Source organism: Acinonyx jubatus, chromosome C1, assembly GCF_027475565.1.
Source record: "Acinonyx jubatus isolate Ajub_Pintada_27869175 chromosome C1, VMU_Ajub_asm_v1.0, whole genome shotgun sequence".
Taxonomy (NCBI): domain Eukaryota; kingdom Metazoa; phylum Chordata; class Mammalia; order Carnivora; family Felidae; genus Acinonyx; species Acinonyx jubatus.
Window position 1 is genome coordinate 28982623 of NC_069381.1, and position 142007 is coordinate 29124629.

General features: G+C 51.1%; 1 protein-coding gene and 2 long non-coding RNA genes across 11 annotated transcripts; 1 reads left to right on the top strand and 2 right to left on the bottom strand.

The window, feature by feature from the left end:
- Positions 1-4490: 4490 nt before the first annotated feature.
- POU3F1 (POU class 3 homeobox 1) lies at positions 4491-7440 on the bottom strand. The gene has a single exon (XM_027059608.2). The coding sequence runs from the start codon at positions 7401-7403 to the stop codon at positions 6045-6047; it is 1359 nt and encodes a 452-aa protein (XP_026915409.1). The 5' UTR covers positions 7404-7440; the 3' UTR covers positions 4491-6044.
- Positions 7441-7623: 183 nt separating this feature from the next.
- On the top strand, positions 7624-75405 carry LOC113599415 (uncharacterized). Of its 8 annotated transcripts, none has more exons than XR_008294030.1 (5): positions 7624-8285; positions 52731-52946; positions 59829-59940; positions 69490-69719; positions 70694-75236. It is a non-coding gene; the product is annotated as an uncharacterized LOC113599415 (long non-coding RNA). The 8 variants fall into 8 exon arrangements; XR_008294029.1 differs by lacking the exon at positions 52731-52946 and adding an exon at positions 55361-55502 and having other exon boundaries at positions 7625-8289; XR_008294032.1 differs by lacking the exon at positions 52731-52946 and adding an exon at positions 75269-75405 and having other exon boundaries at positions 7626-8285; positions 70694-74455.
- A 170-nt stretch (positions 75406-75575) lies between these two features.
- LOC113599416 (uncharacterized) lies at positions 75576-79358 on the bottom strand. Of its 2 annotated transcripts, none has more exons than XR_008294040.1 (4): positions 78912-79358; positions 77492-77625; positions 76445-76661; positions 75576-75707 (listed from the first exon to the last, which is right to left on the bottom strand). It is a non-coding gene; the product is annotated as an uncharacterized LOC113599416 (long non-coding RNA). The 2 variants fall into 2 exon arrangements; XR_008294039.1 differs by having other exon boundaries at positions 75676-76051.
- Positions 79359-142007: the final 62649 nt, after the last annotated feature.

A 142007-nucleotide genomic window follows, 5' to 3' on the forward strand; every position in this document is an offset into this window, starting at 1 on the left:
TTAGCCCCTCCTTCTGTGGGGAAAGACGGACGGGCCAGAGGGATGAGACCTGCTGGTGGGTGAAGTGGGGCCAGAGGAACGCTCCCGGGGCACTGTTGGCTCCCTGGGTCCAGGCGGCAGGTGCCATTAGCAAATGTCTTTCCCCCTTCTTTTCAGGAGCCCTCGCAAGAAAGAACACTGATTTTGACGAACACCCAAAATAATGTGAGATCAGGCACCATGCATTATGCATGAGGTCTGATTTAACATGAACATTATTTCTTGTGTACGAGACCATATGCCTCCGTGCTGTCTCTGCAGCCTAATAATACCCGGACCCACCCTGGTCAGGCTCAGCTAACGACATGTCCACTGGGTGTGTGCGTGGGGGGCGTTGAAGCAGAGCCCTCCTGGTGCTCAGCTCAGTTGAAGGGAGCCCATTCAGATGCCCTGGAGGTGGGTGGGAGGTGGGTTGTGCCCCTGGAGAAACACCAGGGAGCTGAGGTGGATGTAACTGTGTGAAAGCTCCAATGCGCGTGTGTCTGTGTGTATGTGTGTGTGTGACATCAGGAGCCCATGACTAGGTGATGGTTCATCGCATGGCGATGTGGGGGCATGTGCAGAGCTGAGGTTTTTACTGCACAAGAGGGACGGCGGCAGGAATGGATAGATCTAATTGCTGTGTGTGTTTGTATATATACACGCATATGTACGTGTGGGGGTGTGTGTTTAAAAAATAAGATCACACATACATACAAACACACAGCCTAACTTTAATTATCTGAAGGGAGCAGGAGAGATCTGGGAGGAGCCGGGAACAATGACGGGCAGGGATTGGAAAGCGGCTTGTGGGGTAAGTGCTTGCACGTTCTGAGAGAAAGGGCCCTGGTCCAACGCCGCAAAGCATGGTTGTGTGCGTTCAACCAAATGTTTACAAGTGCCAGGTTAGCTCCGGAGAGCCCAGTGCCCAAGACAACAGGGCCGGCACTGGCCCGCGGTTATGGGTGTGGCCACGAGCGTGTGAGCATGTGTCTGAGGTAGCAAGCTGGCGAGGGCGTGCTTGGGGTTCCAGTCGGCCAAGGGGAGGAGGGCCGGGCAAGGGTGCGAGTGGGAGAGAGACAGGAGATAGCCTGATGGCGAACTTCTGAGAACGGTGGAGAACCGGAGGGGAGGTAGGTGAAGGAAGGATTGTGGGCAAGCCTGTGTGCATGTGAAGCAGGGTTGCCTTCTCGGAGGCGACGGTTGCCTCTGCTCTACCCGGCAACCCACTTACCATAGCCAACTTGAAGCTGAGTTTTGGGGGGCGGGATGCTCAGCTGTGAGGCGGCCCTGGTGACTGTGGCCACGTCCCAGCTCAGGGACCAATAGAGGGCAGTCCTCCCACATGGAGCCCCGAACGGCTGGCCAAACACTAATTCCGATGCCTTCAAATAGGCTGGGCAGGGACTAGATGGCCAGCTCCTCTGGCTTCAGTCACTCAGCTAGAGGCCCTGGGTGACTCCCGTTCCCTAAGCTTAGGGGGAACAGCTGGGCCAGATAATTAACCTACTCTCACTTCTCTCCCTACTCAGGTGGGTCTCCTTTCTGGAACTCAAGCCCTGCTCCAAAAGGCCTGGGCCCGGGAAAGCCACTGGGAACTTGACCCTCCCACATGCAGGCCCAGAGCCTCTCCGGAGGAGACTCCATTCGAAACAGCTCTAAGTGGGTGGCTACGATTGGGGGTCAGCTAGCTCTGTGGACACCCAGCCTGGTCTTGGGGTCGAGGGATGATTGTACAGGACCTAAGCCATGTGACATACAAGCTAGTACAACTTCCTGGGGCAGGACATGGGGAGAGAATATAGGCGTCCTTGAGGTTTAGGTTCTGGGTTTGCCTTGTTGACAATGATGGCCACCTTCCTGCTTGTTTTAGCCACCCCCCACCCTGTCAATGTTTTCCCAGCTCAAGGCATTAGTGGTATAGCATGGCCTTCCTTTCCCCCTATTTCTGGGAGCGGCTATAGCACACACACACACACACACACACACACACACACATTCATACACCAACACACAGGTTCACATGGGGAGAATGAAGCTCTCTTAAGGAACAGAATCTGTGTCCACATGATCATAGACAATAATTTTCTTCAGGTGAGAAGGGGAGAGAGCTGGGATCAGAAAATTCCAAATCTGCTTGGGAGGGCTTGGGCTTCACTGAAGACTGATGCTAGGGCCATCTGCCTCTCTTGAATGCAAGGAAGTCTGGGGCCCTTGGGAGTGAGCGCGTAACTCCACGTACACACGGGATGGAGAAACCTTTCCTAAGCTGTATTGTATCCAAGGAGGAAGACTCCAGGACAAAATCTGTCTCTCTCCCTGTGGTTTCTCCTCACACAGTCAAATGTGCTATGGTTCCTATGGCCATCCCAAGCTGGAGACTAGGGAAAGGACCTCTGGGGGCTTCTGTGACCAAGGGGTCGGTCACCGGGTAGCTGTCCCAGGCTGGTGCTCTTTAAGTAAAATCTTCACAAAGTGGAAGCTTTTCTCCCATCCTTGTTTCCACTTTTTTTTTTTTCTTCATTTTTTTGTTCTCCTCAGCTGCTGCTGGTTCTTGGGAGGCCACATTGTTTTGCTGTTTTTGAGTTGACTTGCTTAAATAATAAATCCACCCTCTTGTACAGGATTAAGCAGACAATTAGGAAATCAATCAATCAAGGTGTCAGCTGCAGGCAGAGGCCAGTGAAAGGCCTGGTCTTCCCTGTTGCCTTTCCAACCTCCAAACCTGCTGAGGCTCAGGGCGGTGCAGGCGGCAGGGAGCTCTGAGCTTCATTTGCTTCCATTTCAGGGCCCCAAGGCTGGGACAAATCCAGGAATGGAGGAATGAGGAGAGAGTGTGGGGGAGTGTGGGGCTGATTCGAAGTTCTCCACTTAGTGGAGCAGGAAATGGAGGCCATGCTGTCACCTGGCTGTTACATTCCCGGCCTCGTATTTAAGCGTTGAGAAGGCTCGCTGGGCCCACCAGCACAGGCAATGGCTGGGACACGGGCGCGAATTACAGGGCTAATTGCCCACTAGGCTGGACTGAAGAAGGGAGGAAAAAGAAACCAGCAGTGAGAGGCTGAGCCTTGGAAAAATCTTGGCGGCCTGTTTACTTGCAGAGACAGTTCCTCCTGAGATTGAGGGTCAGAGCCCAGAAAGTCACCAGGGACTCTCAGCATGGTACCATCATCCTAAAGCCTCAGCCTAGCCAGGTACCACTGAACTGGCGGCCTGGGAACACCTCTCTGGGTGCCCAAAATGCTTCGGCTGGAGCCAAGGCCTCTCCCAGCCCCTGGGCTTGGGCAGCTTCCATGGCAGGAGGGGGCCACGCATACACGCTCACTAGGGACACAACTTATCCCCACCCCCCAACCCTGTCCAGTGCTTGTGCTGCTTCAGGTTTTGTGTCCATGAAGAGTAAGAGAAACCTCATTTAGTTCCTCCTGAGAAAACTGAATCCATGTTTTATGCGTATCTTTAAAAGTTGTTTTAAAGGAAAAAGAGAATCTTGACCGGGATACAGGTAACCTTGAGCCCTGGCCCTGGAATCCAGATCTTCCCCCACCATCATGACTTTGAGGAGGTGGTGGGGAGACATTTGCTGCTGAGAGCTTGAACGGGGAGATGTCTGAGACTGCATCTTTCCCCCCAGGTACATGACTGTACCACTGTTGAGTCTTCCCACAGGCATAGGCATCACTCCCTGAGTGGGGGAAGGGGGGTTTCCTTGGGGACCCATCCCTGGAGAGATGGAAGGGCCTTCTGGTGGCACAATTGTTTTTGCCCTCATTCCTCCACCTGAGAAGCTGGGGCAGGTGGTTTGTTTGCAGAGAAGTAGGACTGGCTTTGCCTAAGCAAACAGGCAGGACTCTCTCCCCAGGCCCACTTAATTCCCGCAGGACCACTGTGGAAGCTGTTAGAACTCCCAGTGGATCCAGGTAGGTTCAGGAACCATTTGTTCTGTGGGTGGAGAGCCAGCTGGGGTGGGCTGGTGGGGCCTGACCCTGCTTCCGACTGCTCCATGACCTGGGAGAGTAAAGCTGGCCTGGATGCCACACACGGAACGCAAAGGGAGACCAAAGTCAGGGTCTGGGGTCTTGGGTGGGGAACACAAAGATGCCAGGCTGGTGGTCCACGTGAGACAGGCAATTCTTCCTTGGCTGAGAAGCAGTTGTGCCTGGGGAATGGCTGTCCCGAAATCAGTGTGGTGTCTGCAGTGTCGTAGGTCCTGGTCTGGTCTCAGGATAGTCTTGTTTACGGGAGGGGACACGAGGCAGCTTCATCTTCCCTAAAACTCACTCGCCTAAAGGCAGGGGCCCAACTGTTGCCCAAGTAACAGGCAGTCCTCATACTGGCCTGAGAGAAGGTCTGCGTGGTCACCTTGCTCCAAGATAGTGTGGCTAGAACTTTAGGAGAGGTTAGCTAGGGTATCCCAACGCTTTACCCGCAAACCAACCCAACCCTCGTAGTAAAAAGGACAGGACACAGCCCTGGGGTACATGTTTATGTGAGTAATAAAATATTTACTATAACATAAATATAAAGGGAACTTCCCAGTCTACATTATTTTTTTTTTGCAATAAAGATACAAAGAATGCACCAAAACATTGTTCCAAAAAATAATAAAAATAAAATAACAAAATTTAAATCCAAACTGTAACAAACAGAACAAGAAATGGAGAAGGGGGGAAGCTCCAAACACATCCAGAAAATAAATAGAGATGGGTCAGAAATTTGGAAATCATATTAAAATATTTTTTTTTTTCGGATTATTCGGTGTACAAAATCCTTTAGGATGGGGATGGAGGGCAACCCGGAAAACCAAAAATAAAAACCAAGCACAAAATGTTTCTTCTCCCCGCCAGTGTGTACATATCTCACATATTTACATGGTTCCCACCTCACCCCAAACTTGGGGATTTCTCTCCTGGCCGCCCAGCATCCCGCATCCCAGGTGGGGCTGGAAAGGGAGCAGGCGGAAGCTGCAGGGAATCAGGCAGAAGGTTCTCAGGGAACGGTTTATTTCTACAGCTGGTCCAAAAATATCTCCAACTTTGTCAAGTTTCGTTTGTTTGTGGCCAGGAGGGCAGGGCCCCGCGGGGAGCGGGGGCCCTGCTGTGCAGCGGTCAGTCTGCAGCGGGGCAGAAGCCTCTTCCCATGGACTATGTTGTGGGAGCGCAGACCCCTCCCGCGTGGCCGGGAACCGAATCGCAGCTCGGATAAAACGAAACGAAAAAATGAACACTCGAATCTTTTTTGTTAGTTTTTTTTTTTTGTTTGTTTTTGTTTTGCTTTTTGGGGGTAGGGCAGGGGAAGGTAAGGGGAAAAAATAAATTAGGCTAGATTAAAGCTTTGGCTATTTCCTGCTTTTATACACAGACGCGGCTCTCGCGGCCTCCCCTCCGGGGCCCCGATAAATACAGTATACAGCGATTTAAATTAAGGGCGCGGGCGGAGTTAGAAGGACCCCAGGAGCCGAGAGGCTCCGTGAATAAATAAAAACCGTAAAAAACCAAGCCCGGAGGAAGGGTAAGGGGGGGGTGGTGGGGCGCATCCTTATGAGAGAGAAGAGGCGTGGAGCGAATAAAGTGACAGTCCCCCACCCTCAACCCGCAGGCTCGGGAGTCCGCGCCGGGGAGAGGGACAGGGCACCCTCCTCTCTTCGTCCTCTCTCCCGGGGAATCCCTAACCCCGTACCGCGTTACCTGTCGCTGTGGGGAGGCCGCTGCCGGGATCCGGCCCCGAACAGCCCGGGGGGGGGGGGGCAGGGGCGGGGGTCGTCGAGGGGATGGGGGCGGGGAGCAGGCGGCGGGCGGGCAGGATGCCCGGTGAGTTGGCGCGTTTCGGATCTCCGGCTCCTCTCTCCCGGGGCTCGGGCAACGCAGCCTATCGGCCGTCTTCGCCGCTCGCCAGAGAGGGTCATCCGGGTGTTTGGTTTTGTTCGAAAGTTTCTGGGCTTTTTGTAAAATCCAAAGCAACCGAACAAAAAGAGTTCAGGCCGCGCGGCGCCTCGCCGCGCGCCGGCGGGGGCCCGGCCCGCGGGGTCACTGCACCGAGCCGGGCAGTGTGTGGTGGTGGTGGTGGTGCAGTGCGGCCGGCGGGGGCGGCGGGGGCGCCGAGGGCGGCGACGCACCGCCCCCGCCCGGCCCCAGCTCGCCCGGTGCGTAAACGTCGTCCATGGGCGGGTGGCCGGCCCCGGCCGCCGGGGTCATGCGCTTCTCCTTCTGCCGCCGGTTGCAGAACCAGACGCGCACCACCTCCTTCTCCAGCTGCAGGCTGTCAGCCAGGCCGGTGATCTCGTGCGCCGAGGGCTTGGGGCACTTGAGAAAGTGGCTCTCGAGTGCGCCTTTGACCCCCACCTCGATGGACGTGCGCTTCTTGCGCTTGCGGCCCTGCGCCGCGATCTTGTCCAGGTTGGTGGGGCTGCCGCTGGACGAGTCGGTCTCCTCCAGCCACTTGTTGAGCAGCGGCTTGAGCTTGCACATGTTCTTGAAGCTCAGCTGCAGGGCCTCGAAGCGGCAGATGGTGGTCTGCGAGAACACGTTACCGTACAGCGTGCCCAGCGCCAGCCCCACATCGGCCTGCGTGAAGCCCAGCTTGATGCGCCGCTGCTTGAACTGCTTGGCGAACTGCTCCAGGTCGTCCGAACTGGGCGCGTCCTCGTCCGAGTGCTCGCCCACCGACGAGCCACCGCCGCCCGCGCCTGGGTGCAGGTGCGCCGCCGCCGCGTGCAGGCCGCCCGCGTGTGCATGTCCGTGTGCGTGTCCGTGGGCGCCCAGGTGCGGCGGAGGCGACGGCTCCAGCTGCGCCTCGTGGCCGTCCTCGTGCAGCGCGTGGTGCAGGCCGGGCCCCGCGCCGCCGCCGCCCGCCGCCAGCATCCCGGCCAGGCCGCCGCCGCCGCCCCCCGGGTAGGCCGCCTGCGCGTACAGCCCGAGCGGCTGGGGCTGGTGGCCCCCGCCAGCTCCTGGGGACGGCGACATGGCCGGGCCCAAGTGGTGCGCCGTGCCGCCCTGTGCCCATGCCGCGCCCGCGTGGGCCGCCCCCTGATGCACCAGGCGCGCGTGGAAACCTCCTCCGCCGCCGCCGCCGTCGTCGGCTCGGCCGGTACTGCCGCCGCCCGCCTTGCCGTGTTCCAGGTGCGGGCCCCCGGCCCAGTCGCCGCCGCCGCCTCCTCCCGTGGGTAGCCACTGGGGGTGCGCTAGGCCCACAGGGTGGCCCGCGCCCGCGCCCAGCCACTCGTGGTGCATCAGCTTCTGCACTTCGCGGTACGCGGCCCCCGCGTGCAGCCGCTCGGCGGCCGCCGCCGCCGCAGCTGCCGCCGCGGCGTCCGGGTGCATAAGCGGTCCTGTGCCCCCGGCTCCGCCGCCGGGGCCCCGCGGCAGGTACTGCGCGGTGGTGGCCATGCCGCCCCGCGCCCAGCGCCGCGCCGCCGCCGCCGCTCCGCTCCGTCTGCGGGCCCCGCCGCCGCGCTCCGCCGGCTTAAAGCCCCGACCCGCTCGGCGCTCCGGAGCCCCACCCCACCCGCCGCCCATTGGCTGCCCGCGGAGCCGCCTCCCGCCCCCCGGCCACGGCCCCCGCCCCCCGCGTCCGCCTGCCGCCCGGCCCGGCCGCCCAGAGCTCGCCATTGGGCCTCGCTCCCGGGGTCCCGCGCGCCGGCCGTGCTGATTGGCCGCTGGGGCTTCATTCACGGCCCTCCTACCGTCCGCTTACATACTCACGCCCCGGGGGCGCGGCCGCCACGTGGGGAGTGGCGCGGGGGTGGCACTGGGACCGCACCCCCTCTCGTCCTGGCTGCGTGGGCCCCGCTTACCCCCGGTGCAGGAGACTCGGAGCCCGGCAGGTCCCACACTCCACGCGAACTGAATTCCCGCCCGTCTCCTGCCCGGGCGGCCAAGAGGCGGCGGCGGGGATTGCGGGCTCCGGGAGGCGCTCAGGCTCCGAGAAGCAGCTCAGCCCCGCGCTCCTCCCTCCGCAGTGCCGCTGCCGGCGGGCCGGGATTCCCGCGGGTCTCGGCGGCTGCGAGCCGGAGGCGGCGCGGGTCCCGGCTCGGTTCCGGCGCGGCTGCTCACCTCGGCCGCCTTGCCTCCCCCGGCTTCAGCCGGCATAGAGCTCTCCTCTGCGCGCCTCCCCGGCCCGTCTCGTTTTCCCTCTTCTCCTTCTAGACCCAGCGTCGCAACTCCGCCGACCTACGCGGCCCCGAGAGCGCGTCGGGTGCGGGTGGAGTCGGACCGGCCCTGGCTTCCCGCCTCGTGCGGGTTCCCCTTCTTCCGGACTCCGCGGACCAGGTGAGTACCGCGCGGGCGGCTCGGGGCCCGCATGGCCGGCGGCAGCGATGCTTCGGGAAGGCGGGAGCTCCCGTATCCAGGCCGCGTTCCGGGCTTCCGGAGTGAGAGGACCTTGAGGTAGAGACGGAAGCTCCGGCGAAAACGCCGCCGACGGGGGTGGTGGACGTACTGCGCCCACGGGTATCTGTCCCATGCCGCTGCCGCCTCCTCGCTTCGTCTCTGCGTGACCGGCTCATTGGTCGGGGTCATGACGGGGTCACTCGCGGACGCGAAACTTGCTCCAGGTGAGGAGTGGCATGGACTTGGGGAAGGGCGGCTGGCACTTCAGAAATGCCGCGTGCAGGCTGGGAGCTGTCCAGCCTCGCATGGAGCCCGGGCTGGAATTTAACGGACTTGCCCGGGCTGCCGAAAAGGGAATTGAGATCGAAGAAGTCTTGTTAGAAGGGTGAGGTGTACAGTGTGGGGATCTCCTCATCTCCCCAGCTCTTTGAGGGCTCCTTGAAAGATCCTGAGTGGACGTGGACCTCAGTGCAGCTACTCTGTGCCTCTAAGACCAACACTGGGCTGGAGGCCAAGTGGAGTGAGCTGCAGTCTCCATCTCTTTTCTGCACTGAGGTTTGGGTCCCAGGGAGTCTCCCAGCTGACGGCTCACCGCCGCTCCCTCCCCCCCCCCGCCTTGCCCCCCGTGGATCCACAGATTCCAGGGCCCTGGGGTCCCAGATCACAGAACTGAGCTAGGGGCCCAGCTAGACCCTACTGGGGAATTTAGAACTGCAGAATAGAGCCTCAGTGAGTAAATAAGGGTGATGGGGGCTCAGATAGCAGCTGCATTGGGAATGGTCCTTGGGGTAGCTGGGGCAGAGGCCACAGTGATAAGGGTCGTCCTGGGCACAGACTATGCTCATCCAGGCCTTGAATGCCCTAGACCAGCCTCTGGTTAGCCCTCAGGGGATGGAGTGGGACAAGGCAGGGCCCTTGTCTGGCCATTGGCTACTGTCCTGAGCAGTCATCTTGGGTACCACCCTTGCTTCAAGAGCTGTGATGGAGCTCTGTATGAATCCAGCTGGGGATGCTTGGCTTTCCTAGACTCTGGCCCAAGAAGTGGTCACCTTGAGCCACCTTTCCTTCATAAGATCATAAAACACTTGCCTTCCTGGCCCCTCCTCCAAGCCTAGGAGTTAGGGCCAAGGTGGGAGTTCTGTAGTGAAGGCTACTCTTATGCCAGCCCTAACCAAGGCCAGCATGACATTGAAGCCTGGGCTTCCTACCTGGACCTGCCACCATCTTCCTGGGCGCGAATACCTCTGGTCCAATCCCTGTAGTTCTTGGTTTTCTTCCCTGTAAATTGGGAGTAACGGTACCATAGGCAGCCCACCTGTCTCACTGAGGGAAGTCAGATGGTAGTCTGAGACAGTGGGGGTGAAAAACTCTCAGGAAGGGCTTTTACTCTGGTTGTTTCTATTGTGAGTGCCCAACGAGCAGGCATGTTACTCTCCTTCCCTAATCAAATCTCAGTTTCCTTATCCATCAAGTGGCATTGTGGAGGTTTGGACCAGCTAACCTCTCAGTGCCTTGCAGCTGTGATGATCAGATTCTGTGAATCTCTCTGTTCCTGTTGGAGGAAGGGAAGTGTCTGGACAGCGGTCAGGTGTTACAATATCTGGCCTTTGAATCGCCACTGAGACTTGAAGAACAGTGACCCATGGGCACAGTGCTTTATCCAGTGCTTAAAAAAAATTTTTTTTAATGTTTACTTATTTTTGAGTAAGAGAGACAGAGCATGAGTGGGGAGGGGCAGGGAGAGAGGGAGACAGAATCCGAAGTAGGCTCCAGTCTCTGAGCTGTCAGCACAGAGCCCGACGTGGGGCTCGAAACCACAAACTGTGAAATCATGACCTGAGATCATGGTCAGACGCTTAACCGACTGAGCCACCTAGGTGCCCCTATCAAGTGCTTTGACATCCATTCACGTTCACCTGCACCTCCCAGCCCTGTGGAGGGGCCCTGAGATTGTTATCCCTAGGGCAGAGATGAAGAAACTGAACTTGTCCGAGGGGTGCAGAATCTAAGAGGTCCTGCTTCTCATTGTGCTCCCATTGCTGTTTGATGGGGGAGGACATCTGTGGGGACAGTGGCTTTGGCTGTCGCAGCAGAGAGAGCCCCCCGGCCCCATCTCTGATAGCTCTCTGGGGAGCGGAGGTTGGGGAGGGCAGGCCTGGACCATCTGGGGCTTCTGAAGCCCAGTTCCCATGTGTGTGCTGAATTGAGGGGTGTCTGCAGCAAAGCCGGGCTCCGAGGTTACCAGCTTGTCAGCCAGCAAGTCTCAGTCCTGATCCCGTCTCCTACTCTCCCACTAGCAGCCCGGTGACTTTGTGCTAGCTGCTTCGCCTGTCACAGCCTTGGTTTATTCATCTTAAAATGGGGACAGGACTGTCTGCTTCTTAGGCCTGCCCTGAAGTCTAGTGTTAGATACTGCCCTGGGGCGAGCCATGTGGACTAGGGCAGGGTAACAGTCCTGTCTCTGTTTTGAAAGTTTTAGAGCCTCTACAATGTATGGGTTTGGTCTGGAGTCAAAATTTTCTTGTATTTGAGAGTTAGGCTTCTGCCAGAGGTCTCGACATCCTCCTTGTGTTTGTTCCTGGAGATTCTGTGTAGAACTCCAGGGACTCTGACATGCCTGTTGGCAGAGATGCCTGCAGTTAAACAGCCCCTCTCTTCCAGGAGCCCTGCCCTCCCAGGGCCTGGGGAAAAATTGGGAGACAGAAGTCAGACACCTACCTGAACCCATGTAGGCGCTGAATGGTTGAGGCGTGTGAACAGACATGCGTTCATACACATAACACACAGGTACACACGTGCAATTTAGCTTAGGGACGAACATAACAGATTCACAATAGGGACACAGGGAGTCATCCTGTTGGGTCAGAATTCACAGTCGCACAAACAGACACACAGTGATAAATACAGGCGTGTGTCTAAAAGGAAACATGCATAAAACCTGCACATAGGCTCAGGGAGGCTCAGGTAGGCATCCCTTCGGTGACGCGAAATACAGGAGACCTGCAGGCCCCTGGGGTCACAAGCATGGACACTCTCCTCTGGCATGCCAGTTCACACAAACAGGCACACCCTGGTGTTCGCAAACATGAACGCACAGACACATGCACACTCTCCCCACCAATGCACAGATACAAAGAGGCGAACCCCGCCTATCACGCAGACAGGCTAATGCATACACCCACACCCTATGGAACTAATATATCCTGCACAAGGGATCAGAAGCTGGAGGAGGGCCCATGCCCTGCTCAGAGTTTGGCTCATGCCCGTCAGCAGCAGTGCTAGTCCCAAGGAAGCCGGGAAGCCCTTTCTTTTCCTATTCCCCCCCCCCACCCAATTTCCTTGTCTGTGGAGGGCAGCTCCAGCCAGGCCGCCGCCAGTCTCAGAGGCTCTGGGGCCTCCCTCCCCAGCGGGACCCCTGCTCAGCCCGCCCCCGGGCTAGGAGCTGCTGGGCTTTCCCAGAGTGGTGTGGTCTCCTCCAGGCTCTGGAGTGTGACTGAGCGCCTGCTCATTTGACACAGGTCACTGAGCCTCCAGCAGATGGGGCCCTCACTGTGGGGGGGTCTCACAGCCGGAGGGGGCTGCGGGGGGGGCGCGGGGGGGGAAGCTCCGAAGGGATGAACTCCAACCCCACACGGTCTTTCTGCAAAGCCCTGAGTCGCAGACGCAAACTCTGTAATCTACATTCATGCTTCCGCCCAAGAGAGTCAGACACGGCCTCTAGAAGACAGCCACACTCACCATCAGCACCTGTGCGGCCACATATGCACTGTGATATCCCAGACACACATCCCAGGCTGGTGAGCCGGCACGCGGAGCAAGATCTGGGAGGGAGGAAGAGGGGGCAGCTGGGTCTGGCTGCTTTCCCCCTTGGACTCTGAGCCCCTGCGCTGTGTCTTCTCAGTCTGGTCGGTGGGTGCTCGGGAGTCCCAGAAGCCCTGAGAGCAGGTGTGTCTGCAGACCCAAGGCCTCTCACTGCTGGGGGAACACAGGCTCCAGGACGCTCCCCCTGGGTTCCTCACTGGAAGTCATGAGTGCTGAAAAGAGCTAAGGAAAGGCAGATCTGGGCTACTGGGGGAGCTAGTGTCTGAGGACACCCTTCTGTGTGCAGTGCATGAGCTTTGAGGTTTTGCTGAGGTGGCCGGGCTGGGGGTAGGGGGACAGGACTCGGCCAGCACTCACAGCTGCTCCCTTTCCCTTCTGCCAGTTTTCCCCTCTCACCCTGGATCCCGCATTTTCAGAGTGTCGGAGGTCCAGGGTTCCATCTTAGCTCAGACTCAGGTCTGCTGGATGACATTGGACGAGACTCAGCCTCAGCATCCTCATCTGTAAACTGGGCAGGGTGGTCCCTGTTGGGTGGCTTATGGAGGCGAGATGAGACCACTGCCCCGATGGAAGTTTGGAAAGTGTGGTTTGCTTTTTCTCCTGGGCTGCCTGGGGTGAGCAAGAAGCTCTATGGACAGGAGTGGAAACTGCCTGCTCCCCAACCAGTTCCTGCTAAGCCGTGTCAGGAGTGACCACACCCACACCCTGCTCTTTTCTGGGCTGCAATGTGTTTTTGATTGAAAGAGTCTGGCAGGGTCCTGCTGTCACAGATTCTGACCTGGGGCAGTGCCAGGGTCATCGTGTCCATCCGTTGCCTCCGTGCTGACTGGTGCCAGCTGGACAGATTCATAGTGTTCACCACCATCCAAAAAGCTGTCCCATATGGGATGTGATCACTGTTCTGAGCTGTCAAGCCCCCACATCTTCCCCTCTAAACTCAGCCCCTCCAGGTGTCCTATCCCTTCTGTCCTGCCTGTGCTGGCAAAAGCCTGGTGTTGGGGAGTAGAGGGGTGGGAAGGGCATTGCTGCCTGTGGCAGAGGAGGAGGAAGCAGCCTCACCTATTGAATCTAAGGCTCCCTATTTCTCAGTCTTGGTGAAAGGCAGGAGGGATGGAAGGTGAAATATCTCTTAGGGATGAATCTGTCTTTGCATTCTTTCCCCTGCCTCAGCCCCTAAGTCTATGGGTGGGGGTGGGGGGTCCTCCCAGTGCATCTGTAGAATATTCAAATTAGGGGTGGCCAATTGCTCTTAAAATTGACTTTCATTTTTAGCAGAATGGCAGCCTCTGAGCTGGTGTTAATGCCCACCATCCGGTTATGCAGAACACGCTCTCTGCAAATCGGTAAATCATTAGCAGGGATTAATCACTCTGAAAGGCTGGGGCTGGGTTTGAGTTTCTTTTTCTTTCTTTCTTTCTTTCTTTCTTTCTTTCTTTCTTTCTTTCTTTCTTTCTTTCTTTCTTTCTCTCTCTCTCTCTTTCCTTCTTTCTCTCTCTTCCTTCCTTCCTTCCTTCCTTCCTTCCTTCCTTCCTTCCTTCCTCTCTTTCTTTCTTTCTTAACACACTTTTTATCTGGATGGCTGCAAAATTCACCACCGCAGGGTGGGGTGGGAGCAGTGAATGATAATTTAAGTGCTTGTCACCTTCAGTAGAAGAGTGAGGTGGTTTCCCGGGCCTGGTGTTGACTTGGTGCCCTGACTGAAGGTGGGGAGTGGGCAGCTTGGGTAGGGTGCAGGGAAAGAAGGGGGGATTCCCTTGCATTTGTGTGTGGTACAGCATTTGCAATAGTGTGTTGGGCTTGCTGGGCTTGTGTATATGGTGACTGTATATCGGTGTGTTTGCATGAATCTGTGTTTGTACCTTATACATTTCCCTAAAGTGTTTGTGTGCTTGGGTTAGGGTGCTGGTGCTTGGTTTGTGTTGATGTGTGTGCATCAGTGTTGGTCATTGTGTCAGAACGTGTTTCTGTTTGACAGGGGTTTTAAAGACCCAATTCACCTTTCTCAGCTTCCAGGTAGCTTTTCAGGGACAGTAGGTAGAGCTGGAAGGAAGGTCCCACCCTTCACCTGCTGGGGGTGTGGCTCAAGGTTAATTTACATATTCATGAACTGCTGCCTCCCTAGCTCTTCTCTGTAAGAGACTTAGACCAGTAGGGAGGCCCCTCAGGGCAGATGGGGCTGTTAGGCTCTCACTAAAACCCCTCCTCCCCATCCCACCGCTAGCAGCTCCCTCCTCCACCCACAGACCGGGAACATTCAGCACTCCACGGTTTCTGAACCCCAACTTCTGCACAACAGCCGTCCATGCAATTCTAGCTCCTGACAATAGCTGTGTGGTTGTGAGGGGAAAGGTCTTTTTCCTTCTGGATCCCGGCTGCCCCTGTGAAGGCTCCTAGAGAAGGGGGGGTTGGGAGTGGGGGGTCATTCTTCCAGCCAAGCTGATGAATGGAACTATCTTCCACTTTGTGTCCACACTGGGGCCAGCCTCCTTATTCCTCTCTCCCTAGCCTAATGCTGTCCAGCTTTGGAGAAGTAATTACCCTCAAATGACTGAGTAACGACGTTTTTAGGGTGTTGGGCAGAGATGGGAATTTGTGGATGAGGTCACAGGGCCTCTTCCCTCCAGCCGGTCCCAGAGCGTTGGTTAGAAGTAAGACTTAGTGGGCCTGGTCCTTACATCAACCCACTCCTTCCTTTAACCCCCCAGCCCCCTCTCCCTGAGGTCAGCTCGGGTAGCCCAGGCATTACTGTCTGCCACACCACAGATGGGACAGGTGCCCTGTACTCCTGTGCCTGTGCCTCATTCATCACCCCACTCTACGTGCCTTTCTCCCTTCTGTGTAGCAGACTAGCCTGGAGCCAGAGGGAGGGACAGGATGATAGGGCTCCTTGGCCGTTACAAGTTGGGGGCTCTGGAGAGAGTTGGCTGGGCTCAGTGCTGGCCTTCCTCAGCTTTCTTGAGGGTAGCAGGTGGAGGGGGGGGGGGAGTGGCAAAGGAGGATTTAGGAATTATATTTTCCCAGGGACCTCTTAGCATCTTTATGTATCTCTGGTGGCAGACATCTGTCTGAGCTTAGGGTAGCATCTGCCTGGGCTAGAGACAACATCTGTTTGAGGCTGGGACACCTGGCTGAGCCCAGCACATTATCTGGCCCCGGGATAGCTTCTGTCGGGGCCCAGGACATGTGTCTGAACTTGGTACAGCATCTGTCCGGGCCTGGTGCAACATCTTCCTGGCCTGGGGGCAATGTCTGTTTGAGCCCTGGACATCTGTCTGACTTGGGGATGTCTGCCGAGTCTGGAACAATACCTGTCTGAGCCTGGGGGTGGACTTGTCATTGTAGATAAAATCACCCTCGAATCTCAACTTTGCTTTGTGGCTGGGAACAGAGTATACGTCAGACTCCTATCCCTGCTGTCCTTTCTAAAGGACCCTCAGGTAGAGTGCCTTAGTTTACCTCCATTTGTAAGCCCATCGGCCTCCTGGCTCTGAGCACCTCAAGGGACAGCCAAAGCCTACACCTCAGTGGCTCCAGGAAAGTAATGTTAAAAGAATGTGTAAGGGGAGTAGATAAATCCTCAAATCTAATGACTGGTCTAGGATGAGTCTCCCTTCCTCTGGCCCCTGTGTTGTGTCAAGTCAGAATGCTTCCCCAAGACACAACTTGGACCTGTCACTTGCCTCCCGAGAAGCCTTCCATTTCTCTTTACTGTGCACATTGTTACATCCAAAGTCCTGTCCCGCCTCTGCGTATCCTCTGAATCCAGCAGCTCAGAGCTTCTGCCCCCCCTCCCCTCCACACCAGGCCCTAATGGCTCCCTACCTTTGCACACGCAGTTCCTTCTCCTTGGAATGCTCCCTCCTCGTATTCTTCAAGTCCTAGTTCAAGGGTCTCATGCTCTGGGAAGGCTTTGTGCTCCCACTCGAGACTAAACCATGACCTCTGCCCTGCTTCCACTCCGTGCTAGCATTTTCAGCCCTGCATGGTCATGCATTACCCTTTGTGAGTCTGTCTCTCCTATGGAGCTGTGAGCTCCCGGGGGCAGTTGGCTCTGTCTCTCCAGCACCCTGCCCAATTCCTGGTCTGTAGTGGTACCAATAAAGAATGGCTGCTGAACGATGAGCACATGGTTGTGCCACTATGATCTCATTTCCTTCATTTTTAAAATTGGGGTGGGGGGCGTTGGAGGGGAGATACCGGCTTTTAGTATCAGAAGGAAGTAGACACTGGCTTTCAGTCTTAGAAGAAGGGGGCTTCAGAGAAGAGGGTGTATCTTTAAAAAACATTATTATTATTATTATTTTTTTAGAGAGAGGGAGTGCAAGCAGGGGAGAGGGGCAGAGGGAAAGAGAGAATCTTAAAAAAAGTTTTTGTAAGTATGTATTTATTTATTTTGAGAGAGAGCAAGCATGAGCGGGGGAGGGGCAGAGAGAGAAGGAGAGAGAGAATCCCAAGCAGGCCTCACTTTGTCAGCGCAGAGTCTGATGCGGGGCCTGATCACATGACCCTGGGATTATGACCTGAGCCAAAATCAGGAGTCGGACACACAACGGACTGAGCCACCCAGAGGCCCTGAGGGCGTATCTTCTTATTTGTACCTGGTGAGCTGACTAAAGCTACAGGGTGCTGGGTGATAGGCCCAGGGCACTCTGGACAAGGGCCTGGTCCTGCCCAATGTTCTTTATCCACGACATGGGTGAAGATGCGCAGGATCTGAAGATCCCGCACATTGGCTGCAGATAGGAGCAGGGAAGAGCAGCAAAGTTCAGGGGGCCACAGTGAATCCAGACATAATGGCCTCTCTGGGGGTCATGGGGATGGGACCGGATCTAAGCAAGGAGGCTTCTGCCCGGGTTCAATCCTTGAGGCCAGGTGGGAGAATCAAGGCCTGGCTTAGCTTGTGTGGAAAAGTTCCAGGGTTCCTGGATTCACTTGTCCTGCCGGACATGGGGAGGTCATGGGAGGGGTTATGAATGTAAATGTCATGTCCAAAGCGAACTGTTTCCCCTGGTCGAACCTACCTGGCACTTGCCAGGTTTCGAGGGAGGGGGGTCCCCAGGAGAGTAGAGAGACAGGCAGGACGATGGGGAGGCAGCTGAGAAATGAATGGTCCCATGACAGGCTCTTTGCCTTGATAGCTTTTATTCCACTGAATAGGAATGTCTTTATAGTTTTTGCTGATGATAAAAGCTTATTTGTAAAAATTCTTTCCCTCAGAAACATACGAAACAGAAGGTGGAAGTCCTCCATTAATCTCTCTGCCTCACCCCCTCATAACTACTCCTACTGGCTATATCTTTCCAGAATTTGTTTGGATAGACACACTCTATTTAATAATAATAGCTAAGATTTATTGAGTGCTTACTATGCGCAGGAATTATGCTAAGTGCTTCTACCTGGGTTTATACATTACAGCCTCACCAAAACACTCAGAAGAAACTGAGGCTCAGAGTTGGTAGTAATTGTTGTAGTCCAAATATAGTGGGTATTTACTCGGTGCCAGCTGCCAGTCTAGGCACTTTACGTGCCATCTCATTTAACGTCTGTAGGAGCTAGTTGTCTGGGCGACTGCATGTGGTAGGCGATCAGTAAATGGTGGTGGATACTCCCAACTTGGAAGTTTGAGAATCTCAGGTGATGAATCTGGGATTGTTCGGTGGACCTCGAGAATGAGAGGGGCTCTTGTCCCGAAACTCCTGAGCACTGAGGCAGGCAGCCTTCCCTGGAACTGGGAGATGCTGATTCTGCAATGAAAGATGTAAATTCCCACCTTGGTTTGCATGTGATTTACGCATATTTATTTATGAGTGTCTTTGATTGATGTCAAAGTGCCTCCGTGATTTTTCTGCCAACCTTCAGGGTCCTGCAGAGGGCATGGCTAGTGGGCACGGGCTGTAGGCTCTGAGTGTGCACGTGTGGGCTATTGGACGGGGTGAAAGTGACAGCCGTGGGTAGGTGGGCGGTGGCCGGAGGGTTGAGTTGTGGGCAGTCTGGAGCCCAGGGTTCTGGAGTGGGTGCTTTGGGCAGCTGGTATGAGTGTGGGGGGGGGGTGCGTGTCAGTGTATGGCAGGGTCCAGATAAAGGGCTGGGGTAGAGTCAGAGCTTCAGACACTGGGGTGGGTGACTGATGAGCCTGTAGGTCGCCACCGTCTTGGAGAAGCCAGGGTGCCAGCCAAGCTTTCTAGGTAGGAACTCAGACCCAAGGAGCTAGAGCAGGATCTTGGGTTCAGGGTAGGACACATGGTGGTGGAAGGCTTCCAAACAAAGCAGAGGATCAGAGGTAGGAAGGGGCCTCCCTCTAGAGTCCCTCCCCCTGGTGCTGCCCAGGGCGGGAGTCCCCTGCTTGGGTGCCTCCCGGGAGAGGGAAGGGAGTGCTGTCTGCAATCCAGGCCTGGGGAAAATCTGCCAATCAGCAAGAATATTCTGTGTGTGCCGGTTGTGCCCAGCCCTGTGCCTGGCACCACGGGGAAGACCAGTCTCAGCCTGCAAACCTTGGCAGGGGAGCTGGTGAGATAAGGAGGCAAGGGCAGGCCCCGGCCTTGATTGAAGGCTGCATGCCTGACACCGGCGGCACTTTCATCCATCACCTCCTTTGATCCTCAGCAGGATCAAAGGCAGTGGCTGTCTTATCTCCTCCTAACAGAGGAGGAAGCAGAGACTCAGAGAGCTGTAGTGACTTGCCTAAGGCCACACAGCAAGTGAGTGGAAGAGTACAAACTTGAACCCAGCTCTGTCTCATTCCAGAGCCCCAGTTTACTTAGCCACTCAGCCAGTTTATTATGCCTCAACCAGGTATGAAGTAAAGATAACACCTACCTTGCTTAATTGTTAAATGAGCTCAAGGGTGTAGAGAGGTTAGCACAGAGGCTGGCACACAGTAAGTGCTCAGTAAGAGTGTCTTTTTTCCCCTTAAGTGGTAGAGCAAGGATTCTTAAATCCTGGTCCAGTGGGCTCTACTGTTTGCATGCTACCATGGTTCTTGCCAAGGCTGATTGGGAGGGTGTGGGCATGGTTGGGGACAGAGCATGATCTCCTTTGTGGGTTGGGTGAGCCCTTGTCATGCATGGACACACACAGTCACCAGTGCATGGGAGGATCATCTGTCAGGCCCAACAGAGCCCCTATTGGCTCATGTTCTAGCTCTGGGTTGGGCAGGGACATAACTTTGTCTAGTTAGGATTGCCTGGATATGTGTGTGTGTGTGTGTGTGTGTGTGTGTGTGTGTGTGTGTGTGTATGTACTTGGTGAGAGTCGACTGAGGAAGGAGACACAACTTCGGGGAGTGGGGGAGCTCTATCAGCAGACACTGGTAAGGGCCCTTTCTCATTTCCAGTGGCAGAGATTGGAATCAAATGAGGACGTGAACCACGTGAAGATGCGATGGAAATCACTCATGGCAGAAGGGACAAGGGCACGGGCCCTGGGGTTGGAATGAACTTCATATGTATATCTCCCTTGGTAGTTATAGAGACAATATTGATTTGTATCTTCCAATGTTTGATGTAGAGGAGCAAAGTGGGAGCAAGATTCACTCATTCATTCATGCTTTTTTTTGAGGGAGGGAAATACAGAAAATTTCCTTTATATATATATACACACATATACATACACACATATGTGTTTATGTATATATATTATTAAGGATAATGGTATAGCATAGTGATTTGATATTTGCATACACTGGGAAATGACCACCATAATATCTAGTTACCGTTCATTACCATACAAAGTTACAATTTTTTTTTCTTATGATGAGAACTTTTAAAATTTACTCTCCCTGGCAACTTTCAATATACTACAATATTACTGACTGTAGTCACCGTGCTGTACCTTACACCTGCAAGACTTATTTATTTTATAGCTGGAAGCTTACACCTCTTTACCCCCTTCACCCATTTCGTTCACCCCCCAGTACCTCCACCCCTGGCAGCCGCTTTTCTGTTCTCTGTATTTATGAGTTTTGTTTTGTTTGTTCGTTTGCTTTGTTTTTCAGATTCCACAGTGAGACCATATGGTTTTTGTTTTTCTCTGTGTGACTTATTTTACTTAGCATAATGCCTTCCAGGTCCACATTCATTCATACATTAATTCAACAAATATTTAGTGCCCACTTTGTGCCAGGTACTATCTTAGGTGCTGATGGCTAATGCTTATTGAGCACATGCTCTGTTTTCCAAGCATTTTACATTTGTTAAATCTTCACAACAATACAAGGAGTTGGGGAAGCCTGGGGAGACTGTTGGGCTCCCTTCCATTCCTCCAGCCTCTTTCCATCTCCCAGCCACATTGGGGCACCTAACGTCTGCCACCTGGAAAGACCAGGATCCTCACAGTGGATGAAGCAGGGCGGTCCTGAGAATATCAAAGCTACCCAGCAGACTGAAGCTAGAGAGGGTGAGGTGCCTAACTTAATCCCATCCAGCCTGGCCTGCCTGAGAACTTCCTCTCCCTGGGGCTCTCAGCCACATCTTCCCATCTCCCCTCTACGGCTTAGCACCTGGCTCTCTCCAGTTCCCTGACTAGCTGAAGCCCTGTCCTCTGGGCTCTGCTCAGGGAGCCTAGTCTCAGCTTGGGGCTGAGGTTCCTGGCAGGGAGACAACAAGGTTCCATTCCTGCTGTCTGATGGCACTGTCCCAAAACACTCCCTGTGCTTTGCTAACTGTGCTGGAGGCAGCATGGCTGGTGGTTACCCTGCCTGGTTCCCTCTGTCCTTTCCTTAATATAGTCAGTGTATAGGCCTCAGCCAGAGTGGGCCTCTTAGTTCCTGACCACCTACCTGTGTCTGTGGTCTAGGCTCCATTTTTGCCTCACTCTCTCCTGCAGGAAAAGGGACAGAGAAGAGGAAATAGAAAAGTTACTGGAAATTCAGAGGCCAAGGGAGGAGTCTGGTGCCTTAGTCAGTCTTTGGTGAATAAAGAAATCTGGCAAAAGGGGTTTTCTGGGTGGGATGAAGGGAAAGGGAGGTCTTATAATGATGGGCTTGCTAATCTGCAAATCATGACTCCACCTGTCTACCTATCCACCCATCCACTTACCTATCCATCCATCTATCTGTCTGTCCATCCACCCACCTGTTCATCTACCCACCCATCCATCCACCTCTTCCCCCATTCACCTGTCTCTCCATCGGTTCATCCATCCATCCATCCATCCATCCACCCACTCACCCACCCACCCATCTATCCAACACACTGCTGACTGAATGCCTATCATAGTCACTGGTTCAGTTATGCTTATCGAGGGCATGTGTTAGAGAGCTTTTCAGTGTTTATACATTCGTGACCCTTCTGTTTATGTATTTCCTCTCTCCACCTGCTTCTTAGAGAAGCTCCTTGAGAGGTGGGGCTCCCATCTCTATTGAACTTGTCAGAAATGCTCTGTCCTGGCTATAGGGTTGTCAGCAGCTGCCAGGCTTGGGCACCCTGGGGCCCCGGGGAAATGGGCATCTTGCATGCCGCTCCTACCCCTCCTGGGCCGGGCTTGTGACCCTCATTGGGGTCCAGCCTAGAGGATGCTGTGCTGCTCCAGGGGCGGGGCCTTGCTGCTTGGCGGCCTGCCTGCGGCTGCTGCAGGAGCCGCTGGCCCCTTTTGCCAGCACCCAGCTTGAGGAATGGTAGAGTTGTGTGGCTGTGGAGCCTCTCCACACCACTGTAGTTAAACAAACAGGCTGGGAAGCAGGGTCAGGGGCTGGCTGCCATGCTGGGAAGAGCAGGAGCCGAGGAGGAGCGGAGTGTGGCCTCAGAGGGGTGGCCGGGTGAGCTTGGAGCTCAGGAGCTGCTGTGGAGCCAAGAGTTCAGGCCAATCGCCCCCCACCCCCCACCTGCCCTCCCTGCCAGTCCTGGCCAGGACAGCAGACGTGGGCGGCCAACGTCTGTGGGGTTGAGTTGGCCCGGCTGGAGGTAAAACTGCAGAGGAGGGGCCAGAGACAAAGACCCAAAGGAGCACAGAGTGACTCGGAGGGGCAGAGGGATAGAGAGATTGAGGTTCAGAGAGACAGAGAGAGAGACTCAGAAAGACAGAGACAGACTCAGGTGGGAGAAGGAAGGTGTGAAGGGCTGGGAAGAGAATGGCCAGGGGAGGGAAGTCCAGGGCAAGGGGAGAAAATGGTGGGCCCAGGGGAACAACAGCTCTTCCAAAGGCAGGAAGTTTGGAGCTCATGAAGGGCCCCCTTCCTTGTGGATGGCACCAGCAGTGAACAAAACTTTTCCACTTGCTTAAGCTCATTCAAGCCTCACAATGGCCTGCTGAGAAGGACTTGGATGGGGGCGGGGATGGGCCCTGCTGTGGGGAGCAGTGGGGGAGGGGAGCTGCAGAGCCAAACTGGGACCTGGGGACTGGCGTGAGGGGACCCGCGGGATGGAGGCGGGGTGGCGAGTGATTTAGAGACAGAGCCCCCGGCTGGGCCCGCGTCCCTCCAGTGACTGAGCCTTCCCTGGCCGTGCTCAGTGGCTATTTATGGACTTGGCTGGCTAGGACTTGATGCTCCTGCCGCTGTGACAGTATTGCTCCTGGGAGGAAGAAGCTATCCAGGAGGCCTCTCTCTTGTCCCCTTTCTCCTGTCCCCAGACGGCCTGACTGTAGTCATGTGGGCTGTTGATGACTGCTAGCTGAATCTATCTCTGGGGATTGACGTTGGTGATTTGGTGGAAAAGGGGCACGTCGCCCAAAGTTCTGACCCCTCCCTGGGGGCGGCTTGCCTCCCGGGGCTGGTCAGTTGGTGGAGGGGGGGGGTGTGTAAAGGTCAGGTCCCCTTGCTTCACCTTGGGATGCTTGTGAAGTGCCATCCCAGCCCCAGAGCTCCTCGTGAGCCTGGCCCCTTTGATGCGACTATATCACACGTCAGCTTCTCCCTTTGCCGAGTGCTGTTCCCCTGTCTTACTGTTGTTCTCAAGAGTGCATTCCAATAAGTCTTCATGCAAATTTCATGGTCTCAGAGAATTTCCAGGGAATTTCACCTGCAGCACTAATTCTAAGCTCGGGGCTCCAACCTGGGCTCAGCTCAGCTCCACTCTCCAGTAACCTTGTCTTTGTTTTAATCCTCTCCCCCATCAGATAGGGCTGGATTCTGCATTCAGGTGTCTGTGTATATCTGGGAAAAGTCGGGGCAGGAGGGGATGTCCAGGTAGCCACCTCCATCCTGGGCAGAAACCCCCTCCCCAGCCCCAGGAGAAAAATCACAGGGAACTTGCCACCTGGCTCATGGGAGGTACTCAGCAGTTTTGAAGAGGATGATTTTGGTGCCTGTCTGCTCTCATCAGAGAGGCAGGAGAGCATAGTGGTTAAGGGTCTGGAGCTGGACTGCCTAGTTCCACGGCAGCCTGCCAGTCAGAAGCTGTGTGACCTTGGGTGATAAGGGCGAAGTGACCTAACAGATGTATAAAAGTACTTAGCACACAGGTGGCCCGTGAATGTTCACTATCGTGTTATTTTTGTTACTCGTAGAACAACATCTGAACCTGTAGGTTGGTGAGGCTGCACAGCCCACGTCTAAGAGATGCATACACATGAGGCAAGCAGTTACTTCCTTACGTCAGCGAGGGGTCTCGTGTGTTACCCAGCATGCCTGTAACCTGTGCTGTGCAAAGCCCTCACTTTGCAGACGAGGCCGAGCAGGCGGCCCAAAGCCACATGGTGCTTCCGGGCTTAGGGAGACCTAGGCTCTGGTGTCCAGTTCCTAGGCTAGGCTCGAGCGTCTTTTCTCCCGCATCCTTGGGGTCCTGGCTCAGGGGACTAGGCAATGGCCCAGCAGTCTTAGTAGCATCTGCAGGCAGTGGAGCTATGCCTGCTCAGGAGTGGGATTATCTCAGAGGTGACAACTGCTTCAAGATCATACCCTTGACCCTGGTTCTGTCCCTGGGGGCCAGGGACTGGCCTCTTTGGGTCTCTAAGCGATCAGATGAGAGGTCACTGAGGTTCTAAGGATTAGCCCCTGGCACTGTGCCTGCTGCCCAGTTAGTGTCTTCAGGGGTCAGTCAATTTTAAGTAATAATACCAAACAATAACAGCCAACCCTCACCCTGTACCCTGCTACGTCCTACCTTCTTTCCTCCTCACGGTGATCCAGCAAAGGAAGATTTGCTCTTTCAACGGTGACCACTCAGTTCCAAGCCCCACCTCTCCATGTCTGGCAGTTGCCTCTTACCCGGTCTTCCTGTTTTCACTCCTGACCCTCCAGAGCTCCGCTGTCCCTCACAGTGTCCCCGTGTCGCTAGTGGGCACTTGGAATGGGACCAGTCCTTACTTGCAGATAGGCTGCAAGTACAAAGTACACACTGGATGTCAGAGACTTGGTATGAAAAAAAATACATAAAATATCTCTAATCATTTTTCGTATAGATATATTAAGATGATAATATTTTGATGAAGTAAAATATATTACTAAGATGAATTTCACTGTTTCTTTGCTTTTTTTTTTTTTTGCAAGTGGTGGTTAGAAAATTATAAATTACGTGTGCCTGCATTGTATTTCCGTTGGACAGTGCTGCCCCAGAGTCTGTTGTTGACATAACAACCAGAAAGATCCTTTAAAATCTTGGATGGATCATGTCCCTTTTCTGCTTACAACCTTTAAATGCTTCCATTTCACACAGGATGAAAATGAAGTGCTCACCATGGCTTTCAGGGCCCTGGATGAATGACCCTCTAGCTGCCTTGCAGATCTTTTTTCCTATTATCTTCCCCCTTGTTTCCTTGTTCCAGTCACACTGGCCGCCTGGAAGTCCTTAAATTTGCTAAGCTCATTCCTACCTCAGGGCCTTTGCACTTGCTATTTCCTCTGCCGGGAGTGGCTTCCCCACCTCTTCACATGCTCATTCCCTCATTTGATTCAGATTTTTGTCCAACCTGGCTAAAACACATGCCTTCTAGTTCCTCTCTCATCCCTTGGGCAGAGCATTTACCTTCACGTAAGTTACATGGTTGATTCAGTTGGTTACATTTTGATTGTTTGCCCACTTAGAATGTAAGCTTCATGAAGCAGGGATTTGGTCTGTCTTACTCATCAAAATTCATCCTAGAGTTGGACCCAGAATAGAAGAGATGGTCAATGAATCTTGGCCGAGTGACTGAAAGACACCAATGGCAAAACAGATCCAGAAGGATGAAATTGTGCCCAAGGTCACACAGCCAGGCAGGGACAGAGCTGGGACTAGCTGAGGACTGTCTGAAGCCAGATCTATAACTCTGTCCACTACAGGTCCGGTTTGCAAGCATCTCTCTTTCCCCCTTGGTCCCACTCAGGAAATACAGTTGTCACGTTGAGGAGAGGGGACCTGACTGTGCAGAGGCAGCAGACTGTTTCTCTGGCATCTCTGATTTTCTGAGTGCTGGAGACTTCCATATCCGCCGTCCATTGTTCGTTCCCTTCCCCATGCATCCAGACTCACAGGCCCAAAGAAGACCCTGGGGTGGGGGGTGGAGGGAAACAGGACTATAGAGGATGGGCGTGTGGACTTCCCAGGGCTCAGGCAAGAGCACTGTGCTTCTATGCTATGACACTGCTTAGTATTGTGCCTAGTGCTGAGTGTGGGGTACAGGAAGCAGGTTGTGACCATGAGTGAGGAGACCAAACATCAAAGACCTTGGGTTTGGGCAGAAAGGAGAAGGGAAGAGAGAAAGCCTAGAAGCCCAGCATGGGGGCTGGAGCAAATTGCAGGGCCCTCTGCCCAGTGAGCCACCCTGTAAGGATCTCTGCTGCTTTGGCACCTGGGGTGGCTCAGGTGTGTTGAGGTTGGTTGCCCTTGACCCACTGGTCCACCCACAAGGGGGGTGAGAATGCTCTCTGCGTTCCGACTAGTTTTCCTATCAGCCGTATTCCTTAGAAGGGGCACTTGGGTGGCTCAGTTGGTTAAGCGTCTGCCTTCGGCTCAGGTCATGATCTCACAGTCTGTGAGTTCGAGCCCCGCGTTGGGCTCTGTGCTGACAGCTCAGAGCCTAGAGCCTGCTTTGCATTCTGTGTCTTCCTCTCTCTGTGCCTTGCCCGCTCGTGTACACACACTCTCTCTCAAAAGTAAATAAACATTAACAAAAAAAAAAAAAAGAAAGAAAAAAAAAAGAAAGGGCACCTTGTTCAGAATGAGTAGGACTTTGGAGCCCGGGATGCTGGTCTGTCTTTGCTTGGGGAACTCCTACACATCCCTCCAGTCCCAGCTCAAATGCCCTCTCCCTTGTCCAGAGCCCCTGACTCTCAGGCAGACTTAGTTCCGCCCTCTTCTGAGCACCCAAATAGCTCCTTGTTCCTACAAGTGTGTAAGCATTCCTTGCTTGCCTTGTAGTTGTTTGCTTTTATGACAGCCTCTCCTGCCTGACGGCAAGCTCCTTGAGGGCCAGGTCTGTCTTTGTTTATTTCTGTGTTTCCAGCCTGAAGCTTGGTGGTGAATAAACTTTTACCACCACCACCACCACCTTCGTCATCGTCATCAGACCTGAAGCCTGTTGACGTGCTCTTGGCACATGCTAACTACTTCCTCTAAAGCAGACCATGTAATCCTCACTGTGACCCCATACAACGAGGCGGGGATTTTATCATCCCCATTTGAGGAAGTGAAGGCTTTGTGAGGCTCTCAGGGTGGCATTGTCAGTAAGTGCAGAGCCAGGACTTGAACCCTGATCTTCTGACCCCAAGGCCAGTGTTCGCTGTGCTTTAGGGGACCAAGGGGTGAAATGACCCTCTCTTCTCTATGGTCAGTCATTCAGGTGAGGCTGCAGGCGGCTGCGGGGAGCTGGGTGGCAGAGGGAGTGCGGTGGTTCCTGAGGCTGAAGCACAGGGTGTGTGTAGAGGAGGTGCAGGAGGGGATGGTCAGAGGGAAGGCCTGGGGCACACGGTGAGTTGGACTCAAGCCTTGCTGAGTTTGAGGTGCCTGTGAACTATCAACATAGAGATGCCCTGTGGGCTGTTGCATCCATGGGTCTGGAGCTGGGGGGACGTCTACTCTGGGGAAGGAGGTTTGGGGTTATTGGCATCAGGAGAGATGAGTCTGTGGGTGAAGGGGGAGATCCAGGGAGAATGTGGTGTGGGAAGAGGAAAAGGTCAAGAATTCTGGGGACCCCTTCATTTAAAAGGTTCATTGAGGGTAAGGATCTCACGTAGGAGCCTCAGAAGGACTAACAGTAGAGGGAGGATCAGGGCAGAGGGCTTCCTCCAAAATGTGAGAGGGCTCTAGAAGTATTTGTAGAACGAATGAATGAATGAGTGAGTGAATGAATGGACTAATGAGTGAATGAATGAATGAATGAATGAGTAAAGGAATGAATGAATGAGTGAGTGCAGATGGAAAAGATTGGTAATCCCCCCACTGGCCCCCCACCCCCTCAGCCCTGAGCTCCTCGTGATTATCTGTTGATGACTCAGAATCAAGGCTTCTTCTCTCTCCCCAGGACACTCTCGCTCTTTCTTCTCCCCTCCTGGCCCTGCCCTCTGCTCACCCCTTCCTCAGGGAGCTGAGAGAGGATTGCTACATCATAACTAGGGAAACTGAGGCCAGAGTGGACCAGACACCAGGCACCCCCGGTCTTAGTGCAGGTGTATTCTGGGGCAGGGGTAGCATTTCCAGAGAGGGGGGCTACCAGAGGGGTGGGGCATCTCAGGGGCTTCTGAGACCTCATCTGTGGCCTGGGGATTCTCATTCTGTGGTCATGGAGATCCCACCGGCACCTGGGGGGCTCTTGGAGATCAACCTCCTCATTTTATAGATGTGAAGATCAAGGCTCAGGGGAGAAGAAACTTGCCCAAGTTCATAGTCACAAAAATAATAATGCCCAGCTGCCATTTTTTGAACAACTACTATGTGCCAGCGGTGTCACACCTATTCTTTGGTTTATTCTCACCATTTCCTTAGTGGTCTCTGATTTTGTAGATGAAGAATCGGAGGTTCAGAGAGGTAAAGCGATTTGTCTAAAGTCACACAGTAGGTGGGGCTTGGGCCAAGATTCCGATCCAGATCAGTTTAACATCAAAGCTTGTGTTACACCTGACCCTCTGTGGCCTCCCAAGTCCCAGAACCTGGTCTCCTGTATCCCAGACCAGAAAGTTTTCTCTACCAGCTTGCAGCTTCTGCAGGACTCAGACAGTGTTTCTGAGGAGGGAAATAACAGTCAGCAAAATGGAGGGAGTGCCAGTGTCTGGCCTTGAGTGCTGGACGTGCACAAAGCAAATGGGAGAAGGAAGAGAGCAGCTCCCCCTGCCCCTACCCCTGCCCCATGGCCTAGCCAGGCAGGCCCCCAGCAGCCTGGCTCCCTCCCTCCCTGGGGGCTGGGGCTGCCTCTCCGCCTCTGCCTGCCCGCCTGATCGGGGGCAGAGCTGGCTTCATGTATTATTAATAGCACTGCCAGCCTTCCTGTTTTCACGCTGATAAACCTGCTGGGGAGGGTGGGTGGGAGGGAGAGAGCAAGGTGGCAAACCCGGAGCTCGAGGGCCCCTCCCCACTCAGCGCTCAGCGGAGCTGCTCTGCGGGGGCTGGCCCAGCCCCAAGCCTCTGAAGTTGGTTTCCAGAGCATCCCCATCTGAGCCCACAGGGGGAGACTGGGGCTGTGTGCAGGGAATTCGTGTGGAAGGTGGGCCTCCCTCCCTTACTCCTCTAGGATTCCAGGGGCTCCAATCACCTTGGCCTCTCCAGAGGCAGATGTGCTCATAATCCAGGTGGCCACTGGGCTCAGGGTTGAGAATTCAGGTGTGTGTGTGTGTGTGTGTGTGTGTGTGTGTGTGTGTGTGTGAGAGAGAGAGAGAGAGAGAGAGAGAGAGAGAGAGAGAGAGAGACTGACTAGTTCCCAAGATTCCCTGGGGCAAGGGCTAAACATGGACCTCAGGCCACATCTGAGCTGGTGTCTCCCTGCCCCCCACCCCATAGCCTAATCGGTTTCCCTTCTAGAGCCTAACTTGAGGGCCAAGGGCTGGGTGTAGAGGGAGCTGGCCCTGTCAGGGACTGGGGTGGGGTGAGGTGGATGGAGGCCATCCTTCTGAGCCCACCCGCAGGCTGAGGTCGCTGTGTGGGCCCGCATGTCCCAATTACACATCTCTTCCCAAGTTCTTGTTCAGCGATGTCACTTTGGTGGTTTGAAACTGGCCTTGGTGGGAGTATTTACCCTACAGAAATTGACAAATGTTGCACATCAGCCCTCCCCCCTGCCCCCCCCCCCCCAAGAACCTATTGGTAGACTTTTACTAGCACAGTCCCGACGCTGGTATGGAAGCCTCTTCTCTAACCTCAAACATGCCTGTACTTCCGTCTTTAACCTCTGCCCAGGTTGCTCCCTAGAATTCTTTTTCCCTTGTCTGTCAGTTTTCATGAACGACAATACAAGCAGTGATAACGATGGCTAGCATTTACTGTGTGCTTCTTAGTTATGTTCTGGGTCTGTTCAAAGGACCTTACAAATTCGATTCATCTTCACAGCCATCCAGTGAGCAGGCACTATATTATGTCCATTTCACAGATGAGGTAACTGAGGCACAGAGGTGGAGGAACAGCTGAAGTCACACAGCTGGTGGATGGCGGCGCTGAGGCCCACAGCTGGCTCCGTGGCCTCTGCTGCCAGCTCTCGTGTGGTTTCCGCGTGGCTGCGAGAGCCACTTGTGGGCGCCTGCTATCCCGGCTCCCAGACCTCCCTGGCTGACTTCCTCCGTCGTCTCCCAGGGGCTGTGCTTCGAACACTTGGAGCCGCTCTTCCCGAGTCTGGGTTTCTCCTGCCCCTCCCCAGACTGGGAGCTCCTTGAGCACAGCGCCTGACTCTGATTCACCTGGTGCCCCCAGTACCTGACCCAGGAGCAGGCGCCCAGGGCACCTGGTAAATGAGCCATTCATGGAGGTAATCACAGGGACCCTTGGGCACAGTGCTCGGCATCCTGTACATACTTGTTTGTACACTCCGGAAGGGCATTTATGCTGGTTGGGGGTGAGGCTCAGCCACCCAGCTAAGTTTGTACTAGTGCCTTCCGTATGCCAAGCTCCGCGTTAGGAACTGCGGATTACAGTGACAAGCATGACAGACAAACGTCTTTGTCCTCCGGGAGCTTTTGTTCTCATGGGGGAGGCATGCAATGAACAAGATACATATAATATAAAGCATTTAGTGATACATGCTAAGGAGAAAAAAATAAAGTGGGGAAGGGGGATGGGGAGTGTCTAGGAGGAGGTTGAAATTTTGATGAGTCAGACTTCTCTGAGAGGGTGATATTTAAGGAAGGGAGGGAGTGGGGCGCCTGGGTGGCTCAGTCCGTTAAGCTCCGACTTTGGCTCAGGTCACGATTTCACAGTCCATGGGTTTGAGCCCTGTGTCAGGCCCTGTCCGGGTAGCTCTGTGTCCGCAGTTTGGGGCTGGAGCCTGCTTTGGATTCTGTGTGTGTGTGTGTGTGTGTCTCTCTCTCTCTGCATCCCTCCCCCCCACCCCCGCATTCTGTCTGTCTCTCTGTCTCTCGAAAATAAATAAACGTCAAAAAAAATTTAAAAAAAGGAAGGGAGGGAGCTAGCTGTGCTGCTTATGGGGTGGGAGAGAGCATTCTAGGCAGTGCAAAGATCCTGAGACAAGAACTTACTGGGCGTGTTTGAGCAACAAGGAGGCCATTGTGCTTGGAGTAAGGTGAATGGAAAATAGAACAGGTCAGAGTATTGGAGCTAAGAGAAGCAGGTGGAGGAAAGGAAAGGCTGGTGGGAGTTACATGGAGGGGAGGCACAGAGAGGGTCATGGTGGGCAGTGGCTTTGTCCTCTGCCCAGGAAAGGGACAGATGTGAGGGAAAGGCATAGGAGAGCGCTCTACTTTCTGTAGCTAAAAACAGTCTTGTAATCTTGACTGGTTTTTTTTTGCAGCTTGTAGGCCCAGATGCAGCACCGAATTGCCTCAGTTTCCCCTCTAGACTCCTACTAGCTGTTCCCCTGTCCTGACCACAAGAAAGTCCTGCCCACTGCTCCTCTGGAGTGGCACCTCCTTCTCCTCGGGTTTCTGCTACCCACTCTGCCTGCCACCTCATATCTTGGGGAAGACTTATTCCAAGATCAGGTTCATTAGGGGCTAACCACGCAAGCTTCTGCCTTCCAGCCACTCCCCTCTGTGCTTCTGAGGTCCAGCCTCCAGGCACAGCCTGCCCCAGAATGATACAACTGTCTTCCCAAAGATAGGGAGATCCAGCGTTGGGAGAGGCTGGCAGTACCGAGACGAGGTTGTAAAGTGTGAAAGAGCCTTGCAGGCGAGGGGAGGTTGTGAGTTCAGTGGGGGTAGGGATGCAGCAAGGTCTCCTAATCCTAATTATCAAGAGTCTAGGCTGGCTGAGTAGAGGTGATGCCTGGGCGGCGGGGGTGGGGGGGGGTATGTGGACTGGATTTATTCTTCCAATCCCACACCCCACCCCAGAGCCCTAAGTGCTCAGCCTCGTAAATAAAACCTACCTAATAAATCTCCCCTGTAAATTTTCTGCATAGAATTTCATTACTTGTCTCGTTTCCAGTCATTAGGTTTTAGTCCAATTTGGAGTTGCCCCGATGGCTGTGTAAATCATGCCTGCACTCTGGGGAGCGTGAACTCTGGGGAGAGATCACGCCTTGCCTGTCGGGGTGACAGCTTGAGCCTGGAGATCGGGACCCTGAGCAGTCGCCCGTGGGGTGTCAGCTGCTCTCAGCAAGCTCCCGCTGTCCTCCGCGCCTTGGGAAAAGGGGAAGGAGATAACATTAAGTGAGCACCTTACGTGCGCTGGGAACTTTACACATGTCATCTTGAACCCTCACACAAGCCCCACAGTGTGGGAACTACTGTTTCCGTCTTACAGAATCAGACTGAGGCTCAGAGAGGGGAAGTGACTTGTCCAAGGCTGGTCTGCCTGGATGGTCTGCCTTTGAGCCCAGGTTTACCTGACTTCAGATCCATTGCATCCACTGCCTCCCAGCTTCATGGATGGAGGAAGCCGTGGAGAACCTAGCACAATGCAGCCTCTTCCATGAAGTGCTCCTTGGTTACCAGCGGGAGTCAACCCCTCTGTCGTCTGTTGCCCCGTATGAACTTTGAAAGATGTTGGGAACTTTTATCACATCCAGCGGCCTTCCATGACCTTTCATGTGCTGTGTTCTCTAACACATGGCTCCCCGGGCTTTTGATTCATATCCCTTTGCACACCTGTAATTATACATCCAGTTCTGTGATTGTCAGGTTATTGTCTTTCTTCCCTTTTAAAACGTAAGCTCCGTGAAGGTAGTGACCACATCTGCTTGGCTTACCAGTGCATTGCCAGTATCTGGTACAATATATAGCACGTAATAGGTAATCAATAAATTGTTCATTGAATAGACAGATGAAATAATAAATGAATGAAGCAGTCACTCCAGGATGGGGAAGAAGGTGTCAATATACCAGTGTCTCCATTGTGCAGGTCAGTTAGGGTCCCAAAGCCCAGTGGAGGTCTGTGTGGGCAGGGAGGGTTCTGCCGCCCCATGCCCAGCCCCTGACTCAGTGCCGGTCTCAGTTCTCACACCAACTTCAACCTTTAGCCCCAGACCCAGCTCAACGTCCAACCCCAGCCACAGCCCCTAACTCAGCTCTGACTCTGGTCTCAGCCCCAACTGGAACACATATCCAACCCCAACCTCAGCCTCACTACCAGACCTCAGCCCCATCCTAAATCTGATCCCAGCCTGAATTTCAACCATAACCTTGCCCCCAGTTTCAGCTGAGTCCAGCTCCAACCTTAACCTCAAGATCACTAGCCTTGGGACAGCGGTGGTTCCTTCTGGCCCATGGGTTGGGAGCAGCCATGGCCACCGGACGGTGGTCGTCCCGGCGGTCTGCCGTATTTCGCCCACTGCCTTAGAGAGGTCGCAGACCTGTTGGCTCCTTGTGGGGTCTCAGTAATAGTTTCTCATTGCTGTGTTGTGGTTACAGTTTGCAAACCACGTACACATTTGTCAGCCTACCAGATCTTCGAACAGCTTGAGAAGTGTGCATTTCTTTATGTTACATGGGAGGAAATGGGAGATTATTAAATGCTCTAGCTGGTTTGTGGCAAAGGGGGTGCTATAAACCAGCTCTTCTTACTCTGAGTTCCAAGCTGTCCCTAGTTCTCCCTGACCTGCTGGGAAGATGAGAGGGACTCTTGGTTCTGTGGTGTGTGTGTGTGTGTGTGTGTGTGTGTGTGTGTGTGTGTGTGTCTAAAGGAAGCAGGGACCACCCTGGGGTGGCCTTCACTAAGGGATGTGACAGAAGCAATCTTAGTATTTCCCACCCTGAGTTTAGGAGAACTTGAAAGGAGAGAAGGCTGAGGACTATGGAGGATCTCAAAGAGAGTGTGGATGGGGTTGAGGAGTGTTTGGTTAGGGTCCTGGCAGGAAGCAGAATTCCCTTCAAATGGTTTACATGTACAGACTATAATGGATGGGCTACTTACAAGGCATGGGTGGAGTTTATTTTATTTTATTTTTTCTTAAGTGTTTATTTATTCTTGAGAGAGAGAGAGACAGAGACAGAGCGTGAGCAGGGGAGGGTCAGAGAGAAGGAGACACAGAATCCGAAGCAGGCTCCAGGCTGTGAGCTGTCAGCACAGAGCCCGACATGGGGCTTGAACCCACGAGCCATGAGATTGTGACCTGAGCCGAAGTTGGACGCTTAACCGACTGAGCCACCCAGGCGCCCTGGCATGGGTGGAATTTAGGAAGTAACAGGGGATGGTGAGGTCCCAGAGGCTGGCAATAGTCTGAAGCCTTTGCAACCTTTAGGGCTGATGCAGCAAGGTGGGGGAGATGGGCTGTCACAGCCCAGGAAGGGCTGGTGCTGTGGAGGACGGATGCCTGGTGCAAACTGTAGTCACGGAGAAACATAGCCACTGCCAAAAATGTTGCCCAGGAAAGAGGGGGTGGGGAAGGAATCCCTGACCTCCTCTCCCCCCTCCCTGTAATCTCTGCCGGTGTCTCCCACCAGCTGAACCCCACCTAGGGGCACGCAGGCCATGCAGTGTGCTGGGGTCAGCCTCCCAGGGCACAAAGCGGGGCTGAGAAGGGCAGGGATTGAATGTGGAGCAGGGGATCAAATGGCGAATAAACAGCACGAGGAGCAAGAGAGACCGAGGAGCAAGTCGTCAAGGAGAGACAGACAGACAAAGAGAAACTGAACGAGGTGGAATGTGTGTGAGAGAGGCAGTGAGAAAGGGCTCAGCCTGTTTGTCTGGGCAGGTCTGCTGAACCCAAATCCGGCTCATCTGCGTCTCCTCAAATAAACTTCTGGGAAGTGAATGCCTGAAGCTGGCAGAGTGCAGAGAAGTCAGCAAATATGTGTGCAGTGAATTCTAAGCCTTCTGTTCCCAGCTCCTGGGAAGAGCAGCAGAGTCTTGGGTGTCCCTCCTCCCCCCCCACCCGGCATCCCAGTCCCCTGCCTTATTGCTCTGATCCTGGGAATGGCCCCCACCACGGGTGCATGGAAATAAGGAGAGAAATCTCGCACTTAGCAGATCTGGGGTCCAGAGAAATACAAGTAACACTGAGCAGTGAAGCTTATCTCTGAAGTTATGCAAGCCTTCACATGCACGATTTGATGGCACCCTCCTAACACCTCCGTGAGGCACGCTGGGCCAGGATTGTTGTTCCATTTTATAGGCAAGGAAACTAAGGCTAATAGAGAAGGGACTTTCCCAAGGCTGTTATGAGTTAGTGGTGGGCTATTGATTAGGACCTCACACTGAGCCCTAGCCCAGGCCCGGACTGGCCCTGAACCTGGCCCAGCACTAACCCCTGAACATGGCCTCACACTGAACCTCACATTATCTGGGCCAAGAGGTCTTGGTGGCCCAGGGTACCCTCGAGTGTTTTCATACTAATTCTGCTGTGGACAGACTCCTGGAATACCCTCGAGGCTTGGAATTTTTCCAAGAGAAACTTTTACTAAAAAAAGATCACTATTATTTTTGAAACATATTCTGTACTGGGCACCACGCTAAGCACTATGCTTGAGTTATCTCATCTAATCTCCTCAACAATTGATCATTTTGGTACTATTATTATCCTCACTTTTCACATGAAGGAACTGGGACTCTGAGAGGTTAACAAGCTTTACAGTATCCCTTAGCTAGTTCCTGGTGGAGCTAGGATTCAAATCTGGGGGTGGCCTGTGATAGAGGAGACTGGAGAGGGTTGCCTTCCTGCACCCCCAGGGGAAGGAGAGGAGGTCCAGAGGACCTGTGGGTCATGGAAAGAACATTCTCAGTCCTTCCCCGGACAAAGTATCTGTAATCATTACACTGCTGGGCACAGTCCACAATGCATGGACATGTGTACTAGTCAGGGTCCTCCAGAGAAACAGAACAATAGGATATATCGAGATACACAGAAAGAGATTCATTATGAAGCTTGGCTCACACAATTATGGAGGCTAAGAAGTCCCATGACCTGCTACCTGCAGCCTGGAGGCCCAGGAAGTCCAGTGGAGTAGTTCTAGTCCAAACCCAGAGGCCTGAGAAGCAGGAGAGCCAAGTCCAAGTCTGAAGCACTGATGTCTAAAGGCAGGAGAAGATGGATGTCTCAGCTCATCAGAGAGCAAATTCGCCCTTCTGCCTTTTTGTTCAATTCAGGCCCTCCATGATGGGTTGGATGAGGGGTGATGTCAGCTCCCCCCTCTCCCACCAGGTGATGGTGATCTTCTCTATTCTGTCTGCTGGTTCAAATGCTAATCTCTTCTGAGAATGCCCTTGAAGACATTTCTAGAAATAATGTTTTACCAGCTATCTGGGCATCCCTTAGCCCAGTCAAGTTGACACATGAAACTAACCATCATAGGATGCTACACACTTGTGAGAGATATATGTCTGCCTTCCAAGAGAAGGCACTGATGTGTGTCAGGAGCCTTTCTACCCACCTTTGCAGTGCCATGCACAGTGCTAGGCCTGGGAATGGCCAATTAAAGCCTCAGCTCAGAACTGCGAGGAGAAGAGATAAGCAGAGGACACTGTCCAGAAATGCTGGACCAGGGCTGAACCCCAGGGAGAGCTCAGGTCTCTTGCAGCCATCTAGTCCCTCAGGCAGCCCTTTCCGGGGTCTCCTTGTGCATCAATAACTCCCCTCCTGTGTCCTACCCCCTAGAGAGTCCCAGGAAGGAGAAGGGGACTCAGAATTTCCACCCTTCTATCTATAGGGCAGTGTGAGATGTGGAGAGGCTGAGCTTGGAGACCTGGCATCTTTATGCTTATGGGCAAGTTCCTCACCCTCTCTGGCCCGTTTTCTCACATGCAAAGGGAAGCAGCGTGCTTCAGTGATTCCCGGGATCCCTGCACACTGATTTCCCCCGCTGGTCCTCCAGCCCTGAGCCCTGCAGCATCTCCTCGACTTGCGCCTCCCCACCCTTCTCCAGCCTCTGGGCAGAGACTCTGGCCATGGTGCTGAAGGCGGCCATGGCCTCTACACGGGCTTGGAGGTATGGAGGTGAGCAATGTACCCATCCCAGGATTTGTGAGGGCAGAGGAAAACTACCTTAACTGAGCGCCTGCTGTGTACCAGCCTTTCTGCTCTTCACTTTACCTTCGTTGTCACACTGGCTGGTCACAGTGTCCCTTGGAGGAAGAGATTATCATGGGGAAACTGAGTTTCAGGAGTGTGGGTCCCACAACCTTCTAGAAAGCAGAAAGCTACTCTCCTGACTTTGGATTTCGAGTAGCCTTGGTTCCCAGAGATGGTCCTGGGACAATTAAGGGCAGCTGAAAAAACAGTGACACGCAGAAATGGTTGATAAAACTGTGAAGGAACGTCTGTTGGCATTGGTTCTGAGCCCGCGGCCAGAGATGAATGATTGAAACACCAGGCTTGTTAAAGCGAGAGCACGTTTGATTTCTCTCCCCTGCACTGCATGCGATTTCGCTGGAGGGAAGTTAGCAATCAGCTAATTGACATTGAATTAACCATGAAACTCAGCCCGTGCCTTCTCTCTGAAGCACTCTCCAGCAAGACTTTATCAAGGCTTTGAATTATTGATTATTACTTATAGCTCTGATGGGGTGATTTACTTTTATTTGTTTTCACGTTGGGTGTCCTTCATAAGTGTCCCTGAGAGTGGGAGGCACCCAGACAGCAGGGCTTTTTACCTGAGGAACAGGGGAGAGTCTAGGGACAGAGGTCTGGAGAGTCCCTTCTGCCCCAGAGAAATGAACCTGTTCTGGTCAAACCACGGAACTTTTGTTTTTTGTTTTTGGTGCAGTTACTGTAGCAAGGCCTAGCCTAATCTAACAGGGACTCTGAGGGCTGGCTTCCTTCCCGATTCCTTATGATACCAAGCTTAGAATCTGTGTCCCTACCCCTGCCATCTGAACTCTGTCTGTAAAGACTCTTACTGGATGTCTATTTCAGCTCCTTCAGATACCTGAATTCTTTCATAGCACCCAAACCAAATGGCTTTCTGGACTCTGCCTGCATATTCTACATATCCTCGAGGCAGGGAATCCACTCTCTCCTGAGTCAATCTTTTCAAACGTGCTCAGCTCTCGACTGTCTCCCTTGTCCGTGTAAGTTCCACTTGTCTGGGAGGACTCTGCTCCATGGAGCCCCACAGAATAGTTTCATTCTTTTCTGTCCCATGACAGCTTTTTAAGAATCTTAAATTAGATATCTGAAGCCGCTCCTCTTCCAGGCCAAACATGTTTTCAACTCTTCCTCACAAGACTAGATTTCCAGCCCCATCTTTGATTTGGTCTCCTCTTTTGTTGGGAATCCGTGTGTCTTGGAGGCTCTGAAAACACAACACCTAGAACTGATACAGCACTCTAGATGTGGCTGGAGAGTGGTCGAGCTCTCAGAACCATCAGCTTCTTCAGGTTGGATGTCAGACCTTTAATGATGCAGCCCAACTGAGATGGATGGCTTCATCCTAGGGCAGAGGCATGTACTTCTCATCGAATTCACGTGCTACTCATATTTCCCAGTTTCCTTATGGCCAGGCAGAAGAACCATGTGACCAATCTGGCCAATGGTCTATGAGCTGAAGTGAAATGTGACATTCTGGAATGAAACATTTAAGAGTTGGTGAATGGCATTCCAGCTCTTTTTCCTCACCATGGTGACCTGGAGGCCTTGTGTTCCAGATGGTGTTGCTGCAAGACACAAGCAACTTAGATCAGATGCCACATTAGAGATGGGCAGCACACATGGGCAGATGTCATGTGGAGATAGTGTGCTCTACAGGGGTCACTCCAGGCAAATGTCATTGTGCCGATGCACACCGATTTTGAATGCCTAATGTCCTTGTGGAAGAAAAGAAGAGAGGGAGCTTACATATTTGAGCACCTACTATGTGCAAGCTATAAATGATATCTAGTTTGTTTCTCACAATTCTGTGGGATAAAGATTATTCGTATTTAAGAGATGAGGAGGCTGAGGCCTAGAAAGTGTGTGAGCTGGGAACTTGACTTTAAACACTGCCTGCTTTTAATCACCACCAGACTCCCAAGACGTGCCCTCGGCTCAATCTCTCATTGTCCTTCACCTTGACAAATGCACCACTTCCTTTCTTTCCTAAAATATTTCAGAATTGTGAGGCACTGTGGTATGTTTCGAGCCTCAGTTAACCCTCCTGAATTTGGGGATAACACTAGTACCTACTTCTTAGGGTTGTCCTAAGGATTAATTGAGTTGATATGCATAGAACCGTTAGCACAGAATTAACATTATTTAAGTGTTAGTTAGTCATATAGTAGTAGCCAGTATATATGGGGTACTGTGTGTACTACGTGCCAGATATATTGCCAAGTGCTTGCTTCATTTTATTTAATCCTCAAAATGACCCTTGAGGCAGGTGTTAGCGCCCTCATTTTCAGCTGGGGAAATTGAGGCTTTAGAGAACTTGAGTGAATTATCCAAGTTCACATGCTGAGGCAGTGGCAGTGTAGCACTCTGAATTTTGGTCATCTGAGGTTAAAGGCTGTGCTGTGTGAGGTCAGAGCAGAAGAATAATAATAAGATGGGAATAACTTCTATGTACTGAGTGGTTATTATATGCCAGGAACAGTGCTCCTGTATATAATCTTAATTTTCAAAACTGTCCTCTCTGAGGCAAGTCCTGTAATGAGCTGAGTCTTTTGACACGAGAGACAGAGTAAGCAAGAGGAGGTAACTTACTCAAGATCTCCCGAACGGGACATTGCGGTGGGGATCTGGACCCATGTTGTTGACAGCTCTTGCACTCACCCAAGTAATCACCTTAATAGCAGGGAACGTGTGCATGTTACCTCCTCCGACTGTGATGGGATGCTTGGATTAAAAAATGCATTGTAAGGGGCGCCTGGGTGGCTCAGTCGGTTGAGCGTCCGACTTCGGCTCAGGTCATGATCTTGCGGTCCGTGGGTTCGAACCCTGCCTCGGGCTCTGTGCTGACAGCTCAGATCCCGGAGCCTGTTTTGGATTCTGTGTCTCCCTCTCTCTCTGACCCTCCCCCGTCATGCTCTGTCTCTCTCTGTCTCAAAAATAAAAAAAAATAATAAACATTACAAAAAATGCATTATAACACTGTATGTTAACTGTACTGGAATTAAAATAAAAACAAATCATACCGAAAGCAAAAGAATTCAAGAAGTTTTAAGAGGAAGGGACACAAAGCTCTACCGGGCAGAGGCCAACACAAAAGAACTGGGTGTTGAATTGCTGGCCTTCCCATGGCTCCAGGTGGTATGAGCAGGTCACAACCGGTTTGATTCAACTTCATTGAGTCTTGGCCAGCTCCATGCATTTTGAGCTGGCCCCGACAGGTCTGGTTTGATTTGAGCCAGCTTGAATCAGTTAGATCTAGTTGCAGCCAGTTGGGACCAGCCTGAACTGGATTGACCTAGTTTAAGCGTGTTTGTCTCTTCAGCCTTAGCGTTTTGACTCCCTGTGGATGTACTTCTCTTGGACTCCCTGGTCAGATGGCTTTGGTTGGGACGCTAGTGAGAGAGAGAGTATAAGTTATTAACCTTACAGGGGCCAGCCCTTGTACCCACGGGGGCCTGCAGCTGGAACACCTCGGTGGTGAGCCCTGGCTTGGCCAACTCTGCCAGACCACCTGTCCTTCATTTCCCTTCTCTGTCCCCATAGAGTCCCCTGACCATGTGCTCTGACCTCACCCTTTCCTACCCTAGAAGTCAGCCCTTCCTTCAATTTCTTTTTGGGGGTACGAACCCAGGGGATCCCGGCATGCTGATCTAGGATGGTCCCTGAGCACAGGCTTATGCCCATGTGGGGGTGGTGCCCCCTGTAATGTGTGACTTGCTAGTGTCGCTCACTTTATTGCCAGACCCTGAAGCACATGTGACTTGCACCACTACCCTGGCGATTCAATTAAACATTGATGTGCATGGGGGCTGGGGGAGGAGGGTGGGCAGAAAGGGCAGGTGCTGGCTAATGGGATGCCACATCACATCATCATCCCACAGAAACCACGCCCCCTTCAGAGAATCATGAAGGCAATGAGGACCGAGCAGGCTTAGGGACAGGGCCTCCGTGTGGGCTTGCTGCTCTGTTCCCAGCTGGACCGGACAGCGATGGAGCTGCGGGACTGAACAGAGCCAGGAAGAGTCAGAAAACCAGCACCAGCCGTCGCCTAGAGCTGACCGTCCCCAAGACTGGCCATCTCCTCCTTCCCTGTCGGTGCCATGCCCAAGGCTATGAGTATTTTGGTTAGTGACCAGGGATGGCCACCTGGTTGGGAATGTATATCCTTGGAACTAGAAGAAACTTGTCCGGCACAGGTACCCATGGCCACGCAGACTTTCAGTAGCAGGCCAGCCCATGCTCCTTCCACAGGCCTGTGGGATCCATTCCATATATCTAGAGAATAGAGAGCAGAATAGAGAGAAGGAGGGTGTCCCGCTCGAGGTCAGAGCCTTTTGTACCATGTTTTGTGCACCCTCCCCTGCACTGAGGCCAAATCACTGGACAGAGCTATTCTCTGCTTCCCCTGCCCCCGATTCCCCTATCCTGTCACCTCCCCCTGCCATGAAGCAGGCCATGCCAGGGCTCTTGGGACCCTAGAGGATCCTCCCTATTTCCTCGGTGGGTCCCAGTTCTTCAGGCCCTAAGAGGAGGGATGGGGGCCACAAAGGAAAGGGGTGATGGGTCTATGCATGTTAATCGGCGGGAGGGGTAGGGCGGATCTCAATGGACTGTGCCTATCCAGTTTGTCCTAAGGTCAAAGACAGGCTCCAAGGGACCAACTGAGCCCAGAAACAACTGTGTCCAGAGAATGACGGCTAGTTGTGCCTAGGGATTGCCCTGCCCAGGGGCTGGTGACTGTGCCCAGGGAGTAGCCATATCTAGGGATTGACCATACCTATGGAATGGCTATGCCAGGGACCCACAGTTCCCCAGGACCAACTGAGCCTAGAAACAACTGTTCTCAGGAGAACAACTGATCTCAGAGACCCTCGGAGGACTCCCTGTGTGTGGAGCTCATCTTTGCCCTGGGACTGACTTCGTCCACCATGACTGCCTGAGGGCTGACTGGACCCAGGGGCTACCCATGCCCAGGGACTGATTATGCCAGAGGATTTCTGTGCCTAGGGACCAGCTGTGTGTAGCCTGACTGTGCTCATAGACGGTTTCCAGGGACCATCTATGGGCAGAGACTCACGTTGCCCACTGACCAGTTGTGTTCAAGAACAGCTATACCTGGCAGGGGCACCTGGGTGGCTCAGTTGTTTAAGAGTCCGACTTCAGCTCAGGTCGTGACCTCACAGTTTGTGAGTTCGAGCCCCGCGTCAGGCTCTGGGCTGACGGCTCGGGGCCTGGAACCTGCTTGGGATTCTGTGTCTCCCTCTCTCTGCCCCTCCTCTGCTTGCGCTCTGTCTCTGTCTCTCTCAAAAATAAATAAACATTAAAAAAAAAAAAAAGAAGAGCTATACCTGGCAAACTAGCTGAGCCCAGGGACTGGCCCTGCCCAGGACTGGACTGGGCACAAGGATGAACTGTATCTGGACATCCAAGACCCACTGTGCCCAGGGACCAGCTGTCCCTAGGGAGTCTGGTGGGGAGCAGAAGCTTTTCTACCTGGAGATAGTCATGCGCCTGGCATACAAGCTGCCAGATGCATGGCACGATGCCTGGTGTGGGGGCCTCTGGCAGCAGCTTTTCTTCTGGGACAGTGGGAGGAAGCCTGTGCCCTCAGTGCAGGCAACCTCAACCCACCCCCACCTCCCCCATTTCGGAGCCCAGTGAATAGAGAAAGAGAGAGAACACAGAACTATTGAGCACCTATTCTGTATCAGCATGCTTGGTCCTTCCTTGCCATTATGTCATTTCATCCCAGGGACAATCCCAGAAGGTAGTAGGTATCATCCTCATTTACGGGTAAAAAACCGAGGCTCACAGATGTGAAAATTCTTTGCTGGCCTTTCGACTCCAGAGTTCTTAGGCACGCTGCTATTCTGCCTATAAGACTGTGGCTTCCCGCACTCCATGTGGCGCACCCCCCCCCCCCCCCAAGCAGAGGGAGAGGGTTGGGGCCTCCCCCAGCTTACAGAAGAGGAAACTGAGGAAGGACCCGAACCCGGACATCTAGTCTGCACTTGGCAAGTTAAACCCGCTCCTGGCAGCGGCCCTGACCTCTCAGGCATGGGAAGAGCACTTGGCAGGCCTGGTAGGAAGGGCTTCCTGCGGGCTGCATTCCTGCCCGCTGTCTTGGAGGCAGGCAGGCTGGGGTGCGGAGGCCGTCGGCCTCACACAAGCTCCCTTTCATGATGCCCAACAAGGCTCCCTCAGAGCCGGGACTCGGCTGTGCAAACACGCACATCTGGGTTGCTGGCCGGAGCAGGGCAGCGGAACTCCCCCGCAGCTGGCCAGCTGCTCCTGACCTCTGGACAAAGGGAGCTGTGGCCCTGTGGGGGCTCCCAGGGAACTTGCGGCTCTGGAGGGTACAGCCCCTACGCGGCCCTCCACGGGGAACAGTCCTCTCTGGCTGCTGCCTGTCACTTTCATCAGGGCTGGAACTCGACACTGACAGCGTTTCCTGCTGAGGGCACGCTCTCCCTCGCCCCCCCACCCCCACCCCCAGCCGGGCCCACACCCAGCCAGAATGAAGAAAATAGCACAAAGGCTTCAGGCAGCGAGGGGCTTGAGTGGCTTCAAAGAAGCCTCTGAACAGCCACCCCATCCGCACGGAGTTTGTTATTTCACGGAGGAGAAAGACCCGAATCAAATAATCGCACACGCAGAAAAACAATGATAAATGACGGCGAACTCTTACATCTGTGTTTTTCAGGTTCTAGGCGTTGCGTTTGGTGCTTTACACATTTCAACTCATTTCATCCTGATAACAACCCCCTGAGGGCAATATGATTATTATGCCCATCCGTACGTATAGATTAGGTGGTTGAGGCACAGAGAGGTTTGGTGACTCACTCAGGGCCACATAGCTAGTAAGTGGCAGGACCAGGATTTGGACTCCGTGTACATTCTTAACAATGACGCACATTTATGGATCCCTGTAAAGGCAGTGACGGGGAAGGGGGATGTCACTGGAGAGGGAAATAGGACTTGAGTTTAGGGAAGATCGCTTTGGTTGCTGGGAGCAGATCTGAGGGTCTGGATCGTAGGCTGTCACAAGAGTATAAATGAGAGACGGTGGAGGTGTGGCCTGGATTAGGCCTGAGGAGAAGAAGACGGGTCTGGGGGAGATAGAAGCCTCTGGAATGGTGGTACCTGGCAGCTGACTGGGTGTGGGAGTGAGGACTCCACCCTGCATTTGGAGGTGAGCCAGCTGGGTCCCAGGTGCCTTCTTCACATGCCTGGCAGGACCCCTTTGGCTCTCCCACCTGCCCAGAGGCAGGAGGAGTGGTCTGTGGGGCATGTCTGTAGTGCTCCAGCTCCAGGAGCTGAGGGAGCAGGGGGAGAGGTCAGCGGTGCAGTGGAGGAAGCTCCACATTGGGCATCAAACATGGATTTAAATCCTGCCTTCTCTGGCAAGCTGTGGGACTCTGGGTGAATCGCCTGCGTCGCAGAACCTTCCTTTCTTCTGCAGTCGGAGAAATGGTGCCTCCCTGGCAGGACTCGTGTGAGACATTGGATATGAAAGGAGCTGCAAAGGGAGAGGCTGAGACTGTTGCAGCTGCTTAAAGCTTCACTTGAGGCCCCCTTCTGTGTGATGGGGGGTGGGCAGGGAGGGCACAGGGGACCTGCCTGGCAGGCAGAGAGAACAGTCCTGCCTGAGTTAGTACCTGGAGTGGGGCCAGCTGGAAAGGGCATCCCTCATTCATTTCAGCTCATCCTCGCATTTAACAAACGTTTTACTGAACATCTACTAAGTGCCAAGCCCCGTCCAAGGGGCTGCGGTATCGAGATGAAGCGAGGTCTGCCCAGTCCTGGCTTTCCAGAGCTCCCTTTCCAGTGGGGGCAGCCGGTAGCGCTGAGCAAGAATAATTAACCAAGAGGGTCGTGAAAGCCCCCAGTGAGGTAAGGAGAGTGACCGGGGAGAGGGGCTCCTCCAGCTGAGGCCTGGCTGACAGAAGAAGGCAGCCTAGAGGCGCCAAGGGGAATGTCTGGCCCGCTTAGGTGTCTGGTGAGAAAGGAGGGGTGTGGTGGCAGAGGCCTCGAGAGATAGGAGGGCAGCCAGCTGCCTTTCGGCTCCGGCTCCGCAGGCCCTTCTAGGGAGTGTGAACTTGACTCCAGGAGCGATGGGAAGCCTTTGAAAGGATTAATGCCAGGCCAGGGCAGAATCGGATGCACTGGTTACTCCAGTTGTCTTGCAGAGAACCAGCTTAATTGGGGGAAGGATCCTGATGCGCTCCAACTCCTGCTCCCTTCCCCCAAAGGACCACACCTCTGTCAGTGTAGGCCTTACCTGCCCTCCACGCCCCCACCCCTCTTTCAGACTGCGGGCTCCAGAGGTGCCGTGGCCCCCCAAGAGCACCAAGAGGCAGAGGGCTGAGGCGGAGGGCTGGCTGACTGCCCCGGGCAGGCTGGGCTGGAAGCCCACAGGCGGGGACCCAAGTGCAAGGGCAGTGGGCGCACGCCGGGCTGCCCTGCCAGCTTCCACCCACCATGTGGGGCAGGCCCCCCACCCCCACCCCGCATGGGGCTTTTGAATTAAAAAGTCTTAACTTTTTCTTTTAAATGGCAGCTCTGTGTACTGTACATGGTAATTAATACATTAGCATTTATGCAAAATACCATCGCAGCCGGGCTGGTATGTCAGCTGCCTTCCTGAGCTGTAAAAATGTGAGCGCCCCGAGGTACCTCAGACGGGCCCCCCCCAGCCCCCCTGCCCACCCGCCCCCAGCAGACGGCTCCGTCTGACCTGCGCCGTTCACTAACACCCACCGGTGTGTGTCTGCACACGCTGGCCAATGTATATGGGTCCTCTTACGAGGGCCTGCGGGTGGGCAGACCTGTCCTCGCCTGTGCACGTACACACACTGCCTGCGTTCGGATGAACGCGCGTGTGTGGTACACGAGGGCATCTCTGTGTCTGCATGTGCCTGTGTGCCGGTCTCAGACGTGTGGTTCTGTGTGAGCATCTCCGAACGTACATGTGTGGACATCTCTGTGTGCCGTGTCTGCAGGTGGTTTTGTATTTGCGACTAGGTACCTGTGCGGGTCTGTCTGTGTGTGTGCCTGGGCAGTGTCAGTGTGTGTCCGTGTGCATCCATGCGGGTTATGCACGCACGTACCTGTGGGCACGCGTATGCCTGTTCATATTCATATGTGTGCATCGCTGGGCGCTTGTGTGTCAGAGCCTAGGTGTGGGTCACTAGGCATGCCTGTGGGGGTCTGCCATTTGTGTCTGTGCATCTGGGTGTTAGTAGGGCTCTGTGTGCCTCTGTATGTGTTTGGATATACCCGTGTGTGCTCCTATGCATGCAGAAGTGTGTGTGTGTGTGTGTGTGTGTGTGTGTGTGTGTGTGTGTGTGTGATGCTTGCTAGAATGGCTCAGAAAGGCAAACAGTGACACTTGGGGTCAGGCTGGGGCTCTGAGGGGCAGAGCCTCTCTGGGGCACTTGCTAGCTCTGAGGTCTTGGGAAAGTCACACCTCAGTGTCCTCATCTGTAAACTGGGACTAATGAAATCTACCCTGCCCCCAAACAACAATAATATTCACTGGGCACTGGATGCCCTGCAGTCAAATGGGGAAGATGAACCCATAAGCAGGTGATAGCTCAGGGGGCTGCAAGGAATGTCACTTAGCCCCGACAAGGAGATGGGAGATGGGCGTAGGGAAAGCGTCTCTGAGCAGGCAATTGTTGAGCGAATCTTGGAGGATGAGGAGGGGTTAGCAGATGAAGAAGCCCAGAGGGTGAGTCAGCCTGAAGGAGTGCAGATGTGGAGTGGTCTGGCCCATTCCGACTGGCTGGAGACCAACCAGCAGCGAGCTGGCAGGAGTCGGGGACCTGCCTGGTGGGTCATCCAGGGTCGCCCATACTGGGGCAATGGGGGGCCAGTGAGGGCCTCCTTAAAGGAGAGGGTCAGGGTCAGAGTAGAGCCTCACTCTAGCTTCTGCAGGGAGGAAGGACTATGGTGGGTGCCTGTCTGCTGAGGGGTAACCTGAGCCCAGGCAGTGGGGGAGAAGAGAAGGCGAATGGGTCAGAGGGAATTGCTGAGTCAGCATCCACAGCAGGCAGAGATTGATTCGATAATGAAGTGCCGGGAGGGAGGGGGAGAGCTGGGAGGGGGCCCACTCCATCTGTGGCCCCAGTGATTGGGTGGTTGATGAGGCTGTCCACCGAGACAGTGGACACAGAAGGAGGAAGGAAGGGGGTCTCTCTGGAGGGAGGGTGGTGAGTTTTAGACCTCTTGAGGCTGCAACACCCATGAGATATCGTTCATTCATTTCATTTACTCATACATTCCCCGTGTATCAGGCATCTGAGAGACCAGGATGAACAAGACAGAAGATTGTCATAGGCAGAGGTAAAAGCAGGTGCCGAGGCCCAGTAGGAAGATACCGTGGGGTCTGGGAAGAGTAATAATGAACGGCTCAGGAAGGCGGGAGAATGTAGGAGAGGGGGGTGAGCACGTGAAATGTTTGGGGATGGCAGTGTGGGGCAGGCACTGGCGGTTGGGGGTTGCATTTTAGGAAACCCTTTCTTTTCTCTTCTTGCCCATGTTTGTAGCCCGCTGAAGGATCCCTGGGTTTCTGATTTGTGAAATGGGGCTGATGCGCTGTACAGCGTTGTAAAATAGAGCGATGCTGGGCCCTGGTAATATGTCCCTGCCGTCAAGGAACTTCCAGAAACAGACACTACGTGTGGTAGGTGCCCTGAGAGGGGCCAGTGCGTAATAAGTAGCCAATACCCGCTTGTTGAATAAAGTGCCCATTGAATGCATAGTAGCACAGGGGTCTGGGGAGCTGAATAAAGGAGGCATCGATGGACGGGATCCATCTGGGAGCAGGGGAGTTATTAGGGAAGACTTCCCAGACGAGGTGACTCCCAAGTTGGGTCCTAGAGAATGAGTAGGAATTACCCAGGGGAAGTGGGGTGGGGTGGGGGGAGCAGCATGGGCCAAGGTGTGGAGGTAGGACAGCACAGCGGGCTGGGGGAATTGTAAGTCATTCAGCGGGGCTGGAGCACACGATTGTGCAGGGTGAAGAGTGTAGATGGGTGTGGTCGGAGCACGACCAAGGTCTTGTCACAAAAGACCTTGAGCGTCAGCCTAAGGGGCTTGGATCCCCCGGCTACCCTCCCCCCATGGGCAGTGTGGAGCCTTAGGTACCTTTTAAGCAGAGGAATGGCTGGTGAGTAAATTTTGTAGAAATCATGCTGGGTACTACGTACTGACTGAGGGAGGGCAGGGCTAAGGACAGGGAGCCCAGACTTTTGTGGCTTCGTTTGGAAGTAATGACCGTGCTGCTATACCTCTTGGATTTATCTTAAGGGATGGGGCACCAAGGCTTTTAAAAATTATGGCATGCACTGGGCGAGCAGCAGGAACCCTGGTTTCAATCCTGCACCCTGCCATTATCTTGCCCTGTGACCTTGACTTGGCCAAGTCAATTAGCTTCTGAGAGCTTTAGGTGGTTTGTAGGTCAGGAGACCGGCAGGAGGTGATCCAGGTAGAAAGGGAGGGTTGCTGGGAAGGGCTTTGTTTCCCTCACCTCCTGGGCACCAGGGGGCAGGGAGGGGGCCTGCTGCTTCCCTCCTTCCCTCTCCTCCTAAGGAGGAGGGTGAGGACGAGGACAAGGGCAAGCTCATGTATTTTCATGCCGTGGCCTCGACACTCAGCCCCACAGTCCCAGCTCACAGAGGCTGGGAGGCTGCTCTGGGGTGGGCCGACCCCGCCCACCAGCAGACACTCCGCTATTGTTCAAAATGGAATTGGTCCCAGGAAGCTTGGAGCCTGTGAAAACCACCATGAATTTTGCAAAACAGCTCTGAGGCGGTAAAGCATGTCAGAAGAATCAAATGTGGAAATCCCTATTTAGAAACTCCACTCTGGACAGGCAGAAGGGATGGGGCAGGGGCTCGGGCCCTAAACGTCCTTCCGCTGGAGCCTCGGGAGTGTGCCCAGCCGACGCCAGAGGAGAGACAGCCCCTTGGCCCGGGCTTCTGCCTGGTTCACCTGGCCTCGGATCGAGTCCTTCCCAAGGCACCCCGCCCCCCATCCTTGCCCAACGTACCTATACTTTCTTTCTCTTTTGAAAGCAGCTTTATCATTTTGTAAAAAAGGATACATATGCTCGTTGCAAAAAATTCAGACAATATGGAAAAGTTCAAAGAAAAATGTAAAAATCACCTCAGATTTCACCATCCAGAGATAACCACATAACATTTTGGTGAACGTCCTTCCAGACTTCTCTCTGTGCATAAATATACACAAATAGATTCCACGTATGCAATTCTACCCTGAGTGAGATCAGACGCCACATGCTGTTCTGTCACCTGTTTTTTTTCCCCCACTCAGCAATATGTCATGGGCATCCTTCATATCAATACATGTAGATCAACCTCTTAGTTTTAATGCCTGCATTATGTGTGTGGATAGACCTCACGTTACTTACCCAGTCCCCAGCTGATGGTGATATGTGTTTTTCCAATTGGTTTGCTTTTACAGATATCCCCGCAATGAACTTCTATGTGCATACATCTTTGTGAATTTCATTCATTCATTCGTTCATTCGTCCGTTTGTTTGTTCTTTCGTTCATGCCACAAATGTTACCAAGTGCATTCTACGTACCAACCCCGGGACCAGGCTGGGGATAGAAAGGGTGAGTGAAACAACGTGGTCAGTGCTTGCTTTTACAGAATTTATGACGTAGTGAGGAGACAGGCCATTCAGCCCCTGCCAGCAGGGGAGACAGCAGTTTTCTTTGCATTGAGCTTGTGTCTTAAGTGCTTCCACAAAATAATGATCCAATAAGCATGTGATGCGGAGTGCACAGAAAAAGTGCTCAAAGCATGAATGAAAAGTTCCAGCTGTGAGCGAGTAAGACCAGAGAAGATAACCTAGACTGGGGAGTCAGGGAGGGCTTCTCTGAGGGGTTGGCACTGAGGTTGAAAGATGAACGGGCAAGAGGCAGGGTCAGCGGATGGACGAGGGAAGGGTAGGTGGATGCGGAGGGGAACAGCGTGAGGATTTCACTTGGGGGGAGCGGTAGTTTCAATTATTAACATGCAGAAGATTCCTAAAGATGGAATTGCTGGGTCAGAGAGTAAAAGCAGAGTCTGTGTTTCATCTCACGTTATATCTCGCTTCCCGCAAAGGTGTTCTGAGATTCAGTAAGAGCGGGCACAGAGGGTTAAGCCCAGCCCTCACGTACAGGAAGCGAGCCGGTCACTGCTGTTGCCATTATTATTATAATTATCTCTGCTAATATAATAGGTGAAAAATGATATCTCATCTTTGTTTTTAACCAACGTGTCTTTTTTTTTTTTTTTTTTGACTCTGCAGGAAATGAGCCCTTGGGGGGAAATGAACTATCTTTCTTTCTTAAGTCACCTTTGTCAGAACCTTCCTGTGCCCCTTGGCGGGGCGGGAAAGCTCTCTCTGTCCCATCCTCACAGCAGAGCGCCGGGGACTTTGAGATGACTCCAAAGCCCGTGTGGCTCAGGGTGTCCCAAAGCAGGTGCCGCTCGGAGAGGAGGGTGGCTTGGGACCTGTGTCGGCTGGCTGGGTGTTATGCCCGTGGGGAGGGACAGGCGGAAAGGTGGGGGCCCCAGAGGCAGAATCCACATGCTATTAGAAGTGCTTAGAGATCCCCGGAGCTTCTGGATGATGTTAATGCAGCTGTATGAATATTAACAGAGTGGCCATTAATATTGATGACAATAATAAGCAAGTGTGAGTATTATTCTTAAAGAGGGCTGCTGCTTCAGCTGTTGCCTCCCTTCATTGAGACGCCTCTGAGGTTCTCGGCCTTCCTCTTCCCAGACCTCACGCAAGACTCAATGGCATCCTCGTGACTTCTGCCCGGGCAGGGACTGAGCCAAAAAGGCGTTTCCAACACTTCGGATTGGACGAGAATCAATGCAGGAAACCCGAGTTTCCGTCCCAGGCACGCCGTGGGCCGTGTGAGCGGGTCGGGGGGCAGGCAAGGGATATATCTGCTTGTATATGGGCCGCCAGCTGTGAGGACTGTGCTTCTGACCCGCCGTCTACCACCCCAGAGGAGTGTGGGCAGGGGGCTTGCAAGGGGCCCATCTCCAGGTGGCTGGAGGAATTACCCTGCTAAAGTGGTCATGAATTATAGAAAGGAAGAGGTGGGGGGAAGGCCCAGAATATCATATGTGTAAATAAACCAGAGTGGCGGTCAGACATAAAAGCCAGCCACCAAGCTCTTGTACCCAGGGCGTCCCCTTCTCTTGCCGACCCACTCGTGCCGAGTACACAGCGCGTCGCTTACAACCTCCTTCTCCAAAGGATTTGTTAATAAGTCAATGACGGAACATCTAAAGGGGAAAAATATTTCTCTTTATAGTTGGAGATAATTGTCCCAGGAAAAAAAAAACAACAAACCTTTAATTACAACTCACATGGAGAAAGCTTGATTTGTGGGCAGAGCCCAAATGCTGAGGAGCTAGATGTAAAATATTTGTAATATTTAGGGAACCTAGAGTTTTACATAAAAGTAAACAGCATTGCCTGAAGGCACAATTTCCAGCAACACAATAAAATGTGCAGTGAATTTATGGCGGCCATCCATTAGCTCTTACCAAGGCAACGTCGCCCCTATCTGTCGTCCATCATTATAATAGAGGGTTAATGCACCGAATTTACATAAAAAAGTCATATTGTCTGCATGAATTATTTACACTCGAAGCTGTTTTTACAGCTTGGTTTCAAGCTGGATTCTGGGAGAGATTCTGCCAGTAAATTACTCTGTGGAGACCTGGTTCTATAACTGCGTGCGGAGCCAGCAATGAAAAGAAAGGAAAATGGGCAGGCCCTGGCGGGTCGTTGGTGCTGACGCCTCTCGGGTGGGGGCTGGAGGCGGCGGTGGAGGCTTCCGGAGGCTGTTGGACCTTGCCGCAGACGGGGCTCTGTTTCTGGGCCCACGGCTTCACGGTTGCTGCCCGGCTGCCCAGCTGGTCAAAGCCAGTTTGGGCCCACGGGAACGCAGGGATCCTTCTGAGGTATCCGGGGCGGGTGGTGGGGGGGGGAGCTCTTGGAGGCTGAAGTCAGAGGTCTTTTAGGGGATCAGGGTCCAGGAGGGGAAGAGGAGCGCCTGTGTTTTAGGAGCAGGGGCCTGGTTCGGCAGTGTGAGTGAGACCCATGGTTCCCATTGTACAGATGGGAAGACTGAGACCTCGGAAGGCACCTACTCAAGAAGCGGGAAGCCCATTCATTCCAGGTGGGCCCAGGGAAGGTGGGGACATACGGACACGTCAGGCAGAGTGGGATGGTGATGGGGCGTCCATCGGGGGACAGGCACAGGCCCCAGGCCTCCCACCTCAGTGCTTATGTTTTCTAGACCTTTGAGTGAGTGGAAGGCAGTTTCAGTGCTTGGGCTGGGGATGAGCTGTGCTCTTGGCACAGAGTTCTTAAATTCTCTTTGCTTTAGGGTTTGGGCTGCTGGGGAGAGCTCCTCGTGCCTCCCGGTGAGGCGGAAGTGGGAGAGCCTCGGCACACAGTGGAAACACACCTGGATTTTTAGGCCCATGCCTGCTGCGTGGCGTTGGGCAAGCCCCCTAGTATCCGGGGGGACTCAGTTTCCTCATCCGTACAATGGGATTCCCAGTCCCGGCTCCCTCAGCCTGTTCCCCAAATGAGGGGAGGCTCGAATGGGATGGCATGCTCTGGGAGGTGTGCAGTGTGTCACAAGCACGGCCACAGGTGACAGGGGTCAGCAGAGGAAAGCCTTGAGGTTAGAGCTGATAGAGGGATAGACAGATGGAGAGAGAAGCCTGGAGAGATCAAAGAATCCCAGAGACAGAGAGAGAGGGAGAGACAAAGAGCGATCACACAGAAACAAAGAGAGAGGGACAGAGATGGAGATGGGCAGGAGGTGTAGACCCAGGAAAAAAGAGTCAGGCAAACTGCGTCAGGCTGTGACTTCCTGGAGCCCCGATGGTGTTTTCCTGGCCAGCGGACAGCGTGGCAGGCTGGGGGCTGCCCTTTAGCCTGGACTCTCTCTCCATCCAGGCCAAGAAGTTCCCCGGGCTTCTCTCTGGCCTGGAGGTTCCCGCCTGGTCACCCTCTGCTTTTCTGTCGCACAGGGAAGACTGAGCTGGCTGCCAGCCCCGTCCTCCCCCATCCCCCAGCGCCCGGGACCGGCTGGTGCTCATTGCTGCTACACTCGGGTCTCCCGCTCCAGGAGCAGCCACGGCAGGTCCCCAAGGGCCTGGAGACAACAAATGACTCCCCGCTGACGGGTTGCTCGCTGCCTCCTGCCTGCGAGCCCGTTCGGCTGCACACCGCACGCAGATAATCATGTAAGGCAAGGGAACCCCTCCTGCCCGTGGTGCTGTGATTTAAACCTGAACTTTGCTTTGCTTTCATCCCCTGGAGAAGTGAGATTTAGATGATAAATTTCTCCGTCTTCCTGGGAGCGTGCACACACATGTGCGCAGACCTGCGCCTCCACGCACACGTAGAGGTGCTCACACATTGCGGAGCCCCCGTGCATGAGCGCTTACAGATGTGTCCACCCTGTTGCAAACCACACGTGTACACATTCACATGTGATGCATTTGTATGACACGCATGCCATCCCGGGGGGGGGGACCCGCGGCCCCCGGTTAGGGCAGGAGGAAAATGTCTCGGTGGCCGGAACGGCTAGCGTGCACGGGGTGGGTGGGAGAGGGTGAGGAGGACAGGCAAGGCTGAGACCGGAAGACGCTGTCCAAATCTCGCCCCACCGTGCTGCCTGGAAGAGGGGAAGGAGGTTCGTGTTTTTGTGTGAGTGTGCTTGTCTGCACGTGTGTCCCTGTGCACGAGTCCGCGTGCCCATCTGTGGGTGTTGACAAGCGTGGGAACCTTTGTTGCACGCTGAGGTTGGCGGCCTACGGGCAGGGGAGGGTGCGGTGCGTTGGAAAATCACACCCCCGCTGCCGCTGGCCCGCTGTTGGCCTCGGGCAAGCTGGCGCCCCTCTCTGGTCTTCCTTCTGGCCACCGAGGGTCCAGCCAGTTCTGACTTTCTAGTCTGTCTGTGAGAACATGAGGGTGTGTTTCTCTGAGTAAGCTGGGCTTGGGTGTGCGTGTGTGTGTGGTGAGTTTGAGAAACGATCTGTGTGTATGTTTCACTTAGTGAAAGTATCTGTGAGAGTGAGGACATCCTTGTTTTAAATTGCACCCCTCCTACTCCTTTTCTGCCTTAATCTTCTCCATTACACTGGTCGCCCCTGAACGCCACTGTACTTTTGCTAATTTATGTTGTGTATGGTTTCCGTCTCCCTGGCGGAACGTAAACCCCACAAGGATCGGACTTTTAGCTGCTGTGCTCACGTGTATCCCCCCGTTAGAACCATCTCTGGCACAGGTGGCCTCGTGAAACTTCAGTGCATATTCATTGAATGAACAAATGAATGAATGAACAACCTTATCAGCTCCCTCAGGTGTTCTCTTACGGGTCACTTGCCTTCCTTTCTCGAAAATGCTGTTAATCATGAAGTCCTGTATGTGGGCCAGTAGAAGTTGACATCAGTGAGGGGCAGATCAAGTGTGGAAAGCCAGGCAAGAGGGAAAGGTACTTTTTAAAAAATGTTTATTTATTTAATTTGAGAGGGGGAGGCAGAGAGAGAGAGAGGGAGACTCACACACAATCCCAAGCAGGCTCCGCACTGTCAGCACAGAGCCCGATGCAGGGCTCGAACTCATGAACTGTGAGATCATGACCTGAGCCAAAATCAAGAGTCGGATGCTCAACTGACTGAGCCCCCCAGGCGCCCCGGGAAAGATACTTTTTAAGAAAGAGAGTGCTGTGTACCTTCCCAGGAGCAGCTTTTCTGACGGAGCTCTGAGGACGGAGGGGCAGATTTCAGGGTATGGGAGGAAGGAGGGAAGAGGGAGGAGGGAGGTGAGGGTAAGGTAAAGACAGTGGTTTAGGTAGTATGTGGAGGAAATGGGAGAAGGCATTAACTGGAGGAGGCAGTGGGGTCCTGTGGTCATTCCCACTAGCTTGGTGACATTTATCAACCTTCTTGTCGGGAGTGGCCCAGGTTCCTGGTATCTGGTAGCTTAAGTAGGTCTTCTGGGATTTGAGACAGAGACTATCTACCCGACTGTGGGAATTCATGTTGATGGAAACGTCTAGAACTATGTTGTCCGATGCAGGAGGCACTGGCCACACAGATGTGGCTATGGAGCACTCAAGTGTCACTGTTTAAAAAAATAATTTTTTAATGTTTATTTATTTTTGAGAGAGAGACAGAACGTGAGCAGAGGAGGGGCAGAGAGAGAGAGGGAGACACAGAATCTGAGGCAGGCTCCAGGCTCTGAACGGTCAGCACAGAGCCCGACGTGGGGCCCGAACCCACAAACTGTGAGATCATGAGCTGAGCTGGAGTCAGATGCTTAACGGACTGAGCCACCCAGGTGCCTTAAGTGTCACTTTTTACAAAAAAGTTTTATTTATTTAAGTAATCTCCACATCCCACGTGGGGCTTGAACTCCTGACCCTGAGATCAAGCATTACACACTTCTCTGACTGAGCCAGCCAGGTGCCCCCCTCAAGTGTCACTTTTTTAATGAGGCCCTGACCACCCTACTTAAAATTGCTGCCTGCCTCCTCCGAGGCACCCAGATTCCCCTTGTCTGATTTTAATTTCTCTTTTGCCCTTATCGCCTTCCAATACACTAAATGATTTATTCACTTAAGCTTGTTTTTTGCTGTTGGTGTTCCGGTGAGAACGAGAGACCTTGCAAGGGCGGGACCTTCGTCTGGTTTGGCCACGGATGTATCCCATGTGCCCAGGAGAGCGCCTGGCGTGTGGCAGGTGTTTCGTCAGTGTTTGCTGAGTGATTGGCTGCACTTCCGCCCGAGTGGATTTGTGAAGTATGTTTTGTGAGTGGGCTTGTAAAGTAAGTGCTTGCAGGATGTGAGTGTCAAGGGGCTGTGGGTTTTTTTTTTGTTGTTTATTTATTTATTTTGGGGGAGGAGGGGCAGAGAGAGAGAGAGAGAGAGAGAGAGAGAGAGAGAGAGAGAGACAGAATCCCAAGCAGGCTCTGTACTGGCAGCATGGAGCCCAGCGTGGGGCTTGAACTCACGAACTGCGAGATGGTGACCTGAGCCGGAATCGAGAGTTGGATGCTTAACTGATTGAGCCACCCGGGCGCCCCAAGGGGCAGTGTTTTTGCTTGTGGGGGTGACTGACTGTGTTTGGGAGGTGGGTGGGTTTGCTCCAGAGCTCTGCCCTCTGGGGCCTGGGGAGCAGTTCTCTGATAGAGGCTCTAGGATCTGGGCGTCCTGACTGGACATCGTCAAGGGTCTGCCAACAGGCCCAGGATGGCTTCCCCTGGAAACTCCAGGAGTCCTTTCCTTGACACGCTGCCCCATTGGTGGCCATGGGCCTGAGCCCTAGCTCTGGGAGCTCCCTCGGTCCGCTCTCTCCTTTCCCCATGGGCAGACCATGCCCCAAACTTAGGGAATCCCCGCACCCTGTAGCCAGTCTGCCCCCTGGGCTGGGAGGAGTCAGGGGGGTGAAGGCCGGTAGTCAGTACTGGAGGACAGCTGTGCTGGGTGGCTGGACTCAGCATCTGGATAATCTGGACGTGTGGTTGGGAGGAGGGGCCTGGCGGTACCCCTTGGGCAGTGGTCAGTTCAGAGGTGTCAGGGCTGGGCAGCAGGTGGCTGGGCCCGGGTGAAGGGCTGAGGAAGAGGGGCCGGGCTGGCCTTGTGCTTAGGCTATGGGGGGTGGTGGTCAAGGGCCCAGGAGTCAAGAGCTTAGGATGCCCATGTGGAGGTCAGCCTCTAGGGCCAAGACAAGGAACCCAGTGGTCCCAGTCTTCAGGAAGCAATGGGCTTTGGTGCCCCAGTTCATTCCCTTTTATGTGAAGGTGGTGGCTACAGAGCTGCTGGGAGGTGGGGGTGAGGCGTGGCCACCCCTGTGGATGACAGCATCGGGACCCAAAGGCGCTCAACCAAGTGACCTCGGTGCCAAGACCCAAAAAGACAAGTGCACTAGGGCTGGAGACAAAGTATCCCCTCAAGGCCTACATTTAGGAAAAAATTGTCTACTATTGAGAGCATGGTGTTTGGGGTCAGACAGAACTGTGTGTAGCTTTCACACTTTCCAGCTGTGTGACTTTGGAAAGGTCACTTAACCTCTCTGAGCCTCAGTTTCCTCATAGGTAAATGGAGATACTTTTCTTTCTTTCTTTCTCTTTCTTTCTTTCTTCCTTTCTTTCTTTCTTTCTTTCTTTCTTTCTTTCTTTCTTTCTTCCTTCCTTCCTTCCTTCCTTCCTTCCTTCCTTCCTTCCTTCCTTCCTTCCTTTCTTTCTTTCTTTCTTTCTTTCTTTCTTTCTTTCTTTCTTTCTTTCTTTCTTTCTTTTAGTGTGAGAGTGGGAGTGGGGCAGAGGGGCAGAGAGAGAAACAGAGAGAGAATCACGAGCAGGGTCCACACTCAGCATTGAGCCCAGCTCAATCTCACGACCGTGGGATCATGACCTGAGCTGAAATCAAGAGTTGGACCCTCAACTGACTGAGCTGTGCAGGCGCCCCGCTACTTTTTTTTCATAGTGGGACTGGAAGGATTAAGCTGTCATTATGACCGTTGCTATTTTATTTAAACGACCGCACAGATCCAGGAAGGGAAGACTGCTTTGACAGGAGTTCACCTCAAAAAGACCCAGGGCTTTGGCTGATCGCAGATTAATACGAGGGCCTCGTATGGATGGTGACGTCTGTGATTAGAAAAGAAGGGGCAGCTGGTGGCTCAGTCGGTTAAGCGCCCGACTCTTAATTTTGGCTCAGGTTATGATCTCACGATCCGTGAGTTCGAGCCCCGCGAACTCAGTTTGGAGCCTGCTTGGGATTCTCTCTCTCTCCCTTTCTCTCTGCCCCTCCCCTGCTTGTGCTCTCTCCCTCTCTCAAAATAAATAAAAACAAGCATTTCAAAAAAGAAAAGAAAAGAAGGTAGTCATCCCTGGAGCCAACATGGGCTCAGCAAGACCAGGCGAATCTTTCAGATTCCGGACAGCTTAGCGATTGGGGGAATCTGTTATTTATTGGGTGCCTGTTGCGAGCTGGATACTTCACATATATGATCTTAATCTTCACAAGTTGTGCTCTGGATGTGACAGTATCCATTTTACAGATGGGAGATTGAGGCTCCGGGAAGTTGAATGGCATTCCCAAGACTGAGGGCGCTGGGATTCAAGCCTGAATCTGTCTGGCCCTTCGTGTCATATCGCGCTGCCTCCTAAAACACTGGATAGGGTCTGTCATGCTCTCTAGGACATGATGGCTGGCTGGGAGGGCATCGAGGGGGCTCCTGTCTGGCTGAAAGACCGCCACAGAATGTTTATAGAGTTGGAACCAGGTCAGTCTGCGTGGGTCTTTAGAGGTACCCGTGGGGCTCTGCCTTCTACCCTGTTCTGACCAATATATGCCACAGACCCAAAAGGAGGTATAAAGGGTGCGGGCCTGTAACAGCAAGAGGTGATAGAACAGAGAAAAAGGACAGAGCAGAGCTCAGATAGCAAGTCAGGATCCTGAAAGATTTCAACAGGCTGGGGTGGTCAGGTGGGTTTGGCATGATGAAATGTCCCAGGGACAGTAAAGGCTGGGGCCTGTCTTGACTACTGGAAAAAATGAGAAAGGGATTTAGGAGTTCAAGGACCAGTGAGTTCAGTATGTGTCACTAGGCTACATTAAGAAAGGTATGGAGTTTGGAACAAGGGAGGGGGACCACTGTCCTGGCCCAGCCTGCTTTCTGCCCTGGGGCAGTCTCTACTGTGCATATTTGAAGGTCATGTGTGATTTTCTGTCCTTCATCTTTTTTTGCGGGGGGGGGGGTGGGGTGGTGCGGGGCGGGGGGGGGGGGCGGGTGGCGGTTGAGGTAGGCAGAGCCCTTCTGGAGTTTGGCCCTTGGATTCCATCCAGAGTAGCCTTCCAAAATGCCACCTTTGGAGGTGGGGAAGTAGCAGCAGATTTTCTGAACTTCTGTTTGAACAGAAAGTTCTGGATCTGGTCTTTATGCTCTCTGGGCAGAGGAATGTGCTGGTCCCTGAATGCTGAGGAACTGGGAGGGGTCCTGGTCCCCTTGGCCACTGGCCAGGTGGGTCCACTCCCTTTCCAGCTACGTCCTTCTCCTCTCAGAGCCTTATCCCGGAGGTCAGTGCTTCTCCAGGGCCTGGCAGCGTTGGGTCTTCTGTGCTGGAGGCGGGCAGGAACAGAGAGCCTTGTAAGTTGCTCATGTCGGGGCTGGATCCCTGCTTGAGCTGGGGTGTCACCTGCCAAGCTGAATTCGGCACAGGAAGCGCCTGGCTGGGAGACGTACTGTTTAATTTGGAGGTTCTGTTCCACTCTGAAACGCACTGCTCCTGCCAGCTGCAGTGAAGGGAAGCTGTTCAGCTTTCCTCTCTCATGCCAGGATCACAGCCACTTTTTCCTGAGAAAGAAACAGGGCTGCAGACAGTTTTACTCATTAAATGCTTCTTTTCCTTTTAAATCTGTTTTTACAAAAAAAAAAATTTTTTTTTTTGCACGAACAGAAAAGCGAAACGAGTGATATTAAAATAAACAAGGCATTGGAGACAGGAAGGTTAAAGCAGATTGTTGGGGGTGGGGAAGGGGGTTGGAGACGCCCCACGTTTCTGCACACAGGCTGCTCGTAGCCCGTTGAAAATGCGAGCGAGAGAAAATGTCCAGGAGTCTGCCCACCTCCCAGCCCAGAAAAGCTTTTTTTTTCCCTCAAGTGTCTTGGGGATTTACTGAGAAAGAAATGGGGAGGGGAGCTCTCATTTATCAAGAGCCCACTAAATAAATGCTAGACCTGTAACCTGGGTGATGTCATTCAGTCCTCCGAGGAACCCTGGGGGATAGGGCCCATTTTATAGATAAGGAAGGTTGAGGCTCAGATGTATTTTTTTCTCTTTTTTGAGAGAGGGAGTGTGAGAGAGAGAGAGAGGGCACAAGTGAGTGAGGGGGAGAGAGAGGGAGAGAGAGAGAGAGAGAGAGAGAGAGAGAGAAGCAGGGCTCACCTGGGGTTCGTGTTTTACCTGAATCAGGGCTCGAGCTCACCTGAAGCAGGGCTCGGAGGCTCACATGGGTTAAGGTTAACCAGTCGGGGATATACGGACCTGGGATCTGACCTTGCATGTGCCTGACCTCAGATGCCATGCTCTTTTGCGCTATCCTTTGTCACCCTGAGCAGTGGTATATCCAGCTGGCGGATGCAGAAGGAGGAAGAGGAGAAAGATGAGATGTTGGCCAGCCCTGAAGAGTGGGTGTCCTACCTGGCGAGAGAGCACAAGACACTGATTGCTGTGAGTGAGCCAAACCTTAGTTGCTGGGTTCTGACAGATACAGGGGGTTGGGGGAAGGGTGTGGGGTATGGATGGGGTTGGCTTGATAACCAGGATAGGTTTCCCGGAGCTGGCCCTCTGGAAGTTGAATGGAGGTGAGAGAATGGCCTTGAGCAAAGGCAGGAAAGGTGCTAATCTGGCTTGGGTGTGAAGAGGTGAATCAGGGTGGGGTTGTCAGGATGGTTGTGTTGGAATCAGGGGATCAGGGTGGAGAGTGTGATGCCAAGAAAGAGTCTTGGACTGCGAGGCAGGTGCCTGGTTCTTGTCCTGGAGCTGCCACTGCTCACTTGCTGTGTGGTCTTGGGAAAATCCCTTTCCCTCTCTCGGCCTCAGATTTTCTGTCCGTTAAAATGGTGGAATTGAACTTGAGAGCCCCTACAGACCCTTGCAGGGTCCCATGAAGACAGAAGGTGACTATAAAATCCAGAAGGCCTTGAATTAAGGACTTGGCATTAGAATCATCATGAAATATTAGTCTAAGAGGCCCCCAGAAATCACCTTCTAGATCATCTTACTTCAGTCTGCAACGAGTTTTTGAGGTGAAGGGAAGGGAGGTGGGAGAGGGAGGGGCCTCCAGAGGCCTGGATGACATGCAGAGGACACCGAGGGGTCTGGCGGGGTTTTACATGCATTCTGCACCAACATGCGGTGGACCAAGAGGTAAGGGGTCAAACAGGAGAGGGAGGTGAGGCCAGACCGTGGAGGACCAAGGGGCTTCCGTTCTATCCTCTGGGTAGTGGGGAGCCATCGAAGGAGTGGGAAGGACCTGTGCAGAGGGGCCACTTTGACAGATCACGTGGGCAGGTTTGATGATGTGTTTGACGGGGGCTGGGAGTCGATACAGGCCAGGGTGAGTGCTGGGAGGGCAGTTAGGGCGCCGCATGTCCATTCAGGGAGAGACGGTGATGGTCTGAGCCGTGGGAGCAGAGTGGGCATGTTGAGGACAACATCCATTCAGGAGGAACTAGGAAGTGGGGGGGATAGGATTTGTTGATTGACTGCACGTGAGGAGTGAGGCAGAAGGACCCCAGGTTTCTGGCTCCGTGGTCCTTACTGAGATGGAAACACTGGGGGAGGGATAGATTTTGGGGGGAAGAAGATGAATTCAGTTTTGGGTTTGGTGAGTGTGAAGAATCAATGGAACACGTATGTCATGACTTTTTCATTCAATTGATCACTCCTTTCTTCATTCATTCGCCATTGAGCATTCACTGTGTGCCAGGCACGGCTGGCTGCTGCCTTCCCGAAGCTGTCAGTCTAGAGGGGCACTCAGAAAGTTCTTCCTCATGCTGAATTTCAGTCTGCCGGATTTTTGGTCTTCTTCTGCCCTTCGGGACCTCGCGGGACTTTTCCACCTTCAGAGAGTAGAGACCAGTGGTTGTGGCTCCCTGCGTTGCTTCTGGTTCAGGGAATATGGGGCTATGCAGGCCATGTGAATTTAGAAAGTTGCATAGAAATGGATTTCGGACCTGAGTGCCTTTTTGCATGGCCTCATCTGTCGAGTGGGTTTAATCAAGCCTCTCTTACAGGCGGTGGTGTGCTGGAGTGGGTTCCTACTGGCTTCCAGAACCGACCGAAGGCATCTCTTCTCAACTCTGTGGTCAGTGACATCCCATTGGTAGCTCGAAGTCAACCACGGTGGGAATATTTAGACCATGGGAATTGGCCGCTGCTACAAGCCGGGTCTCTTTCTTTCTTCCAGACTGCTAGTTGGTAAATATCTGCCAGCATCCTACTGCTTAAGGACTCACGGGCAGGATGCAAGATGTTGAGCACCTAGTGCACGGCCCCCGTGTAGGCACACCTGCTTGGCACACAGTAGGAGCCTCACAAACATGACTCCCTTCTCCTTAGACATCTCTCTTGTAGGGGCAAAGCGATTGTTCCATTCACTCAGAGCATCACCTCCCTTTCAGCCAGGGACGACTCCTCTCTCCTCAAACGACGTGGTTCCAGTGACAGCTGCCCTCTACTTGCTCCCTCTGGCCTCGGCAGAGGGGTGGATCCAACAGGATGAGGAGTTTGGAGTCTTATGAATCTGGATTTGAATCTTGGCTCTGCCCCCTGCTAGCTGTGTAATAACCCTGGGCGAGTTATTTAATCGCTCTGAACCTCAATTAAGTCACCTGTAAACTGAGGACAGACATGCCTCCCTCATTAAGTTGTTGTGCAGATGGAATGAGGTAATGGGTGTGTGTGGGTGCACGAGGCCCTGGCAGCGAGGCGGCAGTTTCAGTGGGAGCTTGACCGACGCTGGTCTCCTTCCCTGAAAAGTCCAGTGTGGACTCGGGGTGGGGGGTGGGGGCGCTCTGACAGCCGGCAGGGGGGCAGGGGGGGCAGCGGGGAGGCGGAATCAGGGCTGCATCCTTGGGAAAGCTATTTCCTGGTGGAACGCGTAGGCCCGGAGTGGCTGCGGGCCGTAGGACCCTCCAAATACATTCCGAGTGCAGCGGAGGGGAACTCCCCAGGCCGAGGTTCACGCTTCCAGACCGTCACCTGCAGATCTGCAGATATAACCGCCTACCAGCAGCTCGGCTCGTGGGTTTCTGGGGCGGCTGTGGCAGCCTGGGCTGCGCTGATTTACCACCCCAGCCCCAAGCAGATTAAATCACCCAGAGTCATTTGAATTGTACCTGGCCTTGTCACACAAATCTTAGAAACTGCTGTCTGGCAGGAAAACTTTCTCTGTACTCTTCGGAGGAAGTCTGAGAGCTCTAGAAATTGAGGCGGAGTGGGAAAAAGAAGGTGGTGCTGGGAGGGGGAGGGGTAGGTTTCTGCATCTTTGGGTCAGGCCTGAGTTGGTGGTTGGAGGAGAGACTGTGGGGTGTGTACCCGTGAGAGAGCGAGCGAGCGAGCGAGCGAGCGAGCGAGAGAGAATGAGAGAGTGCGAGCTCATTGCAGTGGCCTTTGGGGGCAATGTCATCTCTGGCTGTGTGACACAGGGCAAGTCACTTAACCTCTCTGAGTCTCAGTGGATTGTTGTGAAGGTCAAAAGGGCTAGCTTGCTAGTGTTTTGTAGACTTTATTAATCAGCTGGGAAGAATAGACAAATGACTATATAAACAAATTACGTATGGCCGTGCTTACCATATGTTGAGCAGAGAGTAGGGACTCTGGGAGTTAAAAGAGAGTGGGTCCATTATCAGAACTCTGGAGCTTGACTTGGGCCTTAAAGGAAGGCTAAGTCCCAGGAGAGTGATGTGGAAGAGGTTATAGTGCAATTAAAATTGTCAGCCCCCCATCCATCTCCCATGGTGTATGTGGCTTTGGAGTGGAGTCCTGATTGACTTCGCCAGTCAACATAGTCCTTCTCCCCAAGACCCATTTTTGACACATGGATTGGTTCTAAACCAATCAATACACACATTTCCCCAGTCACAGGAATTGGTTTAGATTGGCCCAGTGAGACAGAAGGCCAGAATTTTTTTGTTAGATGACTGGAGAAAGACATCCAGTCTCTCTATCTGGATTTGAATGAGGTAGCTTGTGGATCTAATTCCTGGCAGGCATCTGGTGACTGGGAACACAACCGGAGATTACTGTAAACGTAGGGATGTGGGAAGAGCCTGGAACATCACAGAAGAATTCTGTCCCAGCCCTGATCAAACTGTGCCTGAAGCCTGTTGCATCTGGACTTTCTATTAAGTGAGCTGATGAATTTACTTTTAAAAGCCCACTTAGATTTTAATTTTGCATTATTTAGAGCTAAAATCTGATACAGGGATCTGAGTGGAGAGTGAGGACCTACTTGGTATCAGGCAGCCATTAGTGAGGAGAACATCTAGGCTGGAGGAAAGGGTTGGGAGGGGTGTGTGATGAGCAGGGGTGGCAGGAGGCCACAGGTAATAAGGCTGGAAGAAAGTTTGGAGTTGAATAATGGAAGATCTCAGACACAAGTATAAGAATCTGGGCCTTCATTCTGTAGGCAGTGGGGGATATTTGAAGACTTGTGAGCTAGTGAGGGCATGGTAGGGTGCTGTGAGCTGAGTGGGATTTGAGAAGGTCAACCTAAGAGTAGGATGTAGGTGGGACTGGAAGGAGAAGTTGGGGGCTAAGACCTGAGAACATGATCATTTACTGATACTGCACCCAGTGTGTGGATTATCTCACTTAGTTCTTATAATAACTCCTCTTTTCTTTTCTCTTCTTTTCTTTTTTTTCTTTTTTCTTTTCTTTTCCTTTCCTTTCCTTTCCTTTCTTTTCCTTTCCTTTCCTTTCCTTTTTTCTTTTCTTTTCATTTCTTTTCTTTCCTTTCCGTTCTTTTCTTTTCTTTTCCTTTCCTTTCCTTTCTTCTTTTCTTTTCTTTCCCTCTTTTCTTTTCCTTTCCCTTCCTTTCCTTTCCCTTTTTTCTTTTCTCTTTTCTTTCTTTTCTTTTCTTTTCTTTTCCTTTCCTTTCCTTTCTTTTCTTTTCCTTTCCTTTCCTTTTCTTTTCTTTCCCTTTCTTTTCTTTTCCTTTCCCTTCCTTTCTTTTCTTTTCTTTTCCTTTCCTTTCCTTTCTTTTTTCTTTTCTCTTTTTTTCTTTTTTCTTTTCTTTTCCTTTCCTTTCCTTTCTTTTTTCTTTTCTTTTCTTTCCCTTTCTTTTCCCTTCCTTTCCTTTTTTCTTTTATTTTCTCTTCTTTTCTCTTTCTTTCTTTCTTTCTTTCTTTCTTTCTTTCTCTCTCTCTTTTCTTTCTTTTTCTTTTTGTTTCAATAATCTTCAATAACTTGACAAGACCGTATAGTTACTAAATGACAATCAGGACCCGAATACAGGTCATCTGACTTCAAAGCCTGTACCTTATTCACATTTGTGATGACACAGGTGACAAATGAATACAAGCCAAACCAGGATAGTGGTCACAGGAAGGGATGCATGGGAGACATTAGGCTGGTGACTCCCTAGATATGTTCTCATTAAAGTCAGAAACTAGACCAGGGCAGCTGTTGTTATCAGTATTTTAAAAATCACTTTTGCAGCACCTGAGTGGCTGAGTCGGGTGGGCATCTGACTTTGGCTCAGGTCATGATCTTCCCACTTGTGGGTTGGAGCCCCAAGTCAGGCTCTGTGCTGACAGCTCAGAGCCTGGAGCCTGCTTCAGATTCTGTGTCTTCCTCTCACCCCTCTCTTGCTCACACTCTCTCTCTCAAAAATAAATAAACATTAAAACATTTTTTTCTTAATAAAAAAATTTTAAAAACCCACTTTTCCTAAGGGTGCCTGGGTGGCCAGTTGGTTAAGCGTCTGATTTCAGCTCAAGTCATGATCTTGCGATTCATGAGTTTGAGCCCCTCATCAGGCTCTACACTGACAGCACAGAGCCTGCTTGGAATTCTTTCTCCCCTACTCTCTCTCCTCTTCCCCTGCTTGTGCTCTCTCTCAAAATAAATAAAATTTTTAAAATAACCCACTTTTCCTAAGGTGCTAGGCATTGTAATTAGACAAGAAATAAAAAGAGATACATATTAGAAAAGGAGAGCCAATAATCATATCTAGCAGATATGATTATTATTTATCTGTAAAAATTCAAGACGGTTTCATGAAAACAACTGGAAAAAGTAAAGTTTGGTAAAATGGCCAGTAACAAAACAACATATAAAAACAAATAGCTTTTCTATTTATAAAATGACTACCTAGAAGGTAAAGTAAAAGGCCTCATTGGCACTGTCAAGAAGAAAATAGTAACACAAAATGCCTGGAAATAAACTTTATTAGAAACATGTGGGATTTACAGGAAGAAAACCAGAAAACTTGCCTGATAGAAAAGAGACTCGGATAAATATGGCATGTCCCTAGTTCTTGGGTGAAAAGATTTAATGCTTTAAGTTTGTTCGTGCTCCTTAAGGGAGTGTACAAAAATGAAGATACTCCAATTAATACTGCAACAGGATTTTTAAAAAATTTGACAAAAATAATTATAAAGCTAATCTGGAGGAGTAAAAAAAAAAAAATAGAGTAGCTAAGGGAAATTCTGAAAAAGAAAAATGATGAATACTTACCCTCTCAGATATTAAAATGTTTTATAAAGGGACAATAATTAAAATTCTTATGTAAGAATAGCAGATCACCAGGATAGAATAGAGGGTCTGGAAATGGATCCAAGTATTTAAGGGAATTTTGTATACGATAAAATGGCATTTCTGTTGAGTTGGGAAAATATGGGCTGGTTTATAAATGGTGTTGGCATGGGCCAGCCATTACAACACAAGCTGGTTTTCTGTCTTTCTCCAATAAGACCAAGGCATGAAGACTACAGAGTCTTCATGAATACGAATGAATAAATATGAATGACTATTTTGGTCATCTTAACGTGGTGATGTTCCTTCTAAGCATGATGGGATATCCAGGAATCATAAAAGAAAAGATTGATACATTTGAATATATGAAGATGGAAAGTTTAAGACCATTAATAGTAAAGGAGAGGGGCGCCTGGGTGGCTCAGTCGGTTGAGCGTCCGACTTCTGCTCAGGTCATGATCTCACAGTCTATGAGTTTGAGCCCCGTGTCAGGCTCTGTGCTGACAGCTTGGAGCCTGGAGCCTGCTTCAGATTCTGTGTCTCCCTCTCTCTCTGCCCCTCCCCTGCTCATGCTCTGTCCCTCTCTGTCTTAAAAATAAATAAAAACATTAAAAAAGTAGTAAAGGAGAAAAGGGAAAGTGTATATGATAGATAAGTGTTTAATCTGATTCTCAAATGTGCAAAGAACTCTTAAACCATTCATTAAGAAAAAGATAAATATCTCATTAGAAAAATGGGCAAAAGACACGAACAGGCAATTCACAAAGAAAATAATTACAAATGACAAAAAAAGAAGAAAAGATACTCATTTACTTTCATTAATAATTTAAACAATGCCACTAAAAATGAATGTCTTTTGCCATCTGTTGATTTGACCAAACATTAAAACCTGGGGCTAGTGAGGGTGTGGGAAGATATGCTGGGACACTGTTGATGGGAAGTACATTGTACGTTTTCAGAAGGACAGAGTGGCAAAATTGGAAATAGTGTACTCTTGCAGCAATTTGCTTTGTACGATTTTATCCTAAGGAGATAATTACAAAGAATAAGCAAAGAGATATATACATGGATATTTACCACAATATTGTTTATGAGAGTAAAATCTTGACAACGTTCTAAAGGATCAATAGAGACCCAGCTAAATAAAGTATGATACATACATACAATGGAATACTATGAAGTAATTAAAATAATTTTGTAGAGCTCTATTTATTGACATAGAAAGATGTCTATGACATATTGTTGAGAGAGAAAAGCAGGTGTCAGTGAGAACAGTATGTATAATACAATCCCTCGTCTATAAATTATATACATAGATCTCTATGTGTATATATGCATAGAGATATGTCTGGAAGGCTGTTCACCAAAATGCTGGAGTGGTTATATCTGGGTGGTAGGATTTTGAGTGATTTTTACTTTCTTTTTCCTACTTTTAAGTATTGGTTTGATTTTTTAAAATTTTTTTTTATACTGAGGATATATCATGTTCTTCAGTCAGAATAAATAATAAAGCTATTTTTATTTTGGAAATTAGATAAATATTAAATAAGAGGACTCGGCACATCGTGATTTAATGGATGCAGATAAAGAGTCAAGATGCTGCCAAGAATTTGATCCTTGAGCCTGGGAGGATTATGCATCGTGGAGAACCTGGAGTGGGAGCTGATTCTGGAGGAGAGAGGAAGTGCTGGGATTTTGGAGCTTTGGCTTGTTGCTGTGGCCTGTAGGCAGCAGGACGGCTCTTAGGAGGCTGATCCTAGGGGCACACTTGAGGGGCACAGAGGGCTTTTCCCAAGGACCAAGCTGTGGATGAGATCTCAGAAGGAGGGGGTGTAGGAGCAAGAGAAGGCTGGAAATCGGGCCCTGGAACATGGCCACGTTGATGTGATGGAAGAAACTGCATTAATGGTCAGAAAGGCAAGGAACCACGGGGGGTGGGGGGTGCATAGCTTGTCTTGGAATTCCATAGGGCGGGGGTGAATTTCCAGAGAAAGGTCAACCATATCTAATGCTGCAAAGGCACGGACACCAGGGAGAGGGTACGGGACTTGACAAATAGGAGTCTGTTGGTGACCTTGGAGGGAGCGGTTTGGGTGGGGGAATGGGGCCATGTGTGGGTGTGTGTGGGAGTTGGGTGTTTGTTAAGGGAGAAAGGAGGGTTGTAGCTTGGGGGAGTAGTTTTGAGGGAAAGGGACTGAGCCTTGCTTGGGGGGGTGGCATTAACTGGCATGGGCACCACCCTGCCCACTCCCCAACACTGGCAGGCATCTCTAGACATTCTGCGCAACCTGGGGAAGCTTCAACACCTTTTTCCCAACAGCCAGACCAGGGAGCCACCAGAATCTATTGGACTTGGCCGGTGAGAGGAGCCTCTTTTCCATGCCTGGGCTTGAACACATACTTGAAGGATGATGGGAAGGCAGGCATGGAGGCCGTGATTGAAGGTGCAGGGGAGAGGCCTGGTGGAGCCAGAGGCCCCAGTGCAGGTGTGGGCTGTGGCTTCAGCCCCAGAAGACTTCTGGGTCTGGAGCCCAGGGTGATTAGAGTGCTCTGTGAGTGTGCGGTGACTAGATGCATGCTTTGTGTGATGCTGTGAAAAAGCCAGGCTGCGTGTAAATTACTAGCTGGTACACAGATATTGGGGGCTCATCATGGCTCACCATTTTGCCATCCAGGGAAGGCAAAGCAGGGACTCATTGTTTGGACACCTGGCCTAAGGGGAGTCTGCCTGTGGGCTCCAACTGCAGGGTCTGAGAGCAGAATAAGGAACTGAGATTCAGTCGTGGCTTGCTGGAGGAACTTTCAGGAAAGACACTCAGTGGGGTTCAGCTGCTATCCTCCCAATGGTGTTTTGATTGCATCAGTGAGAACATGGGGTCTTGGATACTGGAGGGAAAGGCTCTTCTGGACCATCCCTGACCAGAGCTTGTCTGGAGCAGTGGAGGAACACAGGCATATGGCAGAGCTCACTGACAGCAAAGGTCCAGAATGGGGAGAGGCCCAGGCATCACGCCCAGTGGAGGAGAAATGTTGAAGGAGCTCAGGCCAAGGAATTAAGTGTTTGCTTTTAACATTCTGAAGCGGTGTTTCCTAAAATGTGCTTTTAGAGCCCTGGTTTCTTGAGGTTGTTCCACAAAAAAAAAAAAAAAAAGGCTTCTGTAAGCAAATACATTTCATGAAATGCAGCACCCTCAGCTGGGTGCCTGTGAGCACAGTAAAGGCTCAGAGAAGTCCTGCAGCCAAGAAATGGATGCAGAAGTTTTCCAAACTTATTTGACCACAGAAACTTTTCCAATTGCAAAATTGAAATTTACCTTCTGCAAGGTTAGTGGCTGACCTCGGACAGATGCAGTGACATGTCCTGTGTGGTGCCACGGGCAATGTTTGGGCCAATTCAGGGATGTTGCAAAGAAGCAGACTTTGGCTCAGTTCAAGGAAGAACTTTGCAACAATTGCTGATATTTTGTTTTATTTTTTTTAATTAAAAACATTTTTTAATGCTTACTTATTTTTTAGAAAGAGAGAGAGACAGAGCACGAGCAGGGGAGGAGCACAGGGAGAGGGAGACACTGAATCCGAAGCGGGCTCCAGGCTCCGAGCTGTCAGCACGGAGCCCGACGTGGGGGCTTGAACTCACAAATCGCGAGATCACGACCTGAGCCGACATCGGATGTTTAACTGACTGAGCCACCCAGGCAGTAAAGGACTTTCCGTCCCCGGAGGCCTTGAGCAGAGCCAGGCTCCAGGTGGGTGTCACCCTTGATTTCTGGGGGTCCATGAACCCTGAGAGAGGGTCTCTTTGGCTACCGAGAGGTGGTACTCCTCCCTTAGAGCCTGTCGCTTGGCTTGTACTGCTTCGTACTCGGCCCAAGAGTACTTGGGATACTTGAAATGAGCAGTCTGTGAAGGTAAGATGTGAACACATAAATATCCTCATTAAGTCCCAAATACACATCCCAAACTTTACATAACAGGAGCAGCAGCTGGAGACGCCCACAGCCCTAATTGCTTCTCTGCACTAAGAGAACATCCTCTCTCCAGTTCTGCTTATTCCATTCATTTAGGTAATTACTGGAGGGAGCCAGCTGTGGTAGACCGGCGGGCAGGCGGGCTGGTTTGTGACACCACGGGACGGGCGCCACCACGAGGATGGGGTGCTGAGGGGCGCTGGCAGCTCTCAGCTCTCTTCATGGGGAGCAGGGGCCTGGGGACGGGAGGTGGCCACTCAGTGCCTGTCCCGATCCCACTGAGCTTCTGGGACAGGATGCCTGACCTCCTGGGGACCTGACCAGCACGTGCAGGGCAACAGGAAGGACCCAGGGCCAGGTACAGGCATGGGGACAGGAATGGACGGGCGTAGATGCCCCTGTGTAACAAACTACTCAAGATGCCTTCTCGGAATCTTGTGCTGAGCTGGCACGCTGAGGCCACAGTCCCTGCCCCTGGAGCCCACAGCCCGGGGGTAGGAAACAGCCACAGGCGGGAACAAAACCGGATCAAGGCAAGCTTTCAGGCCCGGGAAGGTGGGTGCCTGGGACCGAGAACCAGACTCTGTCTTAGAGAAAGTGGTTAGAGAAAATCTCCTGGAAGGAGAGGCAATAGGATAGACCCAGAGAGGGAAGTTGCCCGCATTTGGGGGGTACCCTTCGGCAAAACGGGGCCACGGTGACTGTGGACTTCTGGGTCCCAAAGTAACACCTGTTTTGCCCCCTCCCCCCAGCCTCTGGTCTCTAGTAACCATCCAGGATTCGTGAAGACCGTCTGGGAGACACCTTCAAGGATGTGTGAAGCCTGGAGCTCTCTCAGCTGGGAGCTGGGCCCTCGGTGGTCAGCCAGAGAGGACACCCTTGAATGGTCAGATCGATCCCCTCTTTGGAGGGACACTGGGGAAGGCTGTGGCCCAGGCGCGCTGCCCGCCAGGCTTCCCGTGGGTGGCGGGTGTAACTTTTCTTCCTGGTTCTCTCTGAGCCGCCAGCTCTGCTCCCCCAGCCCCGAGTGGCGGCTCCTTGGGCCGGAAACAATGTGCTTTCTCCACGCCTGGGAGTGGAAGTCAGCAGTTTGGCACCGTCTGGCTGGCAGCCTCCACCGGCTTCCTTTGGCACTTTATTGGCAAAGGCGGTGACATTTCTTTCAGTTGGGTGGGTGGAGCTGTTATGCAGACTCTCGCTCTCCTCATTCGCCAGATGAATATTCATGACTCAGGCAATCTGTACCAGCCAGACTTTCCTGAGGGCGGCAGCTTTTCTTCTCTTCCTCTCTCTCTTTTTCTTTCTCCTTCTCTCCTTCCCAGCTCTTTGGAAAGCTGGAGTACAGCTATATTTAATTTACAAATACGGAGCTATTTAGCTTGCCTTTTGGGGTGCAGGCACTGGGGAGGAGATGCCGGGGATGGGAACAGTGGAAGCATTTGGTCCCTGACCCTGGGCTTCCTGGTCCCAGTGTCCAGCCCCCAGGCCCCACAGCCTGGGAAGCCTTATGGATCCGGGGCTCCCTTTGAACTTGGCATCTTGGTGCCTGCATGCCTGAAGGTGCGGCAGCTCTGTGCCACCTCGTTCCGTGCTGGCTGCCGAGGTCAACGTGGACGTCTGAGACACTGGTGCCTTCCTGCCCAGTGCATGGCAGACCCCAGCGATAGATGAACGCTCCCTCGGTCTCCCTACTGTGCTCTCCCGCTTGTCAAGGCCCACTCAGACCCTGCTTCAAGCCCTAGACAAAACCCCAGAAGGCACTGGGGCATTTGCTAGTCATTTCTTTCCTAGAGGAAGAACCAGTCCCTACTTGGGGTCCCCGTTCTCTGGGGATACACCTGCTCCTTCCCTGGGAAGGGTGGCTACCTACTTTCTTTTGTCTCTTCCCCTAGAGGCACCAGAAACTCTGGCAAAGGGTTCAGAATTTCCAGAATTTGCCAGGGAATTTGGTCTTAGCAAGGATGTTCTCGTGTATGTCTTGTGTGTGTGTGTGCGCGCGCGTGTGTGTGTGTGTATGTAAATATTTACGCACAGCTTAAGTGAGTCTGTATGCCTACATCTATGTTCGAGTGTTTGAGTGTGTGTCTGTATGTGTAAGGGCGTGAATGTGTATGTGGCGGGAAGTCTGGGAATGTCTGCATGTGCGAATGCGCCTCTCCAGTTAGAGTTGCGTATGTATCGTTGTGGGTCTGGGGTGTTGTGTGTCAAGGTGCTCCTGGGGGGGGGTGCAGAGGCTCGTCTGTGTAGTGTGTATGTGTGCATGTGCTAGTGAACTGTAAGATGTGTGTACAAGTGTATGTGTGCATGAGAGTCTGGAGGAGAGAGAGAGAGAAAGAGAGAGAGAGGGAGAGAATGATTCCCCCTGACCTCCATTCTCTCCCAAACCTCATCCTCTAGCGAGGTGGAGGGAGATGTCCCCCCCCCCCCCCCCACTTTGCAAGTGTTACAGATTCTATCCAAGGACGGGAACAGAAGGCTTCCCAGCACAGAGCGTCCTGAAATTACTTTATATTCCCCCCTCCTTGTTTCATCTAATCAAAATAGCGTTAGGCTCACCCATTCTCCCTGCCCATCCACTTAGCCCCGAGGGAGGGAGCGAAGCGGGCCATCTTGTCTGACCTCCTCTGAGAGCACCTTGCAGCCCCAAGCCAAGGAGCTGTCTTCCAAATCTCCTCGTTCCACGGCCCATGCTTCAGTGGCAAGAGCCAGCTGCCTCCCTGCCTGCCAGCAACCGCCAAGCTCTTCCAGAACCCACATCCAGGCTCAGCCTCATTTACAAATATGCAAATTTGCATCTTTTCTGGTATGCAAATGGAGACATGACAAATAGCTAATTAGGGTCAAAAGAAGCACTCTGAACCAATTAGTTGTAGGGTCGATTCCTTTCTGCTGGGAGGAGACTGGCCTCTCCTGCCCCCCTCCATCCCTGGCTCCCCCAGGCCCACACACTCTGGCCTGTCCCGTCTGGCTGGGGCCATGGACGGTCAAAGAGCACTGAAACAGGGGTTGTTGCTTGAATCACAGTCCCACTCTGGGTGTTAGCTGTGTGACCCTGGACACACTCACCGGGACCTCAGTGTCTCCCTCTGTGAAACAGCAATGGCAGTGGCTGTCTTGCCCCTAAACCTCCACCCCAGTGTCGTGAGACTTTGGGGGGACTTGGATGGCAATAGCCTCTGGAAACTGTACTAAAATGCCTCTGATAGGCGCATCACTTGTGTTCTTCCAAAGTATTCTGCCCTTGATTTCATGTAATCGTCACATCCACCCTCTGAATTAGATGAATTAGATGTAGCGACAGCGTGGCAGTGAGTTTCATCCTGGGTGCCAACTCTGGCCAATTACGATTGTCTGCCTGGAGCGGTGCGTTGAGAAGGATGTCGAGGCCAAGTCTGGATTCCCCAGGAGAGAGAGACTGTGATCGATTAATGATGTCTGCCACGGGCAAGTCATTGGGCTCTGGCAGTCACGTGCTACATATTTACCGCCCAGGAAAGCTGTGGAGTTGGGAGCAGGCACCCGGGTTCCGGTCCTGTCTGCTCCCTTGAGTAAGTGACGTCCCCTTCCGGAGCTCCGCTACCTGGTCTAACCCAGGCACAATACAGCCTGGGTCTCAGAGCTATTGTGAGGAGGCAAAAGCTTTCTTTCATCCGGGAGGTGATGTGGACACTTAATTGACACTTCAGTGGGACGGGCGTGCTGTCCCATTACAGAGGCGGGGAGCCCGAGGCCTGCGGAGGGTGGATGACTCGGAGAAGAGGAAGCCAGCAGCCTTACCAGGCAGGCCCGCACGGGCGGCTGGGGCTGCTCTTCTCTCTGCCACCACAGGATCTTGGCTCCCTCCTGCCTCCCCCGCGCTGATGCCCCAAGCAGGCTGCAACAAGCCCCGCTGGCCTGGCTCCACTTCTGGGTGTGAAGTTTGGCTGAGTCGGCACCTGGGAGAATGGGGCGATTGCCATCCTGGAGGCCAGGGCCTGGCCCAGGGCCAGTGGGCGGACGAGAGATGGTGGGAGGGCCCGAGGACCAGGGAGCCAGCCAGAGCTGGGCGGCTGGCAGGAGAAGGTCAGGAGAGCACCTGGCTTGAAGGGGGCCGGCTTGGGGGTGCTGAGAGCCGGGGCCTGAGTGCAGCACAGAGCCCAGCTGTGTGCGTGTCCTGGCTGTTGGCAGTGCCCAAGCACGGCCTTGAACGTGCCTTTGTGCGTGTGCATGCGTCTCGGGATACATCTGCGAACGTTTGTTCTTATAAATCTTTTAATGTGTATTTATTTTTGAGAGAGAAAGAGGGAGAGAGAGACAGAGACAGAGCGTGAGTGGGAAGGGGCAGAGAGAGAGGGAGACACAGAATCCGAAGCAGGCTCCAGGCTCTGAGCCGTCAGCACAGAGCCCGACGCGGGGCTCGAACTCATGAACTGCGAGATCGTGACCTGAGCTGAAGTCAGCTGCTCCACCGACTGAGCCACCCAGGCGCCCTGCGTGTGTTCTTATAAATGGGCATAGATGCATCACCTAGCAGTGTAAGAATAGGCGTGATCTATGTAGTTGTGCACATCTGTGCATCAAGGTGTGTCCGTGTGTCTGCGTGGACCTGTGTGTGCATGCCTGGCCTGCACCTCTGTGTCCAGGTGAGCTTCTTGCATGTACACGTCAGCATCCGTGTGTGTCTGTCTGTATGTTTCTACCCGAATGTGTGGGTGTCCATTTGTATGTATCTTTCAGTATCCGTACAGGCGTGTGCACACTGGTGCGTCCGTATTGGTGCACGCGTGCCCACCTCCGTCAGTATCCATGGGCATCGCTGTTCAGCGTGTGTGTCCTGTCTAGTGCCCTATGCCTCTCTGTGTCAGTGTCTGTAAACCCGCCCTGTACCTGCACTCGCGAGTGCCTCTGTGGCTGTGCCCATGTGCTGGTCCATTTCTGGGTGTGCACGTCTCCCTAGGAGGGTGTTGGTATCTACTTCCGAATGCAGGCATGGCTGTATCAAGGTGAGCAGGATGGACTCTTCTCTGTGACTGCCATAGCTCCCTTTTGTCCTCTCCATTTTTCTCTCCTCTCCTCCTTCCTTTCCTTGCAATTCACTCGAAGGGACCTGGCTGGCCCAGGCTGCTGTGGAGGTGACAGATGAGTCTTAGAAGCCACTTCGGCCTCTAGAGAGGGGCTCCCTATGTCCATCTCCCATGTGGGCTCAGCCCCAGAGCCACACAGGCATCGGGCTTTTTAAAATGGAAGTTGTTGCCCGCTCCCCCCCCCACCCGGTTCCTTATTAATCATCGGCCCCAGCAGCAGTGAGAGCGACAACTCATGACTTTTTCTCCTTCCCTTTGCGGCAGCCCTCCCGGACTTCCCACCTGCAAAAGGGCGGCCCCACCACCTGCCGGAAGATCTGCCGGCTTGGGCTTTGGAGCATGAGTGCTCCAGCTCAACTGTTTGCCTGTCGATGGTCCCTCTGGCATCGCTGGACCTTTTCTGGGATTGGACTTGGGACTCCTCTCCTCCTGGCTGTGTTTGGATTCTAGCCTTCCCCGGTTGGACCTCCCTGCTCAGTTCCTTGGGTCATTCCCAGGCCGCCTCGCCTGGATACGGTTCCCCTCCTGTGCAGGCTGCTCCCCCAGGGACTGGGGCCGCCTTCCCCGTCTGCCCCAGGCTCCCTGGCCCACGGCCTGGCCCACAGCCGTGCTGGAACACGAGCGTGATGGATGATTCCAGTGCCTCAGCTCATATCTTGCAATCATCTGATGGCTCCCCTCCCCTTACAGTCTTCTCCCTTCACTGATGGTTTTGGATGGAATTTAAAATAAAAAAGATTGATTAAAAGTTGGAAACTGTGTAAGTGAAAATAAAAGCACTTAAGACCAATAAGTATCATTTGAGCTTTAATGGAAAGAGAAAGCATGGTTAAGATGGCATTTTAGGGACATTTCTCAGCGGGTAAGTGTCCTGACTTAGTTCTCCATTTCTGGGAGTCTGTGGCTAGATATCCTCCTTGTTGGAATCCTGCCCAGGCAGGCGCCGGAGCAGAGTGTGAAGAACTCGGGCTTCAGGCTTGGAGAAGCCTGGGTTGATTCACTGGCTGTGTGACCTTTCTGAACCTCAGTTTCCTTTTCTGTCCTTTTCTACAATGGGGATCAAGGACCTGCTTCACAGGGTGGTCGCGAGGATGATGGAAGATAACGCCAGGACCAGAAGCAACGCCTGGCACGTAGTCTTTCCCCTTCAAGAACACACCCCAAACTCAACCACCTCCCTCCACCTGCACTGTCATGGCTGAGCACCTCCATCCGTCCCCTCTCCCGAGCTGTCTATTCCCTATGCTGCGACACAGCGATCCTGTTAACATTCAAGTCACAGCACGTCACTCGTCTGCTCAGAAACTTCACTGTGGCCCGTCTCAACGTGGTGTTAAGCCGAGGTCATCACAACAGCCTCAGGGTGCCACGTGCTCAATCTCCCCACCTGCCATTGTTGCTATTTCCCCCCTTTCACTTCCCTCCAACCACACTACCCACCTGGTTCCCCAAATGTACCGGCCACATTCCTGCCTCAGGAATGCCTTTGCGTGCACTGTGTCCTTTGCCGGAATGCTCTTCCCCCGGATCTCCTCATGGCTCCCTCTGTCATCCCCTTCAGGTCTGTATTCAAACGTTACCTTCTCTGGGGCGCCTGGCTGGCTCAGCCAGAAGATCATATGACTCTTGGTCCTAGGGTTGTGAGTTCGAGCTCCACCTTGGGTGTAGAAATTACTTAAGTAAACGAAACAGAACAAAAAGCTACCTTCTCTGGGAGGAACACCCTGTTCTTTCTGACTTAGTGTTATCTATGGCTCTTAACACACTCAGCAATATCGTATTATACTTTTTACTTATTTATTTTCTATGTTGTTTGTCTTCCCAAGAGAATGTAAGCTCTTTGAGCACAGGGATTTTTGCCTTTGTTTCCACCATCCAAATAATACCTGGCAAGTAATGGGCACTCAATACATTTCTGCTGAATGAATGAACGGCTCATCATAATGGAGAGTGTCACGTAGCCATCTACCGGCTTGGGCAATCAGGGGTTGTCATTGTCTGCCAGCTCTGGAGGGGCGTTGCTTCAGAATTACTGCCTTAGCAAGGCAGTGGGGGCCCTTGGGAGGAAACCTGTCCCACGGGCCTCCTGCTTGGGGGCAGCCAGCTCAGGAGGACGCGCCCAAATGCTGATTCTTGACCCAGCCTGAGAGTCAGCATGGTCCTTGTGGGCCAGCCAGAGGTCAGGGCTGCCCTTCCTGGCATTCTCTGTTATATCCATGCACCACAGCTACAAGAGCATCCAAGGCCAAGGTGGTCCTTCTTGGAGACTCACACTCAGCTGGGTCTCTCCGTGGGAAGAAGGTACTCCGCCTAAGGTGGGTAGTCCCACCAGGCACTGGAAGGCTGAGGGAGTGTTAGCTACTGGAAGGGCATGGGACAGGCACTCAGGCTCAGGGAGCAGCATTGGCAGAGCTGAGCAAGTAGGAAGCCTTTGGTGTGCTAGGGAAGGGCAGGCAGCAGGGCGTGGCTGCGGTGTGCCTACCTTACCTGGTGGGAACTTCTGGAAGCCGGGATTGGGTTCAGTCCCTCTTTGCCGGCCCCTCTCGAACGTGCTTAGCCCTCAGTAGTGCCATCAGTGTCTGCTCAGATCCAGGAGTCTGGGAGTCTGGTGGTAGAGTCACCTCAGAGCACAGAAAAACACGATGGGAAGGTCAGACTTGGGAGTGGGTCTCGATCTTACCCATCTTTCCTTAAGTAGTTTCTTCAAAGGTTGGGATGGGGGGGGGGGGGCTTCTCCAGGGGTGGGAGACGCACCCAGGCCAGAATGATCTCTCCACACAGCACCTTCATGGCTAAAAGTGGCCTTGTCTGGATTCTGGAACAGACTTCCTAACTTTTTGTTTGTTTGTTTGTTTGTTTTCTTCAAATGCCATGGACTTCTTCAGCAGTCTGGTGAAGCCCATGGAACCTTCTCAAACAGCAGAAACTCATTCTATTGAGCTGCACTTGTCACCATGGACCCCAGGTTGAAATGGCCAGTTGTGCTCTTTGAAGACAAAGACTCCGTGCTTTAAAAAGGGTACAAACCCTGGCTTCTCCTCCTGCACGCTGGGAGGGCGGGGCTGGGGAAAGCTGTTGGTGCACCTCTTGGCTGGCTGTCCTGGGAGGAGGGAGGGGAGCAGCCCTCTCCCACCGTACTCAGAAGGCAAAGTGTGGACCCTTCGGGAGGAAGCCACAGGGAGGGGGACATGCTGGGCTGCCTGGGGGGAAAGGAGGGAGCTCCCCTACCTCCTGGGGATGGCAAGCTGGAGGCCCATCTGCCAGGGGTTCTGGGATCAGGCTGTGGTGGGTGATCGCTTCTCGGGTGGGAGAAGATTTTGGCAGATTTAGCCCGAGGTCCTTTTGGAGGTGGATGTAGGAGGGGCCCATGGCTGCCGGGTCTTTCTCCTTTACCAAGCTCCGAGCCACCTGCTACCTGGGAATGGGATGGTGGGCACTCTCTGCTGACTTCTGTTCGCCAGACCCGCACTAGGGATCTGCATCAGTGTCACTAATTTTTCCTCGGAACCAGCAGCTGCTCTTAGTCTTTATTTTTTAAATTTATTTATCTTGAGAGAGAGAGAGAGAGAGAGAGAGAGAGAGAGAGGACACGTGTGCCACACCAAGTGGGGGAGGAGCAGAGAATCCCCCTGACAGTGTGGTGGAGCCCGATGCGGGGCTCGAACTCACGAACCACAAGATCATGACCTGAGTTGAAGTCGGACACTTAACTGACTGACCCACCCAGGCGCCCCCTGCTCTTGGTCTTTTGAAGATCCTGGGATCAGGGCTGGGGAGATGTCTTGCTATTCTGAGTCTGTCCCCCCAGAACCATTCCTGGGCATGGGGACGTGAAAACCATCTCACCCAGCCTCTCCGCAGCTGTCTAGAGTTTCAGTTCGGAGCCTAGGATGGGGTCCCTCCTTACCTCTGTGGCACTTTGTCCGTCCCCAACAGCTTCAGGGCCCTCAGCAGAGCCTCACGCAGTCTGAAATTATCTGGGCCACACCCCTGTGGTGTGGATGGGGTAAATGAGGTGCGGGAGGGTAAGGGCTTAGCCCAAGTCACATAGCCTCTGGGTGGCAGAGCTTGTTCTGGAACATCAGCACCTGACTTCCTCCCCGCCGCTGAGCAGAGGCGGCCCAAGGCGGGAGAGAATCAGTAGGAAGGCAGCCTTGGGTCCCCCTTGACAAACACATCATGCTTCCCACCTAAACCACCTCCGTGGGTGGGGATTCGGGGACTGGTCTATTAGCTTTCTCCCGCTGTCCCCCGAGGGTGCATTTGTCTGTTTTGCATTTTTTCCAGGCTGTAGTTAGACAACTCCCGGTCCTGGGGGGAGGGCTGCAAAGAGAAAATGTCAGGGCGACACGCCGCCAAGATAACATTAGCGAAATATCAAGTCCTTTATGATGTCAGGAGGGATTCCTTCCCGCGGCCGAAGCTGCCTAATGACATCATAAAATAGGCCTGCGGCAGCCACAGTCCCCCTGAGTCATCAATCAGGCCTGTCTGTGGAGGGCCCCGGCACTGGGGGGTGAGGGGTAGGAGGGGGGGATGCAGGATTTGAAACTTAAAGGGGGCCCCAACACAGCAGCACCGGGGCTGAGCTGAGGGGCTGAAGGCACCCACCGCCCCTCGGAAGTGTCAGCCCCCTGAGAGCAGGCACGTCCCCTGAGCCCCTCCGAGATCCTGAGGCCGGTTGGCCGGCCACTAATGGCTCCCTGGGAGGCCTCTGTCCAGGTCACAGCACTTCAGTGGTGCTGAGGGAGAGGAGGGGGTCTAAGCCCAGGCTTCCCGTTTGCCAATATTGTCCGGCACAGACCTAGGCCCCCTTGTCTGGAGCAACGGGACCAATGGGGACAGGGCGGCGGTCCTTGACCTGCAGGTTGTGTGTTTGCCTGTGTGTGTCCATCTATCTATCTATCTATCTATCTATACCTGGGGGTGTTTGCAACACATACACTGTACGTGGATTATCCGTGTCTGCGTTTGTCTGGCTGTGCACACTCACATCTGCAGCCCACTCCTGCCTCCCGCCTCTGTGTCAGTGTCTGTCCCTGTGCCTCTCTGCATGTCCACGCGCTTGTGCTCTGATTGTGTCAAATGTCTACAGCTGCAGGCAAGGGGACATAGAAGGGGATCCGGAAGACCGAAGAAAGAAGGAGGACCCCAGAGGGTGAGGGGGGTTGTGGGGCGTGTGTGTATGTGTCCCACACTTCTTACCACCCTTGGCTGAGAACTTTGGATTGCACTAGAATCACCTTGGGAGATTTAAAGACCTACCCATGCCCCAGTCTCACTTCAGATCAATTAAATCACAACCTCTGGAGGCAGGGCTTAGGTATTGGTATTTTGATTTATTTTTTGAAAATATTTTCTAATGTTTATTATTTGTGAGAGAGAGAGAGACAGAGAGAGAGACAGAGAGACAGAGCATGAGAGGGGGAGGGGCAGAGAGAGAAGGAGACAGAATTCAAAGCTCTAAGCTCTGAGCTCTGAGCACAGAGCCCGACGCAGGGCTCGGACCCATGGACCATGAGATCATGACCTGAGCTTAACCAACTGAGCCACCCAGGACCTCCAGGTATTGGTATTTTTGAGAGTTCCCCAGGTGGTTCTGAAGTGTAGCCAGGGTTGAAGTGTGTCCAGAGACTTGCCATTCCAAGGTGGGGGTGGGGGGAGGGTGGTCTGAGGACTAGCCTCACCTGGGAGCTTCTAAGAAATGCAGAGTATCAGGCCCCTCCCAGACCTCTGAGTCATACCCTGCACACACACACCCCCCCCATCCCGTAATCTGTATTTTAATGGGATCCCCACGTGATCTGTACATTCATTGATGTTTGAGAAGAGTAGAGTGGTGTTTCTCAACTAATTCACATCTAAGAGTTTCTGATTTAGTAGGTCTGGGGTGGGGCCTAAGAATCTGCTTTTCGCAGGAGCTCCCAGGTGATGCTAATGCAGCTCATCTGGGGACCACACTTGGAGACCCCCCCGGCTTAGCTCTTGTGCCAAGGGAGGCAGACAGCAGGAGAAGGAGTGGAGGCGTGTGTGTTGCGGGTGTGGGGATGAGAAGGAAGGGGAAGTCACTGGTCACCCAGCCAGATCATGGGTGGCCCTGCCATCATCTTAGGTCTTCCATGTTCCTGACTCAGGGACTAGTCTAGGGATGAAGCCAGGTGAGAGAATGGGTCTCCTGAGAGCTGCTGGCATTCATTCCCCGCCCCGCACCCTTTCTGGTCCCTTCCCCACCCCACCATTGTGTTAAGAAAAAGAATCCGGGGCCGAAAACATTAAATAGGGGCGCCTCACTAGCTCAGTCAGTCGAGCATGCGTGAGACTTTTGATCTTGGGGTCTTGAGTTCGAGCCCAGGTTGGGTGTAGACATTACTTAAAAGAATTTTTTTGATCCAGGGCTGGACACTTCTTCATTCCCGAGAACCCCGGGCCAAAGAGTCAGGTTTTCTCAGAGCCTAAGCTCATCAAGATGCCCACGTGCCTTCTTGGGGCCCCAGCGCAGAGCGGGGGCTCCAGTTGTTAGGGTGGTGGTCTCCAATTCGCCCAGGACCATCTCAGCGTGTGATGTCAGTGTGTGATTCTCAAAAGTTTACATGATAAACCAGATTCCCTTAACTGCTAACGGCTGCTGGAATGACTACAGTGTGGTGGCGGTAGAGGCGAGCAGGCCTAGAGGTGGGGTGGGAGGTGACTAGGGGTGTTCCCAAGGGGAAAGCCCTCTGGAACCTGACCCCAGGCTCTGTCCTCCTGGCCTGGCTTCCTGGGTGAGCAGTGGGAGGGAGGACAGCCAGCCACCAGCCACAGGACAGGGTTTACTCTGGTGGAGGTGGTGTGCTGGGGTGGGGGGTGGGGCAGCTGGCCCTGACTGTCCATCTGCTGGGGCGACAGGAGGAAGGGCGTGGGTGGCCGTGGGAGCCACAGGCCGGGCTCAGCCACAGCTCCTCCTGCCTCCTGCAGGCTCTGCACTATCAGCACCTCTTTGGGCCACATCTCGCATCTCGGCAGTGGCGGCAGCAGCGGAGTAACCTGAGGGCTAGGGCAGGAGATAGCGATCAGCTGGAATACCAGAGGTGTGAGGCAGGCATGACCTCACCCAGGGTGTGCCTGCTCTCGGAGCCTCGTCAGGCCACCCTCCCCACCCCGCTCCCAGGCACCCCCAGGCCGGCTTAGACAACAAGCTTCAGCCAGCCACAGCAGGGGCGTCCCTACGCGCTGGGCTGGGTCCCAGCCAGGGCTCAGGCCAGGTAGCTCTCTGGGAGGAGCCTGTAGGCTGCCTGGGGGCCAACACTATGGTCTCTAAGGGCATCCGGGTCCTTCTCCGGCTCCCTGGAGAAGCTGAGTGGGAGGGCTGAGGCTGGGGAGAGCTATCCAGGACTGAAACGTGGTCTGGAGTTGTTACTGCCCAGTCACCAAGGGAGCTTAGAGACCTGTCTCAGTTTGGGGCCGGAGGTGAAGGCCAGGAAGGGGCAGATCCTGCCTCACAAACAGCAGGGGGTCCTGCTGTGTGTGTGTGGGGGGGGGGGGTGGGGGGGGTGGGGGGCGGGTGGGGGTGGGGCGGGCTGGAAATCAAAGCCAAAAATGCCCAGAAGAGACCGGGGGAAGTATTCACTGAACCAGATGTATTGGAACACTTGTTGGCAACTCCACTGAGCCTGGTGAAGCAGGCTGTTAATGTCAGGTGGTTGACCGTGGGCTCTGATGCGAAGGTCCCCTCCCCTGCCAGGAGGATTTTGCCCTGCAAATCCCTGAGGTCTCTAGGAGAAAATACCCCCACCTCTGATGGGCTAGAGCAGAAAGTGAGCAAGTAGCAGCAGCGGGAGCTGGCCCCGAGCCTTGGAGTTGGGGGCTGCCCTTGGACCCCTCCCACCGCCCTCAGCTGTTCCCACCTAAGCCCGCAAGCACCCCCAGGTCCTTCCCACACACGCTCATCGTCCCACTCGGTCTATAGCCGCACCCCCTCCTGATCTACCGACACTCGTGCCCACTACCTCCCTGTACACCCCACACCCACAGGCACACTCGCAGGGAGGCAAGCAGACCTCACCGAAGAGCACTGCACAGCCACTCTGAGACACCTTTGCATAAGGAATGAATGGATCCACCTGTGAGCTGCTGGCCTCTTCTGGGCATGCTGGGTGTCTGTGGGCTCAGAGTCCCAAACCTAGCAAGGCCGACCACATTCGTCCCAGTGCCCGAGGCCACAGCCCTGCTCCGCACAGTGCCTCCTGGTGGCCGCCTTCCCCCAGCCTCGTGGATCCCAGCTGCCGTCCAGAGTGCAGAGACCCTTCCTTCCATGCGCTTATAAGGCACCTGGCCGTATTGCAGTGCATCTTGTTCTCTGAGTTATTTATTCAGCTTAGCAAATGTTTCTTGGGATTTCCATGTGCCTGGCCCTCTGCTGAGCTCTGGGGTCCGGAGATAAGGAGAATAACTCATCATTTTCAAAGAGCATCTGGGGCTTAGCAAGACCCTCAGATGGGCTCCCCCTGGTCTGTCCTGGGATTACATCCTCCCTAGACCCTCCCCCCACCTGCTCACTCCCCCATCTGCCCTCACACACACTTTTCTCTGCCACATGACAGCCACCCTCCTCCTCCTTGTCATTCTCTTGCTTTCTTCATCCCCCTTGTTTTCTTCCTCCACACTGGCTTTGCATGGATGATGTCACCTGGTCATGCCCTCTTGGTTCTGGGGCAGCGTGAGGAGGGTTGTGGAGAGGTTCACATTGCTCCCCAGCCATCTCTTCCCCCTCGCTTCCTGGCTTTGGCTCTGGGCGACACAGAGCCAGGCAGACCCCGAGGGGCGGGGGTTCACAGGGATGGGAGAGGGGTGATGGGGGATGTCTTCACTGGGTTCTGGGTGAAGCGCTTAGCTTTTTGGAGGCCTGAAGCATGGTGGGAAGTGGACACAGGAAAGAATGACAGGGAGGAGGGGGAGAGAGGAGAGAAGAGGGGAAGGAGGGCAGAGGAGGAGGAAGGGAGACAGGAGGGAGATACAAACAGAGTTAAAGAAAGTCACGGAGACTGAGAAAAACCACAGGGACAAACAGACCCAATACAAAGAGGTTCTGACCTGGTCACCAGGCACTTCTGACAAAAGCAATCACCCTCTTCTCTTAAGGGTGAACTTGGGTCTCTCTTGGTGCATGCCGTGACATTACACACACCACATAGCCCTGGAACGGGCCTCAGAAAGGGGGGCTGGGGTCAGCCCTGGACCCCTGCTGGACTCAGCTCCTGGCCTGCTGTGAAGGGCAAAGGTTCTGTGGACAGCAGCAGTGAGGTCCTTGGAGGGCAGTCTAGCCGGGGGACCCTCCCATCGGGCCCCTGGCTTGCTGTGGTCTCGACACCTTCAGCTCAAGCCTTCAGGGAGTTATGTCAGAGATGGGAAATTTCGCAAATTCCCAGCAGCCTCTGGCCCCACCTCACGTGGGCGTGATCTCAGAAGCTGAATCCTCAGAGCCCCCTTCTTTTGGCTCTTGGTGCCACCCGGGACCCTATGAGTCCCCTTCCTCTTGTTCCTGTGAGGCTGCCTGGGGTGGGAGTGGGGGCCCGAGCTTAAGAGCCTAACCTCTTCTCCTTCCCAGCCCAACTGCCAAGCAGCTCCTAGGTGGGTTCTGATCTGACCCAACCTGCTCTGCAGCGCTCCTGGGGCCCCTCCCCTTTGCCCTTGGCCTGGGGGACCCCTCCCCAGCCCTGGCCAGTGCAGAGGAGCCCTGCCAAGAGCCATGAGCCGTCTCAGGAACCCAACAAGGGATGTATCAGGAGCTGCGAGTCCCGTTTCGTCCCCGCAGCACGCAACCGCCCCAGGACAGAGGGGCCTTGGCAACCTCCAGCCTGGTTATCTGATTTGGGGGCTGATGGGGCTTCTAATGGAAAACAATATGGTAATTTCAGAATGTTCCTGATTAGATGAAAATGATATTGCATCAAAGTTACTTCCTTAATTTATTCAGAAAATAACAAGAGAGAATTCTCTAAGATCCTTAATTAAACCAGAGCTTTCGCTACACAGGCAAAGCGGGAGCTGAGTTCCAGGTGTGGGGACAATGGGGGTTCCAGGATGGGTCTGCCAGGGGCTGTCCTTGAGCTGCAGGGTCTGCACAGGTCTTCGCCCACAGAGACTGCCTGCTCTGCCCGGAGGAGGTATGGGCAGCCAGAGCATGGGACGAGGCTCCCTCCCCTGCAGGGAAATTGGGGTGGCCATCCTTGAATCATTCCAGTCCCTTCCTGTCTTCTCTGACTTTATCTTGCGAGGACTCAGTGACCCAAAGCCACAGGGACTCAGCAAAGCAGGGCTGGCAGGGCCGCACGCCCAGGGTGTCTTTAAGACACAGAACACCCGGCTGAGCATCGGAAGATGCTGGTAGGTCCAGTCACGATCGGCACTGGGATCAGCATGGGAAAGTTGGCATACCCGAAAGGCTTGAGTGAGGATAGTTGGATTTGAGAGGGAGAGGCAGGTGTAAGAGACACAACAAAGGCTGGTGAAACGTCTGCACATTAGGGAGAGGAAGCCGCGGCTACTCTTAGGCCTGAGCAAGAGAAGGAGGGACAGAGAGAGGGGCTGCCTGACAGAGCTGTGGCCCTGGACCATCACAGCCAGTGCCAGGATGTGGTGAGTCTGGGAAGAGACGGGGATACATTCCCAGCCTCTCTCTCTTTTCCTGCCCTCCCGTCTCCTGCTGGTGCTGAACATTAGCTGGACTGGACTGGAAGCCAGTGGGTGGGTATCCAGGGTGACACCTTTCAGGTTAGGGAGGCTCCTGGGACACAGAGGGGGGCAGCAGGTGGATCTGGGGGAGGGGGAGCAAATGGAGGATGATTAGCACAGCCCCCGAGGTGACAGTAAACAATCGTTCATTGTCTGGTGCTTCAGAATTCTCTAGCATATTTTTATTCATTTTCCTGGTCGCTCCCCACACAAGGGACCTAAGTTCAGATTCTTGTCTCCAGGAAGAAACAGGCTCAGAGAGATCAAGTGATGTCCTGGAAATCACCCAGTAGGAAGGGTGTGGATTTCAACTTGCTTCTGTCCCACTCCAGGTTTCCTCTCTTTCCCCTGGAATCGAGGCTTGGGTGCATAAAAGGGCAACTTAGCTGGATGTTATGAACACTTCCTGGCGTGAAAGGGCCCTGTCTAGAAGCTTCTGTGACGTCGTGAGAGGAAGTCTTGCCTACCACTCATGAATGAAGCTCTCCAGTGCCCTCAACTGTAGAGCAGACCGTGACAAGCTGCTCAGGGAGTGGTGGGACCTCCTACCCCTGGTCTGGTGCGCAGGGCTGGCTGGGACAGCCTGGCTGGAGCAGGAGCTGAAGGAGGAGGCAACACTGCAGAGTTGGGATCACTTTGGAAGGAACTCCCCATTTGCCGGGGCTATCCCCATTTGCCCACGTGCCTGCTGATCGCACTGCACCAGCCCCACTTCCCTTTCCAGCAGGCACCGGCACCCCAGCCCCTGAGCAGTGTAGCTGGCCAGGTTCTGGCTGCGGGCATGCTGTGCCTGATTCTCTGGGAGACAGTAGGAGCCTGGGCAGGGCTCTCGGGGAGTTCCTGACTCAGGATTCGGATGTGGCAAAAGGGTAGGGAGGCAGATAGAGCCCGGGGCCCCCGATGCTGTGGCTGCAGGGGACCTCAATGTGCAAGAAAAGTTCTGGGGGTGGGAAAGCTTTGCACACGTGTGTGTGTGTGTGCCCATGTGCATCTGAATATGTGAATCTGGGTGCATCCGTGTGAGAGGATGTGCGCGTGAGAGAGGTAGAGAAAGAGGGGGAGAGAGAGAAGAGGAAAGGAGGGAGAGAGGATTTGTTAGGGTCATCAAGGATCAAAGTCAAAGAAGGTGGGGCTTAGATGGGCCATGTGAGCGGAGGAGGAGGAGGAGGAGGGGGGGGAGGGGGAGAATGATAGGTACAATAATAATGGTGGCAGGTAACATGCAACGCTTACTATATGCCAAGCCTGTTCCAAGCCCTTTACATATATCACCTCTATATATCCTTACAACCAATTTAGGAATTAGGTATTATTATCACCCCATTTTTTACAGATGGGGAAACTGAGGCACAGAGGTTTTGTTTTGTTTTGTTTTTTCATGATTGGCACCAATACCAGAGCTAGGAATTGGGCCCAAATCTTAACCCCGGAGAGGTACAGCCTGCCGGACATGGAGGGTGTGACCCCCGGTCTCTGATTCACGTGTGGAGCCTCTGGGAAGCTACTTCGATTCTGTATCCCTGTGTCACGTTCTTTGTTCTCAGCAGGACTTTTTGTGTCTGTGGGGGGAGGGGGGGTTGGAATATGAAGTTGACCCTATAAAGCCTGTGTATCAGACAGGTGGTCCTAACTGAGCCACAGCAGGGAGGTGTCAAAGGAACTGGGGTTCGGGAGGGCCGGTTATTCTGTGCGGTTGACGTATGGGGTGCACGGGGGTGAGTAGGGTGGCTCGTGAAGGGTCTTTGCAGGCCAGGCTACGGTGTAAGGCGTCCATCCTCTAGCATATGGGTGGTGGGAGCCCTCCAGAAGGCTTTCAGGCAGGAGGGTGGCCTGGTTACCACGGAAGGGCACTCTGGCTACAGCACAGAGCAGAGAGACACGGGAGCCAGGGAGGCCCGTGAGCTGAGTGGGACAACCATCCAGGTAAAAGGGTGGTGAGGCTTAGGCTGGGGTAGGGTTGGGAGGGAGGAGATGAGGGGATACACTTTGGGAGGTTGAAACCTGCATATCCGGCGATAGCCTGGATATGGGGGTGTGTGAGGGAGTTGCTGAGAATGACTCCTGGGTTTGCAGGCATCTGGGAGGACGGAGAGCATGGGGGGAGAGCAGCTCCAGCCACACCCATGGGTCCCTCCACAGGGCGGGAAGCCTGTGGCCCCGGTGGCTGAGACAAGGTGCCAGGGCATTGCTTGGCTCTGGAGAGATACGCATTGGCCCCATAGTCTCTCCTGAGGGACACTACAGGCTGGGGAGGCAGGAGGTCAGAGCCATGGCCAGTGGACTCATCAGGAGATGCGGAGTATGGATTTCCCCTCAAGTACTTTTCATTTTCTTTAGGTGTCCCCATTTCTAAAAAAAGTCACCTGGGATGGTACACGATTCGTTCTTAAGTCGCAAATACTAGAGAAGCCCTGGGGTACAGTGGTTAGAGCTCTCATTCTGTGGCCATTGTGGCGGGGGGTGGGGGGGGGAGGTTCAAGTTCCAGTGTCACCACTCTGTAGCTGTGTGTTCTTGGGCAAATCACTGCACCTCTCTGAGCCTTGGTTTGGTCTTCTGAGAGTTAGGGATCATCCCCAGTGTCTATCTCGTAGGCTTGTTGTGAAGACTGCCATGAGTTCAGCGCTGGTTATGACCGCCCAGATCTGGCAGGATGATACAGCATTTCTTGCAGGGCCCCTTCCCTCTATTTCCACCCCCCCACAGGTAGGGATGCAGCCTTCTTCTGGGCCGGGGAGGGCGGACGCCTGCCAGACAGGAAAGGGGAGGTCTTCCTGGCCAGCGAAGGTTCCCGATGAGCCTTTGCTGCCTGGCACCCTTCCTCCGGCGAGCCCCTTCCCCTTTCTGGTTTCCCCAGGCCCTGCCTCTCTCCTGCAGTCCTGGAACCAGACACAGGCTGCGACTCAGGTGCCCATCACCCCACTAGACTCAGCCTCCCCAGAGAGGGTCTGGACCTGCCAGCTCTCAGCCCACCTTCTCTCTGCCTCAGCTCAGTGCCTCAGACCCCAGGGGCCCCTGTGCCCACTGGCCTGCAACCCCGTACTCTCTCAGATGTCCCAGGCCCCCCCCCTCCCCCCGCCACCCCGGCAGGGCCCAGTGTGGCCGCCGAACCCCCCCCCCCACCCCAGCCTGGCGCCCAAAGAAGCCGTCAGGAGAAGACGGCTGCCTCCCTCCCCCGCCCCTCCGCACCCCCTGCTCCCCAACGGGGCGGCAGGGCCTGAGCCCCAGGCTGAGCTCAGCTCTTACCCCAACCCCAACTCGGAGAGTTTGCTGGCAGCAGCGTAGATGACTTTGGTGTAGTTTCTGTGGTTTAATAAGCTACAAAAACGGCATTATTTTAAGCCAATCTGGATATAGCACAAAAACTCTCACCCCGTCTGTTCTGTGAAACTCAGATACCCTGACGAGAACACAGCTCACAACCAACTAATACAATATTCCACCGGGCTCGCTGTCAGCGGGCCCCACGCGGGAGTCGGCTCCCCGAGGACCGCCCAGGCGCGCTCCCCGCGGCCGGCCGGGAGGGAGGCGGCGGCCCAGGCGGGGGAGGGGGCGGGGCGCGGGGGGGGCGCCTCTCCCCTCTCCCCTCCCCCCTCGGTGAGGCGCTGGGCCGGCCGCAGCCCCCACCGCGGGGACGGGAGAGGAGAGGAGTGTGTCTGGCCTGCTGACAGCAGTTTTACTCCCACCACGGGCATATGTCTGATTCCGAAGCAGGGAAGTGTGTCCAACACACCCAATGCAAAGACAGGTTGTTGAATATTTTTTCTCTCATCACTAAAAAGGATTCCCTGCTGGGTGCAATCAAGATCCATAAACTCACGGCTCGAGTCGGTGTGAAAGCAGCGCTCCAGCCCAGACTCCCTCGCTGGCGCTAAATGCAGGCTCCGGGCGGAGATGCACAGACATCCGCTAGCAGTCTGGCCTTGCGACCGGCAGTTCCCGGCACATTAGGCAGCGCGCTTATTTTGGGCTACGCTTCAGTGGATTAACTTTCAGTGTAAAGTTTCGGAGCTCGGGCATCGTCCCTGTGGCGCTGCACGCCTCTCCCCGCCCCGCCCCCCGCCTCCTCGGTGGGTACCGGGGTTGACAGAGCCAGAGGCAAGGGGCTGGCTGACACAGGTCCTCAGCAGCCTCAGGATTCAGCCCTGGGAAAGGAAGGCGGGCAGGGGCCCCCACTGGGGCTCCTGGCAGCCCCGGGGAGCCCAGCTCCCTGACCCAGCGCACCCCAGGTCCACCGGATGCGCGAGGTCTAACTTTCCCAACAGACACTGAACTTGCAGGCTTTGAAGGTCATGTGGTTTCCTTGAAGGGCTGATCCTGGGTGAGAGTTTCCCCTCCTCTGGTTGTGGCCAGTCTGCCATCCACCCATCCCTTCCCAACAGGGGCTCTGTCCTCCCAGACAGGATTCCAGGACGGGAACTGAAGGTTAGAATCCTGTTGTTTATGTAAAACAAGGGTGCCTCCCTTTCCTTCTGAGGTACACCTTCCACCCCTCAAGCAAGGTGACCGCGGCAGAAAGGGATGTGGCTGGGGTCTTAACTGGGGGGACCTGCTGGGAGTTGTGGACAGGGGAGAATGGGAGTAAGGGAACACCATCAGCCCCCGCCTCCCTTCCGATGGCTTGGGAAGGAAGACCTCAGCATTCTTGCAGAAACGGAGGGACCCTTGTCACCCCAGCATGGCCATCCATTGGGAGGTGCCTTCAAATCCAATGATTTAAAATCCTAGCTCTCATGAATTCTTAAGCAGCAAAAGCACAAAACCCTCCTCTCTTCCCCTGGTATCCCAGTTTTCTGGGAGCATAGGAGGTATCATTTAGAACCAGAATGAACTTCAGAAATAGCGTGTGGAGTGAAGGGCAGCTTAGCCAGCATGTGGAAGCCCGACAGGGTGTGGAGTCTGTCATTCACTTCCTCGTGTCTCCAAAACATGTAATCCGGGCTGACTTGGTACAAGTTCCTGGCTCAGGCTGTGGAGACACAAGAGGTCTCCGCCCAGGGAGGAGACAGATACATACCCATTCTTCCATTTGTTCATTTGTTAGCATGGACTCTGAGCCAGGCACCGTGTTTGGGCCCTGAGTGCAGGAGATGAATGAAGTTTGAGTACAGAGCAGAGTGTGAAGGAGGCTCTTGTGCCGGAGAGAAGGGGGCTCTGGGAGAGGCAGCGCCACCCAGGTTCCCTCTCAACCAGCTTGCAGCCACGCTCAGTGAGAGTTCCTGGTCCACATCCTTCTAAGATTTCCACCTGCCTCCGGAGGCCCACAGGGGCCATTTTGCCTCGGAGTTACATGGAGGCAAAAACTAATGATGAGAAAGAGGAAATGGTGAGGTGGTTTTGGAAAGCCCTGGATTAAAAAAACTCTTCTCCTCTCTTGTATATCATAAATCTCTCTCCCTCACCCCCTCCCCCCACTCCCTCCTGCTCTCCCTCTCTCCAAGAGATCAGCACATTGCAAAGACAGGTTGTGGAATATTTTCTCTCTCATCACTAAGAAGGCCTCCCTGCTGGGTGTAATCAAGAACCATAAACTCGCCTACGGCTCAAGTCGGTGTGAATCGAGCCCCGCGCCTCTAGCCTCGATTCAGACACGCTTGGGCCAGCTGACAGCAGCCAGGCTGCTCCCCCAGACGCACCCCGTCCCCGAGGGGCGGTGGCGAGGGGGCTGGGCTCCAGGCTCTGTTCTGGCATGGAATTCAGGGCACCTCTCCTGAAAGGTCAGGAAGAAGAGAAATCGATGCCTGCAGACAAGGAGTCAGGGCGTTGACAGGTGCCATGGGCACTCCTCGGCCTTCACCCCATGTCCCCAGGTCCCTAGGGAGAGGAATCAGGAGGCAGGGTGGCCTCTCAAACTGGCTGTTATTGCCAAGGGGCCGTCTGACCAGACGGAGTGGTTTCTGACTGGTCTTCAGAACTGTCCCTTTTGCGTGGAACAGGGCAGGGACCTGGTGTTGCTCCAGAGTGCTGGAAACAAGTGGGGGGGGGGGTGGGGGCCAAAAGGAGAGAGGAGAGCAAAGAAGCACCGGGGAGGCTGGGCTGCTGACTGCTCCGCTAAGTGCGCCATCCGGCTCTTTGTCTGAAAATCCATTAGTCGGCTTGGGAGCCGTCCTCGGATGCAAAGCTGGAGGAGCCTTTCTTACCTTTTCTTGACTTTCTACCTCTGCCATGACTCTGTCCAAAGTCACAGTCACTGCCTGAATCCCTGGGCCTGGTCATGCCTCCTCCCTGACCTCCCTATGTCCACTGTGACCTTTCCAAAACATGAATCTAACCATAACATCCCCCTCTCCCCACCTGCCCCCAAGTGCTTCCATGTGGCCCCATGCCTGCAGAAAATGAACCCAGGTGCATGATCAAGATCCACCCCCAGCATTCCTTTCAAACACCGACGCCCCCCCCCACCCCCAAACTCTCATCTGGGGATCCTTCTGGACACAGGAGCAGTTTCCCAGATCTGCTCTGTATTTTCTCACCTCCAGGACTTTGCATTCACCATTCCCCCTCCTCCCTGCCAGGCCCGCCCTTCCCTCTCTTCCTAGTGACCTCCTCCCTGCCCTTCCAGGCTCAGCAGCTGACTTCTCCTCTTCGGAGGGAGCCGTCTCTGACCCCCCAGGCAGAGGTAGTCCGTGCTCCCTGGGCAATTTGCGCAATTCAGCCCTCACTATCTGCGCTGTGACTGTCCCCGTCTGTGTCCCTCTCCCCACTGGGCAGAAGCTTCTCCTCTAGGGCTGGGGCTGAGTCTGATGCAGCTTGGTATGCCCAGGGCCCAGCACCTTGTTTGTTGGGATGAACAAAAGCAGCAGTTTCATCACCAAGTTTCAACACTGCTCTGTCTGTACCTGCAGACCTGTGTGCGCGCGTGTGGGCACGTCTCCCGCCTACGCTTCCCCCTCTCTCCTGACCAGACCGGGAGCTCCTTGAGGGTAGGATGGCGTCTCGTTCATCTCTGAAGGACAAATGAAAATTGAGCACTGGTAAAACTTTGTGGAAGTGGCTTTGAATTTTGCTACAATGGAGCAGCGCAGGCTCAGCCCGGGAGATGGAGGGTCTCACTATGCAGTGTTGGTGATGGTGGTGATGCGGTTTTCCGTGAACAGTCTGCCGGTGGGGGGGGGTCGTTGTGCAGGGTTTAGACGCTCAGCCTTCGTTGGAAGGGGTGTAGTCTTCCTGTTCAAGCTTGGAGGGGCTGCCGACCCACGACCCACACAGGGTTTACAGACTCACGCTCTCCAGGAGACAAAAGGGCAGGGCTGATCCTGCCAGCCTCCTTCCTCTCTTTTGGGAGGCCAGGAGTAGGGGCTCGGATGAGATTGGGTTTCCTCTCAGGCAGACGGCATGCCCGCCCTCCCGCCTCTGCAGAGGCCACGGAGATATTGCCCACCAGCTCCAGGGCTCTCATAACTCTTTCAAGACAATCACTTTATTTATATGAGTTTGTTTTAAAAAACCCACAGACGACCCACCGTGGGGACCTCTCCTACCGCCTCGGCTTGCTTCTCCCCTATCCTCGGGGTCCATAACTCTTAGTCTTTTGATTCTCCCAGTCCACAAACTATAAAAATCTTATTTCTATAAGGTCTTTTATGGTTACCAAGATAGTCAATAGTGTCATTTTCATTCATATCATTCTGCAGGGAAGTTAGAGGAAACGAACCAGACAGAGGAGAGCTATAAATAAGGCTCAGCTACACAGGGCCCCAAGCGGATCCCGCTGTGTTCTTTTAAAACGACTCATGCACAGAACACACACACACACACAATATACACATATTGTATATGTACACGTATGCCCACTCATGCACAGACAGGTGCGCCCATGCACACAGATGCTTCTGTGCACGGTGCTTGCTTACACACACACACACACACACACACACACACACTCGTGCATGTATGTGCTTACACAATTTGGCAGGCTTAGAAAAAAGCTCTTTTGGAATTTGCCTGGCTTTGAAGGGCCAAGAACAGGCAGCAGCACTTGTTATGGTGAGATGGGGGCACTGAAGCAGGCCAGCCTGGATAACACATTCCAAAGCCATGAACTGCACGGTTGGGCACCCAGCCACTCATGAGCTCATGTGAGGGAGCTTTCGGATTCCCACCGACACGGGAGTCTGTGCTCCTGGCCGGGTGCAGGGGCAGCCACACAGCCAGTACGATGAATGCCGAGATAGCTCTCAAGGCCTTCTCTGACTGTCTGTTGGGATTGTCTAAGGACCCAAACCCTCATTCCTGGAGGCTCGCCGGCCAGCTTCATGATTCTGATTTGTGTCTAGGTGCCACCTACCTGAACACATGTGCACAGCCCTACCGCCAATGGCTTTGCCCTTCAGGCAGGATCCCAAAGCAAGAGCCCGGGGTGTGATATGGGAGCAGAAAGTTGGGAGTCTTGGGCAGAGGGAAACTTGGCAAGTTTGCGTCCTGGGGTGAAGGGGGATAGCCCAGACCAAGGCTGGCAAGGATGGAGGGGGCAGACCCAAGTCTGGGGAGGGGGACCACCTACCCTCCCCAGGTCAGTGCAGTCAGGGCTCAGTCTCTACCTCTTGGGAGCAGGTGGGGGGAGGGGCCACATGCCGAGTGCAGAGAACCATGCTCTCCTCAGAGAACTCTGGGCTCATTGGCCAGGGGTGCAAAGGAGAGGATGGTTGCTGGAGTCAGCAGGCTCCTGGGTTCTAGTGCTAGCTCTGTATTGCTGCCCTGCCTAATGGTGGGCAAACACCTTCTCATCTCTGGGCCTCCTTACCCCAATGAATCATAAGGAGGGATGAGCACTCAGAGCCCTTATAGTTTTGGAGGTGCAGGTGAATTAACTGTACCCCGGAGCCCTAGGGCAGGTATGTCTCCTTAGTTTCCCCATCTGTGGAATGGGATGATAATTTTTGCCATTGGCAATATCCAAGGGATGCTGTGAGGGGAGTTGGGCAAAGGTCTAGGAGCTTGGGCGAGTTTGGGAACTGGCAGGTTGGGACTTGTAAAGGATGCAACCCATCAGGGGGGGCACGAGACCCTGAAAAGCCCCCCCTTTTCTCTTCCCTCCTTACCCCTCCCAGCACCCCCAAACACTGAAGAGTGAGGACGGAGCCCAGGGCTCTGAGCTCACAGCCTTGGAATCCCTCTGTTTCCCCTCCTGCTTTCTTCAAGGGAACTATTAATTGTAATTTAAGCCTCCTAAGTTAAAAGCGGCATGCAGATTTAAGGATTCTTTCATCCCAATTACACATCGTTTCTGGCTGCACTTTAGTGCCAGGCTTTTATCTGTTGTTCTGTGGAATCACTTATCGGCCAGAGCAGCGGGCTCCACGCAGATTTCTTCCTGATTGTGTTTAATGGCAAATGGAGAGTTAACCACCCTCCCTCCCCTGAGCTGTGTCGGTAGCTTCCCAGGCCCAGCCTGAGAGCAGCCCAGGGGAGCAGGAGGGCACGGAATGGGGGAGCTGCAGGGACTTTGAGGAGACCCATGTGGCGCAGGGTGGCTAAGGGGGCATCCCACCCCACCCCCACCCCCGGGGAGACCCAAGTGCTCTCTTCCTAATGCTGGTAGCAGCTGTTTGTATATTCTACACATTCCACAACTATAGGCATCTACGGTGGGTCAGGCCCTGAGCTGGCATCATTTGCTCACACATAGCAGTGTGCATCTGACTGCCGGAGCCACTGTGACATTCACATACACATTTGCACACTCCAAGGTGTGTCCAGCCCCTGGATCTGCACTGCCACTTGTACACACACTCATAGAAACTTGCACATACACACAAATACACACACTCATAGAAGCATATGTGCATGTGTACATACACACTATAAGAAGCATGCATACACATATGCACATACACTCGGAAGCACACGTGTGCACACATGCTCCGATGCACGCATGCACACGTATGCTCAGAAGCACGCATGCACACATACCCTCAGAAACATGCATGCGCACGTATGCTCAGATGCATGCACACATGTATGCTCAGAAACACGCACACACACATGCACTCAGAAGCACGCACGCGCACATATGCTCAGATGCACACACGCGCACGTATACTCAGAAGCACGCACGCACGCACGCATACCCTCAGATGCACGCACGAACACATATGCCAAAGAAGCACGCATACATACTTACAGTAGCATGCACACGGGCACTCACACATACTCAAAATCATCACCTCCTTACACAGGGACACACTATTTGCACAGACCCCCTATTCTTACCTCCAAATACACTCTCAACTCTGTCCCACACATGCACATAGTTTGACTCTCCTTTATTGTCCCACGGAGGCTTGTCTTTCAGTATTTCTGTCTATCATTCCCAGAATCAGGCTGCCACAGGAGCTTGGAATGGATCTTGGAATATCAGGTGACAGGATTACAGTCAGGCCCTTGTGCCACCCACTCCCACTATGTCCTTGAGCCCCGTCTGTTATAAGTAGTTGGTTTGGACCCTGTCATGGAGCTCAGCTGGCTAGTTGGTCCGGGGTTGTTACTCTGTAAATCTCAAAGTCACCATGTTCAGAGTGGAACTCCTGGTCTCCCTAAACCTGCCTCCCCACAGTCTTTCTCGCTTCAGTTCTTGGCAAGTCTTTCCTTTTATTGCTCAGGACATAACTCTGGTTCTCATACCAGTTACAACCCATGGATGTTTTCCTCACATCACCAAGCATTGTCTAGCCGGTGTCCTATAGTTCAACCCGTTTCTGACACCGTCTCCCTGGAGATAGCGTTGGATCCTACAGGTTAAGGGCTCGGTCCCACAACCCTGTCCCCCACTTTAGATGCTCGTCACTAGTCCTGGTGGTCACCTGTGCTTCTGAGCAATCAGCTACAAATCAGAGGTGCCCACCAGCCCTCCTTGGGTTTGATTAATTTGCTAGAACGGCTCACAGAACTCAGGAAACCAATGTACTTACGAGATCACCGGTTTCCTACAAAAGGATATAACTCAGCAACAGCCAGACCGAAGAGACGCATACAGCAAGGTATGGGGGAAGGGCAGGGAGCTTCCATGCCCTCTCTCCCCGCATCCCACGTGTTCACCAACTCAGAAGCTCTCTGAACCTCGTCCTTTTTTTTTTTTTTTTTTTTAATGGGGTCTTCATTAGTTAGTCACGATTGATTAAATCATTGGCCTTTGAGGACTGAATTCAATCTCTAGCCTCTCCACCCTCCTTGGGGATAGGGGTGGAGGAGTGGGTTTGAAAATTCCAAATTTTTAATCCCGTGGTTGGTTCCCCTGGCAACCAGCCCCCATCCTGGGGTAACCTAGGGGCTTTCCAAAAGTCATCTCATTGACATAACAAAAGACACCTTAATCGCTGTCAACACTTAGGAAATTCCAAGGCTTTTAGGAGCTCCTGTGCCAGGAATGCATACCAAGACCAAATATATATATTTTTTATTAGAAATCACAATATCACAAGCATCGTTCTTGGCATCGTTCTTGATTCCTCTCTGTGTCTCACTTCCTACATCCAGTCCATTGGCTGATTAAACTGGCTGGATTTTAGAGGTGCGTCCCTACTCTGACCGCTTTTCACCGCCTCCTCAGCCACCACCCTCTCTGACCACATCAAGCCCTCTACCTATTTTACTGAAAGGACCTTCCAACAGGCCTGCCAGCTTCTGCCCTTCTCTTTGCAGCAGCCCGAGGAAGTTTCAAGTCAGGTCATGTCAGCTCTCTGCTCCTTTCAGGGGAAGAGTTGAGGACCTCACTCCCTTTCCTTCTTCAAGTCTTTGCCCGATTATTACTTCTTCACGCCATCATCTTAACTTTTATTGAATTCTATAATCCGATGTGCCTTCAGTCCCTACCCTCCCAATGCCTCTTGCTCGGTGCTGGTTTGTTTGTTTGTTTTTTCTCCTATACAACATAGGGTTCTGTGCACGGGGAAACATGCCCATAGAGCCTTGCTTGCAACAAGTTTACTGGGGAAATATCTCAGACCAAGACCTGTGGAGGAGGGGGCCCTGGTGCCTTTGTGACCCTGCTATGGACCAGACGTTGGCTGTGGGCTGCGCAGGGAGGGGAAGGATCTTGGGGCAGCTATCTTCTCTGAGGACAGTTCTGGAGGAGCTAGGTGCCCAAATGCCTGCCAGGGGCTCCCAGCACTCCCGAGCTGGGGTGCGAGTGCCTCGGTGGGGAAATTGGGAGCCTTACATGCAGCTTGTGCGGAACCTTTTAACATATGTAAATAAGTAAACGTTACTGTATTATTGTGTATGTCTGTCTCTCCTGCTAGAAAATGACCCCAGGAGGGCAGGGCTCTCCTTGGGCATAGTTCCCTGATATTTCCTAAAGTGGCTACAACAGTTTTGGCCCTAAATATTTGCTGACCGCCCCGAGGAGCTGGCCCAGTTCTCAATGCTAATCAGCCTTTTTGGAATCCCAATCCCCTGTTCTGCTGCTGTGGGCACGTCTGTTTAACTGCTGGGAGCCCCTGCATCTTCATCTGTAAAATGGGATAATAGAAATACCCATCTCACAGGGTGTGGAGAGGATGCAACGAGCTAATGCTTCTACAATACTTACCAGGTACCCCAACAAAGCTGGTAATTGGTAAACATTAACTGTTGTTGGTGCTGTTCCTGTCTTGGGATCTCCTTGCTTTGGGTTCCTGCCAGGCTTCTGATCAGGCTTAAAGACAAAGCTGAGATTCTAGCTGGGGTACTTTGACCTTCCAGGTGTCTACTTCTGCCAAATGTGGCCTGCAGAACTCAGTTTTTGGTTAATGAAGACAGAGACCTGCCTGCAAGCTGATGGCTGAAATCTGCACTTCAGGAAGTCTCAACGTGTACCTGAGTGTGGACATGTGTCTATATACATGTTTGTATGGAGATAATGTAGGCTATGCTCAGAGACATACATCCTAGGTGATAACTTGTTCTAGGCATTGGGCCCACAGAAGAAGCTAGCCATTAGCAGGGTCTGAAGAGGTCAAGAGTCATCTCCCTTTTCCCACCTTCTGTTCACTCTTTGCTTCCTGCTGGGGCTTCTCCCTCACTGTTCCCCTGAATGAGATGGCTTCCTAGTCTCCAGGGACCTCCTTGTGGTCAAATCCAGCGGACACCTACTTGACCTCAGCAACAACAGTCACAGACCATGGCTCTCCATCTTGCATTGCTTAAGATCACTCTCTGGGTAGAGAGGATGCTCTGGTATGCCCTCAGGTTCCTCCCTCGGGACTGACATACTCACTCTCCCAGCCAATGGGAACACTGGGGGCCAAGAGTATTCAGTTGCATCTCTCCTTAAGAATTGTCTTTGACCAAAGGGAATGGCCCCTCCCAAGGTTACGCCCCTCTCTGGAGACAGTTCAGATTCAGTGACTGAATGAATCATTCTCTTTCCATTTTGAGACATCTCTAAAAGGCCATACCTGCTCTAGAGATTTCCATGGGACTGACGGACTTCTGTTGCAAATGCACCAGAGTTCAACTTCTCCCTCTGCCCAGTCCTGCTGTCCTCCCTCTTTCACAGGTGTTGTTACCGAGATCCCAATAAACCCTCTGCGTGCCAATCTCCATCTTCCATCTGTTTCTAGAGAACCTGACTTACTACAGTTGGAGCTAGGAGTGGTTCCTAGGAAACAGACTCTCAAGTGGGATTTTGGAGTTGTATCACCCACTGGCCAGTTGGTAATGGGAACCTTCTCCCTGGAGGTGGGCGGAAGTACTAATAGCCCCTGACATGCTCTAGCAGTGCAATTGTTGAAACTTTTACCGGTGGTGAATTGGGATGGGATGCTGGTGGAAGGGAACCTAGGGGTTGGAGTATTATCACCAGCATCTGAAAGGCTCAAAGGAAGTAGTAATTATAAAGTCTATGGAATTAAACGATTGTTTCTGGGGGCTATGGGTCTATTGGAAAAAGACAACTAAACTCTGAGGGTGATTAATCACCAATTTAAGGTGAAGTGTGAAAGCCAGAGGGCCTCCTTGCCATTAGATACAGAGATGTTCTTCTGTAGCTGGAGGGCAGGAAAAAACACTAAGGTTTGGCTCAGGAATTAATTATAAAGGTAGCAGATTTCCAGAGAAAATTGAATTCTCAGAGTAGCAAGTTGGCTATGCCTTGATTGGTCAGGGCCTTGATTGGAAGGAGTGGGGTCCCAACAGCTGGGACAGGGTCCTCTGGGTCAATGCACTTTCTTGAAATCCTGGTCACGCTGAGCCCTCTCAGGCAGTAGAGTGTCCCATGCCTTCCCCATGCTTGAAGGTAATGCAGAGGCTTCTACCCAGCAAGGTGTCCTGTATCACTTGATGTCCCCTCCACCTCCAACCACCTCTCCAGGGTCTACTTCCCCTAGCCTCCTGGCAACCCAACATCACCTGCCCCTGGACAAAGTCCACATTTTTGTGTTTGGTGTTGCTTCACCTCTTGCTCCCTTTCCTCTTCATCCTTCTTTTTGTACTTGCCACGTATGTTTCCACATCCGAGCCTTTGTTTTTGGTGTTTCCTTTGCCTGCAAACCTGCTCCTTTCCCTCGCTTCAACAGGCACTTCCCTGTCCCCATTCAAGTGCCACTGACTCACTTCCTGTGGAAGATACTGTGTTCTCACAGCTCTCCTCTTTTGGGCTAGTGCCTCTATCCTCAGCTACTGAGAATACTGGCTCTGAGGGCTCACAGCTGCATCGCTCCATGGGGACTATCCTCAGCTGCAGAGAGATGTCTTGACTAAGGTTATGCCTCTTGCTGGGGCCAGCCCACAGTTGATGCTGCTGCCTGAGGAAGGGATACAAGACCCAGCCCCCTTTGCCTCAATTTGGGAAAACCCTGAATTTCTTTTCACCTCTAGAGCATCTTTTTTAAAAATTTTTTTTAACGTTTATTTATTTTTGAGACAGAGAGAGACAGAGCATGAACGGGGGAGGGTCAGAGAGAGGGAGACACAGAATCCGAAACAGGCTCCAGGCTCTGAGCTGTCAGCACAGAGCCCGATGCGGGGCTCGAACTCACAGACTGCGAGATCATGACCTGAGCCGAAGTCAACCGCTTAACCGACTGAGCCACCTAGGTGCCCCTCACCTCTAGAGCATCTTATAGGATTGGCTGAGGCCTCAGATGCGACCACATTGTTGGTCCAATCCTAGCTTCCTCGCTTCTATAGGTGTATTTCTCCAGGGCGATCCACATGACCCAATAAACCTTGTGCAACTCTATTTCAACATCTGCTTCCAGAGAACCCAATCTAAAACACCTCTGAAGATCCTTTTTCTCTGGACTCCCCCAGAACTGTGCAAATACATCTGCTATTGTGTGTGTTTCCTTCATCTGTTGCTATGAAACAAACCACTGCAAAACTTTAGTGGTTAAAAGTGATGATTGACTTTTGCTCATGATTTTATGGGTTGGTCAGCCTCAACTGGGCAGTGCTGCTCTGTCTGGTGTAGTTAGGTCACCTGTATGGCCGCACTCAGCTTGGAGCCCTGCTGTGACTAGACTGTCCAAATGGCCTCTCTCCTCTTGGCCTCCAATCATCCAGTAGTTTAGCTTTGGCCTCCTTACAGTATGGTGGCTGGATTTCAAGGGGGAAGAACTAGAAGTAGTCATTCCTCTTAAGACTTGGGATTATAAAGTTTAGAACTTCACTTGGGTTGTGTTCCATTGGTCAAAGCAAGTCACAAGGTCTGCCAGATTCAAGGAGAGGGGAAATACGTTCCACCTGTTGATGGGAAGAGCATCATTTGTGTCTGGGAATGAATGAAAGTGGTTGATGGCCATATTTGGAAACTGTCTACTGCAGCACATAAGTCATTTTGTTGGGAGCTCCTTGAGGGCAGGTATTCAACTGTGTATCCATTGCCCCTAAGTTCAGGCACTTCTAAGAAATGTCAGAGATTTTTGGTGACAGGGTGAGCTCCAGCCCCAATAAATCTCATGCTGTGTTGGTCCCCATAGAGCCTGGGGAGGGGGTAGAGAGGTAGTGGAGCCAAGCCCCAGGCTGTCAGCTGCCTCTATTGGAACATCTCTTTAATTTCCAAGATAGATGATTCAAATGCTGTTTGGGAGTCTATTTCTGGGCATAGACTCCGCCCCCTGGGGCATGAGTGGGGCACATTTTATTCAGCCACATGGTTGCACAGGGCCCGGGATCCAAACACAGACTTAATAATTAAAGCTCGTATTTCCTCTCTCTTGTTATTGTACATTTAGAGCATGTGGAAGTCATTAGTGTTGTTTGTCAAATATTTCTGGCTATGCACCTGCTGAACACATGGAAGGATTGTACTTCTTGGCCCTCTTGTGGTTGGGTGAAGCCTGGTGATTAATTCTGGCCAATGAGTTGTAAGTGGAAGTGACTTGTGCCATGTCTGGGCATTTAGTTGCTGTGTTAAGCCCTCTCCAGAGCTCCTTCCCTCTGCCTTGGTGACTGGGAATGTTGGAAATGATGTCTGCTTCATTAGTTGGGTGAGGAGACATGGAGCAGAGCCCCAACCAACCCAAGCCATGCAAATGACTTGAGTAATAAATAATCTTTGTTGTTTGAAGCTGCTAAGATTCAGGGGTTGTTTGTCACAGTGGCATGACCTTGTACCCTGGAGGATACCAGGGTTCTGGCTTGACTCAAGCTGAGCTCATCTTAGCATTCATGTAGGTCTGGAGTGGGATGGGGGCAGGGCTCTTGGGAAAGAACTCACCTTCAGGGAAGGGGGAGTATAGGCTGGAATAGATGTTGAGGTGGGAGTCTTACATACAGGCCACCTAATGTAAGAGACTAATATGTTAGTATGTGTTAGAATTATAAAGGCTCGCTATTAAAACGGAATGAAATAAATATTCAGGGAAGTAGGAGCATTTTAAAGATTCCTACCCTTTACCTGTATGTATTCATTATTCCCCACACCCCCAACCAACTCCCCCCACCCCGCCCCCACCATTCACTGCTAGGGATTTGAATAGTTGTCTTAAGCACAGAGAGATATGAATGTGCAGACATTTGCATGTGGGCTTTCCTTCTGTGACTTTCTTTATTCTAGTTCAATGCCTCCCTACCTTTAGTGTGCCTAAAAATTCTTCTTCATGGCTGTGTAAATGAACCCATGGATATTGGACTTTATGAGTAGTTTAAGAGTTTTTCAAGGATACTTTTGACTATACGCAATTCTTGTTTTATGCACAGGCTTACAAACCTCACCCCTATTAAAATGAGATTCCATTGTTCAAAACCAAAAGAACCTTGAAAATTTTATGAGATGCTGAGAGCACAAGATGTCAGCAGCAGCTGCTCTTTGCCCATTATCCACCCACTGCCCAGGTCCTGTTGATTTTATACCCATGGTCTAAGCCTTCATCATCTCCTGGAATACTATGAAGGGCTCATCACTTGCCTCTCTTTCTATTCCTTCTGCTTCCAATCCATTGTCTACACCACAGCCAAAGTAATCCTTTCCAAACACCAGTCTGGTCATGTTATTTCCCACATCTAAATCCTTCACTGGCCTCTCGTTGGTTTTACCAGAGAGACTGAACTCTTTAATGGGTTTTAAGGCCCAAAGGGCCTGGCTGTTGCCTGCCTCCCAGGCTCATTTCATGGTTGTCTTCCCCTTGGCCTCTATGATCCCTTCATGCTGGCCTTTTACTTCCACCAATCCTTTCATGTCCCTGTCTCCCCATTGCAGAGCCTGGGCACCTGCTATACCATCTGCTTGGTATGTTCTTCCTCCACTCTCTCTCTTTTGCCTGGTTAACTCCTACTCATGCTTCAGATGTCAGTTCAAGTGTTACGTCCTCAGAGAAGCATTTAAACCAACTTATTCATTATTTGCTCTCATAGAATGGTTTGCTTTCCTCCAGAATATTTACATAAGTTTGTAATTATACACTAATTTATTTGATTATCTGACGAGAACTTGTTTCTTCCACTGGAGCAGGGGCTGTGACTTCCTGGTTATTCTTGTATCCCTGTACATGCAATATATTGCTGCATGAATGATTGAATAGTGCTGATAACGGTTCAATGACAGCAATAGTGGCAGTGACATTGACATACATGATGGCACATCCATTTCTGTCTCTTTTGGGTTATTATCTGATCTAATTTTTACCTCTGGCTTGTGTGGTCTGGGAAATAAGAATTACCTCCAGATGCAAAAACCAAAACCCAGCAAGTAGACAAGACAAAGGGCCAGTGAGCAGCTGAGTCAGATCCAGGATTCGTCCTCCAGACTCCAGATATTGAGTTCTGTCTCAACCATGATACTACCCCTTGGGCCTTACTAAAACAAAACAGGAGGTACCTTCTAAAGTGTCCATTGTGGGTAATATGTGGGATAGAGAGAGTAGGGTAGCATCCTTTACAAATAGTCCTCTTGGCTCTCCTCCTCTTTCTCCTCTTCATCTTTTTCTTTCTCCTTCCTTTCTCTTTGATTCAACGATCTCCCCGCCACCCCTGCTCTTTTTTTATTTTTTTGGAATAAAGAGCATGAGTGAGACTCTTTGAAATGATGGGAGGATAAAAAGGAACTGGGGTGAACACAGCCTGGCCCAACTTGTGGACCAGTGAGGACCCATAGTAAGGCTGAAAGCTCAGACTCCGGGAAACGTATTGTTAGATTATTATTTAATTATATCGCTGGGGCTTTAGGACTGATCATATCTCTCTGGGAGGGGGGTTGAGTTTTTTTTTTAAGGACTAAGATTACCAATTACAATCATCCTGGGAGAAAGTTAATCCTGGAGCAGAAAATGACTAGGTATGAAGTAGAATTTAGCTTTGAAGGGATTTTCCTTCTCTTTCTGGAGCCTGAGTCAGTTTGTTCTGGGTTTTAAGGCATGGGGGTAACTAGAGCATTATATTTTTAAGGTTAAATAAGTTAAGGTAACTAATATCAGTTATAGCCAGCTGCTGTAACAGATAAACCTTAACATCTCAATATCTTAACACAATAAAAGAGTATTTCTTGCTTCCAAAATAGATGTTCATGATCACTGGTGACTTTCTACCAAGTGGCAGTTAGGGACCTAGGCTCCTTCCAACTTGTGGCTCCCCATCGTCATATGAACTCATCAACATATGAGTTCCAAGGTCACCATGGAAGTAGAAAAACTAACTGGGGTCAGCTTTCAGCATAGCTTGAGCAAAGGAGTACAGATCCTGCTCCAGAAGGAAATAGCTTATTCACCAAAAAAGCTGCATAAACTGTCAATATGTACCAGTAGGGGCCAGGAGAATACAATAGAGGTAGATCCTGAAGGTTTTGGAATAGGAAGGGGGAGGGTGGGAATAGAAGTTGAGATTATTAATATAGGGATGCTTTCCTGGCAATCAGAATTTATTGTCTGGCAAGGATATTAGAGCCAGTGCTAATATACTGATGAAATGTCTTCATGAAGCTTGGACATGATAGTTGCCAGCAGTAAATTAGGTAAATTAGGTGAAGATTCTGGAATGTCCTGGTAGAGTATTGAGGAAATGGTCAGAAGCTGGTATGAGACTATGAGACCAACTGACTGTGTTTTCTGGAAAGATTCAGAGGATCGTTCTTTCATGAAAACAATAAAGAATGTGCTAGTCAAGAGTATACAGTATCATTGAGGGGCTCAATGGTGGCTATCTTCTGAAGGTGAGGGTTGAAGGCAAGAAATGCTTCCATGGAACTGAGCTCCCTGATTACAAGAAGGGGGATAGAATTTCGGAATTGCAGAAGTTAGGTGCCAGCAGGTAACTGACAGAGGAATGGGTCAATATCACAATAAGCAGCAAAGGCTGGAGTGGTAGCTAAGGGCGTTGCCCCAAAGGGGTCTTACTGATAGCTAATAGACCATGCTCCTAGGGGCTTGCTATATGGTCAGCCAACAAGGATATATTTTGGCTTGTGTAGCCAAGAAAAGATTAAGAGCAGATGAGTAAAAGGCTTATGGCACTTATGGCAGTCTCTGTAATAGAAAATAATGAATCCTTACCCATTTTTTAGATCAAAACCACTGATCTGACCGAGTCCATTGATTGAAGAGGAGGCCAGGTCCCCTTGAGGAAGGACACTGCAATATTGCTTCAAGTATATACAATAAACATTTCCCCAGTCTTCCTCCAAAGGGACCTATGGCTATTCTTTAGAATAACATTAGGGGAAAGGAAGAACGTGAAGCTTTTTTGAGGACCATTGGATTTAGGGTCTGAGCTGGGAGCCCAAATGTTGCAATGCCTCCCATGTTAGAGTTAAGGCATATTGAGAGCCCTAGCTTAGACTCTTAAACCCACATAGACTCTGTCCACTTCCTGGTTTCTGAGTGTAATTAGAATAGATATACTTAGTAGCTGCCAAACCTTTCACATTGGTTCCCTGACCATTATGGTAAGAAGCCCAAGAGGAGGCTTTAAAAAATGCTCTCAACTTCTTGGCCAAGATGTGAAACCTTAGGTGGCATAGTAGAAATTAGGGTTACCAGCAAAGACTTAAAAGTTTCAGGGTTGATTTTCCCCATCAGATTCCCATTCAGTTCATTGGTATAGCCTCTGAAAAATTCAGATTGGTCATGGATGGTGACAGTGGGTTACCAAAACAAATGGGAGCCCCAGTTGTAGCTGTTGTGCTGAATACGGTATCTTTACTAGAACAGATCAACATAGCCTCCAGCATTTAATATGCAGCATTTTATCTTTTCAATTCACACCAGGAAGAAGGATTAGAAGCAGTTTGTATTCACATGGGAAGGACAGCAATATATATTCACTGTCTTGCCCCAAGGCTATGTCCATTTTCTTGCTTTCTGTCATAACATAGTCTGAAGGGACCTTGATTGTCTTGCTATTCCAAAACAACCATGCTGATCCACTATGTTGGTGGCATCATTCTCACTGAACACAATGAATAGGAAGTGGCAAGTACTCAGGATGCCCTAGTAAGGGACAAGCATGTCAGGAAGTGGGAGATAAGTCCTAAAAAGATTTATAGCTGGACACATTGGTAAACCTTTTAGAGGTATTGCTCCTTGAATCTCCTACCACTAAGAAAGAGGCACAGTGTTTGGTGGCACTCTGGAGTTTTGAGGAAGTGTATGCCACACTTGGATCTAGTGTTGTAACCCATTCGTTCAGGGGCTCAGAAGGTTGCCAGTTTTGAATGGGTCCTAGATCAAAAGAGCGTTCAACAAGTCCAAGTATAGGCTGCGCTGTAAACTGCCCTGCTGCTTGGGTCATGTGACCTGGTAACTACAATAGTGTTAGATATATCTGCGGTGGATTCTGGAAAGCCCTGTTACAAGAAGCATGGGTTAAAGTTATGGAGCAAAGCTATGCCTTCTGTCGCCAAAACTACTCAGTGCCTGAAAACCAACTCCTAGAGTGTCAGTGGGTCAGCACCTGATCATGGACTATCAAGTGACTGTATGGCCAGAGCTGCCTGTCCTGAGCTAGGTATTGTCGGATCTGAATCATAAAGGTGGGTCGATGCATCACTAATCCATTGTATGATAGAAATGGTTCATTTGTCCGATCTGAACAGGTCAAGAGGGCACATGTCAGTACAGGTCAGGTGGCTTAGCCTCCTATGTCTTTGAACCAACTTTGAGCCAGCCTCCTGTCTTTGTTGAACCAACACTGTCCTCTCATCTCATATCTATTACCTTGTGAGGAGATTCCCATGACCAACTGATGGAGAAGGAAAAATCCTGGGTTGGTTCATAGGTGAGTCAGCTCAATAAGTTGGTGGCCTTAAAGGACAGTGCTGAGAGAAAATCTTCAACTAGGTAGAGCTACAAGTAGTATATTTGGTTGTTAGCTTTTTATGGAAGGAGATGTGGTCTAAAGTGATCATACACATAGACTATTGGGTAAAGGTGAGTTGCTTGGCTAATGGTCAAGGACCTGGAAGAAGCAGAATTGAATATAAAGAGGTTAGAAGTCTGGAAATAAGAGGTGTGGATGGCCCTGTGGGAATGGACACAAGATTTTCAGATTTTTGTATCTCACATTAATGCTCACCAGACAGTATCCAGTGTAGAAATGGCATTAAACAACTGGAAGACAGGAAGACTTGTTCATTGGGTGTCAGCCAGTCTCTGTCCTCAGCCATTCCATGCATACACTATGGGCCCACATGAAGAGTAGCGTTGTGGTGGGGATGGAGGCTATTCGTAGGCCCAACAGCATGGGCTCCCTCTCACCAGGGCCGACCTAGCTAATGTAGCTGTTAAATGTATGACCTGTCAGCAACAGAGACCAACACTGAACCCTCGGTATAATACTGATCCTTGTGGAGAATGACTGCCCACTTGGTGGCAAGCACCCCTACAAGGGGCAGCAATTTGTTCTTACTGAGAATGACACTCTAGATATGGGTTTGTCTTCCCTGCCTGAAGTATCTATTCCAGCACCACTATCCAAAGGCTTGCAGAACGTTTGATTTACTGACATGGGATTCCACACCATCTCAGATTAAGGGACACACTTTACAGCAAAGGAGGTATGACAATGGACACATGACATTGGGATTCATTGGCTCTATTATATATCATATCACCAGGAAGCTGCCAGCCTGATAGAATGCTGTAACAGCCTCTTAAAAACTCAGTAAGGTGACAGCTTGAAAAGTGGCACCTTGCAAATTTGGGATTCTGTTTTCCAGGATGCAGTATATACATTATACTAATGGCCATTAAGTGGTGTTGTGTTGCCATAGCTAGAATATATGGATTTGAAAATTGAGGGGTGAAAATGGGATTGGGTGCACTCACCATCCTTTCTAGGGACCAACTTGGGGAAATGTGTGCTTCTTGTCCAGAATCTTAAAGCTCTGTGGGACTAGAGGTCCTAGTCCCTAGGGGTGAGGTACTTCCACCAGGGAAAATGGTAAAGATTCCACTGAACCTAGCACAGAGATTTCCAGCTAGTTTTGGATTTCTCATGCTGTGGTAGACAAACATACAAAAGAAGCTAGGGTTGCTGCTACATAATGGGGACAACAGGGAATAAGTCTAAAACTTCTACTTCCTATGAACTATCCCCATTCCTTACTTTACTTGTGTTCCTTGGGACTATCTCCTGCACCCAAGCCTGTGTCTCAGAGTTTGCTTTTGGGAGAACAGAGTAAGATGGTAGGATTTTAAATTTTGTCCTAAGTGTAATGGAATCCACTGAAGGGTTTTAAGCAAGAGTAGTGCATGATCAGATTTGCATTTTACAAAGATGACTGTGGTGGCTGCATGGAGAATGGATTGGAGGGGCCAGAGTGGAATCTAGTTAGGAGGCAATTATAAGAGTCCCAACAAGAGATAGTGGTGGTTTGAACTCACATGACAGTGGTGGTGGAGATGGAGAGATGAATAGATGGATTTGAGATATTTAGGGAACAGAATCAATAGGACAATAAGTGTTCTCTTTGTCTGTTTCAGATCATTTTGTTAGTCTCAGCGCATGCACATGCTTGTCGGTGTACTCATTGTTCTCTTTAAAGCTGGTCAGTGGCTCTAGGACAAGCCCTGCTGAGATCTCTTGTTGGCAGCTGTCTTTTGGGAGAAAAGGGCTGTATGTATGAGTCAAAGACATTTATCATTGAATACTGAAGCAATGCGATGCTTAAGAACTCTGTGGTGGGATCTTTCTAGCTCAGAATGACACAAAGAGACTGCTGTAGGGCAAAAGCTCTGAGTTCCAATTCTATTGGAGCCACTCAGAGTAGCTCTGCCTAACTCTTGAGTACCAAGGCTGTGGTATGTAGCTGATTATCACTGCAATGAGCAGGAGTCAGGATGGATTTGTGGGAAGATGGTGGCAGCCCTTAAGATTCCCAGGAATACCTGGTAGGGGAGGTACAAGGAAGTAGAAGCAAAGATCGGATTTCTTGCCATAAGTCAGTTGAGTGCTTCAAGTTAGCAAAGTAATGTGAGTGTATTTGTGTGAGGGGAAGGAAATATGTGCTGGACCAGGCAAGAGGTGGGGCAGAGTCTGATGATTCCCAGGTTCCTGGCTTGAGTGACTGGTTGGTAAGGTATTGAATTCAGTTTTAGATATGCCGAGGAACACCAAAGTAGTAATATTAGCAGTCTGTTGGGTGTATTTGTACTTGTATTGTCTAAAATAATGCCTGACATGTCAGGAACTCAATAAATATTTGTTAAACCACATTAGTTATATTTGTCTCCCCAAATTCTCTCCAGCAATACCCAACCTCAGTGATAATCAGGATGGTTGTTACTTTCTGTTTGGGACAATTTAGCCTCTAGGTGAGGGACTGGTTAGTTAAAGTGCAGGGTCTCCTACCAAAGTGTGGCTTTGGACAATGTCCACAAAGCAATGGACTCACTGAAGCCTTATTTGGATATGATTTCCCATACTTGTAACATGGGGATATTCATGTCTTCATCTTTATAGCATTGTTGTGATAATTAAATGGATAAGACATGTATCAGCTCAATGTGTAGCACACAGAAAGCAATCAGTAAATACTATTGATAATAATTAAATAGTCAATAATACTTATAATTATTTTAATCTGTCCAGTAATATCATGTATTCCTTAAACTCCTTTTACCTGACAGAGAATCTTGGAGAGGTGAAATGACTTCACTCAGCCAAGAATATGGTACAGATGAGCTACCTTGTCAAGTCTTCTGATTCCAAATCCCATGTCCCCTATGACTCATTTCATAGAAGGGTTAAGTGTGGTTGAGTGAGTTTATCCAGCCCATTCCTGCAGCAACGCCTAAAGGTGAGACTTCAGTTCTAGGAGAGAGGACATACCGGCCAACTCAGCTAGGGATGCATATGTGTGTGTGCCCATGTGTGGGTGTGTGTGCATTGGAGGCTGAAGGTAAAATGGTGAAACATCGTCCTTAAATCCCCAAGTCTCCAGGAATCCCCAGCTCATAGAGGGCATACTTCTGCTCTGTCCTTTTAATAACCTCCTGAGACCTCCTACCTTTACTGTCTTTTGGAAAGCTCTATTCAATGAAGCTGAATTCAAATGAAAGAGAAAAACATTCTTTCTCCATGGGTCTCTGTATCCATATACCACTGTTCAACCTGAGTCAACTGAACAACACAAGATCTGGGAGAAATCTGAGATCAGACTATCTAGATTTTAGTTCAGATTGTATTACTTGCTGAGTAATTCCTTTTCTCTGTCTGGGCCTCAGTTTCCCTATTAGCACCAAATGGAGACTTCTTCAGCCTGACACTCCATAACTCAAGGTTGCACCCACATCTCTTATTTCTGGGGGATGGAGGGAGGGATTATGAGGCAGAGGCATCAATCTCCTTCCTGGGATGGCTCCTCTGAGCTCTATATTTCTTGCCTATAGTGACCAGGGAATTTTCCCCTATTGATTGCTTTCTGTAATCGAGCTTAACAAATAGAACTTCCCTCAAATGATTCTTCCAACTAAACTGATAGAAAGCTAACCTTGTTATATTTATTGACAGAACATTGAAATAAATATTATAGGTCTAGAGGGAATGTTTCAGCCCATTGATTTTTTTAAGGAAATAATAAATGGAGCCTATTCCCTTTGGCATATTATGCTGGGAATAATCTGAAAAAATGCTTAGCTTGTTCAACACAGAGCTTAGAAACCCTCCTTCTACTCCCCATGGAGCAAGGGCCCTTTGCATAAATCTGCTCTGGCCCAGACAATCAATTTTCAATTTTAATTATTTTCAAAACTCGTTTATTATTTGCTTGTTCTGTGAGTTGGGAGCTCCACTTTCTTGGTGAGTTTGCAGCCAGGAATGGTCAGACCTCTTCTGGTCTGGGTCTGGAGGCATGGAATTTCTCAGTTCTACCCACCAGAGAGGAAAACTCACCATCCCTCTTTCCAGCAGGGCCCCTCGTTTGAGAATAGGGATCTGCAAATTGGGTCTACCGCCTATCTTTGTAAATAAAGTTTTATTGGAAAGCAGTCATACCCATTTGTTTACATGTTATCCGTGGCTGTTTTCCACCACAACAGTAGAGTTGAGTTGTAGCAACAGAGACCAGATATCCCACAGAACCTGAAACATTTACCATCTGGTCCTTTACAGAAAAAGTTTGTCCACCCTTGTTCTAAAATTCTGCTTTCTCCTGCCTTTCCTTTTTTTTTTTTTAAGTTTTTATTTTAATCACCCAGTGCTCATCACCACAAGTGCACTCCTTAATCCCTAGCCCCTATTTTACCCATCCCCCTACCCATTTCCCCTCTGGCATCATTAATTTGTTCTCTATAGTTGAGAGTCTGTTACTTGGTTTGTCTCTCTCTCATTGTTTCCTTTGCTCATTTGTTTTGTTTCTTGTTTTCCACACATGAGTGAAATCATACGGTATTTGTCTTTCTCTGACTGACTTACTTCACTTAGGTTGTACTCTCTAGCTCCACTCACATCATTGCAAATTCTCCTGCCCTTCTCAATGAGACCAGAATTCTTCACTCACTCATGGGCGGGGGGGGGGGGGGGGGTCTCTCTTGGGCCAAATGGCTACCATTAGCCAATGCCTATATAGTGTTCTTCTAAGTCCTGGGCACTATCCTAAAGACAGTATATATGTTAACCTTCATTTCATCCTCACAACCCCAGGAGGTAGGACAATTAGCCCTGTTTTAATAACAAAGAAGTAAGGCACAGAAAAGTTAAGTAACTCACCTAAGTCACACGGGTAGAACATAGCAGAGCTGGGGTTTAAATCCAGGCAGACTGGCTTCAGAGAGAGTGTCAAATGTGGTAGGTTCTCAGAAAAGGTTTAAGTCAATGTCCCTAAAGTACAGATGGGGAAACTGAGGCCTGAAGAGGGGTCACAAAGTTGGTGATAAAGCTGGAAGTAGAATCCAGATAACAGTTCCAGTGTCTTTTTTATTATTACATTGTTATGCTCAGCTTCTGTTTATCAGAAGTTAATCTGGCTATTACTGCACCTTTGGTCTTCTATTTGAAGCCAGATTGATTGGAGGAATTTCTACTCCATCATTGTCTCTGCATATTTCCCTCTCATTCACTCCTCAGCCCACTCTAGTCTGGTGTGATCCAGAGGGAGAGGGAGGGAAATTCAAAGACCATTAGAACAGAGCCTTGAAGCACCCACTCCCCACCCCTCAAGATGTTGAGATTATATTATCTACAACATCACTCAGTACTTCTTTCTCATAGTCATCTGCTCCTTTTACTCACCTGTGTTGGTTGGCAGAACTTGGTATCTGGAATTTGGGAAAGAACTTAAGCCATGTTATAAAGTCACAAACAGTCAAAGGTTGGGCCACATATATGCTGGTCTTTTCCAATTAGAAGTCATTCTTTGACCCTTTGTCCTCCCTGGCTACTACTGTATCTTTGATCTTCTTTTTGAAGCCAGGTTGGTTGGAGGAATTTCTACTCCATCATCGTCTCTGCATATTTCCCTTTCATTGACTGCTCAGCCCACTTCCAGTCTGGTGTGATCCAGAGCCCACCACTACTCTGAGGCCCCCACTGATCCTCAAACTGCAAGGGCAGTATTCCTGATCTGTATCTTGAGGATCTCTCTTGTCTTTGAAACTATTGACCACTCCCTTCTCCTTGACATGTTTCTTCCTAACAACACTCTCCCAGCTCTCTCTTACTTCTCTAGACACTCCTTCTCAGGATCCTTTACTGCTTCTGCTTTGTCTGCTCTTTAGAGTCTGAGTTGCCTGGGGTTGCATCCTAGGTCCTTCTATTGCACTCAAGATCAGGCTAGAGTTCCAACTACCTACTTTTCTCCTAATCCCCCTGCTTTGGCAATGCTGTCTCAGAGAGGGGATGAGGGTCAAACTTGTCTTGTGTGGAAGCAGCCTGGCCTAGAGTTGAGACAACTGGGTGAACCCTGATCATGACTGAGCCAGTGGAGGGGTTGGACCCAGTTGGGCTTATCCTATCCTCCCATCACCAACACCCCCCACCCCCCACCAACCTGGCTTTGTACTGAGAGCAACCAGGCTAGAAACCCATAAGTCCTCACCCCTGTTGTCCTGTCTTATCCAGGCAAATGGTGGGAGGTGTTCCTTACATGGCCTTGAAGGTGGAGGAATCCAGCTGTGCCCACTGAACTGTGGTTTACAGCATAATGTGGCAGAATGGGAAGGCCAGGCCTGAACTGGTTCTATTTGGACTTTGGAGACGCTGGGTGTCAGAATTCCCCTCCCTGGCCTGTTGGGAAGGACAGACTTGTGCCTATGGATGCTAACAGAGAAAAGAGGAGCTTGGTTTTAGTTTCACAGAAGCAGGTGAGTCTTCCATGGGGGAAGGTGGGGATGGAAAGGAGAAAATCTTTTACATATGCTTTTTCCTGAATATGACTATGATACTCTCAAAACTTCTACTCAATAGGAGGACATTGCCCTTCTGTAATATCCCCATCCAGCCATCTTTCCACCTGTAATGACCGACCACAGTGAACAGAGATTAAGGGTGATAATGTCTTCAGGGGCCAGGCAGGTGATGAGCAAAGTGGGCTTTTGCGGGGACTGCAGAGAGTTTATGTTCCATAAAAGGCATGAGTCAGGGTTTGGGGTGGGTAGTGAAGCTTAGCTCTAGCAGATGCTTGGCATGTAGGAAATGGAAGCTGGTGTTGCCAGAACCTCTGAGTTTTCAAGAAAAGTCAGAAATCTGGAATTTTTTCTGTGTAATCTCTTGAATTCTAAATGTTGGCAACTAATCAATTAAAAAAATACCAGTGTGGACCAAACAAAGCTTTGGGCAGTTTTTGGAGGCTTTTGGGAGGCATTTGGCCCGCAGGTGACCAGTTCACGATGCCGGATATAGAATCACAGAGGGACCTGAGGCATACTTGGGTCTAATAATAGCCAGGTGCACCAACTAATGCTGAATGCAAGTGAAAAAGCACTAGGAAATACTTACAATTTAATGTCCATGTGTTCCCAACCAACCAGGACTACCTCACTGTTCACAGATGCAGAAGATGGAGACACTTGTGACTTTTCATTTGGACCAAATACTGAACAATATCCAGTGTCTCTGTTAATGGTGGTTAGTCAGTCAATGGTTGAACACAAAATATGTTATTCCTAGTCTCACAGATATGCATGTTTGTTTATTTATTCATTCAACAAACTCCCATGATTGTGGTGTGAGACACAACCCTAGCTCTGTGTCATGTTAAAAATCACCTACCAAGGGTTCCTGGGTGGCTAATTTGTTAAGTGTCCGGCTCTTGACTTTGGCTCAGGTCATGATCTCCTGGTTCATGGGTTCACACCCCATGTCAGGCTCTGTGTTGAAAGCATGGAGTATGCTTGGGATTCTCTCTCTCCCTCTCTCTCTCTGCCCCTCCTCTGCTCATATACTCTGTCTCTCTCTCAAATAGACAAACTTAAAAAAATCACCAACCATACCAGGCAGGATAAAATAAATGCCATAACAGTAAAGCAGAAAGATAATACTGATTACGTTTAGGGCACCTGGGAAGGTTTCAGTGACATTTGACCTGACCCTTGAAGGATGAATGAGTGGGGATGAAGTAGGTTTCAATTAGGATTCTTGTGTGCAAGCAACCAAATTAACTCAGCATAACTAACCAACAGGGAGCTGGAGGACAGGCCTGGGAAAGGCAGGAGGTGAGGAGGCTCTGGAAGCCTGGGGTTCTGGAAGCAGGGAGCTGAGACACTGGTCCTCAGCAAGAGCAGATGGGACAGGAAATGGCTGCTGGTGACATGGTTTTTTCTGACACTGTGGAAATTCACCTCCAAATGGCCCTGTGATCCTTGTGGCACTCACTCAAGATCAAGCCTCCTGGAAGTCAGTGACTACTGGTAGACTTTGGGTCATGTCTCCCCCCAGACCCTCAAACAGATGAAGGGTATGACAGTCTTTTTGTGCATAGTTGGTGAAGAGCAGTGAGCAGTGGACATGGGCATTTACCTCCTGTCATGGCTGAATGCGATAACGAGTATTTCTAACCCATGCTCACTGGGAGGAGGACGTCCCAACTTCTTCAGACTGAGCAGTTCTGTGATGGGCAGTGCAGGGCCTCCTGGGGACTCTGGGTTCTGCCAGGAGAGGAGACGTGTGGCTGAGACTGTTGGGGAAGGCCTTACTGATGCCAGTGTCTGCTGGAGCCAGTCTCTGAGTGCTTCTGCCTGTACTCCAGGCCGCAAGCAGGAGCACGGTGACTTCCTGTGTTCTACCAGACACAGCACTTTGTCCCATCTCAGGCTTCATCCCTCCTAGTCAACTGGAAAAATAAAAGGCTAATTTTTTCAAGTTAAGGACTTTTTAGTTCTACTTGTAAATGAATGAAAAAAACTGAAATGTAATTTAATTAGTATTGGAAAGAACCTAAATATATAGCAATAAGGGGTTGATTAAATAAATGTTAGTACACACAATAAATATAATCTGTCCAGACTGCAAAATAGCCTAGCTATTCCTACCCTATAAAAAAAAAATTTACACACACACACACACACACACACACATACAGAGTGAGAGAGAGAGAGAGAGAGAAATGACTGGAAGGATATATACCAAAATGCTAACAGTGATTATCTCTGGGGAGTAAGATTCTGGGTAGATTTTAATATCTATTTTTTGCTTATCTTGCCTGTTCTATGGTTTCTATAATAAACATGAAATCCTTTTTAAATCAGAAAAAAGGCAGGGGGATGCCTGGGTTGCTCAGTTGGTGAAGCATCCAACTTTGGCTCAGGTCATGATCTCACAGTTCATGGGTTTGAGCCCCATGTCAGGCTCTGTGCTGACAGCCCAGAGCCTGGAGCCTGCTTCAAATTTTGTGTGTGTCTCTCTCTCTGCCCCTCCCCCACTCTCACACTGTCTCTCTGTCAAAAATAAATAAATATTTAAAAAAAAATCAGAAAAAAGATTTTCTTAGAAAAAGAAAGTTGGTGAGTACCATTGTCATTGTGTGAATAAGCCACCCTTTTACTACCAGTCATGAGAATCAGCTGAGCACATACTGTGTGACATGTAACAAGGTCTGTATAAAGTCAAGAATGTAGCTGAAAAATGGGTTGGAGGACATCGCCATTGTCCCATATGTTGACTTTCCCTTGCCCCCATCAGAGACAACCATCTGCTTGACAATCCTTTTTAGGGAGTAGGGAAATGGGGTCATGGCTCCATCAGTCCAAGGCCCGTGTCTCAATGGTTTTGCCCATGAGATTTAGGACACTCTTACCATAATATTTATTTAGTTTTATAGCCTTAAATATAACACTAACTCCTAATAATCAATATTGATTTAACTATAATATCTTATTTATAGACACAGCCCTCTGGTTTGCATGTGGACTCACCATAATGCAACAGAATCAAACCACTCACTCCCCTGGCCCTGGGCCAGCAACGAAGGAAAGAAATATCAGCCTCTGATGAATGGCTCTGAGGCAAATACAGGGTTTTGGGTTTCTGATGCCCACTTCTCCTCACTCCCTCCAGACTGGCTACTTCCACCAGCCAGAGACATCCTAGGGCTGAGGACATCTGTTTCATGTAACAAAACTGTTAGTCTTAAGAAGACAGGTATTCCAACTGACTTCATTGGGGGGCAGTTACAACCAGTTCTCAGTGGAAATGCAAACAGAAAGGGGACCTTGAGGGGGAGAGGGATAGCCAGAAGTACACAGGATAATGTAGGTACTGGGAAAGTAGTGACCTGCTCCCGTCCTCGCTCCCGGACCATCCCAGTGACTCTGATAGGACAGTGAGGGTTTCTAGAGATGGTATTATTGTTGCTGTAATTAGTGTTGAAGAAATGTCTAGGCAGTACATCTGGTGGATGCCCCTTGTAGGAGCAGGATGTTGGCCTGGCAATCATGGAGCAGTGTGACAGTGATGCATGAGGAAGGGTATAAGCAGCCAGAACTTATAGCCTGGAGAAGAGAAGACGGAGACTGGTGAAAACTGCCTAAGACTAAAAGGTGAAGGTGATAAACTCTTGTTTACAGAAAGGCTGTGCCTTCCAGTGACAAGCACACACCAGCTATTGCTCAGAACACCCCCCTCTGCCTCATGAGGCTCCTTAGAATCACCAAATCTGGTATTTGGTCAGCATAGTGGAGATTTATTACTTGTCCTCTCCAACCCCCAAACACACACACACACACACACACACACACACACACATTCATTCACCCTTCTTTTGGAAACAGCTTTAGTCCACAGGTAGAGTCTATGATCCAGGCTTACCCAGAGCATGTCTTGACCTTGGTTGCAAATTGGTTTAGAACTTTTTTTTTTTTTTTGAGGGAGGGGAGGAGCAGAAAGAGAGGGAGAGAGAGAGAATCTTAAGTAGGTTCCATGCTCAGCACAGAACTCCATGTGGGGCTCAATCTCACAACCCTGAGATCATGACCTGAGCTGAAGTGCAGAGTTGGATGCTTAAATGACTGAACCACCCAGGTGCCCGGCTCAGGAGTTAATGGAGGAGCTATCAGAAGAGTCTAGTTCTCTTTTACTGTACTTGAACTCAAGAGGATGTGGTGGCTGGAGATGCTGCAGCCATCTTGGTATTATGTGGAGGTTGAAGAAAAGAAGGAACATAGAAGAAGTGAGCTGAGAGATACCCTGTGAGACATGCCCATATTTCTTCCATATCTGTAACATTTCTTAGGGAATTCTGCACTCAACCCCAACAGTATTAGCATGTGATCATTCTTGATCAGAAATGGTTCTTATCAAGGGTGAACACCTAACTTAATCCGACCAATCAGATTCTTTATCTTAAGCATTTGGAACTGAGACACAGACACAGGGACTAAATCAGTAAGATGGTACTACTTGGGCACTAAAAAAATCATCTGGAGTTGGGGCCAAAGATGGATGCCCCAGCTTGCCCATTTGCTCTTGGGACACACTCCCTTCACATGCAAGTTGGAGTTACAGGGAAGTAGATAGAAACAGAGAATAATAATTATATTAATAATGTCTTAGTTACCAATTGCTAAGTAACAGAGCAGCCCAAAACTTAGTGCCTTAAAACAATTTATTATTATCTATCAGGTTCTGTGGGTTGACTGGACTTAGCTAGGTGAGTTTCACTGCGGAGGGATCTCTCCAGATGTTCTAATCAAAGTGTTGCTAGGGCTGATATTATTTCAAAACTCAGCTGGGCTGGATGCCCAAGATGGTGCACACATTGGCTGGCAGTTGATGTCTCCTCTAGTGTTGACAAGGTGGCTGGAACAACTAATTCACACCTGCTAACAGATGATTGGACCAGGGGTAAGCATCTGACCAATCTGGACCAATCATATGGCAACAACCTCACATGGCCACATCTAAGGTGGGAAGGAAAGGATAAGCTTATCCTTGTATCTTTTTTCTTTCATTGAGCTCCCTGTAGACTTTTCCTTCTGTGTCATTCCCCAGAACCGGGATAAACCAACCATTGGCAAAGGGAAATAGGATTATCATGACTGGCTTAAACAACAACAGGAAAGAGAGAAGCAAACTCATAAACACAGAGAACATACTGGTGTTTGCTGAAGGGGAGGCGAGTGGGTGGATAGGTGAGATGGGTGAAGGGAATGAAGAGGTACAAACTTCTGGTTATAAAATAAATAAGTCACAGGAATGAAAAGCACAGCATACAGAATTTAGTCAATAATGTAATATACTGGGACGCCTGGGTGGCTCAGTTGGTTAAGCGTCTGACTCTTGATTTCAGCTCAGGTCATGATCTCACCGTTGTGAGACTGAACCCCGAGTTGGGTTCCTCACTGGGCGTGAAGTCTGCTCAGTATTCTCTCTCTGTCTCCCTCTGCCCCTCTCCCACTCCCACTCTCTTTCTCAAAAAAAAAAAAAAAAATGTAGGGGCGCCTGGGTGGCTCAGTCAGTTAAGCGGCCGACTTCGGCTCAGGTCATGATCTCGCGGTCCATGAGTTCGAGCCCCGCGTCGGGCTCTGTGCGGGCTCTGTGCGGGCTCTGTGCTGACAGCTCAGAGCCTCAAGCCTGTTTCGGATTCTGTGTCTCCCTCCCTCTGACCCTCCCCCGCTCATGCTCTGTCTCTCTCTGTCTCAAAAATAAACGTTAAAAAAAATTTAAAAAAATGTAATATATTTATTGTGGTGAGAATTTTGCAATGTATAGAATTATTGAATCATTATGTTGTATATCTGAAACTAATTGAATATTATATGTCAACTATAATTCAATTAAAATTAAAAAATTAAAAATAAATAAAATAAGTAATGGAGATGAAAATACAGCATAGGAAATATAGTTAATAATATTGTAATATTTTGTATGCTGATAGATCATGGTGAACACTGTGTAATGTATAGAAACGCTGAATCACTATGTTTTCTAAAAAAATGGTTATTATTTATTTATTTTTGGGAGAGAGAGTGTATGTGTGAGATGGCAGGGACAGAGAGAGAGAGAGGAAGAGACAGAGAATCACAAGAAGGTTCTGCACTGTCAGCGGAGAACCCAAAGTGGGGATCGAACCCACGAACCACGAGATCATGACCTGAGCCAAAATCAAGAGTTGAGCGCTTAACTGACTGAGACACCCAGGCATCCCTGAATCACTATGTTGTAAACCTGAAGCTAATATAACATTGTATGCTAGCTATATTTCAATAATAAAAATAAATAAAAAAAAGACTGATTTAGACCAGTCATGATACATTCCTGGTTGGACTCAATACTACCTGATTTTTGGACAAAGTCTATGTTCTGCTGGCAAGGAAGAAGGTGGCAGTATAGCTACTATACAGGGCAGCCAATAGTCTCTGCCATATGTGTCTTTAAGAAGCAAAGAGAATGGCCTCTGTCCTGAGGTTACAGTTCAACCTATGGGGCTCTTGTGGGCTGAATGCACTGTCTCCTGTCCCTGAGGGTCTAAGAGATCACCTGTCATTGTCTGACAACCAATCCTCTTTCACTAAAGCTAATTTGAGAGGGTTACTAGTTTTGGCGACCAAAGGTATTATGCCTAAGACAACTACTGAGACATTTTCAGATACTTGTTTAGCAATTTTCTAGAATGTTTCTTAATTGACTAGGATGCTTGCACCTGATGCTGCATTTGCAGTCAGGAGACCTGAGACTTCACGACTCTAACACAGGGCTGGTGTTACCTGACATGCTCACTGCCATAACCTCTTTTTGAAACCATGGCAGTCACTACCAGTTAACTACAATGTTCCTTCCCGCTGAATCCATATATGGCTTCAGAATTCTTCATAGCACAATGCTCAAAGCCAGCCACCAGCTGAAATCTGGTATATGAGATGAAACCCATCACTATCACTACTGCTGCTCTAAGTGGCGTGGTGGTCCTGAAAAGCCTCTTCTCTTCTCTAAGTTTCCCTGTGTATTATGAGGGAGGTTGGATTAGGTAATTGCAGGCATATTCCTTCATTGGCCTTCTTCTCATCTTACTACCCAAATTCCGTTTTTAGGCTGAGTGTAGCCCATGGTCTCTGGTCACACCCTAGGGAGCCCAGCAAATATTTAGATGGTCAAATGACAAGACCATGGGTTTAGGCAGTAGGTGTAGATCTGTCCTGTTCCTGTAAGTAGAGATGCTTCATCTTTTCCCAGGATTCTGGAGAAGCCCTGATCTCCATGTGGAGATTTGAAGCTCCTATCCCCATTGTGTCACTGAGGGGGTCCGCATAGGCAGCTGACTGTTGCTTTAAGAAGATTCTGTGGGCTGTATAGAATTGTAGTCAAGAGAAATATCTGGATTCGAAGCCTGTCTTTACTTCTTCCCAGCTGTGTGACCAGTGTGACCTTAGGATGGTTATCCAACCAATTGGGGCCTCGGTTTCTTCATCTGCAAAGTGATAATAATGCTACCTTTATCATAGTAAAGATTAAATAAGGTCATGCATGTAAAGCAATCAGCTGAATACCTGGTACATAGGAAGTATGAATCCAACAGTAGCTGTTATTGTTATGCAATGGGGAGGGGGTTCGGTTTTGCCTGTTGTTAGGGTCGTGACATCCCTTCCTGGATACAGAGTCCCAGAAGATCTCCTGAGTCCAGGCAGGAAGCAGGGAGAGAAGATAGTCTTCCAAGATGGCTGGAACAGCCCATGACCTGCTTTTCTGGCTGGACACTGAGCAGATCTCACCGTATCTCATATTTTAGGCGACAGTGGCACATGGACTCACTTGGTGGACACTGGGAGTTGGGGTCACTGAGACAACTGGAAATGCTGTCCCATGAGGCAGGGCTAAGGCAGCTCAGCTGGGAGAGGACCCATGCTGGGGACTCTTTTTTTTTTTCTTTAGACCATCGAAAGGCTGTCGTGGGCAGAGAGTGGACACTTTGCTGTCATGCCAGAGGGGAGGGAGGGAGCCACAGAAGGCACTCTGCTCCAGTGCCAATTCTGATGCTCACAGCCATCTGAAGCTTGACGAGCTGGGGCTCTGCCCTCTGTTTCCTTCTCACTTCACACCAGTGGCTCTCAACTCTGGCTGAGCACCAGAATCACATGACAGCTTTCTAAAAATACCACTTCTAAAATCCCACCCACGAAAATACTCCTGATTCAGGAGATCTCAGGGGGTGAGCGCAGAATCCCCATATGCTTCCCTCAAATCCCCTTTTCCTTGAATAGGAAAGAATAGGTTTTGCTTTCTTAAAACCTAATGACCTGCAAACTGGAGGTGCCTGGACTTCCTCTGCTCCGACTTGGGAACCTCAGTCCCTCCTCGGGGGTGGCATCATGCCAGCTGAGGGTTGCACACATAGGCCTTCATTCTGATCCTAATTCCTTTGGGACCCTGGCCATGTTGGCCAGGAGTGGCTGGTGAGGAAGAAGCCCTTGACAAGCTATGTGTGTGATGTCACTTGGTGGCTCAGACTCTCACCACATAGGAGACATTCATCCCCCTCTTCCCTACCTAGGGGAGCATTAAGAAGCCCACAGGGCATCCTGCTGCCTCTGGCCACCCTATGGACTGGGTGACGGGGTGGGGGGGCAGTCCAGGGGAAGCAAACAACTTATGAAGACCCTAGACTCTCACTATGGCACTTGTGGTACCCACGAGTTTTCAGGAGGCACTGACAGTTGTTGGTGGGGGCTGGGGGGCAGGTAGAGGGAGAGGGAAATACATTTTTAAAGATAACCTGGAGGCAAATATAATATTTATACTTATTTATCCTCAGAGCTCACTCGCAAGGCCCCAGACATGTCTAATGAGCAGGAATTGCAAAATGGCCACGAATTCTACTTGTTTGCCTTTTGCAGAGTCTCTGAGCAGTCACACGGACCCAGATTTTTCAACTGTGTGACTGCTGCAGGCAAAACGGCTGTAAGGAACACCAGGACGTGCAGAGAGCGCCCGACCCCCAGAGGCACTGAGCCATGAAACTGCCGACCCAGGAAAATGAGGTGCCTCCCTCCACCCCCTCCTTGGCAGAACACGGAGCATTCACACACACACACACGAGCCCACATGACACACGTATGCTCAGGCACACACACACACACGCACACACACACACACAGACACACACGCACTCAGTGAGGCATGCAGAGACCCTTGCACACCTTCATGGCCTCCCTTACAGGCCTGGCACATCCTTGTCCAAATTCATACACACTCCCCAAAGCAGGTATAACATATGATGTGTCTGGACAGGGTCCTCCCTGGCTAAAGTCCTGTTCTAGATGAGGGCCCTTACTTGTTCTGCTTGCTCTGGACACCAATGATCAGAAATAATATCTGAAGACAGTTGCAATGCATAGTCAACAGTAGGATTAACTGAGACCAGTACAATCTGTTCTGGAATGAGAGTTACTATATGGGTAACTCAAGTATTATGCATAGTGCATGTATTATAGTATATTTATATAAACACATATAGAAACATATATGGTGCATATAAATAGAAAAATGTATAGGGGAGTCCTTATCTAATCTAATGGTAGTATGTCTGTCCTGATCTCTGACTCCCCAGGCTGGGTCAGGTCTGCTGTCACTGGCTCCCACAGTCACTGGTGTGCCTTTCTGTAACACTTACTATGGTTATTGTTTTACCTCTCTTTGTGATGTTAGTTTTCCAGTCTATGTTACCCTGATTGTGAGCTCCAGGAGAGAAGGGCCATGTCTCTTTGCTCACTGTTGCATTCTGAGTGCTTGGCACGTCAGCAGGGTCTCAGTAACTAGATGGTTGAATAAGGCACAGTCCTTTCCTTCTGTTGTGTCTCTTTTCTGGATGGCTTGACATTCCAGCCTCATACTTTGGCAATAGAAGGGTCACTCCTTTTATTTTTATTATTATTTTTAAAGTTTATTGGCATGCCTGGATGGCTCAGCCGGTTGAGCATCCAATTTCTGCTCAGGTCATGATCTTCAGATTCATGAGTTCGAGTCCCACATCCGGCCCTGTGCTGATAGCTCAGAGCCTGGAGCCTGCTTCGAATTGTGTCTTCTTTCTCTGCCCCTCACCTGCTTGTACTCTGTTTCTCTCTCTCTCTCTCTCAAAAACAAACATTAAAAAAAAGTTTATTTATTTTGAAAGAGGAAGAGACAGCGCAAACAGGGGAGGGGCAGAGAAAGAGGGAGAGAGAGAGAATCACAAGCAGGCTCCACACTGTCAGCATGGAGCCCAATGTGGAGCTTGAACTCACTAAACTGCAGAATCATGACCTGAGCGGTAACCGAGAGTCAACGTTTAACCGACTGAGCTACCCAGGTGCCCCAGGAGGGTCACTTGTTTTAAATGCTAACAGCGGAGAATTCCCACGCTTGTCTGAAAAGTTCAAATTTCAAATATAGCACTGACATGAACTGTATTTCTAATGAGGTGATTTTCCTCCTCCATGTGGCCAGTGGCCTATTTACTTGGGGAAATGGCGTCTCTGTGTACTTGGGAATATGGTCTATGTACAAATGCCTCTCTCATGGTTGGTTTATGGCTGGCCTGACTGAGCCACTGGGGCAGAGGGCATGGCATACAGAATCATAACCAGTTCAGATTTTCATAGGACAACGTCATTTCCAAGTATGGTCTGGTCTGAACAATACCTGTGTAGAAAGAATTACATGTTCTTTTTTTTTTTTTTAAGTTTTTATTTATTTATTTGGGGGGGGGAGGGGCTGTCAGCACAGAGCCCTATTGGGGTTTAAACTCACTAACCATGAGATTATGACCTGAGCCGAAGTCAGATGTTTAACCAACTGAGCCAGCCACCCAGGTGCCCCAAAATTGCGTGTTCTTAAGGCCACAGTCTGAAGTCTTCATATAGAACCACTGCACTGGGTCAAGTCTGACCAGTTTTTGTTATAAGTCAAGCAGGGGGAGGTTGGCAGGATCAATCTCTTGATGGATCAGGGCTAGAACAATGATAAATTCTGACCTATCCTCATGCTAATTTCCATCAAAATGCTTGCTCCAGCTTCTAGGTGGCTGGGTGCCTGCCCTCTCACCTCCAAAGGAAAAGAACAACAGTTTCCTGGATGTCACTGACATGACTATTTTTTTTTTTTTTTTTTTTTTTTGAGACAGAGAGAGACAGAGCATGAACGGGGGAGGGGCAGAGAGAGAGGGAGACACAGAATCGGAAACAGGCTCCAGGCTCTGAGCCATCAGCCCAGAGCCTGATGCGGGGCTCAAACTCACGGACCGCGAGATCGTGACCTGAGCTGAAGTCAGCAGCTTAACCGACTGAGCCACCCAGGCGCCCCTGACATGACTATTTTAACAAACAAGGAGTGTCTTTGATAGCTCGTTTTGATGGCGAATTACTGCTTAAAAGCAGGGTTTAAAAAGCCATAAAACCCACATCCTCCTTTTGGGGCAGAATCCTTCCAATATATAACTGGCTTGTAAATGCCAGTATTGGGACACCTCATTTTTTCACATAATAAGATGAATTTCTGGGTATTACCAGTGTCATGGGTGAGTGGGAAAATCCTTGACTCAGATCCTCAAGTGTGGTCCCTCACTCTCCCCTGTCCATTTCTGTGGGATGTGGGAGGATCAGCCAAAGCCTTTGTTCAAGTTCTGCCTCCGCTCAGTTCTGCTTCCCTCACTCTCAACAAATGTGCAGTTCCTCATAGACTCCACGTCCCAGAGTCTGTTTCCTGGGGAATCAACTTACATCAGCCACTTTGGCCCTTTTCAGCATTTTGCTGCTCAGATTATTTTGGTGAACATTTGGGACTATATTGCATACTGTTGAGATTTGCCATGGCCTTGGCTGGTGCTGGCTAGCTGAGATGTAGGGGCCAAGTGTGGTCAGATTTCAGGTGCCCCCTGCCAGGACCTTGCTGGGTTTTAAATCCAACCCACAATTTCTGTTGAGCTCAAAGCTCTGGATCACAGGCAGATAGGTAAAGCTTGCCATGACTTTGGTGTCTTGGCCTCTGCTCAGAGGAATGATCTGTCTGTACCTGGGGCAGTCAGGTTAGGGCTGAAAAATCCCCAACACTTACTTCCTTCCCTTTCCTCCCTTGTGGAGGAAGAAATGAAGCTCAAGAATTCATGTGCCATATTGATTGTGGGTGTCGTGGGATCCCAAGATTGCACTCTGTGCTGGGGAGTGCAGACTGCATGTCCAAGTGCCTCTGGATTGGGCCAGTAAGAGACACTGACAGAAGATTGGTTGGTGGGAAATCCAGGATACCTGTCTCCTTCTCTTTCTGCCTTGGTGTCTTCTCTGGCAGAGCCCCTTGTCTTCTACAGCTCCAACTCCTCCACATTCTGTAATTCCAGCTCTGCTGGTGGCCCTGACTCCTGGGATCCAGTGACACCATTCTTCCTCCCTTTGTCTCTCCAATCCAGAGGTGACAGTGGCTTCCTGCTAATCTCTTGTCACCTCCCTGCAAACTGGTTGGGGTTCATCTTCTCTATCACTCATGTAAACTGATCCACTGCATTAAATTCCTAAAAATTCTTAAGGTGGTTTCTGTTTTCCTGGTTAGACTCTGGCTTGTACAATCATTTTTGTTGTTCCAGTTGAGTTGGGATCTGATTTTAAAAGGGGACTACAAATGGTTGCAAGACTAATTCCCCAGACCATCCTTCATCCTCTCCCCTCTCCCCAGCTCAGGATCTGATCTCAGAAGGGCTCTTTTCCCTGTATTTTCCTTTTCCAGGGCTTGAGGTGAGTTCATGTCTGCATCTTATTGAATTTTAGTTTGTCCCATGTATTGGGAGGACTTTCAGTGAGTAAGATGCTTTGCAAGCTAGATTTGTCCTACAGGCTAGCTGAATTGCCCAAAGGTGTTCCAGTACATTATGGCTAGAGCTTTAATAAACATTAGGTAAGAAGAAGGGTTTGGAGGGCAAATAGTTTTGGGAAGCATTGCCTTGAACAGGATTAGGAGGCTTGTTTACTCTAGGACTTTGTAGAGCCTACAAGGTGCTAAGGTCCTTTGTGACTCTCCAAGAGGGGGACATAGTCTATGGAGTTTCCTTAGCCCATTTAACCCCAGAATCCCCTTTTCAGGGAAACATGTCCAATCAGACCCATCATGGAAAGCCTTCCCTATGGCCCACACTTGAGTTTTTGATTGCTCATTTACCCATGTTGGAGCTGGTGTTGTTTTCAGAGAAACAAGAGTGACCATCCATTTGGGTCAAGTCCTTGTTCACTATACTTCATGAGCTAGATATCATTTCTGATTTACTTAGTATTTCCTTCATGTTTATTTATCCATACCCAGCCACAGGAGAAGGATGGTCCACACTCTCTGATAAAGAACTTAAGTAGGACTTCTAGTAGGACTGAATGGGATAATGTATGAACTGCACTTAGCACATCTTCGTACAGTGCTTGGCACTTGGGAAGGGCTCAGTAAATACTCAGTTGCCATGTGCTCTCAGCTGCACTGGTCTTGTCTCTTCATTGTGTCCGCACTCAGGTTGATGAGGGTGCTAGAACCTACCCCAGACTCTGTGGGTCCCACAGCTCCCTCTCCTGGATTCTGAGGTCTGGCTAATGCCTCAGGGACCCAGTGCATGGGAGCCTCCAGCAACCTCTTGAATGGATGACAGCCCATGACAATTCCTGCCCTCCTCAGAGCTGATCCAGGCCCCACCTGCCCTCTCTCTGGGGGCCTAAACTACTCTTTGGTCCTGTCTTCTGGAGGCCCCCTCTAAAGCATCCCCAAGTTGTTAGTTCTGTTCTGCTGGGCCCAGCCCATTCAGTCTGGAAACCCTGTGATCCCTAAATATCCCTTTGAATCCCACAAATATCCCTTAGCCCAGATAGCTCTTCCCTCATCATTCTGCAGAAACAAGGAGGTGGGGAGAAGTTGCTACAGGAGCATTTGGAAATGGGAACCAATGGCAGCTCTTGCATCAGGGACCAGAAGCTCAGAGTGATGAAAACAAAAGCATGTTTGTCCCAAGGGGCTGGTGACCATGGTCACCTCCCAGGCAGGGAGCAGTGAACTTCACAGAATGCTCCTTGCTCCAGCCTCCTCAGGGACAGGGCCCTCCTTGATGCCTGGGAAGCTGACCTTTCCAGGAGGGGGGGTGGAGGGGAATGTAGGGCTGCAGCTGGGCCCCCAACCCTTTGCCCTCGTGCCCTCCCCAGCTTGAGCCAGAGCCGGAAGGACAGTTTCCAACAGTGACTCAGACCTTGTCCTCTGATGGCCTGGCTACACAGTGACAGAAGGACCTCTGCAGCTGGCTGAGTTTGCTTGCCCAGCTCTGGATCCACTGTCTGATTTTCTGCCCCCACCTCCAACATTTTATTTTAGAAGTTTCCAAACTTACAGACAAGTTTAAAGAATAGTCCAATTATTACCCGTATACGCTCCATCTCAATTCAGCATCTGTTAACATTTTGCCATATTTGCTACAGCTCTCTCTTTTTTGGTATAGTGTTTCATAGTAAGTTGTAGACATCATGACACCTTACCCTTAAATACTTCTCACGCTTCTTCTAAAAATAAGGATATTCTGCTTCATATCCACAGTGCCATTATTGCACATGAGAAAATTAACAGTAATTCCATAACATCAGGCAATTTCTACTTCATATTCATATTTCCCCATTGTCCTAAAATGCTTTTTCTAGATGTTAAAAATTTTTTAAAAAATATTTTATACTTGGTCTTTTAAAATCTACGATAGTCCTCTTAGCTTTATTATTATTTTTTTCTTATCACATTAACTTTTTGAAGAATGGAGGCCAGTTTTCTTGCAGAAGATTCTACATGTTAAATTTATCTGATTGTTTCTTCCTGGTGTCATTTAACTTGTTCCTCCTTCCTGAGTTTATCCCTGTAAACTGGAAGTTAGTCCTAAATGTTTAATTAGATTCAAATTAAACATTATTCGTAAGAATGTGTCCCAGGTACACTTCATATTGATACACATAAGAAATGAATCCTAGTTTCTTTGAGCTTTTCTTGAAGTTCACCTTAAAAGAATGAAATAAGACTTAATGGCTGCATGTTATATGACAGGTACTTTGCAGAGCTATGTTATCTGGACTCACAAAACAATTTTGAGGAGAAGAGACTGACATCCCTATTTTATTGTTGAAGAACCAGGGTTCAGAGGTGGCTGTGGTGGGGAAAGAAACATACATTTGCTAAGTAACGGTTGGGTGCAGGGCACCAAGCTGGGTATTGCTGTCCATGCTATGATGCCCACGTCATGCAGGAGGCAGATCTGGGCAGTTAAGTGGCTTGTCTACAGTCACAAATTCAATTGAATGGCAGAGTTAACTTCACACTTAGATCCTATCCCTAGGACGTCCTGAGCTCTTTCTGCCCAACCATGCTGCTGCCTCTCCGTGGATCCCTCACCTTCAGGATTCTGCTCATCCAATGGATGGATGAACTAGTCTGCTGCCCAGATTCAATTGTACTGGATGTACCTTCCCTGTGAGCTCATGTCCCAAGAAGGCCCTGAGCAGTAACTCTGAGAGGCTGGATGCTGGGATGGGACTTTGAGGAAGATGCTTTTGGTTAGTGGAGTGGGCTGGGTAAGTGGGCATGTCTTCTGCCTCTCCTAAGAATTCAGGTACAGATAGAATAAGGTGTGGCTGTGAGGCCTGAGGAGGCCTCCTAATCCTGGGAATCCAAAGTACGAGGTCTCAAACCTAGAGTCTAAGCAGAAGGCATTTGGGGAAATGAAGGCCCAAAGAGGAGAAAAGGCTTGGCTCAGGTCAGACAGCTAGTTGGACAGCTAAGAGTGGAGTGCAGCTGAGAGTCTGGAATCCTTGTACAGTGCTCTTTGCAGCTTCCACTCTGTTGCCTCTATTATCTATGGAATTCCTTCTTGGAGTGGTTAGGGATCTGGAGGAGGACAGTAAGTGAAGGGGTGAGGGGGTGGGATGATGGAGGAGGAGGTAGGCAGAGAGAAAATAACACAGGTAGGAGATTGGGTGTGGGAGTTCTCTCTGGGTGTGGGACCCCCAAGGCAATCAAGGGTGTTGGGTGTGTGTGTGTCTTTAGGGAGTAGTCTCAAAGAATGTTTCCCTGGCATCATCGTATCTCCCCGGGAGACTCAGGGGCAACTCTCATGCAACCCATCCCTGTTGCCTTGATAAGACCACTTGGGACTCTGACGTCAGCCTCCTTGAAGGTCTCCAGCTTCCTGTTTTACCTCTTCTAACCTGTTCTCCATATCATGGCTACAGTGTTCTTTGTAAAACAACTTCTGGTCAGGTTAACCCTGTTGAAACCCTTGTGTCAGTTAGCTGTTGCTGCCTCACAAACTCCTCCAAAACATAGTGGCTTAAAACAACCACCATTTTATTCAGCTTATGATTCTTTTGGTAAGCTGGGTGGTTGTCCTGGTCTGAGCTGGTTCAGCTGACCTGGGCTCTATCACGGGTCTGCTGGCAGTTGCCTGGTGGCTGCTGGTGGCTGTACGATTCAGGATGGTCTCACATGTTAACTTGTTGGCAGGCTGTCAGTAATCTGGGCTGTGCCCTGCTGGGATACCTCATTTCTTCTCCACGTGACCTCTCAGGTCTGTTTCCATGGTGGTCTCTGGGTTCCAAGAACAGCGGGAGAGTGAGCCCCAATGCATGAGCATCTTAACAAAGCTCAGCTTGCATCACCTTTGCTAATGTCCTGCTCACCAAAGCAAGTCATGTGGCCGAGCCCAGATGTAGCTGGGAGGTGGGGTGGAGAAACAGATTCCACCTCTTTATGGGAAGAGACAATTTATCACCGTTTTCATAGATTGCCATAAACTTATGTGACCCCCAGTGCTTTCAGAATAAAACCCAGACTCTTTACCTTGTGTTCCATGCCTTCTGTCATCTGCTCCCACATTGCCTTCCCATTATGTACACCATGCAAATGTTGCATTGCAGCAATTCCAGAATCTCAGTATTCTCAAAGCACCTCTTTTGCTCCAAGCCTTTGCATGTGCTGATCCCTTTGCAATGCCTTCTCCACAACCACCCCTTCACCCCCAGCCTCAGGCCTGTTCATTCTTCAAGGTCCAGCTCCAGTGTTGCTTTTTCAAAGCCTTTTCCAATTTATCTCCACCCAAATTCATCCTCACTTCCAGATCTCAGAGCCTTTTGCCTGCCCCTCTGTCAGATGTCTTTCCTGTTGTCTGGGGGTAGAGCTTGGCTCCTGGCTGGAGATTGAGGGCCCTGGAGAGGACTGTCCAGCTTTGCACCCTGGTTCCATCACTGGCTGTGGGACCTCGTGTATGTTGCCTCAGCTCTCTTAGCTTTGGTTTTCCCATTTGTAAGAAAAGGGAGATAATAGTGGTCCTGGCCCCATAAGGTTGTTCTACGAATCCACTGATGCTCATGTGAAGCGCATGGCAGGGTGAACGTGAGTTCCCGCAGACTGTAAGCACCTTGTAAACAGAGACTATGTTGGTTAAATCCCCTCCTTAGACCCAGCACGTGACTTGACATAGAGCAGGTGGAGGAGATCCTGGTGATCATTTTTGTGAGTTGACATCTCCCCCAAATGATAATGGGCCCCTGCAGATACCTCAGACATGAAGCTCACCTAGGTTTTGGCTTTGTCCCTGACACCCGTTAGTGTGGGACACGGCTTAGCTGGGCCCACAGCCAGCAATGAAGTGGATGCTAATAATATCATTATATGCTGAATAATTAACTGTCATTTAAATATTCATATGTTGTTGGGGGCAAGGCCTTTTATCAGCATCTGGGGATGCGTCGGCAGAGGAAAGAGATGGATGTCAGCAAGGCTGACTTTGCCTGTGAAGGGCGACCCAGGGTCCAGAGAGAGCTGTTGGAGTGGCCACCAGACAGTCAGCTAATATATAACTGCAATATCCCCACGTGATAAACTGCAATTTCATAAACGCTTGATGCATATGAGCAAGCCTAAAACAATATTGAAAGCATTAATTTCATTTGACTAATGCTTATCTATATTTTATTCTGTTCCATCTTTAAAGGAGTCTCTCTTTTCTGCAAAGGGAGGGGGGGCTGGAGACCTGCGGATGGTCTGGAGCAGAGAGGGGCTCTGACCTGTCCTGTGCCCAGAGCTGCAGGCATGGGCTGGGGGGGCATGCATGTTGGGCTGTCCCTGAGCCTCAGAGCCCTACCTGGGGGAGCTCTGCTTCTGGCTCTTTGGAAGAAGAGCTTAGGCTCTCTGCCGGGGTCAGGGGAGAGTGGTATGGGCACCGAGGTCCTGGCCAGGCGTGCTGAGGCTACTGTAGATTGCCTACCCGTTTCTGTTAGGATGTGCCAGAGGGTTCTCCACAGGGAGAGGCTTGGGAAGGCAGGGACTGTTTCAAGGCACAACTATCCCCCGGTGCGGGTGAGGAGAAAGAGGACAAGGTGAGGGAGAAGGATGAGATTGGAGGAGGATGGAGGAGAGAAGGGAGAACAGGAAAGGTGGGAAACAGATGAAGGAGCCTGTGTCAGGTGAACTGCTGCCCGAGAAGGAGGGAGGCAGCCTGATGTGGCGATTGAGGGTAAGGGCTCTGGGAATGGACGGTCCTCGACTTGAGTTCTGGCTGTGCCTCAACTGATTTGTGACCTTGAGCAAGGTCTTCACCTTTTCCAAAGTACTTAACTGTCTATTTCACAAATCCTAACAAATTGCCACAAACTTAGCGGCTTTAAACAACATGCATTTCTTTTTTAAAGGTTATTTATTTATTTTGAAAGAGAGAGAGAGTGAGCACAAGTTGGGGAGGGGCAGACAGAGAGGGAGAGAGAGAAGCCCAAGCAGGCTCCATGGTGTCGGCACAGAGCCCAGTGAGGGGCTCAAACTCACAAACCGTGAGATCAGGATCTCAGCCAAAATCAAGAGTTGGACCCTTAACCGACTAAGCCACCCAGGTGCCCCGACATGCATTTCTCATAGTTTCTGTGGGTCGGGGGTCTGAGCACAGCTGGGTCTATAATGTAGTGCAGATCTTGGGAGTGAGATCGTGCCACCTATGCCATATTGTATTGATTAGAAGCAAGGCACAGGTGCTGCCCCCACTCATGGGAGGGGATCACATGAGGCATGAACATCAGGAGGTGCGGGTCGCTGCAGTCTTTGCCATGACCGACAACGGCAGCCTGAGTCTACTCGGAGCCAGACGCTGTTCCGCGTCCTTTGCTTGGACTATCACATTTACTTTTCAGAACAACCCCATGATGGACTGTCATTATCACCGCTGTACTGATGAAGAAATGGCAGGTTAAGTAACAACTACACAGTTAGCAGCAGGTAGAGTTTGCATGTCAACCATGTACAGTGGTTCCAGGCTCCAGCCTCTTTTCCGCTATGAGACCCCTCCTCATGGGGCTGCTTGTGAAGATAATCCACGTAAGATGCCCAGCACAGGTCCTAGTACAAGGCTTTACTTGTCTCTGGCTTGTCCTCCTTTGCCAGCCTCTGCTTGCCTCCTTTCCCCATGTGGAGGAGGCCACAGCCACAAATGCCTCACATGCCCAGGATAAGCAGGCCCAACCCCAGAGCAAGACAGGGAGATGAAAGGATGATATGGTGGGTGTGTTTCCTTCACCTGAACCACTCTCAGTCCAAATCTGTTGGTCTCCTAGGCCCCAGCTTAAAAGTCACTTGTTTCCTATGGCTGCTATAACAAATGACCATAAACTATGTGGCTTAAAAAATACAGATTTATTATTTCACAGTCTTGGGGGTTAGAAGTCCCAGCTGGGTCTCACTGGGCTCAAATCAAGGTGCTGGCATGGCTGTGCTCCTTCTAAAGGGTCTAGGAGAGAATCGGTTTTGTCTTGCCTGTCCCAGCTTCTACAGCCCACCTGCCCTCCTTGGCTTGTGGCCCTTTCCTCCATCGTCAAAGCCAGGAATGGCCAGCAGAATCTTTCTCACGTTGCATCCCTCTGATTGGACCCTTCTTCTGCCTCTTGGTTATACTGGACCCACCCAGACAATCCAGAATAATGTCCCTACTTTAGAGTCAGCTGATTAGCAAACTTATTTCTATCTGTGACCTTAATTTCCCATTCAGAGTTTCAGGTATTAGGACATTGTTATGCATGGAATGTTGATGTACCTCCTAGAGTCACCTTTTGAGACCCTACTCCCCAGTGTGATGGTATGAGGAGGCAGGACCTTTGGGAGGTAATTAGGATTAGATGAGGTCATGAGGGTGGAGCTCTCACGAATGGGATTAATGACCTTATAAAAGAGACGCCAGAGAGCTTCCTCATCCCATCCACCATGTGAAGACACAGCAAGAAGATGGCCATCTATGAACTAGAAAATGGATTCTTACCAGTCACCAAATTTGCTGGCACCTTGATCTTGAACTTCCTAGCCTCCAGACCTGAGAAATAAATTACTGTTGTTTAAGCCACTCAGTCTATGATATTTTGTCACAGCAGCCCAAACAGGCAAAGACAGATGTGGTTGTATCTTTGGGGCTGTTCTCCTGCCACCACACTTCTATAGGTGGCCTGGGTCGTGGCTGTGGGACGGGTGCTCCTGTGGCATCCTTCACTTTTCTATCACCACCCCTTGGCTCACTTCTAGGGTTCTTAAACTCATATGACCTAAGGGTCCAAGAGCAAATGTAAATGAATTTTCTGGGTATAAGATAATGGGGAGTCGTGGCTCTGTGGCCAAAGAAAACTCATTTCAAATTCAAACCATTGAAAACCTTGTGCTGGCCACAGAGCATGTTCTGTGGTACGTTCAGCCGGCAGACGGCCAGTGTGCTCCTTGGGGTCCTGTTGGGCTATGAGCATCCCCTGATCAGAGCAGGGCTGCATGGAGGCCAGCACCTCAGTGAGAGACATGTCCCTGGGCAGCCCGGTCCCTGGGCAGCCCGGTCAGGAAAGGCTGTCCTTCCTCTGGGCCGAAGCTGCCTGTGCTGGGGTATAGGACAGCCCCACTTGGGCTCTCTGGTCAGGTCCCTGGGCAGGGTTCAGCCAGCGCTCTGTCCATGGTGCTGTCCCCAGAGCCTCTTACAGTGCTTGCCCCACAACACAAACGTGGACTAGGTGGGTATTTGTTAATGCATAAATGAATGAAATCCAGTGCCTTCTTGCTCACTTTCTATCCTGTTCAGGGATATATGACCCCCTTCCAAAGAGCTCAGTTTCTCTTTACAGGCACCACCAGCCATGGCCACAGGCACAGTGCGTACATGAGTGCATGTGTCTGTATGTGTGCGTGGCGTATATGCATCAATCAGGGGTTTCAGAGACTTGGAACCCAAGGTCTTGGCACCTTTGCAAGAAATTGCCATGGCCTGTGACCCAAAGGCCTGGGCCAGGGGCTGGCACACGGAGGGGAATCCAGCTGCCCTTGCTGTTGCCCGGGCAGCTTCCTCCCCTCTCTCTTCCCCCCCTCCCCTCGCATTCGAGATTCCCCGGAGGTCGGGCCTGGTGTAATTACAGGGTATCTGCTGCCTCCCTATAAATCGAATAGACTTTTTGGCCTTGTCAGATTAAAACTTACCTATCAACCCGCCGCAGGCCTCTAGATCTCCCTAAATCTGTACTTGGGAGAGAATTTATGGCCAGGAATTGCATTTTGCAAAATGATTAAAGTTGCCAAACAGCCATAAAAAGTTGCAGGAGGAGATATGGTTTTTTTGAAAGTCTGCTTAATTTATAAGGGGTGGAAGGTTTATTGTCATTTAGAGTCCGCGGCGAGGCAGCCATGGAGCGTTGGGCGGCAGCTGTGCACAGCTGCACGCGCTTTATGCCTTTTACATGTTTTTAAATTGCCCTGTTTGAATCCGGCCTTCTGCAGCGGCAGAAATGCCGTGGTGGCCCCGCTTGCCGGAGAGAGGCTGCCCCTCCCCCCCCATCCGGGCCCCCGTCTCTGATGCTCAGACCTCACTCGTCCTGCTCCCCCCTACCCACCCCAGGCTCACCTTCCAGCAGCAGCATTTCTAGCTGGTCTCGCCCCTCGCTGGCCACCTTGTCCCACCCCGCGGTCCTCCGCTGGCCCCCGACTGAAGTAGTAACAGATACGTGCGTTAAAGCCTTTTACGTTTATAGGCGATTCCATGTGTAGTATTTTAGCGCTTATCACCCCAGATTAAATGATTAAATGAGATAAAACATGGAAAGCTCTAAACCTAAGGCTGCTACCTAGCGAGCCAATAACTGGAATCATGGCTCCCACTTACTGACCGCTTATGAGGTGCCGGGACCTCTGCTCTGAGCTTCACACGCATTAATTCATATAATCCTCTGTGCCACCCTCTGAGGTAGCTGTGAGTTATTCCTGTGCTTTAGAAAGCTTAAAAAACGTAAGCCTCAGGTCATGCGCTGCAATGCTCGATGAATAATAGCTATCCTTTTTAATACTCTTAGGACGGGAGCTTTATCTGTTTTGCTTCCAGTGTGCACACAGTAGGTGTTCAATAAACGCCGCTGAACACAAGCATATGCATGAGCGATACGGTCATCTTTGCCAGTCTAACGGTCCCTGTGCCCCATGAATTCAAGAGTCAGGCTCTGTTTACCTTCTAACCCCACTACTGAGCCCAGTGTCAGGCACATCACGGGCACTCTTTATATATTTGAAAAATGATCGAATACGTTTAATCCTTACAACAGTCCCATGAGGAAGGTATTAGAAATTCTGTCTTGCAGAGGAGAAACTGGAAGTTGAGAGGGAGTTTGACACTGGGTTTTCGGTCCCAAGTCCTGTGGGTTTTTTTTTTCTTTTCTGTTTTTTGTTTTGTTTTGTTTTGTTTAACACAACCCATTAGGTATTTTGGATAGATTTGGAAATTTTCCTCCTTCATTATTATCAGATCTAATATTTATTAAATACCTGGCATTCCCCAGCTACAGTTATCACGCCAAGTGAGCCTCCCAACATACTTGCAAAATACATATTATTTCTCTCATTTTATAAATGTGGATACAGAGGCATAGAGATATCATGCAGCAATTGGCTGAACTGAAACTGAAGCCCGGGTGCATGTGACCTTGGAGGTGGGCAATTACAATACAGGGTGACAAGTCCTCTAGTGAGGAAGATCTCCAAATCCAGCCTGATAGGGGGCAGAGGAGTGTCAGGGAGGGCTTCCTGGAGGAGGTGATTTCCAAGCTGACATTGGGAGGATGGGCAGGGATTTGCCAGATAAACAACAGAGAAGCATGTGCCAGGAAGAGGGAACAGCACAGAGGCAAGAAAAGGCAAGGCTGGATGAAGGATGTGAACGTTTCATCCTGGCCAGAGGCAGTTCTGCATTCTCTTTGGCATCAGACGAAGTGCAGTCCTGACTCCACCTCCCTGGGTTGCAGAGATGTTTAAGGTCCAGGAGGAACAGGTGGACTGTGAACTGGCTACTCTCCAAGGTCTCCATCACCTGCACCCACATTCTCTCTCTCGCTCACTTACTTCCTACAAGCACCAGGGAAGTGGGAGCTGCCTGCGGGTCTGTGATGGATGAATCAGGCCCACTTAGATTTGATCCGGTGCTCTTGAAATTGCCTGTGTCCCTCCCTCCATCTTTTGGGGCATTTCCCTTCTTGCCCACAGTGTGGACATGGGGGTAAAGGAGCCTCCTCTTCTGCTTTCCTTCTCTCTCAAATGTTCCAAGATTTGGAGCGTAAGATTTCTCCAGGCTCTCTATTCATTCATTCATTCATTCATTTATTCAACAAGTGTGTTTTGAATGCCTAATATGTTCTAGGGGTTGGAAACCAAGCAGTGAACAGAGACCAGGATACTGTCCTTGGTGGGGTTACCATAAACAAATGGATAAATAAGACAATATTAGATAGTGACGTGTGCCTTGATATCAGTAAGGCAAGTTGATGTGATAGTAAGTGACCAAAGGCATGGGGTCAGTGTGTGTGTGTGTGTGTGTGTGTGTGCGTGCATGCTGCTTTTGGTAGCATGCAGGGACTCTTGAACCAAGATCTGAATGAGAAGAAGCCAAATAAAGGAAGATCTGGACAAAGAACATCCCATACCAAGGGAGCAAGATAAGCAAAGGCCCAGGGGTAGGGATGAACCATACCAACTCAAGGAACGGAAATAGGGCTGGGGCTTAGAGAGTGAGGGGCAGAGTGGTAGTAGGCAACCAGGGAAAGAGATGGGCAGGGGTCAGATCAGGCAGAAGCTTGTAGGCCATGGTCAGACTTCAGATTTTATCCTAAAGGCAATAGGAAGCTCTTGGAGGGTTGGATCAGGGGAGAAACATGATCCAATTTACATTTGCAGGGGCGTTCTCTCCCTTCTGTGCTGAGAGCACAAAGTGAATTTTCAAGACAGCCACAAATCCTAACCCAAACCAAACTCTTCTCCAGATAGACTGTATACTGTCTACCTCTAGGTCTTTGCAGCTACAAACCCTTCTTCCAAGAATGCCTCTCCCTGTACTTCCTAGAGCATCCTGGTTCACTCTTCAGGCCTCATACCCTCCCTGTGACTCCTTCTGCCTCCCCCTCACTGCCATTCCCCAATTCCTGCTGTGAGAACTCACCCTTTCCATGTCCCTGTCTCCACTTGACCAGCAGCTCCTCAAGCACCAGGACGGTGGCTGTCTTAGCTCTGAGAGCCAGGGCCCTATACACAGCCCGGCCGAGGGTGGGTGCCTGACAAATGCTTTCTGGTTGACACCCCAGTCATTGACAAAAGCGCTAAATGAGCAAACACCCTTTGTTTAAATAGATAATAAGATTAGAAGTGTGCTTGTATACTGTTTACCATAACATTTACATTAAGTCTATACTCACTAGGATTTTTGGCAACCGGAGGTTAAGTTTCTGAGTATTTACTAAAAGCAGCAATAGTCTGTGCTAGTCAAATGTGAATAGCTCTCTCTCTCTCAAGGACTGTTCCCTTGTTACTTCAAGACTATGAATGTTGGTTAAAGAATACATTTGTTAAAATACTTCTTGTAAACACTTGTGTTTGAAAGAATGCATTTGTTAGAACACTTCCCGTAAATACTTGGTTGTAAACCTGTGTTTTGTCACTGAATACTGCATGTCGTTCTAATTAACCTACCGCTATAGAGGGACTGTGCATTTTCTTATTAAGCTGGGAATGTATTTAAAAGCTGTCTCCCTTGTTTGAGATTTATGCAAATAAAAACTAAAGACTTTTGAGACAATGCAGTGTCTCATTCTCCACCAACTGTGAGCTGGGTGAGGACAAGGACACAGGAGCCTCCTCTGCTGAAGTATCCCCAGCATGGCCCCCACTGGCCTGCACTGGGGTCCGTGGATTTCCCTGGAAGGGGCACCTAGCTCACCCCCAGCCCACTCTGGGCGCCGAGCTGCCTGTGCACAAGCAGTCTCCGGGAAGCGCCCACAGAGGGCAGCCCTGTAAACATGGCACAGGCCAGGCTGTGCGTGCAATTCTTGGCAACCTCTGGGGGAATGCTAAAAACTGTGTTCCCAGATCTGCGTCCTCGATCCTACAATGCCCAGCTTTGAGATACGGGGAACTAACTTGAAAACTGAAATGTGCAACTGTCACTTGACTATTGGGCGAAGACGCCAAGTCCCTGGACAAGTTATGTAGCTTTTTGGAGCCTCAGTTTCCTCCTGGGTGAAATGGGGATCATAATACACGTAAGGTGATCTCCAAAGCCCAGGGGCCCTACCTGACTGCTGCGGGCCTTCATCCCACCTTCGCCTCTGACATCTGAATGTAGAGAAACAAGAAAAAGGACCTGTCCCAACTCTGGTTAAATCCTGTGACTGCTTCGCTCAGACATCTCAGAGCCCAACGTGGTGGGAGGTTTCCAGTCAGACCAGACTCTGTAGTTCTTAACCCCAGCGCCAAGAGCCGAAGTCTAGACCTGGCTTGGTCACCGCTGCTACCTGACTTGTTCTTCACTTTACTTCTCCAAGTTGAAGGCATCCTGGCAGGCGGCTCCGTGTGACTGCGTGCCAAATGGTGACCTGTCCCTCTCCAGTGATAACATTGAACTTTACCTCTTACTGCCTCTCTTGTAACGTTCATTCAGTCCACACATAGTCACGAGGATCCTCCCATGAGCAAGCACTGTGCCGGCACTGGGGATACAGCAGAATAGGACAGAGAAGTCCCCACGCTCATGGAGCCTGCATCGCAGCGGGGTGAGGGTGGAACTTTTTGGGTGGAGACACACAGGCAGCTGAGGTCGGTGAGGTTGCAGGAGCGCGATCCTAAGGCCCATCGGCTTGGGATGCCCACTCCTGAAAGCGAATGTCCACCTTCAAGTCTGACCCTGCAGTGCCCACCTTTCAAGTCTCTGGGAGGGTCCGTGAACATAGCACCTGCATGGTGGCCGGTAGAGTGCCAGGCACGTGCTGGGCGCCCCATAAGTTGGAGATCCCCTCTCTTTCTCCAGACACAGATCTTCTTGTGTCCCCCTTCCTGTGTCTCCCTCCCTGCCCTGATTTTCACAGAAAGCCAGAGAGGGGAGAGTCTTTTTGTGCTCAGGGCTGAAGGTGAGACATTTCTTCTTTTTGAAAAAACCTAATTTTGTGGGGCGGCGGGGAGCCGTTTTAAGTTCATAGCACAATTAAGAGGAAGGCACAGAGAGTTCCCATATAGCCCCCTCCCCATACATGCACAGCCGCCCCCATTGTGGATATTCCCCACCAGAGGGTACATTTGTTACAACTGATGACCCTGCACCGACACATCATTATCACCGAAGGTCCATACTTTACCTTAGGATTTACTCTTGGTGTTGCACGCTCTGTGGGTTTGGACAATTGTGTAATGACACACACCCATCGTTATAGTATCATTATAGAACCTGTTTACTGCCCTAAAAATCCCCTGTAGGTGAGCCACTTCTTTGGGTTCAGGGACAGCCTGCCGGGCAGTGAACGAGAGGAAGACGGGAGATGTGTGGTGCTCTTGGGGAAAGCCTGTCCTGGCGCCGTCCCTGAAGCAGAGGGGGCAGGGCGCAGCCTGGGGGCTCCTTCAAGCAAGCCACCGAAGGAGGACATGGTTAGAGCGGAGTGAGGGAACACAAGCCACACGAAGCAAGCAACGGCGACAACATTTATACCCCAAGTCCCACCACAGTGCTGTCGCATCCCGCGGCGCAGTCCGGCCAAGTGGCTGTTCGAGACCCACCACTGTCAAAGGGGAGCATGGGATTGGCATCCATCATAAAAATCAATGGTTCTTTTGCTAAGTGGTCAATATTTATTTGGCTTTAGCATTGTTTAATTCAATGCATCAATTAAAGATAGTGTAATGTCTGCTCTGGTCTACAGCCCCAGCTTCTGTGTGTCGTTACCTCATCTGTTTGAGATCACTCACGTCCTTACGTCTCTGCTCCTTTGTCCCCTTGCATAACTCAAGGACAGGAGTAATTGACGTGAAACTTTTAAAAATTAATTTCGCTGCATATGCCACCGAGGGGGAGTGCAAGTCCTCCCAGCCATTTATAACGTCACGGTGATTGGTCCTGACAAAACAATACCTTAAAAACTCACCAAAGTAAATTATGGCCCGAGCAAATGGCTGCTCTGCGGCAGGGCCGGAGGCTTGGAGGGGAGCCAGGCAAAAACAAAGTAATGTGCTTTTGATATTAATAACAGAGATGATATTGATCTGCAAGCTAGTGTCACTTTTCCACTCTGGCGAGGAGATTGCTCCCGGCATTTAGTCCACTGAAAGCCACTTTCCATGCAGGCCATTTAATTTTGTGAGTCTTTAATTATGTGAAATGGAGTCTAGTTAAAGGGCCAGGTCCCAGTTTTGCCGGGCGGAGACGTGGGCTGTGATTCAGGAAGCTGTCAGAAATGAATATAACTCAATTCTTAGATCTGCAAATGCAGTTGTCTTTCCAAATGTTTATTTCATGCCTGCACTTCTCTGGCCCGGTGCCACCGTGCATCAGGACAGACACAGCCTCTGATTACAGGACCACATTTTTCAAAGGCCTGAAGTTAATGTGCCTGTTTTCTGCATAATAAAAGTCATAACTCACGGGGGCCGTCGATGCCTCTCTCCGGAAAGGGGGCCTGGACAGACCGCGGAAGGGCTATGCATCCCAGCCCAGGCACCTGGCCTGGCCCAGTTTTGGACACTCGATCTCGTGGTGGG

Bases quoted from the DNA above. Each gene is read 5' to 3' on its own strand.
- POU3F1 (XM_027059608.2), bottom strand. From the start codon at position 7,403: ATGGCCACCACCGCGCAGTACCTGCCGCGGGGCCCCGGCGGCGGAGCC.